A 135826-nucleotide genomic window follows, 5' to 3' on the forward strand; every position below is an offset into this window, starting at 1 on the left:
CTCTGCAGCTGTTGGGCGAGAGACAGGACCCCGCAGGTGCCATGTGCCACCCTGACTCTGAGGCACACATGACCCTGTCATCCATGTAATCTGCCTTTGCACAGCTGGGCAGAGGCAAGAAGGTGCTGAATGTGGGCAGGGTGCATTAGGTTTATTTTCTGTACAGAGCATCTGGAGCAGCCCAGCCACGGCATGGCCCCAGGGAGCTAAGCAGCACAGTCTCCCCCTGGCCCAGCCCACAGGACATATGGCTGCTGGAGAGTCCTGTCCCAGCAGCGAGTGCACGCTGTCCCTTGGTCTCTGGGGATTCTAGTGCGCAGTGGACATTCCTGGGGATGCTAGTGGCTGTCGGCACTCATACTGTGGTGGGGCACACCCCCAGCCCTGTGGGGCAGAGCAGCCAAGAGCATTATGCCAGGGTGTCCAGAGGGAGAGCATCCCTGAGCTGGAGGCAGCTGGATGGGGGGGCCAAATCTGGGCTCTGCTGGGGGGGTGCCTAGGCTGGAGTCACTGGAACTGGAGGACACCACAATTGTGGGCACAGGAGGTCTCTGGTGGGCAGTGAGGAATAACGTAGGGGTGGGGGTCCTAGAGTCGAGAACTCCCAAAGTTGGTGGGGTTGGGTTACTTGTGAGGCCCCATGGCTGGGGACATCAGAGTACAAGGAGCAGGCCACAGGGCTTGTAGGGATGAGAGACGTCAAGAGTCCCAGGCATGCAGACAAGGCTAGGCAGGGGGTGATGCAGGGGATGAGCAGGGGTCCCCAATTACCACAGGCCCTGATGACACACTGAGTGCTGTGCCAGCAGTGGGCACCCAGGGGTCTGCTGCTCTCCATCCTCTAGAATGGTGTTGCACAGGCCATCTGGGGGGCCACATGCCTTCCACCCCCTGGGGCTCCTGGAACACCCAGAAGGGCAGATGGGGAAGGGAGGAATGTCCTGAGTCACCTGGCACCTGCCCTTCATGCCAAGACCTCTCTGGAGGGAGCTGTAGAGAAGCAAGAGGAGGGAGAGGAGTAGTGCTAGGCTGATGGTGATTCCTGGGGATGGTAGTGGGGACTGCACTGGCCCTGTCAGCCATTCTGAGTGCTGAGGCTTCCATAGTCTTGCAAACCCCATCTGTCAGGTGCCTCCTCTCAGGCACTGCTCCTCTCAGGTAATGGCTCTGCACAAATATTTCAGTGGCCCTGGGCAGAGAAACGGCCCCAGCTGGGGGCTGCCAGTATCTCTGCAGGGCACCCACAAGGCATCTGGATCCTGGCCATCACCGTTTGCATCCAGCTACAGTCCTGGCAAGGTGCCTGGGGAGCACCTGCTCTCCACAGCTGGGTGATCTCCATCCTGGTGCCCCTGTACTGTGCCCAGCCTAGATTTACCCCAGCACTGCAAGGACACATGGGACACATCCCCCCTCTGCCCAGTGCCAGCCTGCAGGATGTGGGGTGTGAGGTGTTCATGCCCACTTAGGAGGGGCAGCAGGAGGGATAGGGAATGGGCACCCTGTGGAAACAAAGCCAAGCCTCGGTGTGGGGTTTGGGGCAGGGGAAGGAGCTCGAACAAGGCAGAAGGGAACAGGGATGCACGAGCTGGCCTGGGGGAGAGAAAGGGGCTAGCAGCAGCTGCACAGGCAAAATCCCTACCTGAGGGTGGGTTGTGGTCCCCAATGGAATGCCAGGCTGTGCCCAAGGGGCTCACATAGCTGCAGGATCTGCAAGAGATCATCCCTGCAAGGTGCACCCAGGCAACAGGCTAGGGTCACTGCACCCTGTGCCTGGCAGTCCCAGCAATGATGCAGGCACAGAGCTGGGGTCATCTGGGGACAGTGAATCTTTCCCTGAATCACTGCTCCTCCATCTCTGTGGCAGCACCTTTCCCACAACCAGCACAGAGGTGATCCTGCTGCTGGAGCAGCCCCTAGGCACCCATGGGTACTCAAGGAAGGGGCCCATCCCAAAAGACTCAAGAGCCTGTTGGCACAGTGCATAACTGGACACGGGGCTGGGGTGACAAACTCCAGTGCTCACCCATCTCCAGGTGCCCAGCTGGTCCAAGGGGTGCTGGCAGCAGGTTGGGGGTGGGGGGGGCACTGGCATCTAGGGGTATCCAGGGCTGGGAGCATGCCCCTCTCCATGTCTTTTATCATCACTTGTCTGCATGAATCAACAGAACATGGTTAATGATTGATAGGGCTCAGATCTGTGAGCTTCCAAAAAAGCAGATGTTCCCCACTCATCACCAAGATGTGGCTAGCTGGGGACAAAGGGCAAGAGAGAACCTGGGGCTCTGTGGTTTCTCAGTCTTCCAGGATGGGAAAGAAACTTTGAGACTGGCAGGAAAGGGAGGGATTGGAGTTGACAGCAGCCCATCCAACAGCAAACACGGGAAAAATAAAACTGCTGAAACATCCCCATGGAGCTTGGGCCAGCAATAACAGATGGGGCTGGACCCCAAGCAAGAGGAGACCCTGGCAAAAGCATGAGCTGTGGAGAAACAGCACCCTGGTGACAGCACTGGTGCCAAGGATGATGGCTGCCACCTATGCCTTGCTGCTCAAAGAATGGAAATTTTGCTCCAGCACTGCAGACAGGGCACCATATCCAGCAAGAGTCAGGTTTGTTTGCAGATACCTACCCACAATAGCAACAGCAGAGAAATGCCTTGGCCATGGTGACAGCCCCAGGAGACCTGGCTCATTGCTCTTCCATGGTCTCCTAGGACTTGCCCCATACAGAGGGATGTGGGGCATCTCTCATTCCCAGACCCATGGAGGCAGCTGCCTGCAGCCACATCTGGTCTCCTCTGCACTAGGGCAGGTCAATGCTCCAGGGGAGGCACTTCTCATAGGCCCTGCTTGAACCAGCTGGGATTTCCCCCCCGCACCCACCCCCTCCAGTGAAAGCACAAAGGCAGGGCACAGGGATACAGCCGAGGGCAACCTATCCCAGGGTGCACCTGCTGCACCCTGGGGGCAGTGCAAGAACAGGCCAAGATGGTCTTTAGCAAAATCAATCAATTTATTTATTCACAGTCAAGAAATAGAGTGAGGCAGCAGTGGTGCTGAGAGTGAGACTGACCCTTCTGAAAACAGGGACATGCCAGGAGCCCAGCAGAGCCCAAGGCCTGTGTGACAGCAAGAGTGCAAGAAGGTAGAGAGACATCTGCAACAGGAATCTGACCTCTGGGAACAAGACCTGAGCCCTGCTAGAGGGCAAGCCAAGGAGCTGAAGAACAGGTGTGTCAGAGGAAACAGCAGGCAGAGCCCAGCACAGGCAGCTGCCTTGGCCTCTAGGACCGGAAGCAGAGATGGCAGCTCAGGTCCCTCCAGTTTTTCACAGCCCTTCCAGAGCAGAACTGCAGGGGAGGAGAGAGGCTTCCTCGCTCCAGCCCAAATTCTCAGCCTGGTGAGATGCCTCTGCAGCTGAGACTAGATAGGGATGGGGTGCACGTGAGTTGGGAAGGAATGCCACAGGCAGGGTCACATCAGATCCTGACACCATCAATGTGTCAGATGCAAAACACAGACACCTGGACTTCTACCCTCCCTCCACCAGGAGACTCCCAGCCACCTCCCAAGAGCTTGGTACTCCTGTTTAGGGACACAGCTCATATCTGAGAGCATCAGGCCAAGCCCCCCTGCCCACCAAAACCAGGCAGCAGCAAAACATGGGGGCTGCAGGAAGGACAGATGCCATGGGGCAACCACCCCACCACAGGTTCCTGCCTTTAAAAACCCACAATTTACATAAAACTGTCATTGTAAAACCTCCCCACTGAGCAGCACTGCATGGGGAGGGGAGATGAGCCAAGTGAGCCCCAGGCAGAGCAAGATAAACCCTAAAGTCCAGACCTGCAGGAAGATGCAGAGCCCAGGGGTGATGTGCTGGGGCAGTGGAAATTACCGGCAAGTGCAGGACTCTGCAATCATGTTCTCATACTCCTTGTACAGGATGCCTCCATTGCGCTCAATCGTGAGGACACTGATGGGGCTGTAGCGATAGGGCACACAGGAGGGCCGGGGCACATTGGCATCCACAAGCTGATGAACAAAACTCTGCACCACAGCATGGTTGGGTGCGTGGAAGTCATAGCGGAGCAGGTGGGGACAGGTGCCCTTGCAGTAGCGTGGGTTGTAGCGGTGAGGAGCTATGATCCAGTGGTCCCAGCCCAGCTGTGCAAAACTGACAGGGAAGGGGCGGAGGGAACAGTCACTCTTCTCCCCTCCCTGCTCCCGCAGGTTCTTGGGCAGGTCATGAGCCAATGTCCCTGTATCACGTCGGTGTCGGTGGGGCTCTGCTGCCAGAGGTGCCAACCCTGCCTGAGTATCGTTAAGGTAGAGAAGGAGGAAAGGGTGGCCGGGGGCCACAGGGGCATCGTGGCCTCCTGCTCGGCCAGCACGCACACAAACATGCCGCAGTGCCAGGCTCCCCATGCTGTTGTTCCCCAGCACCAGGTAAGGGGTGACATCAACTTCGGCCCAGCCATCACGGGAATGGGCAGTAGGGCTGAGCAGCACCCTGGGCGGCTCGCCAGCCATCACCAGCTCCAGAGCACAGAGAAGGCGACCGTGGGCCAGTGACAGACTGGGCAGGTAGACCACAGTAGCTCTGAGGAGGTGCTCGACCTCTGGCCGGCCCTCCATGTGGTAGGTGAGGGCCTGCAAGTACCAGCGACCTGCAGGGAAGCAGTGACCAGTACCCTGTTAGCATAGTGCAGGAGGCACTGTGGAGCACCCCTTTCTGTCATGGTGCTGCCACAGTCCCACACAGCACAGCAGAGCCTGTGACACCCATCTGCCTCAGCACAAGGCAGAAGCTGCAGCAAACAGAAGCCATGAGACAAGGCTTGCTGGTGGCATGAAGGGCAAACAGTCTGCAACATTTCCTATCCTCTCCACCAACACCATTAGCCTGGCAGAGCATCAGGCAGAGTAGGAAGGAGAGAAGGGCACACAAGGGCCAGCTATGCGCTTGCCCATCTCACCCCTGCGGCAGAGCCTTGGACTCCTGCCAAGTGGAACCCCACGGCCAAGTGCAACCCCAGCCAGGACACTGTAGAGAGGGGGAAGGAAGCAGGCAAGAGACCTCGCCTTCAGAGCTCAAGCCCACCCTGCTAGCTCTGCTAAGCACACATACCATCCTTAGTGCTCACCGGTTCCTTACCTGCCCAGGGCTGACCCCCGTGGGAGCTGGCCTGCACCAGGCGGATGGTGTTGGTGCCTAGGCTGCGGCGGCGGCGGGGTCGGCCTTCGCGGCCAGCAGCACGCCGGTACAGATTCAGCATGTAGCGCAGGGGCCGCCCACTGGCTGGCCCCGCCTGCCAGCCTGGAGCCCGCGTTTGCAGGGCCTGCAGGAGGGGCAGGGTGGGGACAGCAGGCAGGGAGCCAAGGGGCAGTGGGGACTGGTTCGCAGCCTGGGAAAGGGGCAGAACAAGGAGAAGGAGGAGGGTGGTGAAAGGGTAGGGCATGGCCATGATAGATGAGTGTCGGCAGGGAGCAGGTAAGAGGGACAAGGTGGGGCTGGCCAGCAGAAGAATTAGGGAGAACCTGCAATCATGCTTCTCCTCACTTGGGAGGCAGAGCTGACTGTGGGCACCAGCAAAAGGATCCCAGGGTGCTTCCAGCTCCTATCAAGACAGGACAACCACACCGGCTGCTTCAGCTTGGCACAGGAACAGAAAGGTGGGGGGAATCTGTATGCAAGAAGGGGTACAAATTCCAGACTAAAATCCAGACCAGGAGCAAACAGAGCCTGGCTATGGGAGCTGTAAAGGTGCTGGGGTAGGGGCGTGGGGTGAAGTGGGGTGGGAGAGCCAGCTCACTCAGCCCACCTGCTCTCGGCTCAGCCTCCTCCTACAGGGTAGGAGGTCCTTGCCCAGGCCCATTTTAAAGGCATGGACTCAATCAGGTTTTAAAGAGGCAGGACCTCCCTGAGTCCCAGGGAAGTGGGGCCAGACAGAGCCTGAGAGGGTGCTTTCATGCAATGAGAGTCCCTCCAGCTACCTCCACTCTGTGCTGACACTCCATCAGCGGCTCATCACCTTTGTGCCCATTGCTGCATGCTGGTCTGCACTGCCCCAAGCAGGCACAGAGCCTGGAGTTCTGCTCCCCAACAGCCCCGCAGCACAGCCAGGCTGCCCAGTGCCTCACTCTATCCAGCTGGCACTAAGACGCATGGGTGAGCAGAGTGACCCTGAGCCCAGCAGTGCTAAGTATGTCTGGGTAAGCCAGCAGTACCCCACTGTAGGCATCATCCTGCCACCACCATCAGCATGCCCGCAGCTTTGCCTACCTTGACCAGTTTCCAGGTCTTTCTGCCAGCACCTGCTCAAAGCTGAGAGGTGAGCGTGATGCTCACCCTCTTGCTGGCATGGGCCATTCAAATCACTTTCTGTACTGGGGACAGTGCTTGCCTGGGAAAGACCCTCTGGGCACACCACAGTGTGGTGGGGGCAGCTGCAGCCAGTCCCACCTCCAGAGCCCCTGGTGCTGCGCCCTGACCCACAGTACACTGTTGCTCTCCTGCTGGGATGGAAGTGGCCAGGGGGCGAGCACACTGCTTGGGAATCACTGGTGCAGGCACAGAGACATGGGGAGAGCTGGAGGGATTGTACTGGTGTCTGCTGCCCACTCTTTCTGGTGCCAGCTGGGCACAGTGCTGAGGGCTTGGGAGGGCTGTGTAGGGGTGTGTGTGGTGCTAAATGTGCTATGGGGCCATGTGAAGAGCCAGGGCACAAGAGCCCTCTTGTCTGGCCAGGCAGCCCTTGTTACTCATTTGGGAAAGCGCACAAGGGGCAGACGAGCCAGTGAACATTGGGAAGTCTGGGCATGGCAGCAGCCAGTCATGATTTGGGGGCATTACAAGGCAGGTGGGGTTGAGGTGGTGGACATGTCAAGGCTGTATGGGGGGAGCTATGAATCTCTCCTGGGTGGGCTCTAGCACTACAAATAGCCCCGGTACCACTCCCCCTGTGCCCTGTGACACTCTGGCTGTACTGGTCTGGCTGCAGCTGGGCTGCACAGGGGGCAGGCAGAGTTCAAGACAGGTGCTTGTGGACAGGGACTAGCAAGAAAAACCTGAGACCGTTCCAGCACTGAATGAACCAGCCTGGCACTGCAAGCTGACCCTCCCAGGCCGTGGCGGGCAACCAGGGCTGCAGGCGCTGCTTGCAGAGCAGAGCTTTCCAGGCCGGTTGTCTGGGAAGGAGATGAGTAAGAGTCATGGCCCGAGGCGGGAAGGGAGGAGCAGGACTCTTGGGAATCCATGCCGATCCACTCCCACCATCCCTGGCTGCTGTTGCCGGCTCTTCCCCCTGCCTCAATTTCCCCCAGGTGGTACAGCTGCCTCTCCTGGGTGTAGCAGGGAAAAGACAAGGGTGAAGAACGGCCAAACTGCCAGGTATGCCCTAAGGTGCCCGGCAGGATATGGACAGGGTGGGGGCTGGCATGGGTAGGTCAGACAGAAGCCAGCAGCATGTGCTGGCCTGCAGGCAATGGAGCTTGGGGCACCAGTGTGACTACATGGTGGGGAGCCAGGGGGGCTGCATCACCCTACTGCCACCCCCTCGTACCCACCTGAGTGCTGTTGAACTGCCACCGTGCCAGGCTAAACTGTGCTAAGCAGTCCCTACTGGTGTGCGTTCCCAGTGGCACCATATTGTGCTGAACTGGGTCATTTTGAGCTGAACCTGTGCATGGTAAAGCTAAGTCAAGCCAGGCCAGGCTCTGCTGACTGAACTCTGCCAGCCCTGCTTGTCCAAGTCAATCAAGCTGAACTGCCCTGAACAAAATTGGGCCAGGTCAAGTGGAGCTAAGCCAGATGAGACCCCTGCTTGTTCTGTGCTGTACCAAACTTAACTTTGGCAGCCCTGTGTCATGTTGAACTGAGCTGAGACAAGCCAGAATGTGCCAATCCAGCTGAACTACACCGAGGTATGCCAGGCTGGCTGGGTCAGTTAACCCATGCTGGCCCCCCTGCCATCCCACGTTGAGCTGAGCTGTGATGTATCGTGCTGCACTGAGGTTTGCCAGCCTTCCATATCATGCCATGCTGGGTTGAGCTGGACTAATTGAAATACGCCGGCTGGGCTGTACCAAGATGAGCCAAGCGGCTCACTTCAGGTCCCTGAGCTAAAGGACGGCATGCCAAGGTACTGAGTAGAGAGGTGCTGTGCTGTGCCATTGTGTGCAGAGCCATGCCATGAGCTGTGCTGAGCCGTGCCGTGTTGTGCCGTGCCGGACGGTCCGCCGCCGTCCCCCCGCGCCTCATTGGCGGCGGCGGAGCAGTCCCGGTGCGGAGCGGCCCCGCCCCGCACTCGCCCCGCGCCGCTCAGCCCGGGCGGGCGGGGGTGTAATTTCCTCCACAGTTCGGGGCCGGGCCGGGATGGGGCTGTAGCTGTAGCCGCCATGGAGCGGGCTGAGGGCCGGCCCGGCGCCCCCCAGTATGTGCATGTGCAGCTGCAGGGGGGCGCGCCCTGGGGCTTCACGCTGCGCGGCGGGCTAGAGCACGGCGAGCCCCTCATCGTCTCCAAGGTAGGAATCGCGGGCAGAGCCCCGCGTGGGCTCCGCGACATCCCCCCGCGAGGGGCCTCCCGCCCGTGGCGGGGCGCGGGAGATGGGAGGACAGCCGGGGCGCGGCGGCGTCGGGGGTGCGGGGAGCCCCGGCCGCGGGGACTTGTATCCTGGCGCGGCGGGACGGGGACGGCCACTCGCACCTACGATCTCCGCGGCCCTCCACTTAGAGTCGCAGTGAAGAGTGAGAGCGAGAGGGGCGGAGGGACAGCCCGGGCCCGGCGGCAGGAAGAAATTCCTCTGGCACATCCGTTGGGCTGGCGTCGGGGGCGGCCCCCACATTCTCCCTCACGTCTTTCCCGGTCCCGTCCCGCGGGCTGTAGCCGGCGGAGGTCGGCCCCCTGTGTGCCTATCCGTCGGTGCCGCGCCTACGGGCGTTCCGGGCACCAGGCTCTGCGGGACGTTTAGTGCCACGGTGGGGGAACCATAGTCCGTCCCGTCATGCCCCGGCACCCCTGGAACGCAGAGGCAGGACCGTGCCCGGGACGGGGTTGGCGCCGGGGTGCGATGCCGAGCGGAGCCCGGCCGCAGTCGGGAGCAAATGGTGAGGGTGACCCCTGCGGCCCCGACGTCTCGCCACGCAGAGGGTCACCGATTGCTGCGGCCCCCGCCAGCGCATCGCTCCGCGGGGAGACCCGCAAGGCAGCGGCCAGGGGAACTCCAATAGCCACCCCTCCGGCGTGCCCGGACGGGGTCCTGTCGCCGGACGATTTGGCCGCCTGCCCGCCCGGTGTCGCCGTCCTGCTGAGCCGGGGTGCGGCGGGCCGGGCTGGCGGCCCCGGGGCTGCTCCGTGCCTCGAGCCGGGCCGACTGCGCCCCCGGGCCGTTCCACGCCCTCGGCGGGACGCGGCCAGCGCGGTCTGGCTGGGGGAGCTGGAAAAGTGGCTCCGGTCCCAGCCCTGCGCCCTGAGGTGGCACCGCCGGCGGGTGGGGAGCCGGGCGCCGAAGGAGTAACTGCCCGCGTCCCCACTCGCTGCTGGCCTTCGGGGTGATGGGTCCCCGTGGGTCCGCCGGTTGCCGGAGGAGGGATGTTCCTCACTCACCACTTTTGAGAAGGAGATTGGCTTGCGGGCCGCGGGGTATCGGCCCCCGCGCTCCCACGAACACGCAGCCACCGCGTGTGCTCGGTAGACAAAAGGGGCTTGTTCCAGCGCTTTGTGCGTTCAGGGGAGGGTCCCCCGGGGTCACCGCTGCGCCGCTGCGGCCGGCCGAGGTGTGTGCGGAGAGGAAGCGGCCCTCGTCTGTGGTGCGGGGGGTGCGGGCCGGAAAGAGGAAGGGCGTCCCCGCACACCATGACTGAGTTTGGCCTCTGAGCCCACTCCGGGCAGGATCCCTTTCTGTGGCAGAGTCCCACGGCGGTGCTCACATGCGGTCTTAAACCTTCCATGGGGCTGCAAACGCCCTCCGGCACAGGCTTCCCTGAGCACGTCAGGGGCAAGGAGGGAGGTTGGTGTGGCGCAGGGTGAGCACAGCTCTGGCACTGTTCTGGTTGTGAGTCCTAAGACAAGTTTCTCTGAGACAGGCAGACATTCCCGTGAGCCATCTGATGCCCACCATCGGGGCCCAGACTGAACTCCAGGGATGGTGTTTGGGAAGTGTCCTGGGCTGGCTCAGCCAGGCAGGGCAGCAGGCAGTGGCGTTTGGTTGCCAGTGCTGAGTTCACTGGTGGCAAAGGCAGAACAAGGGGCTGTTTGTGCCAAATTTAGCTCCTTGTGAGTGAAGCCAGGGCTGAGCCTGTCCATCCTAGTGCATGTGATCACCCAGACATGGGTGCAGACCTGGTGGTGTCCTGCAGCAAGTGGGGACACCTTTTGTCTCTGGCTCATCCCCATGGCAGTGGCAGGCAAGGCTGGTGGGCACGTGTCTGGACAGAGGACTGAGGTGAAGGTGCAGCCTGCCTTGCACTCTCTGCTGGTGCCTGGTGGTGGGCAGCAGCATGGCAAGGGGTAAACCCAGGTGCTCCACTGACTGCATGGTAGGACTGGGAGCCCTCACAGACAGTCAGGGTCCCCTGCCAGGAAGGCAGCCCCCTGGCTGACATCTGGGTAGGAGGGCAGCCTGCCTGCACAGGCAGGCACATTGGGCTGTGCCCAGCCTGGGTATGGCATTACAGTGCTAAGATCCTTGGAAAAATGGGAGAGCTGTTGGTTCTGGGCACAGCTGTGCCAGGCAAAGCCATGGGACAGTGGTGCTCTGGGCAGGAGGCTTGGCTGCCCCTGCCTTTCTCCCTCCTAAGGTGACATTTTGTCCAGGGGTAGTGGAATGCCTCCTGAGCCCTGCCCAGCATTAGGGCTGGAAAGTGGTGCCCAGGGGCACATGCACAATGACTGACCTGCTAGGAAGCCATGTGTGCTCCCTGGCACTGAGGTCTGGCTGCTGCCCAAACTGGTCGTGCAGGCACTTTGAGCAGAGGTCATTCCCTGGCCAGACCTGGGAGCAACTGGGCAGGGTGAAGAGCCCATGGGCAGGGTGAAGAGCCCATGGGCAGGGTGGGTGCAGGAGCCCCAGCATGGGGCCAGGTTAGCTCTGCAGTGCAGGTGGCTATAGGGTCTTGCCACATCCACACTGGGCATGGGGCACCCCAGGTCCTGCCCCATGCACCTGCATGCCCTGTGCTACTTCCACCACGGAGAAGCAGCTCCAGTCGCTTGCCAGCCCTGTGGTGTGGAGTTGGCAATCCCTGGCCATTGCAGAGGCAGGATGGGCAGAGATCAGTGCTGGCAATGGACACTGCCTAGCCCAGCCAGGCACTGCTTGTCCCAGGGCTGCCAGGACTGCACCTACCAGCTAGGGCAGAGGGCATGGGCCAGGATCTCATGTGCTGGCAGCACCATGGCTATACTTCCTCTAAGCACAGCAATACAGGGTGCCAGGTTCGTTTTGGCCGTGGGTGTCAGGGAGGGTAGGCATGTGCCAGGGCTCAGCACTTCTACTATTGTCTCCTATGTGCACATAGGGTGGGATAGCATCCTTCACCACGGGTGCCCAGACAGGCTCTATGTGGGGTTGGAAGCAGCAGCAGGGGGCTGGCATCCGTGCTGGACAAAGGGCCCTTGTGCTGCCTGCGAGGGAATCTGCTGGGATGGGACATTTTTCTTTCTCTCCCCTCCCTGATGCCCTTGCTCAGAAATTCACGCGACCAGAGAAGGGAGAGAGCCTGGCCCCACAGATCCCTCTGTGGTGCCTGGGGCTCAGGTACCTTCTTGGAAGCCTCTTTCTCCCCTGACACGCGGTGGCCATGGAACATCCCCTGGGATATTCTGGGGGCTGTGCCCCTGCCCCCCTTGATGCCCCTCTCTGTCACCCAGGTGGAGGATGGGGGCAAGGCTGCACTGTCCCGCCGGCTGCAGCCAGGTGATGAGCTGGTGAACATCAGCGGGACCCCACTGTACGGATCCCGCCAGGAGGCCCTCATCCTCATCAAGGGCTCCTACCGCACTCTGAAGATGGTTGTTCGCAGGTTGGCAGTGCTGTGGAAGGGACACAGGGAGGGCCAGTGGGGCTTCACCTGCCTGGGGGACTGGCAGGAACCTGGAGGTGCCCCTTGCTGGGACAGGGTGGGGGAGCAGCCCCTTTGCTGCTGTCAGCACTCCCACTAAGGGGGGGTGCCACATCCAGCAGAGCCAGGGTAGTGCATCGGGCTCACCACCCCCTCGCTGGGCGGTATCCTCAAGCGTGGCCGCTCCTCTCCCTTCCTGCCTGCTTGCCTGCCTCCTGCCTGCCTGCTTGCCTGGGAAAGGAAGGAGAGGCAGGGCTGGGCCTTGCAGTCCCTTCCCCCCAGCCCCTCCAACTGCATCCATTCCCTGGCTGCATCCTGACTGAGTCCAGTCCAGCAGCACTCAGGGGCAGGGACGGCGCAAGGGCACTGCCCAAGGGGCAGGGATCCCACAGGACTGTGCTGGGGCTCAGCATCATCCATGGTGAGTTTGGGGGTTCTGGGAAGTCCCTGTGCTGACCTGACAGATTGCCGCTCTTATCCAGTCATTAAATGTGGCATCACTTGGCAGTTGGGAGGTACAGGAGGTGGCTTCTGACCATGTCTGTGCAGTGGCATTTGTTGGGTGGGCTGGAGATTCCTGTGGATGCTGTGAGGGATGGGACAGAGACCAGCATAAGACCCTTCCTAGAGACATGACGTGGCTGGTGCTTGCTGCAGATACTGAGGGACAAAAGAACAAGGGGGAAGGTCAGGCTTGCAGTGGAGACAGATGTGGCCCCAGTGTCCCTTGGTGGAGCTAATCCAGTCCCAGCAGAGACGCTTGCCTTGCTCAGGTCATTGCCTATGGGCTATGCAGGGGCTGTGTCCTAGGTCTCCTGTTAATGCGGCAACAGGGATGCTGCAGTCTGGGGAGCCCTGGCCAGCTGGGTGAGCTGTGAGATCCCCTTGCCCAGTGCCGGGTGCTTGCAGGACTGGACCCTCCTTGCTGCCATCCCCTTTGGGCGGGCACTGGCCTGGGGGGGACAGGAAACCCCGTAGGAAGTGACTTCAGCCCCGGTTCCTTGGCCTGGCTTCCTCCCCATTCTTGTCCTTTCCCGCTGTTGCTCTTGGCAGGAGGAGCGTGCCCGTCTTCCGGCCCCATTCCTGGCATGTGGCCAGACTTGCCGAAAGCCGCCCAGACGTCCCCACCATGCACTGCCCGGCTGATGCCTTCAGCTTCTCCTGGCCTTCGGGGTGTGATGTCAGGTGAGACCCTGGGGGCAGTTATGAGACTGTGCAAGGGGAGAGGGCAGACAAGGACACCCCTTGGGCTGTGGCAGTGGGGGTGGCATAGGGTAGTTTCGGGCATCCCTCCTCATCCTGCACTACCCTTTCCCCTGGCTGTTTACTCCCGGCTCCCGGCAGGAAGGGGCGGTGGCTCTGCTGGAGACAGCCAGGAGCTGCTTAGTCCCACTGTCCCGGCTGCCAGAGCTGGGAGGTCTCAGTGGCTTGAGTCACACACACCCTGTGTTCCCTGTGCCTGTTCCTCTTGCCAGTGCCAGGCAACCTTGGTGGTGGCCCCAACCCGGGGGTGAAGGGCAGGTTGGGGTAGTGCTGCCCTGTGCTCCGTTGTCCCAGGGAGGGTGTATGTGGGGGGATGGGCTCCTTGGAATCTCTGTGGGGCTGGATGAGGGGCAGCAGGTGCCTGTAACACTGACGTGGGGCTAGGCAGCAGCAAGCTGTCCCTGCAGTGGAACCCACTGTCCTGGCACTGCAGCACTGACCGGAGCAGCTCCATCGGGAGCATGGAGAGCCTGGACCATCCCAGCCAGGCCTGCTATGAAGGAGACCCCTCACCCGTTGACCAGGGCATGTACCACAGCAAGCGGGACTCGGCCTACAGCTCCTTCTCTGCCAGCTCCATTGCCTCTGACTGCGCCCTCTCTCTCCGTCCTGAAGAGGCCGTGTCCATTGATTCCAGCCTCCAAGGCCCCCGCAAAGCCCCTGACAGGCACTACCTGAGCACAGGGGCTGAGCCATCTGCCAGCTGGCACCCTGAGGCCTGGCGGGCACCAGTGCCCCCCCAGCCCCCTGTCAGGAGGGACAGCCTGCGAGCAGCCCCAGCTGGCAGAGGGGACAAGTGCCAGGCCTCAGTGTCAGCGGATATGCTGCATGCCAAGGGTCGGTGGATCTCTGACACCTTCCTCTGCCAGCGGGATGGGGAGGCTGAAATAGTGGGCAGGAGGAAACTGGCGCCATACCCCACAAAGGACTGTCTCTCTGCTGACCAGTATTACATGCTGAGCTCCCACCCGGACCGTTGCCCAGCTGAGCCACTCCTGGGGGAGAGCATGGAGTCTGACAACCAGCCATACGTGGATGACAGCATGCACCAAGTGCCTGATGCCACAACAGCAGGTGACAACCCATTGCTGTCCCCTCTCAAGGGCCACGTGTCGCACCGTCACAGTGCTCCCGAGCAACTGCTGGCCTCCCAGTTCCGCTCTCTCCAGCTGGGCACCAACAGTGGGCGAGCCTCTCCAGCCCCCAGTGGGCAACACTGGACCTTGTCTCCGCTGCATCCTGAGGGCAGCCGAGGGGGAACCACAGGGGCTGCCCAGGAACCTCCGCACTGCCCAGAGCCTGGCTGCCGCCCACCGCCCTGCCGCTGCTGCCCTGAGCTGCAGCAAGCCTGCGGGCAGGATGGCCGGGGGGCAAGCCCAGTACTCAGCACTGAGGGGCCAGTGGAGGAGGAGAGCCGTGGAGGGGCCCGGCGGGCTGGGGGTCCTCCCCACCGCTCTGCTCAGATGCGCCGCCGCAGCGACCGCTTTGCCACCAGCCTGCGCAACGAGATCCAGCGGCGCAAGGCTCAGCTGCAGAAGAGCCGGGGTCCTGGTGCACCTCTGCCTGGTGAGGAGCCGGTGGAGGAAACTGAGGAGCCCCCAGAGGGCAGTGTACTGGCAGAGCGACAGCCTGCCCCGTCTGAGTGTCTCAGCCCCGCACCGAGTGAGGAGAGCAGGAACTCTGGCCGCTCTGCAGATCGGGGCATCCCCACTCCTGACCCAGCCCCTAAAAGGCCCTTGTCCCCTGAGCGGGTGGTGCCAACAGCCAGGGGCCGCTGGCGCTGGTCCCCGGAAAACAAGCTGCAGCCGCAACACTCGCCCAGCCACAGTGAACTGGAGGGCTACAGCCAGGGCCCGGCGGCCTGCAGCTCCCCACCACCACGGGGCAGCGAGGAAGCCGTCCTGCTGCCCTTTGCCGACCGCCGCCGGTTCTTTGAGGAGAGCAGCCGACTGGCACCACCCCGGCACAGCAAACCACCGGCAGGTGATCCCAGCACCTTCCAGCCCCCTGGCCCTGAGCACCGGGATGTCCGCCGCCTCTCTGTGGACCAGCCCTACAGCCCACCCTCACCCAGCCGCCCTGGCTCCGCTGGCCCCTATGCTGAGTGCTGCCGGGAGCAGCCCCACTGCTACAAGCCACTGGGGAGGCCAGGGGAGCTGGATTACCTGCGGGGCTTTTCCTACCCCTACGGGGTTCCCCTGCGCCCTGAGCCCTGCCGCTACTGTGGAGGGGACCTGTGTCCACCACCACGGCCCCGTGGCCACACGTGCCGCTGTCACCCTGTGTCCTGGGTGCGCTGCCCTGACTGCTGCTACCCAGCTACCCATCCTGGGCGAGAGGAGAGTGATGCCTGGCCCCTCCGGAGAGCTTTCGTCCCAGTGAGTAATGCCCTGTGGGACTGTGCTGGGGAGCAGCACTGACACTCCCTTGCACCCCTGGACTATGACCCTGGGTTGGGGTGGGGGGTACTGTTCCCCCATTCGCCCTGCAGACTGCCTGCAAGTCGTCTGCGTCTGAATGGGGATGGGACAGAGGTGCTGGGGGATGGATTTCACACTGCCTCCCCCTCACACAGGAATTTCCTCAGGGTGAGTGGGAACCACCTTCAATCACCAGGAAAGTCAGCCAGTCCATCAGGTGAGCCCATGCCAAATGCCACAGTGCTGGGATGTGTGTGCCACTCAGTGGGGACCTCAGGGGATATGGGGACTGCCTGGGGGATGTGGGGACTGCCATGATTTTGACTGGGATGTAGAAAGTGCCTCCCATACTTCCTTGGCCATCCTTGGCGGGTGCTCTTTGAGGCAGAAGGAGGCATGCAGGGCAAGGGTGTGTGAGGAGGTGTCCACAGCAAAGGTGGTCCCTCCTTACCCTTCCCCAGGGTTCTGGGGCCATCTCTGGGGAACTGTGCCCAGCAGATAAGCCTGAGCTTCTCCCACCAGTGTGACTGGATGACTAGCTGGGGTAAATGAGGCAGGGCATGAAATGGGCCTGAACTGCTGATGGGTGACTGTGTATGGGAGGACGGGTGCCTCCTTCTCTTCCTAGTGAGCTCTCCAGCTACCCACCCGGTTTCCCAAGGCTTGGCCCATTCCACACCTGCCTTGAGAGCACCGAGCCAGAGTGGCCACCCTGTTACCGGGCCACATCCACGCATGACCTCTTGTGGGATAGTGACCGCCTGGCCCACACCCCTGAGAGCCCCCCGGATCCGCTGCACCGCCCACTAAGGGGCAGAGCCTTCTCTGAGAGCCATCTCAACCTGGAACCTTCCAGCCCCTGGGGCTGTGACCAGAAGGACCTTTTCCGTGCCAAGCTGGACCCTCCCAGCATCCCCAAAAAGAAGGGCCCCCCGCCTCCCCGCCCACCTCCGCCTGACTGGGAGAAGTACAGACAGCGTCGGGCATCCCAGCACCCGCCAGATGGTGCTGGGCATGGCTCTGCCTTCTCTGCTGCCCCAATGCCAATCCGCAGCATTGCTGAGGCAGTGAGGGAGCGGTCACAGAGCCTCACTGGGGAGCAGAAAGGCCAGTCCTGGGGGCACACTGCTTGCCCCCCTGCTCCGTCAGGTGCCTGGCCCCGACCTGAGGCCCCCAGATCGCTCCGCAGGACTCCTGGGCCTGATGCTGCCAACGCTGAAATTTGCAGGCAAGTGGTGCCATGGCATGGGGGTGGGCTCTTGTACCCTGTATCAGAGCATCCTAATCCTTAGAGCACCGTGTGGGGTTTTTGTGTTGTGGACTGTCCCTGTCCCTGACCTCTTTCCCTGGCATGGCCATAGCCCTGAGGGGAGCTGACATGCCCTGGGTGGGTGTTGACAGGGTGTCAGGAGCCGGGGAGAAGCGGACAAAGATGAAGCGGTCTGGGGAGATGGAGGAGCAGCCCCAAAGGCTCATCCAGAACCAGGAGCAGGGCCGTGCCAGTCCCCGTGGGGTGGGTGAGTGCTCCGTGTCCCTGCATTGTGGCTCTTGCCCTGCCCTGCCGGAGGCACTTAAGCCCAGTTCTGGGGCAGTGGAGGGGGTGAGCTGCCAGGGCAGCTGGCCCCAGCCCCGCTGCACGGACTCTGAGGAACGACTGTGGGACGTGGCTGTCAGGGACCATTCCCTGGCCAGTGTCCTGGCCCCCTTGGCTTCCCCTGGCACCGCCAGTGAGGTGATGGGTGAGCTGCTGGTGGCTGGGGAGCGACCGGCCTGGCGGAAGTGTCTCCAGCAGGACTGGCACCTGGAGGCCCTGGCACAGGACAGGTAGGGCTGTCACACCACCAGGCCCCATACCAAGGCCAGGCTGACACCCCCCAGTGCTTATCGCTGTATCTCTGTCTTCCCAGGCAAGGGTTTGAGCCCATCTCGCTGCCTCCCAGGAGTGCTGCCAGCTCCAGTTCCTTCCCAGTGCACTTTGGTGTTGCAGTGGGCAAAACTGAGCCACTCAACAAGGTAAAGGCGCTGCCGGAGGTAGTGGAGGGGAGCTCGGAGGATGAGGAGGAGGAGGTGGACCATGAGCTGGTGGAAAAGAAGGTACAAGACCCTGCTGGGAACAATTCCCTTGTGGTTCCCCACTGTCCTGGCCAGGTGTTCATGGAGACTGGGTGCATTTCTGAATGCTCATGGGGACTGAGGCATCACTGGTTGTTCCTGGGAGCTGGGGACCTCACCAGGCACTCATGGGCATGGGGGTAATTGCTGGACACGTGCAGGTACCAGGAACATTACCATATACTCACATGGGCCTGGGGCATTGCCAGATGTCTGCAAGGACCAGCGGCATTGTCAGGTGCTTGCAGGACCTGGGAGTCTCACCAGATGCTCGTGGGGACCAGTGGCATCTACAGATGCTTGATGTTTGCAGGGGCTGGGACGTTCCCAGATACCCACAGGGACGGGAGCATCCATTAGGTGCACATGGACTCTGGGACACTGACAGATTCTTGTGGGGACTGGAAATTGCCAGTAGTTCATGGGAACCTGGGGTACCACAAGGTTCTTGCGTACTGTCGGCCCCAGCGCAGCGCCCCTACACCTCCGTGCCAGTCCCCTGATCCCATGGGGAGTGGCCCCAGTTCCCTCTGACCCCTTTGCTCTGGCAGCTGCAGCTGATCGAGAGTCTGAGCCGCAAGCTGGTGGTGCTGCAGGAGGCACAGCGGGGGCTGCAGGAGGACATTAGTGCCAATGGGGCACTGGGTGAAGATGTGGCTGCTCGCCTGCAAGCGCTCTGCACCCCAGGGGAGTTCGACAAGTACCGCCTCTTCGTGGGTGACCTGGACAAGGTGGTCAACCTCCTGCTCTCCCTCTCGGGTCGCCTGGCCCGGGTGGAAACTGCCCTGGGCAGCCTCGGGCCACACGCCCCTGCTGAGGACAAGGTGGGCACGGGGGAGGGGACCCTCGCCCGGGAGGCTTTGGGCTGCGGGATGCCCTGCCAATGCCAGTTGTCTTTCCCACAGCTGGCCCTGCGGGAGAAGCAGCGGCTGTTGGTGGCACAGCTGGAGGATGCCAAAGAGCTGAAGGAGCACGTGGGGCGGCGGGAGGAGGCAGTGGGTGCCATGGTGGCACGGTACCTGCCCCCCGAGCACCTCCAGGACTACCAGCACTTCGTCAAGATGAAGTCGGCCCTCATTGCTGAGCAGAGAGAGCTGGAAGAGAAGATCAAGCTGGGCCAGGAACAGCTCAGGTGCCTGCGTGAGAGCCTTGGCCAGGCCTCCAAGGACTGCTAGCCTCCCTACCCAGTCTCCCTCTGGGATCCTGGCTGTGATCCCAGATTGCTACCAAAGAGGATCCAGCCCCTTGTGGATTCTCCCTGTGTCTGTTCATCTGTCCAGCCCCTGCCTTTTATTTATTTTTCTGATTTACCAAGCAGGGGAGGGGGTTGCCAGTCCAGGTGCTGACAGGAGTTGTTGTGCCACAGAGCTGTCATGGGCTCTGGCCACTCAGCAGCCTGTGGCCCAGCAAGACCAGATGGATGGATGCTACCACCACTCTCATGGGTCTTTCTGTGCCTATGAGGTCCCTCCAGCTTGTCCTGGACACCAGTGCCTGTCTTGTATCTGGTGCTGCACCACATGCCTTAAACATCCCCCAGCTACTATTCATGCAGCATCTGAAAGGGTTAAAGCGTGCTCACCGGCTGTCCTGTCTGTTTGCCCAGCTCTGTCCATCTGTGGGGGGGGGGGGGGAGCTGAAGGAATTTCAGCCCCAGCATCCTCTTCCTCCTCATTGTGTCAGAAACAATGGTCCCGGCCAGCAGGTTCTTAACCCACTCCCTGCTGGCTGAGGGACCACAGGGGCATGAGGTGAGTGCCAGTAGGTGTTGTGTACCTGTGTCTTGGGATGGTACCCTGCCAGGGCACGGATGCTGGGACAAATACACTGAGGCCTGTGCTACTCTCTGTCACCAATGCTGTGGGCATGGAGACAACCCAGCCTCAACCAGCCCTCACCTGTAGCTTCTAGCTCAACACCAGGAGCGATAATTAGAGGAAAAATCACATTAAGGACAAAACAGGGTACCTGTCCCCTCCTTTCTGCTGCAACAGCCACAAATAGCACTTAGATGTCACCCCTGCCACTGTCCACCTGTCTCCATGGCATGAGCAGGTGCCTTCATACTGATTGTGCGCAGGGGTTTAATGCAACCAGCAGGAGCTTGGGGCAGGGGGGTAAACGTTTTGGGGAGGCACGTAGGCAGCAGCGCTTTGGTGTGGCCCCATCGCTGGACAACCCAGCCCAGGGTTCAGGCAGCATCCATGCCTGCCTGTGAGCTCCAGCAGCAGCCCTGCTGTGTTGCTGCCCCTGCTCTGGGCTACCCTTTAGCCTGTTAAACACTACACTTCACCCTTGCCTGGCTGTACCGTGGGATGGTGCCTGGCAGGAGTGGGGTCCTCAACATTCCCTCCATCTCAACCACCCCAGAATCATTGCTAGGACCAAAGACTGCACCCCCTGGGGGGGTGCAGCAGCCCTGCCTGCATGTTGCTGCATGCCATTGTATCTCTAACAGTAAAGCAGCAGCAGGAGCTGCACTTCTGTTCCAGCTGTCTCTTGCGTGGTTTGTCCCTGTGCCCCAACAAGTGGCACTGGAGCAGAGAGAGGGTAATTGCTCCAGCTGGGATGAATCAAGGCTTAGTAAGCTCTTGGAAGCTGAATGCCCCCGTGGCACAGGGGGCACCTGAAGTGCAGCTGTGGGCAGGGTGTCTTCTGCTCCCAGTGCTCCTAGGCTGAGTTGGGGCACGGGTCAGTGCCTGGACTCTTCCGCCGGGATGCATGTAGGAGTCATGGCGCTTGGGTAGTGGATACAGGGTTTTCCCTGGCAATCTCTTGGGGCATAGCTGCCAGAACTTTTGGGGCATCCCCGGGGAGGAGGCGGCCGTGCCCGGGGGGATGTTCCCGTGCTGCTGCTGCTGCTGAGCCTGTTCCGTGGTGCTCCGATTCACCGGGGTGCCCCTATTCACCGCGGTACGGCAGGGGGGTGCCCGGAGCCTTCCCCGGGAACCGCTCTGCTCGCCAGGAGCGCCGGCGGCCGCTGGGCGGCGCCACTGCTCGGACCGGGCATGCGCGTGCAGGTGCGTGTGGGGTGTGGGAGCGCAGGTGCGCGCGAACACGCGCGGGGGGGGGGGGCGGGGCTAGCGGCGCGCGCGTGCGCAGATGTTGGGACGGGGCCCGGGGATGCTCCAGGGTGAGCGCAAGTGCACGGGGCCAGTGTGAGTGTAGGCGAGTGGGTACACACCCCCACAGTACGTACACACCCCCACAGTACGTACACACACCAACACTGGGGTACACACCCCCACAGTACGTACACACCCCCACAGTACGTACACACCCCCACAGTGGGGTACACACCCCCACAGTGCGTACACACCCCCACAGTACGTACACACACCAACACTGGGGTACACACCCCCACAGTGCGTACACACCCCTACAGTGGGGTACACACCCCCACAGTGCGTACACACACCCACACTGGGGTACACACCCCCACAGTGCGTACACACCCCCACAGTGGGGTACACACCCCCACAGTGCGTACACACCCGCACACTGGGGCACACACCCCCACAGTGGGGTACACACCCCCACCATGCGTACACACCCCCACAGTGCGTACACACCCCCACAGTGGGGTACACACCCCCACAGTGCGTATACACCCCCACAGCGGGGTACACCCGTACACAACCCTACAGTGGGGTACACACCTGCACACTGGGGCACACACCCCCACAGTGTGTACACACCCCCACAGTGGGGTACACACCCCCACCATGCGTACACGCCCCCACAGTGCGTACACACCCCCACAGTGCGTACACACACCCACACTGGGGTACACACCCCCTCACTGGGGTACACACGTGCACAGTGGGCTACACACCCCCACAGTGGGTACACCCGTACACACCCGCACACTGGGGTACACACCCGCACAATGGGGCGCACACCCCCACAGTGGGTACACACCCCCACACTGGTGTACACACGTGCATGCACACAGCAGCGTGTTGACGAGTGGCCGGAAATGTGTGGAGTGCGAGCATATGGCAATGCAGGGGATACAGGCACACGCACGTCAGTGCATACAAGTGAAATGTACGCACAGTTGGATGTGTGCACATACACGTGAGCACACACAGCTGAACTCTTACATAAGTGAATGCACACCTCTGAGGATGCATGTTCTCATAGTTGAACACATGCCATATGTGTGAGTGCACATGTACAGGGCACAGATCCATGCTGCTGCACACGAGTGTTAGTGGCAAGTGACTGCACGTGCAGGTGAATGCATGCACGGGGGAACTTGTCCTATGTCTGATGTGCACATGTGAACGCATGCCCATGTTTATAAGTGTGAGTTCATAGGGCTACTTGTGCAAGCCCTTGCATGTGGATAACTGCAGGCACAGGGAAACTGTGCCCCATGACCCATTCAAAACACCATTGTCCCTCCATGCAGCTCCAGCTGCTGCCAGGTATGACCGTCGGCCCACGGCATGGCGGCGTGGCTGGCTTGCTGGATACAGGGACCCTCAATGCTGGATGTGGCCATGGCATGGGGTGTCCTGGGGATTCCTTTGTGAGATTCCAGAATTGCAAACAGAACCCACAAAGGTAGGGTAGCCCCTGGCCCTGGTGTCTGTCTCCCCATCATGATGATCTCTCCATTATACAGATCCCAGGTCTGTCCCACAATGTCCCATACACCTGAGCTGGGGAAGGATGAGGATATGGAAGGTAGTGATGCTTTAACGAGAGACCCCTGCCACATGTGGGAGATGGGGAATCCTGGAGCATGAAAGTCCAAACCCCATAGTATGGTACACATAGTAGACCCCCCTCACTCCCACAGTCCATTACAGCCCGAAAGGGAAAGCCATGCATTGGGAAGGGACAAGAGAGCGCTTCCTGTCCCTGCACTGAGGCAGAATGGCCCAGCAGGAAGGAAGGGATATGGGGCTCTGCCAGCATGGAGAGCCCAGAGCAGCAGTGGGTGAGAGATGAGCGCAGAGGCCCATGCAACGCTGTGGGATGGAAAGTGAGGCCGGAGCTTCTCTCCCCAGATGTTTGGTGGCACACCCCCTGTGTGCATGCATGTGTGTGTGCTCCAACGCATGTTCCAGGGCATGCTCTATGCAATCACACCTCTGTGGGGCTATCTGCATGCATGCACACCACAGAATCACAGAAAGGTTTGGGGTGGGAGGGATTATTGAAGGATATTCTGTCCAATTCTCCCTGCCACGGGCAGGATTAGGGTTAGGGTTAGGGTTAGGGTTAGGGTTAGGGCAGGAACATCTTCCAGGGATGTCAGGTTCCTGCAAGCCCTATCCACCCTGTCACTGAACACTTCTAGAGATTGGCCAGCCACAGCTTCTCTGTGCAGCCTGTGCCAGTGCCTCACCTCCCCCATGAAAAATTATTTCCTCTTTCTGTGTAATCCAAACACACCATAAGTCACTTTATAACTGATGCCCCTTGTCCTGTCTCTACGTGCCCTGTGAAAAACTCTCCTTTTGGAACCCCCTTGATATACTGAAATGCTACTTTAGGGTCTTACTGGAGCCTTGTCTTCTACAGGCTGAACAACCCCATATCTCACAGTCTGTTTCCACAGTAGATTGTTTTCAGCCCTCAGAGCATCTCTGTGGTGTTCTCTTGACCCCCTCTAACAGCAGCACATCATCCTTGTGCTGGAGACCCCTGATCTGGAGCCAGCACTCTTGGGCATGTCACCAGAGGACAGCAGAGCAGATGGAGAGAAGCTCCCTCCCTCATCGTGCTGCCCACCCTGCTGGAGATGCACTCAGGACACGTGCGGCCCTCTGGGCTGCCAGCACATTTGTGTGTGTGTGGAAGTGTGTGGCAGCATCTGTGTATGTGCTCGGCCGTGCCTCCATGTAACGCCATATGCCCATATGGATGCGTGGCAATGGTGCACACGCTCACCTGTGCGTGGGGTGTGCGTGTGGGTATGTGCACAAAAATGTGCGTGGCCACAGGGTGAATGCTCACCTGTGCCAGCCGTGTGCCTGCCCTTGTCCATGTGGGGAATGCACGAATATGTGCACAGTGGCAGTGCACGTGCTCGCCCATGCCCACAAAAATCTATGTGCAGGCACAGGGTGCATGTGCTTTCCCGTGCCCGGGGTGCGCAGGCCTGCCTGGTCTGTGACTGCTTGTGCACATGCCTGTGTGGAGGTACACACGCGTGTGCGGCCGTGATGCCTATGCACGTGCTGGCCCTGCCCACGTAGGTGGCGCATACACAGGTGCACTGCAGTGGTGCATGTGCTCTCCCGGGCCCACGCACGTATCCATGCGAGGGGAGCATCCGTTTGTGCACGGTGCAAGCCGTGTCTGCCCGTGCATGTGCGAGCCTGTGCACACGTATGTGCGTGAGCACACCCACCCGGGTGTGCCCGCCGCGCCTCCGCGGGCGGGCGGCGCACACGTGCGTGCACGTGCTCTCCCGTGCCCGCGCGGGTGCCGCACACGGATGCGCGCGGGGGCGCGCGGGTGCCCGCTGTGCCCGCATGCTCGGGGCCGTGCGTGGGCCGCCCGCGCCGCGCAGCAGCGCCCGCCGTGCCGAGCAGGCCGGGGCTTGCGGCAGGGGCAGGGCCGGGGCCGCTTGCGGAGGCACGTCCCGGCGGGGCCGGGGGGCCTGCGGACGGCGGGCCGGAGAAGGAGCGACCTTGCACCAGCGGCGGCTCGGGTCGTGCAAGGTGTGTGCGGGGCGGGGGGCGCTCCGCCTTCTCCGTCCCGGGCGTGCTGCGGGATGCTCGGCGGGGATCCGGCACCCGGCAGCCCCGGGGCTGGAGGAGGCAATGCACCCGGGGGGGGGGGGGGGGGGGGCGCGGGCCGCAGCGCTGCCCTCGCTCCCTGCCTCTCCCCGCAACGCTTGTTGCTGCGCCGAGAGACGGCACCGCGGTTGCCGGCAGCCGCGGGGAAGGGGGAGGGCGCGGCGGAGCCGGCCCGTGGTAGGTGCGTGGGGCCCGGCACGGCGCCGTGGGGTGGCCCCTGCCACCCCCAACCCGGCCACGGCAGCTCTGCTGCCGTCCAGGCTCGCTTGTCGGGGTAGGTGCCCCCACCAGTCCCTCCTCAGCCTTCGGGGCCGGCAGGGATGCCATGGGGACGGCTTCCCCCGCATGCGGGAGCCCCGCGCTCCCCCATCCGTCCCAGCCCAGCCGCAGGCACCTGCTCGGGGCTCGCGAGCCATGGGCGCAGGAGCTTCACCCATCCCTTCCCAGCTGCCGGAGCCAGACGGATGGCGGGGTCCGGCTGCTGCTTTTCATGGAGATCCCTGCGCTGTCCCCGGCCACGCAGCGCAGCCCAGCACCTCGGGGGTGGGCAACAAGGAGAAATAGCACAGGCTGCGGGAATGGTTTCCACCCCTCTATGCACCAACGTGCCAATGCCTGAGCATGGGGCAACCGCAGTCTCCTGTGCCCAAGTCAGGGACAACGTTGGGATGCCAGGTAGACTGAGGAATAGTTGGGACACTGAAAAAAAGGCAAGTAAGGAAAACTTTGCCTGCAAGGATGCCACCCTGAGTGTCATTTCTGGGCAAGGATGCACCATTTCCCTGGATTTCCAGGGATGCACCTCCCAGCTAGCAGAGCCTTACAGGGTGAGGGGCCATGCATGTCTCTTCAGGGCTTTTCCTTCATTCCTATGTGTCCTTGTCCTCTCAGGGCTGTCATCAGGGGCTGCAGAGCTCTGAGCCAAGCCAGATTGGAAGATGGCTGAGAAGATGGTGCCTGGGGACCTGTTCTCGAGGAAGACCCGGGAATCAGTGTCATCCCTGGACTTGGACAAGCTGACACCCATCTCACCCGAGGCTGGTGGTGAGGAGTCATCCGACAGCGAGGGCGAGCAGGAGGACAGCTCTCACAAGCTCATCCGGAAGGTTTCCACCTCGGGGCAGATGAGAAGCAAGGTCAGGGGTGGGGGATGCTGGTGGTGAGGGGCTGGCTGGGTGTGGGGTCACTGCTGAGGACAAGGCAGGGGAGTTTATCAGGGTGTAAATGGGTACCAGGTTCTTGCTGCTGGCAGACTTGACCCAGCCACAGCTGGGAGGGTGTTGGCCCCCTGTGTTCTGTGAGAGGGCACATAGAAACATGCAAACCTCACAGTGGTAGTGTCAGCATTGGTCCCATGGGGCTGTGAAGCATGGATTTCATCCCACTATTCAGGAACAGGGTCTCTCCCATACCCAGAGAGCCCCTACCACATTGCCTTCATGCTGCATTTGTATCCCCTGGGTTCCCCTTACCTGTCCCTGGAAGAAGAGGACTCTTTTTAGGATGCTCCGTGGATGCTCTGGGATTGAGATTTAGGGTCATGACAGTTTTGTAGGCTCCTCGGATCCCACACCCTGCTGCAGGCATTGTGTGTGTAGGGCTTGGTGGGTGGCAAAATGGAACCATGCATCTTTCCTAGTGCCCTAGATCAATTTGGCTGTGCCAGCTCCCCTGCAGGTCCTATTCCCACAGATCTAGTCCCCAGTGGTGGTTTGCTGGACAGATGGGAACACCTTTGAGGTCAGACGTGACACTCGTATTTCCCAGCCATTAGCATGACAGCAGCTGGAGTATGTGTGTGTGCGTATCACAGTTTGCTCAGAAAAAGCTATTTTGATAGCTTACAAAATTTACAAGATTACCCCTACAAAATACGGAGTGTGGTGCCTTTAGCCAGACAGGAGTGCGTGGTCAGAGGTCCCAGGTCAGGACAGTGAAATGCAATGCTGGCAGAAATAACCTAGGCCAAATGGCCAGGTAGGATGTGAGGAGAGAAGGAGGTTTGGGGAAACATTTTGGGGAGGGAGGATGCAGACACAGTGCTTGGAGGATGCTCTGGATGACATGCTGGTCCTTTGCATCCACCTTTCAGCTGGGGGAAGGAGGTGGTGGAATGAGTCAAGGCAGTGCCTGCAGTGTTGGGCGGCACATGGGGGCTGCTAGAAATCCCCCTGCAGCCAGCTTCCCGTGCCAGCCTCTCCTCAGTGGGGATTTGGTGGCTGTGCTGCTCTGGGATGGGGGAGAGCTCTGAAAACACGGCATAGGAACGTAGTTGTGGAAAAGAGGGCTAGTACTGGACTCTGGTGTTGGGTGCTGAGGGCATGAAGGAAGGGGAATGAGGCAGTGTGGGTCTGGTGGCAGCTGTGGGGATGCTTGGAGCTGGGGCAGGCTCCCCTCCTGCTGTCCCTGTCTTGGCTGTTGTGCCAAGCCTGGTGCACTGGCATGAGGTGGGGCAGAGGATACCTGCTCAAGGGTATGGAAATTGCATGCTCCCAGCCTAGCACTGTGGGGTTTTTCCACTTGGCAGTAGAGACTTCTGGGGCATGGGGCACTGAAGGGGCTCTTATTGAGTCCCTCTGGCTGCTCAAGGAACATACCTCAATTTTCCCTTCTTTGAAGCGGGCTGGCATCAACTCTGCCCTCTCCAAGTTGGCTGCCAAGTGGGTGAAGAGGGCTATGCTGGTGCAGGGTGTTGGGGAGGAGGCACAGTGGGAAGCCAGGCCAGTGTGCAGGATCATGGGGATGCTTAGTTCTGTGTAGGAGCCCTCAGCACCCTTCTGGAAGGGTGCTAGAGTTTGCCATGCAGCACTTGCCATGCTGTGGGGCACAGGGACATCACAGGGAGCCATCAATGCCAGGAAGTCTGAGGGGAAGGGGCAGATGGCTGGGCAATGCCCATGTCCTACAGCAGCAGCACAGGAACACGAGCATGCTCTGAGCCACAGCCCAGTCGCCAGAGCCCCCCATACCACAAGCAGGTTCTGGCCTCGCTGCTGACAGGCTGCACGTGGGGAAAGGCTGTCTCCCTGCCTGCTGTGGTTGCTGCCCATATCCTGCTTGGCATCAGCAATTAGCCATGCAGGAGGTCATGCTGTGCAGCGTGTCAGGGGAGGCAGGTGGCATGATGGATGAGCAGGTGGAAATGACATGTCTGGCTTAACAGCCCATGGAGCTAGGGGAGAGAGTGAGAGCTGGCAGGGCTGGAGCTGAAGGGGCCTGAGAAAGAGCTGTGTATGCCTCCCCTGCCACCTCTGTGTTTTCAGTGTTGCGGTTCAGTGTTTTTCCCGAGGATGTCTTTGCCCTGGTCCAGATGGGCAGGACTGCACTTGCCAGCCTGGCATCTGGTTGGATGGACTCCTTCCTTTCCTACGGAAATGAGGATTTTTGGATGACATTGCTGCTGCCACCCGGGTCAGGCTTACAGCCCTGACACGGCACATGTGCTGCCTGTCACTGCAGCCACAGCCACAGGGTGTGTGCCATGGCAGGCACCTTCCTGAGTGACACCCCTGTCTTGACATCCTCGGCACCCAGGTGGGGCTGGGGCAGGGAGAGGGAATCATTGCCTGCACCCCAGGGACAGGTACCTAAAGAACACAGTTTATAAGGGAGAGTTCAGTGCCAGAGTGGCAGCTCCTGAGACAGCAGGTGGTGGGGCGTCAGGGCTCACTGTCATATTTTGGGTCAAATGTGATGGGTGGGGTGCTTGAAAGGGTCTATAGGAGCCTGCCATGTTGTGGGGCTGGGAAAGGTCAGGACCCCCACCCCATCCACACTGACTGGGGAGGCCTTGGTCTCTGGTGATGGAAGCAGGCAGCTTCTCCCACTGCAGGGTGTTGTCCAGCCCCTGGGACAGGAATAGGTGAGGATCATTTTGGGATCTGTTGAATCCTTCTGATTGCTGCTCCCCAGTTCCAGTGCTTCTGCACTCTGAAAGCTCGTGATCACATCCCTTCGTCAAGCCTCCACATCAATCACATCCCCCCCACTCCACACCTCCAGGCTGGAACTGTGCACACCCTATGGGGTGCTTTGTGCCAGCATTGCTGTGGGGGTGGCGAGGTCATTGTGCTCAGTGACAAAAACAACTGCCAGATGCAGGTGTCCCTACTGGAGTGAAAGGCTCCAGGATGGATGGAGTCTTGCTGACATTCTCCCCCCACCCCCCCCAGTTCTCCTCAATGCATCTGGGGGCTGCCAGTTGCCTGTATCAGGTTTTAGGTGTGCAAGTGCAGAGTGGGAGGGGGATGTGATGCTGTTTCCCAGCACTGGTCCCCTTAGGGCTGGGCTTGTAGAGAAGGTGAAGGGAAGAGAGGGCCTGGTTCTGGGGCTCACCAACGCATTTGAGTTGATGGGGGTGGTGGGTCACATCCTGCTCACGTGTCTGGGGCATTCATTCCCCGGCACTGCCTCAGCACAGGCTCTCCCAGCAGCTGCCTCCCAGAGTGGGGGCAGAGAGTGACCCAGCAGTGCTGTTTGGTTCAGCAGGTGACAGGTCCTGGGGTGATTGCACCCAAGCTGGGAGGTAGGGGTATCAAGGGGACCACAGCGGGGTGCGTGCCAGGGATCCAGGGTTGCCCGTGGCATGGGAACAATGTTCATGGCCATGGTGGGCAGGGGTAACCATGGCTTGTCTGCTGTTTGGAAAGGGGAATCCTGTTCCTGAATTCCTGATCTTGAGGTACATCACAGCTGTTTGGTGGGGCTGAGGGACCCACCAGAATCCTCCCATGGGGCTCAGGGAGGTCAGTGGGGTTATTGGTACCCTTGTCCTTGCTGCAGGTATTGAGCATCCTGCAGGCTCAGAGTGCCCCAGGAATGAGGCAAGCTGTACCTATGCAGATTGGGGTGTTGGGCAGGTGTAGGGAGCCTGGTGAGGCAGTGCTATAGAGCCAGGCTGTGGGGAATGTTGCCCACTGAGTGCTAAATCCTGGCCAAAAGATGAAGAAAGAAGGTAGAGCTGGCTGGGGCCAGGCCTGGAAACCTTTCTTCTGCAGCAGGAGGGTGGACCACAGCTCCTGGGCAGTGCACCCTCTAGACTTGACACTGGTGGGACACTGGAGCATCTCTCCTACAGAGAGAGCCTGGGAGAGCTGGGACTGTTCAGCCCGGAGGGGAGACTGTAACTATGGAGTCCCTGGTTTTTGAAAGGGACGCTGCAGCAAAGGGGGAACCAGGCTCTGCCAATGGAGAGAAATGAAAAAATAGGAAATTGCACCTCAACACAAGAAAACACTGTCTGAGACCAGAGAGGCTGGGCTTGCTCTCATTAATCAGGGCTCACCAAGCTGGTGCCTGGGGTGTGAAGATAGCCCCACTGTCACTAGCCGGATGTTTGTGAGGTTACTCAAGCACTCTGCCCTCTCCATGCTAACTTTTTCTGTTATGTGAATGTCGTTCTTGTCCATCAGCTCTTTCCCACTCCTGCTGGGCAGAGTGGGAGGGCTGTTCCCACTAGCATTGGGGCACAAGTTGTGGGGGTGAACTAGTAAAGGTTGGCCTGATGCAGGATGCTTGCAAGCATGATGCTTGGGGACCGATGTGGCTGTAGATAGGGAAGGATGACCTCATTTCTAAAAAGCAGCTGCTGGATAATGTGCTCTAGGGGGGTTGCCCTTCTTCTAGGGGCTCCTTACTTCATTCCTCTCCTCCTGTTAATTGTCTGCTGCCTTTTAATGGTCTTGTGGGCACAATGTGAGGGCGTGTCAGGACTGGTGCTAGAATCTCCTTTTAAGCATCCACCCAGCACAGGGAAGGGATATTGTGGTTGGTCCTGCAGTGGCAGAAAGCTCCATCCTCTGGGAGCAGCTGAACTTGTAGAGCCAAAGCACCTGTCAGGCACTGAGCCCCTTGACTGCCCAGTGCCGGAAGAGCTCTGCTGTGTCACAAAGCTTGATAAGGTTTCCAACTGACTCCAGCCTGTGGGGTGCCTAGCAGCTGGTGGAAGCCCTGCAGCTGGGCTGTTTGAAGTCTGCCAGCTTTGCTCTGCTGTCCTGGTGCCTGCTGGCTCAGCTGGGGGATGAGCTCTTATGCAACTGGATCCCAGCTTGTGCCCAGTGGGCTGCTGCACTTGGAGCAGGAGGGTGGCTGCCTGGAATGAGGCTGGTGCAATGCAGGTCGGTGTGTTGACGAGTTATCCTCTTTCCCCTCTCCTCCTACTGGGTGAGGCATCGTGTGGTCACAGGGACAAGTATATCCCTTCAGGAGTGGTGTAGGGTGGCCAGCTGTGTGGGCAGATAGTGTGGAGCTCAGGAGCCACATGTATAGCATTCCTGGGTAACAACCTTCCTGGCTCTTCTCCAGGCACTGCTTCGCTGTCCAAGCCGATCCCAGCAGGAAAACCCTCCTGCCCCAGCTGTGGTCTGACCTGAATTCACAATGGGCTCTTGCCAGGAATGGTGGTGACAGAGCTGGGAGAGGGGGGTAACGGAACAAAGCAGCATCCTGGGGCTCTGCTTTAGGGCTGAAGCAAGGGCTGGCATTTCGGGTTGTAGCCTGACCTGGAAGAATCCCTGGACTGCCGTTCAAGCCCCCTGCTTGTGCTGAGCACACAGGCAGCCTCTGGCATGATGGCCTCTGGAAACCAGCCCAGTCCTGGCACAGCACGTGGCTGGCCATCCTCCCAGGGCCATTTTTACCTGTGTCCTCTCTGAGGCTCCGCTGCCGCTTCAGCTGCATCTGACCTGGAGGTGGTAGTTTGTCTGCAGACACTGTACGGCTTCATTCTCACCTTTCCCTTCCTTCCCTGTGCCTCTGGGATTCCCCCAGTGCTGGTGCTGAGCCCCCTGGGCTGGAGAGAGCAGGGAGGGACCTCGGGATGGGGCAGTGGAGTGCTGGGACAGAGCCCAACAGGGGAGCTGGCCTCTGGCTGTTGCTGGGCAGGTTATATGTGGCTCTGGGTGTGCCGCCTTGGTTGCTGAGGTGAGACCGGCTCTGGCTTTGCTGAGGCTCCCTGCAGTGCTGCCTGGGGCTTTCCAGAAAGAAAAGCTGCGGTTGGGGTGAGTGGAGTGGCTTGGGTTGGTTTTAGGGTGTGGGTGGCACACTGTGTTTTACAGCTCTGCAATGACTAGTGCAGAGCTCCTAGCACAGTGAGCCAGCGCTCCCATTGTCCCCAAAACTCTCCAGGAAGAAGAGGCAGTCCCTGTGCTTCAGGTGCTCAGCTCCAGCTCTTTTGAGCTCTAGGGTACCTAATAGCCACATACTATACAATTGTGGTGACCCTGGTGCTCTGGACAGGGCTTTGGGGAGTTGGCACAGCAGGGGTGATGCCACCCTGGCAAGGCCTGTCTGCCCTTGCCATTGTCACCCCTTTCCTGTTTGCAAAGAGGAAACCCTGGGCTCACCCAGCAATGCTGCTGCAGCATGCATTCCCACTGTGTGGCTGGGCCTGCAGCTGGCCTTGGCCATCAGGTGCCTCTCAGGTGTCCTTCTGTTGTTCATTGCAAAAGCAGGGGTCCAAAACCATGGAGCCACTTGGGAGCTGCTCCCTGCCCCAACAGCTGGAGCAGGTCTCAGCTGGCTTAGACCCATGGTCAAAAAATGAGGTTGGTGGGTGGCTTACCACAGTGAGATCCCAAAACAGCCCTCCGTCAGCCCAGACTTGTGTGCCTGCCCAGGCAGCGTGGGACAGCTGAACGCCAGGGCTTATTTTGGAAAGGGGACCTGCCTTATTTTCCCCTGGGAGGGGTTGTCTGGCCCCATGTGGGCACCAATGCAACCTGTACCACATGGCATCACACACCAGGGATGATGGAGCCTGGATGGGCAGCTGCTTACCCGAGGAGCTGTGCAGCAAAATGCTGCACATGGCAACACAGAGGGCTTCAGCTTTGATGCCCAAAGCAGCCTGAAAGGGTGGCCGTGGGGAGAGGTGCCCCCTGAGCTTCTCTGCACCAATTTTGCTGCCCCGTGTTGGTTTGGCTAGGGATTAGTCTGCACTGGTGGAAAACTGAGGCGCAGTCTCCCCAGCCGTGGTATTGGAAATGTTGTGGTGAAGGTGGGAGAGCTCTCATGGGTGTGGTGGTGAAGGTGGGCGAGTCTGCTTTTCAGGGCAGCTGCATTCTGGCCCTGGGAGGGCCAGGACTTTGACATCTTGGGGCTGGGTGATGACTTTTTTTTGCTGCTGTCAGGAGCTGCTGCTGCTGCTGGGGGTGTTTCGGCTCTGACCCTCCTTCGCAGGAGTGGGTGCCACCCTCCTAGGCAGCCAGTCCTTGCTGTGTCCTACCCCCAACGTGGCCCTGGAGCCAGGCAGAGTGCCCGTGCCCAGCTGGCCCCAGCCCCGGCTGTGATAGCCCTGAGGCGCCATCATGGACCCGCCCCTTCTTCCTTCTCATTGTCATCCTTTTCTTCCAATGGCCTCCCCGCCCTTCACCGTCACAGCTCCTGACACCACCGCTCGCTGTCACACACTGCCTGTCCTTTGCAACAACAGCGATGACTGCAGCAAACGCGGAACCTGTGCCTGATGAGGGCAGCCAGGTGTGGTGGATGTGGTGGTTGGGGCTGGATCCCCCCGGGCTATGGCAGGACCCTGGCTTGTCCCCTGGTGTGGGACAAGGACTGCTGGGTGCATGATTTGTGTGCGGGTCTGAGGTCACAGCTGGACCCCCCTGGAGGGATCCCTGTGCGCTCTCACAGCTGAGAGGCCCGGACAAGCACTCAGTGGGGTGCTGGCACCGGGGAGCGCTGGGCTCTTTGAGCCTGCACTGACATTCCGAGGCACCATGGTGGTTGATTGACCACAGCCAAACTCTGCAGCAGTCTTGGGGAGTGATAAAGGCTGAAAACATCCCTCTTCAAAGTCCAAGCTGGCAGAGAGCAGGGAACAATGTGGTGGGTGCCCCAGGGAGGTTCAGGAGGGTTATGCATTTGGATAGTTGAAGCTCAGGGAGCACCCCAGGTGGGGTTTTAGCTTCTTTGTGAAGGCTTCTGCTATTCCTGGTGGTTTGGCCATCTGGTTCAGACCCATGGGGCAGTAGATTAAGGCTGAGACCTGGGGCTGGTGTGTTTGCAGGCTGCCACCTCTTGCAGCACATGGGTTGGCACAGGAGTGCAGAGCCCCGCCATGCTTCCCTCGCTGTGCCCTCATGCCCAGTGCTAATTTGCTGTTAAATGTGGCTTGTCATCATGTGCCTGGATTGGATACAACCACTGTGGCAGCTAATTGCAGAGAAGCAGCTGAACAGAGCTGCCGGTGGTGTTTAAAGAAGATACAATCATAGATGAGGCAGTGCCAGAGCATCTCTGCCACCTCTTTCAGGCTCATAGCCATGTTGCAAACACTAATTAATTGAGTCTTGTAAACACCACTGCAAGAAGGGTAAATATTGGCAGGTGCTGTGCTTCGGGGGGGGCAGAGAATGGGCAGCCAGGTTGCAGTGATGCACTGGGGTGCAGGGGATGCTCTGCCTGCTGCAGGCTGCCCTCAGCCCCAGGTTGTCCTCTCCAGGGGCTGTGGGGGCAAGGCAGAGCTGGCTGCGCTCCGGCTCTGCTCCAGCTCTGCTCTCCAAACCGGCTGGGGCCGCAGTGCCCAGGTAATGCCACTTTGAGGATGCAGTTGCTATCTCTGGGGCACTGGTCTCCTCTTAAAGGAAGCTCTGCTGGCTCCAGTTCTGCCCTTGGCTTCTAGGGAGCTGCAGCAGGGTGAGGATCTCCAGGCACTACCCTGGGGATGGAGAGGAAGAATCAACAGTGGAGCCTCTGCACTGCTGGAGACCTGCATCTTCTAGTCCTGCCATGCCCAGCAGCCTCCTTCCAGATCACAGGCAGTGCCCAGTGCCCAGGCGATGGTAGGCAGGGAACATAATTTGCCCTGCTACATGCAGCAGAGAGTGAGCCCCAGAATGTCCAATCTGTGCTCCTGGGGACCCGGGCACTGGTGTCACAGGGGAAAATGGTGGCTTTGGTGATCCTGGGGGGCTACAGGAGCTCAGGACACTGTGGTCTCTGCAGAAGAGCGTAAAGGAGGGGCTGTTGCTGAAGCAGACGAGCTCCTTCCAGAGGTGGAAGAGACGATACTTCAAGCTGCGAGGCAGGACACTTTATTATGCTAAGGATGCCAAGGTAGGCTGGAAGATGCTTCCAACATGCCCAGTTTGGGGGGACCTGAGCCTGCCAGCCCAGGAGGGGACAGAGATCCCTGCCTGGTGGACTGGGGCTCTGGTTCCTCCCTCGCAGTCCCTGATCTTCGATGAGGTGGACCTGTCTGATGCCAGTGTGGCCGAGACCAGCACCAAGAACATCAACAACAGTTTCACGGTGAGGGAGGTGTGGAGCTACCAACTGCACCCTGTGGAGACCTTGGAACCGTGTGGGGAGGCACTACAGACCTCCCTCATCCCCCCAGAGCCACGGAGCACTCCATGGCATGGCCTCCTGCTGCTTGAGGCGGCACTGGTGTGCCAGAGATTGCTGGGGTCTGTGCTGGGCTCTGGCTGGCCTGGCAGTGGCCTTGCGAGAGAACGTGGGCATGGTGGCTGTTGCAGGTGATCACGCCATTCAGGAAGCTCATTTTATGTGCGGAGAACCGGAAGGAGATGGAGGACTGGATCACGGCCCTGAAATCTGTCCAGAAGTGGGAGATCCATGAGGTGATGTGGGCAGGGTGCTGAATGGATCTGTATTTCTGTGTGGAGTGTGTTTCCCTCTGTGTGCCTTTGATTGCCAGAAAAGAGCTGTTGCCCTTGGCACAGCCCCACAAGGAGGACAGGAGTTGAGCTGGGGGGACTCAGGAGGCCGGGAGAGAGGGAGTGCCGGCTGAGGGTGCCAGGCACTGATGGGGCAGGGCTGTGTCTCCAGGCCACACAGTTCAACATGGAGCACTTCTCGGGCATGCACAACTGGTACGCCTGCTCTCACGCCCGCCCCACCTTCTGCAACGTGTGCCGTGAAGCTCTTCCAGGGGTCACCTCCCATGGCCTCTCCTGCGAAGGTCAGTGCTGACGTCCTGCTGGGACATGGGCAGGGGTTGGCATCAGGGCAGGGCAGCCTCTCAAGGCTGGGCCAGAGCAGGAGTGGTGCAGGGTGATGCCCACTGCCCAGATGCAGAGAGGTTTGGGACCAGGGATGTGCATGCCGTGGGGACCTTCCCTGCTCCTCACTGCTCCCCCCCATGCAGTCTGCAAGTTCAAGGCGCACAAGCGCTGTGCCGTGAGAGCCACAAACAACTGCAAGTGGACGACTCTGGCCTCCATCGGCATTGAAATCATCGAGGATGAGGATGGGGTAAGCAGGGGAGTCCCTGTCAGGCATCCTGGCTGGACAGATCCTCCATCAGAACTAGCCTTGCTGTGCCCAAATCAGGAAGCAGGAAGAAACTGTAGCTGTGCCCTGCACTGTGCGGCCTCTGGGCTTGGCTCTGCAGGGGCATAGCTTGGGGACACCTCCTCTGGAACCCTGTGTCAGGATCCCTTTTTGCTGTCCAAGTGGGGTCACCTCCAGACATTTTCTGGGGATATGTCTGCCCTGCCTAACATGCTGATGGCTTCAAGCAGCCAGGTGGGCAGGGATGAGAGGACATGGGAGGGGTCCCAGACCCAGCTTGCCCTGCTAAATGGCACCACCTCCATGGTGCTTGTGGAAAGAGGTGGCCTATGATCTTTCCCTCAAGCGTGCCGGATGCTATTGGTAGCTGCTTTTCTCTGCAGGTGGCCATGCCCCATCAGTGGCTGGAGGGGAACTTGCCTGTCAGTGCACGCTGTGCTGTCTGTGACCGCACCTGTGGCAGTGTCCGGAGGCTGCAGGACTGGCGCTGTCTCTGGTGCAAGGCCATTGTAAGGATATACCCACACACCCTGTCCCTACCCCTGTCCCAGCACAGACAGCACTGCCCCTCCTGTGTGCATCTCTGGGAAAGCCGATGCTGAGACTTTGGTGCTGCGTCCCCCTGCTCTGCTGATACAGGCATTCCTGCGTTCCCAGGTTCACAGTGCCTGCAAGGAGCTCCTTGGCAAGAGGTGCCCCCTGGGCCAGTACAAAGTGTCCATCATCCCGCCAACTGCCTTGAACAGCATCGATTCTGATGGTGAGTTGGGGAAGGCACAGGGCTGCTCTGGTGGGGGGGACAGGCTGTTTGGGATAGGGCTCTGAGCTCTCTGAGGTCTTCTGGAGGCTTTGACTTGTTGCACTGTGCCTGTTTTGTGGGGCAGCAGGAAAACTATCTTCAGTAGGCTCCAGAGTCAACGCCCTTCCCTTAGTTGAAGGCTGTTTGTTGCCTTGCACTCTGTTTCACGGCTTGGTGGTGTTCTGTGGGCTTTGGGGTGGCATTTCTTGCCTGCATGTGGCTTTAGCTGCTCCTGCCAGGTCACCACTTGCAGTGGCTCAGGACATGGTGCCTCTGTGCTGGGATCAGCAGTGCCAACCCTGTACCCCTGAGGTGGGCTGTCCTCTGTTGCACCTCAATGGTTCAGCATCTCTCAAGGCAGGATAAAGTTCTTGCCTGGGTTATTTCTCAGTGTCTGAAGCTCAACTGTTTTTTTTGGTAGTGCAGAGCACAGCTTTGCCCTGGCACGGGACACTGCAGGGAGAAGCCATGTGGAGCGTGGGGGGACCCCCCCAGCTGTCTCCTTCTCTTGAGGGGCCCAGCTGGCCTCCGCTGAGCAAAATCTGTTCTTCTCCTCCGGATATTTCTTTCTTCATTCTTTACTGCTTTTCACCACTCAGCTCAGCCGGTGGCTCATTTGCCTTGTTACTAATTGGGATGCTGTCAGGGTAACCATCACGCGGCTGCTCCTCAGCTCCAGAGCCTCGGCTGCTGGTGGCTGATCCCTGGCAGCATCTCTGCCCTGTCCCTCTCCAGCAGCACAGCCATCCGTGGCTGTGGCTGTTGCCCACCCGACTGGGAACAGCTTAGCAAGGCCTCGGTCCCCCCTTGTCCTGCCATGCTGTCCTGCTGCAGCATATGAGTGCTGCTGGCAGCAGGCTTTTCCGCTGCAGCCCACGCTCTGACGCAGCAGCTCTCAGTGCTTTGTGTTACTGCTCTGCTGCGCTCAGCTGGGCTGGGAGTGGAGATGGAGCAATGGCCAGGCAAGGAGGGGGGGGCTGTGGGGATGTTACCCCCATGCTCCTGCTATGGTGGGGGTGCTAGGGCTCCTGGTGGCAGCCCATGGGGCTCTAAGGGCAATAGCTGTGGGGCTGGTGCCAAGGGCATGATGGCTGATATGGTCCCTGCTGCAGCATTGCTTGGTCTGCCAAGGGAAGAAGCCTGCAGACACCAGCCAGGGAACTGGGATAGCCAAGATGTGCCTGAGGCAGGTGCGGGCTCTGGGCCAGCTGTCAATCCTGCTCTGCCTCGGGCACATTTCTTTCCCCATCTCATTTCTTTAAAAGCATAGTGCTTCCTCTTCCCTCTGCCCCTCACCATCCCCCGGGCATCCCCATCACTGCCCCTCCTGCCCCAGCACCCCACAGATTGGGCTTGGCACAGATGGAGTGTCCATACTCTGCTCTCCTGAAGCGTGTGTGGGCAGTGAGAGCTGGGGCTCGTGTTTGGCTTTACTGCAGGTTTCTGGAAAGCCACCTGCCCCTCGACCTGCTCCAGCCCTCTCCTGGCCTTTGTCAACTCCAAGAGTGGGGACAACCAAGGTGTCAAGTTTCTGCGCAAGTTCAAGCAGTTCCTCAACCCAGCTCAAGTCTTTGACCTCATGAATGGGGGCCCACACCTGGGGTAAGCACCAGCCGGGCACCCTGGAATTGCCTTGCTGAGATCCCAGTGGGCACCTGGCACAGCACCTATTCCCTCTCTCCTTGCTCGCCACCCAGGCTGCGCCTCTTCCAGAAGTTCTCCACCTTCAGAATCCTGGTGTGTGGTGGGGATGGCAGCGTGGGTTGGGTGCTCTCTGAGATCGATGCCCTTGGCCTCCACAAGCAGGTGAGTTGGGAGTGCCTGGCATTACTAGTGCAGGCTGGCACCATCCCCAGCACTGGGACACTCTGTGTTCCCCAGGTGCTGCCAAGCAATGGGCACAGCAGAGTTGGGGGTGTCACAGGTGCCCCTGGGGGCTGCTCTGAGCCCCCCACTCTGTCTCTCTCCTGCAGTGTCAGCTGGGTGTCCTGCCTCTGGGGACTGGTAATGACCTTGCACGGGTGCTGGGTTGGGGCAGCCTATGTGACGATGACACTCAGCTGCTGCAGATCCTGGAGAAGCTGGAAAGGGCCACCACCAAGATGCTGGACCGGTGAGCAGGGCACGGAATACATGCCTCTCTGTCCCTCCTACCCTGGCATCTCTTGGGAAGCCTGTCCCAGTTCCTTGACTGTCCCTGTGCTAGGGGGCCAGGAGATGACAAGCAGCCATGGTCTCTGTTTGGCAGGTGGAGTGTGCTTACCTATGAGGCCCCCAAGCAGTCCCCCTCAGCATTGAAGGAGGAGGAAAATGGGGACTCCGACATCCAGGTGGGAACTGTTGGCATTTGGGGGCTTGAGATGGGGAGGGCGGGCTGGAGGGCAGGTTCCTGTTCAACCCAATTCGGGGACACACAGGGAGGCATGGCACAGGAAGAGGTTATTCTGGGGGTCCCTGGGGACTGGGGCTCTGAGGGGGCTGGAGTTGGCTGCATGCAGTGAAATGAGCCTGGCAGGTCTCAGCCTGGCATATGCACTTGGGAGCAGGCAGAAGGTGAGGTAGAGCTAGCCTGCCTCTGGACAGCTGCTTTGGACTCTTCTGTGTGCTCCTGTTCAGCCCCTTGCCCCAGTTTCCCTCCTGATGTGACTGACCTTGCCTCTGCCCAGCAGCAGAGGTGGGGAGTGGGCTGAATAAGGGCTGATCATCCCCAGTTCAAGGCTGGCTGGGCAAAGCTCCATCCCTGAGCGGGGCACATGGCAAGGTGGCAGGTGTCCAGCTGTCTCCACCTGTGTCCCCCAGGTCCAGATCTCCCATTACGCGGACTCTGTTGCCCTCCACCTGGCCAAGATCCTGGAGTCAGACAAGCACTCAGTGGTGATCTCCTCTGCAAAGTAAGGAGGGGGCTGTTGATGGGGGTGCCAGGAGCCCCTTTTGCTGGGCTGGGGCCTGTCCTCAGGACCACTGCACCCCCCTCGGCCAGGCTGTCTCAACTGGCCTCCAGCAGCTGCCGGCTTGCTGGTGCCTGGCAGATAATGCTGGCTGTGCTGGCCTTCTGGAGCAGCTGGTGTTATCCCAGCAGGCGCCCTGGCTGGCATCTGTGCCTCGCTGGCCATGCTGTGCCCCTCTTGACCTCCAGCCACTTCCCTTGGCAGGTTCCTCTGTGGCACTGTCAATGACTTTGTGACTGAAGTTGGGCGGGCTTACAAGAGGGCGACGGAGAACAAGCAGGAGGCTGAGCTGATGGCACGGAAGGTGTGTTGCAGGGGAGCTGGAGGGTTGGGTCAAGCTGCCCGTGAACAGGGGATGGGCTGCTCCGCAGGCCTGTGCCCTTGTTGAGCATGTATTGGGGTGTGCCATGCTTGGGGTGCCCAGGCATGGGGTGTCCAGGTGCTTGGGGGTATCCAGGCACTCATAGTGCCCAGGGAAGCACCCAGCACTGGTGGGGGGCAGCAGCTTGTGGCAGGTACTGAGTGGGGTGAGTGTCCCACAGTGCGCCATGCTGAATGAAAAGCTGGACTCGTTGGTGCGGGAGCTGAACGAGGAAGCTCAGGCCATCGTGGTGCCTGAAGAAATGGCACAGGCCACCCACGCTGATGTCAAGGACCAGGAGAAAGCTGGCAGCTTCAACCCCAACCCCCAGCCTCGCATCTTCAAATCCAAGGAGCAACTCATGCTGCGGGCAAACAGCCTGAAGAAAGCCCTGCGGCAAATCATTGAGCAGACAGAGAGAGGTGAGGGAGTGGTGGGACCTGGCAGCTTCCCTGCTGCTGCAGCAACCTGGCAGGGGCTGTGAAGCCACACTGGGTTGGTGCTGGACCCATGTCTTTGTTCTCCCCTGGGATCCTTGGGATGGCAGCAGTGGCCCCACCCTGGGCCCTTCGAGCCCGCAGGCCTGACACGAGCAGGGGCTACAGGGCTGCACAGACTCCCTGTCATGCCCCTCTTTGTATCCAGCTGTGGATGAGCAGAACAAGCAGACCCAAGCCTACCAGGGCAGTGTGGGCCCCAGCAAGGACAGCTCGGAGGAGTTCAACAAGGAGGAGGAGAAGCTCAGTAAGATGCCAGCAGGGCATGTGGCATTTTGTGGGGGCATGGGGGGTGAGCTGTGGGATGGGCTCAGGGTGAGAACCCATGTGGCAGCTACCTCCCTGTCACCCTGGCCAGGCTCCCGGCGGGTGATGGTGACCTCTGCATCTTCCTCCATCGTCCTGGAGCGGCCAGACACCTTTGGCAGCTTGCAGTTCCCTGAAGACCCCAGCACCCTGTGAGTCAGGTGTTCTGCCTGCCCCGGAGACCCTGGCCCACTCTTGCTGCCCAGGAGCAGAGCTGGTACCATGCTGCCCCTTTGAGGAGGCTGCTGCCCACCAGCGTGGCATCCCTGGTACCAGGCCCTCCTTGGCCAAGCAGTGCCCATGCTGGGGGAGCCTGCCTGTGGATGGTGTGGGATTTCTGGCTGATGCTTTGAGCTTGGTGTTCCCACCTGCAGGCAGGTCCTGGCTGTGCCGTGATGACTGAGGGAAACTAGCAGCCATCCCTGCTAGTTTTGGTCAGGCTTCCCAGTGCCAGCCGCTCTGCTCCAGTGGGTGTTACACCACATCCTCTGGTGCCAGCCCAGAGTCACCGATGTGTGGCTGCTGCTCAACCTGCTTTCCCTCTTGCTGATTTCAGACACTTCTTGGAGAAATGTGTCATGAATAACTACTTTGGCATTGGCCTGGATGCAAAGATCTCCCTGGAGTTCAACAACAAACGCGATGAGCACCCCAAGAAGTGCAGGTTGGCTGGAACCCCTAGATTTCCCCCAGGAAAAAACATGTACCCCTGGCTTTCCAGTGCCATCAAGTTGCTGGGAGCCATGGGGGTGACTCAGGCCTACTGTGTCGGAGATCCTTCCTGCAGCAGATTTTGTACCTGCACCCATTGCTGGGATGAGCACCCCTTGGTGGCAGGCTGCAAACACCTCAGAAAGGGTGAAGACCTGAGGACTCGGTGGGATTTACTTGCTCTGCAGCTGGAGAGAGGGACATTGCCATGCTGGCGTGGAAGGGTCGAAATCTGGGTGCAACATGCTGCATCTTTGGCTTTTCTGGGAGGTAGCAAGAATTGAGGAAACTAAGGTGGGGCCAGCCATCCGGGACTGCTCAGCCCAGTGCCCCAGGAAGGGTGTGGAGCCTGTGACAGGCAGTGGGGAGCCCACAGCCCCTCATCTGTTCCACTTTGCCCCACAGCAGCCGCACCAAGAACATGATGTGGTATGGGGTGCTGGGCACGAAGGAGCTCCTGCAGCGCACCTACAAGAACCTGGAGCAGCGGGTACAGCTGGAGGTAAAGGGCTGGGAGAGCAGGGAAAGGGTGGGAGGGGCAGCGTGACAGCAGATCCCCAGGCTTAGCCCTCTCTTGCAGTGTGACGGGGTGCCTATCTCACTGCCCAGCCTGCAGGGCATTGCTGTCCTTAACATCCCCAGCTATGCTGGGGGCATCAACTTCTGGGGAGGCACCAAGGAGGATAATGTGAGTGTCAGTACCATGAGATGAGTTGGGTGGCGTGATGTCCTTTCCCCAGCCCTAAGATACCCCAGGGCTAGGGTGTCCCTGCCTTGGGCACACATGGGGGAAAATGGATGTCTTCATGTGTAGTGATCCTCTACAGAACTTTGGGGCTCCATCCTTTGATGACAAGAAGCTGGAGGTGGTGGCAGTCTTTGGCAGCATCCAGATGGCTGTGTCACGGGTCATCAACCTCCAGCACCATCGCATTGCACAGGTAGTGGTGAGGTACCCTGCAGGACCACAGCTAATGCCTGAACACTGTTGGGGCAGCAGTGGGGTCTGAGGCAGTGTGGCTCTGCTCAGCCTGGCAGCTATTGATGCCCCCCCTGGGCCGTGTGCCCCACAGTGCCGCGTGGTGAAGATCACCATCCGGGGCGACGAGGGCGTACCTGTGCAGGTGGATGGAGAGGCCTGGATCCAGCCACCTGGCATCATCAAAATCCAGCACAAGAACAGAGCCCAGATGCTGACAAGGGACCGGGTGAGATTGAGGAGCTCAGCAGAACCATGCTGAGGGACATGGGGAGGTATGACAGTCTCAGAGGGGCCATGTCTGTCCCCCGCAGGCATTTGAAAGCACCCTCAAGTCTTGGGAGGACAAGCAGAAAGGGGAGAGCTACCGAGCAGCCACACGGCCACGGCTCAGCTCCCAGCAGTCCATGGAGTACCTGACCGAGGAGGAGAGCAGCCTCTTGCAGCAGGTCTCACGGGTTGCTGAGACCCTCATTGCCAGGTCAGACTGTGGGAAGGGGAATATAGTGGGCACAGGGAGGAGGGAACTGTGCTGTGGCCATGCTGTGCCCAGCCCAGGGGAGCCCTGGCAGCTCCAGCCCCTGTCACCCGCAGGATCCATGAGGCAGCCAAGGCTCACAAAGCCATGGAGCAGGAGCTGGCGCATGCAGTCAATGCCAGCTCCCTGGCACTGAGTGAAGCCCTCTCCCACAAAGCTGCTGGCACCTCAGAGGTGAGCGGGGACTGGGAGTGTAAGGCAGCCTTTACCCAGGCCCCATAGGGCCCTGCTGCTCAAGGGGTTACCCCCTCTGTGCCCCAGTTTCTCAGCAGGAATATGGCTGTGGAGATGGTGCTGAGCATCAAAGAGCTGTGGGCTGAGACCAGGGCATTCCTGGACGGGAAGGCGGTGAGTGAGGGACTGGAGAGCACCCAGAGCCCCTCAAGGCTGCTACCTCTGGGGGTGGCAGCAGGGTTGGGTATGGGCCCTGTCCCCCACAGCTGGACTCGCCGCAGGAGGAGGAGGCGCTTCAGGGCCCTCTGAGTGTGCTGGGCCAGGAGCTGCAGCGGCTGCTGGACATCCACTGGCTGGGCCCTATTGCCCACCCTGCCGAGGAGGTGGGTGCGCAGGGACCGGGGTCTGGCACAGCCCAGCCTCAGGCAGCTGTAGCATCCCACCAAGCCTGGCTTCTCACAGGAAGGTGCCAGCAAGGGAAGCTTTAAGCTTCGCCTCAACATCCCCAAGCCCAGGAAGGAGAAGGACAAGCTGCAGAAGCAGAAAGCCAACAGTGCACTCCCAGGTAAAGTGAGCAGTGTGCCAGGGAGAGACGGGTGGTGCAGTCCATGCTAGAAAGGACCCCCCTGTGCTGACCTATCCCTCAGTCTCCTGTTCGGGGAATGCTGGGGAAGAATCCTCAGGAAAGGGGAACGGGGCTGCTTGGGAGTGGCACCCTTGTCACCAAGAGCCCCTTAAAGCTTTTTCTGATTGTCAGACATGCAGAGCACTCCGACCCCATAATTCCTTGGCTAGGGGGAGAAGGGGGCTCTGGTACAGCTCAGACCTTTGGGTAAGTCCCTTGTCCACAGCTGGGGGTCTGGTTGAGGGGGAGCAGCTCAGGTGCTCCATACGTAAGCCAAGGAGAGGAGACCTCTGCAGCCCGAGCAGGCTGTGGCCTCTGGCCCTGCTGGAGTCAGGGGTGGGAGGGGGCACGCTGTCTGCTGACCACAGGCTGCCATCACTGCTGCCTGCGCTGCTGTGTCCCACTGCCTCCACAGGCCCCAGCAGCCCACCACTGTGGTTTTCCTCCCTGCTAGCAGACAAGTGGGGCTCCGAGGAGGTGGCAGCTTGGCTGGAAACGCTTGGTTTAGGGGAATACAGAGACATTTTTGTTCGGCACGACATCCAGGGCTCAGAGTTGATTCTGCTGGAGAGGAGAGACCTTAAGGTACAACCCCCTTGTGCCTCCTGAGGGGCTCCCAGCCCTGGGGAGCATGGTGTCCTCCATCCCTCCTCTCCCTATCCTTCCTGGTGGCAGGTTGGCCCTGCATCTGGTCTGCAGAGTTGAGCTTGTGCAGCTTCTGCACAGGGGAGGGAAGCAGGGGAGGAGGGTGGCCTTGGTCCTCCCGCTTGCAAGGCTCCATACACCTGTCCAAAACAGTATCGCAGCACTCGACCCTCAGCTGCATTCAGGCATGGGGATGTGCTTTCAAGAGGACAGTGGGCTTCAAGCAAGCACTGTGCTCTAGCAAGGGAGAGCATGGGGAGCTGGGCTGTGCCTCATCCTCCGCCCTGTGGCTTGTCTACCAGCAAGGGCCAAGAGCTGCCCCCTGCAAATGCATCACCTCCTCTTTCTCTTTCCTGCAGGACCTGGGGATCACCAAAGTGGGCCATATGAAGAGGATCCTTCAGGCCATTAAGGAACTCAGCAACCTGCCTTAGGCTGACAGCAGGGCAGCAGCCCAGTCCAGGTGCTGGGTGGGTGCTGCCCCCAGGGAACAGGGGTTGGGTAGGGGAACAGGTCCCTGCCCTTGCCCCATATGTATGGAGCCCCCCCACTTGCCTCGCTTTACCACTCTGTCCCGAGTGACCCTGGAGCCACTGCTTCTCCCCAGCCTGTGGGGCTGGAGACACTGAAGCAGAGGTCTACCCTGATAGGTGTGTGGTCTGACCACCTGTCCCGCCCCCTCAGGGTCAGATGGTCACCTGGGGCCGCCCTCTGTGTGCTCAAGCTGGAGCCAAAGCAAAGTTTCCCCTTCCCCATGTGGGTATTTATGCTGTGTAAATATTTGGAGAGAAGATACTCATTGCTGCTGCTTGCGTAGTGTCATTACTAAGGGGAAGGTAATTGAGAGGGGAGGAGGGAATTGAGAATACCTTTCCAGCCTTCCCCCCTGAGCTTCCTGCTCCCCACCAGTCGCCGTGCTCTCACCCTCTGTCTCATCATGACACAGGGAAGTACATTGCTGGGGCTCCAGTGCCAGCATGTACAACAAACACATTTTATTAACAGTTACACATGACTTTTTTTCCCCCCTCCCGCCTCTTCCTCAGTTAAAATTACTATTACTTATGTACATGGTACCACCCTGCTTGAGTGTACCCCATTATTTACAGGCTTATTCACAGAGTAGGGCTAGGAGCTAGTGAGTGTCTCCTCGAGCTTGAGCATGTCCATGGGGGTGACTTTGGCAACCTCAAAGAAGACCCTGGAAGGAACACATTGGCTTAGAGCTCCAGCACAGCCCACACCCATCCACCAGCACTCCCAGATCCCTGCAGAGGCCCAGGGGGCACGCCGGTGGTGCCACTCCCTGCAGCAGGGACAGGCCTGAGACAGAGCCCCATGACTCTCACCTATGTGAGTACTTGCTGCGCACAGCATTCAGCTTGTCACGGGGCTGGTATGTGAGCAGGAAATTCAGCCTCTTCACCAGGGGGTGCAGGTCCTGGGCACTGTACCCACTGTAGTACTCCAGTGTAGGGGTCTGCAAGGGGACAGCAGGGGCTAAGCTGTGTCCTCAATGACAGGACAGTCATCATCATCCCTGATCAGCATCCAGATCTGACCATAGCCCTAGTGCATCACCCCCTCACTTTCCATTGCAGTGCCTCCCAGGGTGCCCCGGCAGGGACAGTACTCACCCAGCCCCCAAGGTTCTTCATGGTAAGGGCCAGCAGCAGGCAGCTGGCAGCCAGCTTGGAGGGGCTCTCGCGGGCATAGTCGTACTCCTGCAGGGTCATCTCGCAGAGGAAGCGGGCCAGCGTCAGCGTCTCCATGGTGGCACGGGCACACTGCAGCCGGAGGGCAGGGAAAGGCTCAGCCTTTTGAGCAATGCTGCTCCCCTTCCCAGCCTTTCTAGGATCTAGAATGCAGCCTCTGGGGCACAGGTCGGGGATTACACACAGCCAGCCTGTCACAGACCACCATCCTCACACCCTGAACCCTTTTGAGGGGACCTGGATGAAGTTTCCTTGCTGCCAGCTGGGAGCCTGAAGCCCCAGTGATGTGAGTCACTGTCCCCTGGAGCCAACAGAAGGGGTGCCTGGGGACACCCAGCCCATCCTCTGAATGCACTCACCTTGGCAAAGCGCCGCAGGAAGCGGTAGGGGATGGGGATGTTGATGTCGAACTTGAGGGTGCTGAGGATGCTCATCTCCATAGCAATAAGCTCCTCTCGCTTGTAGGCATCATCACAGATATAGAGGAAGTCATCCACACATGGTGGGCACCGCTCCTGTAGGGGCACAACTGCTCAGCACCCCAATGGGAGCTCATCCTGGCCTCACTCGGGAGATCCCAGCCACCCCGCAGGCCCTGTGAGTGTTCACGTGCTGCTGGACTCAGCAAGGACTGTTAACACCCTGTGGGACTTTTGTCATGTCCATACTCCTCCAGCCCTTGGCTGGAGCTCCATGCCTGCATTAAGTAAACTAGGGTGTCCTGATGGTCTATGCAGAGCAGAGAGAAGCTGGCTTTCCAGGGACACCAGGACACAGGTTTCAGCCCATCATGACTGTATTTGCAGCCCTTGGGACAGGAAGGAGGAACATGACAGACATGCCACCCTGGCAGCTCTCAGGGCAGTAACCTGGCCTTCCCTAAACCCCCTCCAGGGACCATAGAGGCACAGCCCCTCTGAGTCTGCACCCCAGGAGAGCATACAAAGAGTCACCTCAAATTTGGAGGCAATGAGGATGGCAGTGGAGCCGATGAGCTGCAGCTTCTCTCTCATGCTCACCACCTCCACCAGGTAGTGGTCTACTAGCTTCACAGCCAGGTACAGTGTCTCATGGTTCAGCTCAAAGTTCTCCTTCAAGAATGAGAGTGGGGGTCAGAACAGAGTGTCAGACAGAAGTTAGGCCTGGCCAGCCCCTTCCAGGCCTCACAGAGGCCAGGGCTACCTATGGCCAGGCTCAGAGGGAGGGATGTAGGTTCATCCCTAGCCCACACAGAAGGAGGATCAGCTCCACACTGGGAATGCTTGCAGGAGCCTCCGCTAGCACAGAGGTCACACATGCCAAAGGCAGCACATGGGCTGCTCTGCAGAAAGCTGTGCCCTCTCACCTGCACCTCCACCATCCAGTCCACAAGGATAGCACGCATGTCCCCACTGATGTCTGTCTGCTTCTCCATGTAGTCAGGAAGCATGAATTTTTCCTGCCAAAGAGCCAGCTGTCAGGGACGGGGCAAACATCTCCACCTTCAAACAAGCCCCTTCTCACCCTGTGCAGTGGTCAGAGCCTCTGGGCAGTCAGTGGCCCTGCCTGCAGTCACTCCTTCCCTGGCCAGGGCTGTCACCCCCTGGACAGGCATCACCCACCTCTCTTTCCCGCATGTATTCAAAGATCTCCTTGGCATACTCTGCATTGGCGTAGGGGTCACCCAGCTGCTCCTTGTCAATGTCCTCCACTGCTGGCACCTGCTGGTATGGAAGAGGCAGCAGTAAGGGGGAGTGCCAGTCAGCTTGTTGGGGCAAGGCTGCTGCTCCTCTGCACACCCCTTTTCCACCTGCCTTCATCACCCTGCACTCCCTGCCCCACTCTTTCCCAGGGGATGATTCTTGAAGCAAGATGGTGGTGCACTTTGCCCTCCCCTCCCCAGCTTTCCATCACCCTGGCTGAAGTCTCTCCAAGGCTCAGAGCACTGCCTGGTGCCTGAGCACCACTGGTGGCAGCCACAGAGCGGTGCTGTGATGGGCCTGGGGCAATGCTGCAGCCCAGGGTCCCTACCCTCTGCTCAGGGGGCTTCGGTTCCTGTACAGACACCGCCTTCTCTGGCACAGGATCCACTGTGGGCTCTGCAGGAGCTGCTGGGGGAGTTTTCTTCATTGACCTGGGAAGGAGAAGAGCATAAATCATGGCTGGGAGAACACCAAATTTCTTGGCTGAAAAGAGGCCTTCCAGAGACACTTGCTGCTTCAGGAAGGGGCAAAACCACCCCTGAAATATCCTCATAGACTCCTACAACCCCTTAGGGTGGAAATGACCTTTAAAGATACTGAGGACAACAGTTCCCCCAGCACTGCCATGCCCACCACTAAACCATGTCCCAAGGGCCACATCCACATGACTTTTAAATCCTTCCATGGAAGGTGACTCTACAACTGTCCTGGGCAGCCTGTGCCAGGCCTGGACAGCCCTTCTGGGGAAGAAATTTTTTCTAATATCCAACCTAACCCTCTCCTGCCACAACCTGATGCCATTTATAGAAGATCTACTAGTTCCCTCCTGCATCTGGCTCAGCTTCCATCACCCAAGGGAAGCCCCTACTACCTGTCCCCATGGGATAAGTTTGCAGCAAACCCCTGCCCCCAGCTACTCACTTTTTTAGGTTGATCTCATTGTTCTTGGCCACCCCCAAGGTATTATGTGCCTTCTGCGCCTTGGGTGGAGCAACCTTCGCAGACTCCTTCTTTCCTGCCACCACCTGGTTCTTGCGAGCCTGTTTGGTCAGAACAGGGGCACTCAGGGGCTGCACAGCAGAAAGCAAGGTATGCCCTGCAGGGAGACCTCTCCTCTTCCTAATGGGCATGGGGCATGCCCCCCACCATGGGGAGCTCACAGGGGGTACCAGAGCCCCCACCCTCACAGAAGCACTCACATTGGTGATGTCTCCAAACGCTGATCTCTTCTTGGGCCCGCCCTGGGGTGAGGACGAAGACCGCTTGGCATGACAGCTCTCCTCCTGCAGTAGAGGCTGTTAGAAGGTGGTGGTCAGCTGCCCCACAGGAGCCCCCCCTACAGCCCTCGCTTGGCTCCGTGCTCACCTTCTCAGGATTGACGTTCTCTGCAGCAGGCCCTGCCTTGCCTGCTCGGGACTGCTTGGTGCTCAGCACCTTGGCATTGCGTGGCAATGGCATCCTTTCCCTCGGTCTCTGTGAGCAAGCTGGGGGCAAAGCATGATGTGATGGAGGCTACTGCCCACCTGCCTCCAGGGACACCCTCCTAGCTTGGGGCAGCACAGGGGGAGGTTTATCCCTCCTGGGGGTTAGCACATCAGTACTGACCCCTTTCCTGAGCACGGCAGGTGGGTGGAGCCCCAAGACAAGCCCAGGCTCGGGACAAATCTGGCTAGAGGTGCTCCCAGGGAAGAAGGGACACAGACCCCAAAGACCACCACCAAAAGCACTCTGCTGGGTGAGATGGCAGGGGGGACAGGCAATTCCCAGATTCCTGCATCTCAGAGAAGGATGCAAGGGCTTGCACTTCCTCGGAGAGCTGGAGGTCTTGGAGATCCCCACTCTCCCACAACCCTCAGGATCCCCTGGGGGAGTCGGGAGTCCCAAAGTTCCCCTCTCTCCTGCATGCCCCGGAATTCCCAGGGAAGCCGGGGATCTTGGAAACCCTTACTCCCTTGCATTCTCCAGGGTCCCCACGCCTGCCATCAACTACGGGCACCAGCGCTGCCCACTCTCCCGCAGCCGGGGGGGATCCCCCCAGTCACCCATGCCCGGGATGTCTCCTCCCCACTCACCCATGCCCGGTGCGCTGTGCCGCACCTCCGGCCCCGGCGCTTTTGAAAGTAGCAGTTCGGTAGCGGCCGGCCAGCACTGGCCGAGCCTCGCCCAATCAGTGCGAGGCGATGCCAGGCGGCGGCCAATCGGCGGGCTCAGAGGGATGCAGTTGCTAAGGGGCAGGGCGGCAGGGTTTAAAATTCAACGCCGATGACCAATGGAAAGGCGAGCATGCGGCAGGGGCGGGGCGAGCGCCGAGCCGGGCGGGCAGCGATTGGTGGGAGCGGGCGCCGTTTAAATCCGTTCTGCGGGGCCGTCGTGGCGGCCGGGCCGCAGAGTGGGGGCGGCCGAGGAGCGGCCCCGGCCTTGCCGTCCTTCGGGGCGGGTGGAGCGGCCTCCGCGGGCGGCTGGCTCCACTGCGTCCACCGCCCCCGTCCGCAGCCGTGGGTCCGAGGCCTCGGGGGCTGCCCTTTCCCACCGGGCTGGGGGACAGGGTGTTTTGGGGGACAGGGTCCCCCCCAGGCCGTGCACCTTCCTAACCCAGCATCGGGAACAGAGGGCTCGGATCGCTCGGATAATCACAGAACAGTTTGGGTGGGAAGGGACCAAACTGTCCCTTAAGCTTAAGCTCAACCCGTTCCACCCCCTGCCATGGGCAGGGACACTTTAGACGAGCTCAGGGTGCTCCCCGTCCAGCCTGGCTTTGGACACTGCCAGGGACCCAGGGGCAGCCACAGCTGCTCTGGGCACCCTGTGCCAGGGCCTGCCCACCCTCACTTCTCACAGGGAAGGTATTTTTCTTATGTCTAGTCTAACCCTACTTTCACTGTCTGAGGTAGCACAGGAGCGGCGTTCATGTGGTGTCGTGCAGGCATGACTGACCAAGTTCAGGGTGAGGCTCGCTGGGACTGCCCCGTCATCCGCAGCGACAGGGTCAGAGTTACCAAGGCACACGCCAGAGTCACTGCGCTACGGGCTTGTACGAGATACCGGCCGCTCATTGAACATCTGCTGAGGGTAAGAGCACCGTACCTGTATCAAGGACCGGCCCTGAGGCATTGCAGTTCCTGGGGAGAGCCGTGCCATGCAGCTGGCTGCCGGGCAGGGAGAGCTCGGAAAAGGCTTGCTCAGGCTGTCAGTTGGCTTGGAGTCAATTTAATGTCTCAGGAAAGGAATGCAGGAGACTGTCACTCACACCCACAGCTTGCTTTGTTCCTTGATAAACTAGTCTTGGAAAAGCCACCCACTTTTCATGTGTGAGACACATGATCCATGTTTGTATCCTTGATGCTCAGTGTATCACTCTGCTCCTTTGTGAGTTTCCAGCACAGTTCTTTGCTTTCATGCCACCACCATGCAGTGGTCCTGTGCCCTCAGTAGCTCCTGGGGGCTTTAGCACTACACTGAGCTCTGGCACAAGTGAAGCCCCCGCTGAGGTGAACTCAGCAGAGCACAGCACTGCAGCAGAGGAGAGCTTCCCTCGGCCACCCGATTCCCAGAAAAACCTTTCAAATTCCTATGTTTAACCAAAGAAAATCCTTTCAGATAATTGCCCACTCACGTGCTGCTGTTGTGGGTGCAGCTGATGAACCCCTGGCTAGGGAAATACAGCATCTGGGGGGATTTAAACCTGCTGCCCAAGGGCTACGTGGGCAGGATCAGGCACACAGCTTGGCTGCATGCAGGCAGCTCTGACACATCTCCAGCAGAAAGACCTGGATCATGGACAGCCAGGAGCAGAATTCTGCTCACAGGTTAAGTGGAAGTTTAAACCTGGGTCCCACACATCTTGGGTCCCTTCAGTCCCCAAAACTGGTCAGAGTTGCTGCAGCCCCAGCCCACCTTGTTCCCTCCTTGGCCATTTGTCCTCTCCAGACCCAGCTCCCCCTGTGTTACTGCTTCTCTCTTTGGCCTGGGGGCTCCCTGGGGCCTGCTTGCTGTTGGTTTGGGATCCTGTGGGATCCAGTAGCCTGCCTTTCCCTGTGCATGTTAAGGCAGTGCATAGCCCAGTCAGAAATACAGACTGGGTGCATACTAGCCAGGCAGAGCCAGGACACATCCCACTGCCAATGGTTATCCTGTGGGATAAGATCCTCAGCCAAAACTCCCCTCCAAGTCTGCCCACAGCCCTGTGGAGGCTGGGATGAGCTGCCTGCTTTGGGACAGGTTCACATCTGCCTATCCTGCCCAGGCTTGGCCCTGGGAAGCAGGCTTTTCCAGTCTCCAAAGCACTGCCATGCTGGTGCTCCTGGCAAAGCTCTTGGGAATCCCATCCCTGCTTCAGGGGTATGACTCCCACCATGAAAGCTGAAATTGCCCCTGGACGTGGGGCGTGTGGGGAAAAGATGAGGAGAGCAAGAAGTGCCAAGGTGAAGCCATGGGTGTGCAGCAGGAGCTGTGCCAGCTGTCCAAGTATTGAGGCAAGGCTGTGTTCTCAGTCCTGCTCACAATCTATGGATGCTGGGGGGCAGCTGGAGGTGACACCTCCACAAGCTCTGCTTGGGCTCCGACATTCCCCCAGCAAACCCCCAAATCAGGGAGCATGCAGGTCCTTGGCTCCTCTCGCTAGACTCCTGCTGTGTGCTGACTCAAGAGCATTTGTGCCTGGCATGTCCCTTTCGTGAGGAAAGCTGGGTTTCTGCTTCCATCCAGACTCTTCCCACAGCACTAAAAGAGCCTGTGCTGCCTTTTCGAGTTGGAGCAGACCCCAGCCCCAGCACGGCTTCCTGGCACCGCAGGACTGCTGATAAGCCCCTCTGCGCGGTGTCTGGGGAGCTTTGCTCCAGGATTGCTTACCAGAGAGGAAGCCCCAGGCTGAGGAAGAGCAGCGAGGACAGGGAAGCATCATTCCTGGGTCCCAGAGGGACTGCTTTTCCCCTTTCCCTTCCCCTTATTCTGTCCTGTGGTAAAACAGGCCCAGCTTGTTGCCTTCCATGGCCTAGTGCCAGAAGTGCTGATGGGAGGCAAGGTACTTCTCTGCACAGGGAGGGCTGAACTTTGCCTTGTTCTTTTTCCCCTTTTCATTACTAATGACCAAGGTCAGGGAGGGATATTGTGCCTAAGAGCTGTTGCATTTATTCACTGGAAAAAAACACAGCAAGTTAAAACTTGGGGTCTCCTGCCACTGGGGAAAATAGAGAGGAAAGCACAGAGCAACAGGGGATGACAGAGCTCCTGAATGCCTGCAGGTAGGTGAGAGCCTGTGGTTATGCTGAGCTGCCAATGGCCCCAGCCTGGGGAGCAGCTCCCTTGGCACAGAGGGCTGCATGGCATGCACCCCGGTGGGGCTGTGCTGGCGATGCCTGCTGTGCTTGCACACCCACTCCACCTGCCTCTTCCTATGTCCTGGCCATTCCTGCCTCTCTGCTGCTGACACAGTGCCTAAGTGCAGGGTGTGTTTGCAGCACCAGGAGTGGAAGCCAGTACCCAAGGAGAAATAGGAGCAAGCAGCTTCAAAGGGCTCAGGATAGGCTTGGCACAGCTGATCAGGGTTAAACTCTAGAGCCAGACAATGCAAGCTGAGAACAGGGAGGTTAGGTGAGGGTTAGTGGCATCTGTGGCAAAGGAGCCCATGGCCCACAGAACAGCCCCTCATCACACTGAGAGTCTGCATGTCACCCTCAGCTGGTGGAGCAGTAGATTGATGGACACACTGGAGCTGCCATGACCCTACTGCTGCTCAGGATGTCCAGTCACCCCAAGGAGCCCAAACTCTTATGTCTCTCTGATGTTGGATCCCACGGAGCCTGCACCCCTCTGCTGCCCTCCAGCCATTTTCTTTCAGTTCTTATTTGGTGGCTGATTTGATCTTGTGTATGGCATATGGGCTCGACTCCTTGGGCATCCAGATCTCCTCCCCACTGTGGCCCTGGTGCTCCACTGCTCCCTCCATCGCTGCCGTCAGCTCGGGGCCGAAGATGCTGTCAGTGGCCCGGTAGGTGCGGGTCAGGCGGCGGAAGGAGGAGTCTGAGGAGCTGTCATCAGGGATGTCTTCGTCCTGCTCATCCCGCAGCTTGGTCCTGCCCAGCTCTGAGCTGCTGCCCAGCTCTGGGTCTTTGAGAGCCTCCCCCACCTCCTGGAGGAAGGTTGTTTTGGGGCTGATGATGCACAGCAGCAGCATGAGGCCTCCTGAGACTCCACAAAGAAAGTAGAGGGCAACTTTCTCTGGGACACCTGAAGGGAAAAGGAAAGAAAGACACCGGGGTACAAACTGCTCTGCAGTCTGTGGGGTATCAGTGCCTGCAAAGCCCCTCTGCCAGGCATACGGGGGTAAGAGGAGGGGAGCAGGGATGCCCTCACCACCCAGGCTGCAGAGATAGGACAGACCCTGCCCCAGCGATCATGGCAGTGTCACCTAGACCCTCATCAGCATCCACCAGTCTTGAAATGGGCCTTTCCCCAAAGGAAACCTCCACTGGGATGTGGGGTAGGCAGAGCAGGGGAAAGAATAATCCCTTGTGGGTTTAAATGAGTAACTTCCTCTGGCAAGGGAAATTTTTTGCCTGCAGAGAGGTGGTCTCCATCAGGGCCTGCAGACAGGGCAGGAAGGAAAAGACCCACTGGGTAATGTGGCCTGTTGGAAAAGGAAGGTCCACAGGCAGGACTGTAGCCACACCGTGACTCTTGATGCTGTGGGTCTTTGAGGCTCGTTCCGCCTCTGAGCTCCCACCCTACCTGTCCACCCCAAACCCAGCATGGGTGCTTGGTGCCCTGCTCCTTTGTGTGCCTGTTGGCCCTGCTGGAGAGGTTTGGGGTCTGGCTGCCTCTGAGATGAGCCCTGGGTTGAGCTGGGGCCATCCGTGATGTCAGCCACCCCCCCAGCCTGTCCTATTTCCCCAGGTGCTGCATGAGACCCAGGGAGGGCACATACCCCAAAGGTGAGCAAAAGCTGCCAGAGAGCTAGAAAAAATCATGCGGTCTTCCTGGAGCCTGGAGAACCTGGGCCCTTTGTACCAGCCACCTGCAGTGACAAGGGGGTGCAGGCTCAGGCACGAGGTGCTCTCAGTGCCCCGTGTCCCGGGCGCCTGCTCCTGCCTGTCCTTCCCCATACCACACTCCATCCTTCCTGCACAAGTGTCTGCTGTCCACAGGGATGACCCTGTGTGTCTTCCTCTCCCCTGCTCCCAGCAGATGCCACCTCCATCCCCTCAGAATGGGCACTGACCAAGGGATGGTTTCCACCATGGGACAGGGATGCTAGGCTGGTACCAGGGATGCAGACAAACCATGGAAGGGCTGGTTCACCCCAGAACAGACATGGTGCCACACTGCCTGTGGTGTAACCTTCCTCCCCCCACATTACCGTGTATGTAGTCCGAGAGCAGGAAAGGGTCCGAGGTGTCAGGGCCCACCTCCTCCAGCAGCTGCTTGGGCACTGCAAGGAGAGCACACACCAAGCATCACCACCCTGCTCCTCCCCTGCCGTCCCTGCTTCCCTGGGGGTCCCATACCCCTGCCTGCCTGGCATGGGGTGGGCAGAGACACTCCACCAGTGGCCCCTGTGCCCCTGGCTCTGTGGGGAGCTCTCACCACAGGTGTAAGAGACTCGCAGCTGCTTCTTCATGCCAGGGAGGCACGGGTCTCCGAAGGTGGCCTTGTCAGCAGCCACAGTGCAGTTCCCCTTGCGGTGGCACTTCTTGGAGACCCTGCACAGAGCATCTGGAGCCACACACTCTGCAGAGACAGGAGGCATGGACCCATGGGCAGAGCTGCTTGCCCCTCCCTGCTGGGCATCAGCCAGCAGAGGCCAAGGGACAAAGGTACAGTGGTGGACTTGTGCCACACTCTGCACAACTCCTGCCCCATTTCTGTCTCAAACCATTCTGGCATACCTATATGGGGTTCTCCAGTGTTCAAGACATCACATTCTGGTTTGCCCCGCAGGAATCTTCCATAACTTGCAGAATAAATGGCCAGGATGGATTTTGGTCGACACTGCAGCCTGAGCTTGTCATTCTCGCACACGGTCTTGACCCGATGGTTCCCTAGGGAGTGACATCACTGAGTGCCCTGATGCATCCTGAATCACCTCTCTTAGGCCAAGGGAAGGGTTGAAATAGGGCTGCGAGGTACAGGAGCAGCCATGCTCTCCTCCCTGCCCCTTTCTGAGCAGCTGAGGTCAGGGAGAGTCCATGCCCAGACCGTGCTCCACCTCACCTGGCCGGCACTTGTAGGAAGCGATGAGATACTTGTGTGTCCCAGGGCATGGGTCTGGCCCAAAGACCTGGCTGTGCACTGAGAACTGGCACCACTGCTGGTCCTGGCACTCAGCCAGCAGCTTCTGGAGAGCAGAGTGGAACAGGTGTGAGTTGGGTGAGAAGTCCTGAGGCTGTTCTCACATCCTGTGCATCAGTTCCATCACCATGCTCAGGGAAGTGGCCTCTCACCCTACAGAAGTGTCCCAGAGCTGCTCCTGCCCACCCCTGATGCAGACATCCCAGTTCCAGTGCCTGTTCCTGAAGCAGTTCCCCTCCTGCACCCACTGACCTGTGTGTCCTACACAGCTGTTACTACCTGTGCTGGCATCCCAGTAACATAGCGTACCATACCATGCCGTACCATACTGTACCGTACCACACTGTACCGTACTGTACCATACCATACCATGCTGTACCATACTGTACCGTACTGTACCATACCATGCTGTACCATACTCTACCGTACCATACCGTACTGTACTGTACCATACCATACCATGCCGTACCATACTGTACCATACTGTACCATACCATACCATACCGTACTGTAGTATACCGTACCATACCATACCATACTGTACCGTACCGTACCGTACCGTACCGTATCGTACCGTACCGTACCGTACCGTACCGTATCGTACCGTACCATACCATACCGTACCATACCATACCATACCATTCTGTACCGTACCGTACCGTTCCGTACCGTGCTGTGCCGTGCCATACCATGCCGTGCCGTGCCGTGCCATGCCATGTCATGCCATGCCATGCCATGCCATGCCATGCCATGCCGTGCCATGCCATGCCGTGCCGTGCCATGCCCATGCCGTGCCGTGCCATGCCATGCCGTGCCGTGCCATGCCATGCCATGCCATGCCATGCCGTCCCGTCCCAGGCTGTACCGGACCGCGCGTCTCTAACACCCCTGCCGGCGCGCGCTGTCGCGGCTCCCTGGGCCCGCAATGTCCCCGCGGTCCGTGCAATGTCCCCGCGCGGCCACAAGGTGGGGACGAGCGTTCAGCCACGGGCCGGGCGGGCCCCGCCCGTGCCCGAGGCGGCCGCGGCCCCTCTCCCCTCCCGCGCACGGGGCCGGCCCGCGAGCGGCCGAGGCCGGCTCTGGGCTCTGCCGGGAGCCCCTGCGTAGCCCGGCCTTGGGTGGCTGCGGGACTCCCTGCCCCTCCGCTTCCCCTCTTTGTCCCCACAAGTCCCACAGCAGTGGCTCCGTAGCGGAGCAGAGGCTGCCGGCAGAAGGGAGGGGTTTATTCCCTTGCTGCCGCTTCGTGACTCAGGCCCGGGGATTCCAGCGCCCACAACGGAGCGTCTTCTCATCTCTCGTTATCCTCCTCTGTCCCTGTCCCTCCCGCCCAGCTCAGGACTGAGCCTCCGCTTGGTCTTCACTGCCTGCCAGAACGGAAATTCACTAAGGAAACACAGGCAATCTCTGTTCCCAGTTGCTGCCTAAACAGAGCTGAGCTTTGGCCGCAGCTTTGCTCTCTTTGCTCTCTGCTCCAGACATCCCTGCTCCTTAAGCAGCAGCATGTATTCCAGCCCTGTGCCAGCATGGCCACCCCACCTTTACCCAGTATAAACCTGAGCTATACAGACCTGCTCTCAGACCTGCCCTTCGGTTTCCAAGCACCTCTGCCAGGCCATACTCTCCATCCTGCAGAGAGGGGGATCCTGACCTGTGTTTGCAGGATGGCTCATAGGACCAGCCTGGTGCTGTGCCAGCATGATCTGGCTTGGTACTTGCTGAGCTCCTGGAACATGCAGAATCCCAGAAGGGGATGTATGGTTGGAGCAGGACCAAGCAGGAAAGCCCTGTGAGCTCCTAAGTAGGGCACTGGCTCTTTCCCTTTCCTTGTAGGCAGCTGCAGTCACTGGCTTTGCAGCAGGTTTGCCCCAGCCCTAGCAAGGAGCTGGAGCAGGGTCTTAGAAAAGCAGCATATGAAATGATGTCCCCATCGAGGGACGTTGGCATTAGCTTTGGGGATGTTTCATCTCTTTTCTTCGGTCAGCCTCTGCTTTCCTACCCTTTCCCTGCACCAACTGCTGCCATCAAACTGGCAGCCCTTTGGTCTGCTTCACTAATCCAGTCCCTGGGACCTGCCAGCACAGATGAGAGCTGCTTCTGGCAGCTGCCTACTGTCTGTGCCAATCCACAGGGGTGAGTGCAGCATCTCAGGGGGTCCTGTCTCATTTCATGAACCCAACAGCCTGGCTACGGCACTGCCCCTCTCCCAGAGGCCAGCCCCAGATTCCAGGGCATTCTCTGAGCCTGCTGCTTCCTGTGGGATTGCTCCAAAAGCCATCTCAGGACACAGCAGTGCCTCCTGTGCCAGGCTCTACTCTGGAACGCATGGCAGAACATCTCTTTCACCCTTAACTTCCAAAAATGGTCTAGGAAAAGGGCCCCACAGTGAATGACAGATGATACAAAACTGAGAGGAACTGCTGACTCCCTTGAAGGCAGGAGGTCCCATAGAGAGACCTCAAGAGATTAGAGGACTGTGCAATCACCAACCACAGGAAATTCAACAAGGGAAAGTGGTGGATTCTGCACCTGGGAAGGGGCAATCCTGGGTGTATGGACTGGGTGTGTGCTGCGGGTCCTGGTCAACCACAACCTCAATATAGTCAGCAGTGCCCTAGCAGCCAGGAGGGCCACCCTTGTCCTGGGGGGGCATCAGGCTCAGCCGGGCCAGGGAGGGGATTGTACATGTCTGCTCTGCATGGGGCAGACTCACTTTGAATATTGTGTGTAGCTTTGGTCGCCATAATATAAGGAAGATATTAAACTATTAGATACCATCCAAAGGAGGGCAACAAATACTGTGAAGGGCCTTGAGGGGAAGCCTTATGAGGACTGGCTGAAGATACTTGGCCTGTTCAGCCTGGAGGAGTCTTGAGGGGGTCCTCATTTCAATCTACAACTTCCTCATGAAGGGAAGAGAAGGAGCAAGTACTGATCTTTCCTCTGTGGTGACCAGTGACAAGACCCGAGGGAACGGGCTGAGGTTGTGTGAGAGCAGGTTTAGGCTGGATGTCAGCAAAAGGTTCCTCTCACAGAGGGTGGCTGGGAACAGGCTGCCCAGAGAAGTGGTCTCAGCACCAAACCTAACAGAGTCCAAGAAGTGTTTGTGATTCTTTGATTCCATTATTCTATAATCCTGATGCTGATGAAAACCTCCTGAGGGCATGGTGAGGCTGCATTGCCTGCAGCCCCCCAGCCCAAGCAGGCAGCTGAGTGATGTGGAAACAGAGGGCTGTGCAGCCTGGCCCCGGGATCCCTCCCTCACCAGGTGGGCGGTGGCAGACGTGCACTCGGTGCTCTCCTGGGAGGCGTTGCCGGGGCTGGGGCAGAGGTTGGTGCTGGGCACTCGGCGCCCATAGAAAGCCCCGAGGATGCTGATGGTGGTTTTGCGAGGGCAGACGATGAGGAGCTGCTCTCCATCACAGGTGTGGGCAGTGTGGTTCCTCAGCACCTTGCGCAGGTACCCTGGAAGGGGAAAGCAGGGGTGGCATTGTCCAGAGGAGACACCAGCGCCACAGCAGTGGTGGCACTTGGGCACCCAAGTGCTGGTGGCAGTTAGTATATCTTGAGATGAGGCACTTATGGAGTGAACAAGATCAGAGAAGAACAGCAGCAGAGAAGATGGGCTTGCAGCAAACCTTGCATACAGCATTGCTGCCAGGAGCCTGGAAAGCAGCACAGAATAGCTGGGCTGGTTAGCAACAGGAAAGGAAAGATGGAGGCAGTACAGCAAGTCAGAGAAGATGGAGAAATCCTGTAAGGAGTTGTCAAGTGTTTAGGGAAAATTAGGCTTGTTATGGGGCCATGGTGAGGAGAGAACAAGAGTGAGCCAGAGATGGTCCCCCAGTGATGATCCCTGGAGTCAGGGTGAGGAGGATGCTCTCTGTCACAAGTCTGTCACAAGCTGAGCCATGAGCCAGATGAGAGAAGGGTCCAGGGGCTGCTGCAAGCTCCCACAGCTGGCTGGGTCAGTATGGATGAGTGTGAGCCACAGAGTCATCACTTGAGCCCAGCTGACCTCAGGTCTCTGCTGAAGTGTGTTGCTGCAAACCATTCCTGGCCCACAACCCTTTCAATGGGAACTGGCCCTTCCCTCCTTGAATTCCCATCACAGAATGCTTCTTCCTTTCAATCCTGCCTAGTTCATGTCCCAAACTACTGCACCTGTTGTTTTCCCTACAGGGGACAACAAAGTGGGACTGTCCTGTGCAGTCTCTCCAAGGGCTTAACATGCAGCATTGGCTCCGGTTAGCATTGGCTGTACTGGATGGGCAAGGAGTCTGTTTTAGTAAGAGCTTTTCAAGCTGCCAGGTGCTCTGAGCAGACACCAGTTGCTGGAGAAGACTGAGGAAACAAGAAAAGCTGACAAAATGTGATGTGTAGGCCCTGAATGAAGCACTTTGCATCTTTGAATAAAACAAAATGAAAGAGGAAGCATCATAACCAAAGGGGAAGCATTATTTTGAGGCTTGGGAGACTGCAGCAGGGCAACATGGGGCTGCTGAGCAGATCACAGACCCCAGACCCCAGCTCTGGAGTCTTTGGAGGAACTTGCAGCTGAGCCCCAGGCCAGTGCTGGGGCCTAGGGCAGGACATGCACGCTGTCCCCCAGCCCCCAGTGTGTCAAACTCCTCCAAACCAAGACAAGAAGGTGGGAGCACCCCCCCCCCCCCCCCGCAAACTGGTGCCAGGCTCAGCAGCACAAAGGGCCCCTTTCACCTTCAGTGCTGCCACTAACCCTTCAGCATCTGCAGTCAGCATCCCTCCCTGGGATGTCAGCGGGTGCAGCTGGGAGCTGCCTCCAGCCTGGAGTGAATCTCTCCCTTGGCATTATCCCTCACAAGCTGGCATGAGCAAGTGGGTGGCCACAGCATCCCAGAAGCAAGCTCTCAATTGCTTCTCTGCATGATGGAGGAAAGAGGAAAGGAGAAGTACAGGAGGGTACATGGCAGTAGACAAGGTGCTCTAGCCAGGTCAAAGCTCCAGATGCAAAGATGCTCTTTGAATGGCACAGAGCTGGATCAGACCCTTGGAGTGCAGAGCTCATGAAGAGGGGACAGGACAAACTGTCCTATCCCTCTCCTCTGGTTGCCCCATATCACTGGATGCTGGGGCCTGTGAGGGGCACAGGACCCTGCCCAGGCTGCCAGCCCCCATCCCCTTCCTCTGCATCCCCTGCAGCAGTCCCACACTTGCAGCACCAGCCCCACACCTGGCAGCAGTCAGATGCTCCTGAAGGTTTCAGAGCCACCCTGGCCTTGACCTCTGCCTAGCACTGACTCCAAACCTGCCTGCCTATACCCAACACTGCTGGATGTAGGGCTGCCTAAACTCCCCACTGCTGGGCAGCCTTGGATGCAGAGGGCTCAGACAAATCCTAGGGATGGCAGGGAAGTCTGGGGAGAAATATGAGAAGAAATGGGTTTCCCCAAATCCAGCCTTGAGGCAGCCACCCTATTCTGCTGTCATGCCAGCTGCAGGCACCAGTGGTTTGTATTTTAAAACTGAGGCTCAAACATTGCCATGGGTGCAGAGGTTTCTCCATCACACTCTTTTGGGTCAGTGAGCAGTTGTGAAGATGGTTTTTGGGTGGAGCCATGTCAAGGAGGCTGTAGGCAGACTTTGTGAGTGATTCCTGCCAGTACAGCTGACTCAATCTCCGGTGCTGTGGTTGTGCCGTTAGCTCTGCCCCGATGAAATCACATCCTCCTCACCACAGCCCACGCTGCAGCATCAGCCCTGCACCCACCTGGGCTCGGCTGAGGAGACGGAAGGCGTGCATGGCTGTTTTCAGATGATCCCTGGGGAATGCCTGGTGCCCAGCTTGCCTGCACCTGTCCTGACTGTTCAAAGAGCTGGGACAGAAGGGAGCCCAAATTTCTGCCTTGTCTACACCTATAAGGTTCACCGGCACAGCCCTGGGGAGAGCTTCTGCCCCATGCTTTATCCTCTGGCAGGGGACCCTGCAGCACCCCTGCTCATGAGTGCTGTAGCTGGGGCACAGCCACCAGCTCCATCTAGGGACCACACAGCTTCAACCCAACTCTTCCCTCTCCTCAGATCAGGGAAGGCTGGCAGGGTAGCCCTGAACGCTCCTTCAGCTCTACACACTGCCCAGCACCGAGGGCATGAGCAGCGTGGCTGAGGGGATGCTCAGCAAAGCTCAGGGACTGGCTTGATGTTTGTTTCTTTAAATTTCTGCCTGCAAACCGTCCGAGAGAGCTCAGCAGAGCTGGGGAGCCACTCTCACGCACCCCAGGGCTGTGGGATGTGTGCAGCGTGTTTTCAGAGAACGCCCCGGTGCGGAGATAAAGAAGCCTTAGCATTTTGGGGAAACTCACTCTGGCCTGCCATAGTTTACACCTCACTTGTCCCTACCCCACCCAAGTGCTGTCGCTTGTCTCTCCCATCCTACCGGCGCAGTTCTCAGCATCCCCCTCCCGCCCGCCTTCGCCCTGACTCACCGGACAGCTCCGGGCTGGCCTCCAGCCGCACGGCAAAGCAGAGGAGGACGGCGGTCACTGCCGGCCGGAGCAGCCCGGCCATGGCCCGGCCGCCGTGTCCCCCCGGCCGCTGGCACCAGCCGGGGCTCGGCGGCGGGCGGGGCTGGCGCTGCGCGGGGACAATGGCTCGCTTCTCTGCCCGGCCCGTCCCGGCGCTCGGCGGGCACATGGGCACTCGCCCTTAGCCTGCTGCCCAGGGCCAGAGGCTGCTCGGGACAGCTGGGTCACTCTCAGCGCAGGAACACTTCCCCCAGGGCACCCTGTTACGGGTGAGCCGTGCCTTGGCATCCCAGTGCTGGCAAAGAAACTGACAGCCCCTTCCCTCCCGCCTGTTTCCCCTGGGCACAGGAACAGGGCTTGACAAGGTTTCCAAAGTGCCCCCAGTTTTCTGCCAGACACGGTGAGACAGAAATCCAGATAAATGTGTGCTGTAATCTCAATCTCGGCAAATGTCCGGCCATTCACTCTGTGAGGAAGGGAAAGGTTCCTTGAACTGCCTCCCAGGCGGCTGTTGCTGCAGAAAAGACAAACACCCTGCACCCAACAATGTGGGAAGGGACCTCTTTGCTGCCACGTTTCTGCCCCCCAGTCTCTTTGGGCCAGGTACTGGGCATTCTGGCACCTTGTGAGGAGGGCACCGTGTCATACTGTGCCTCACACCTGCAGGACTTAGATCCCTGCTTGCTGCTTCAGCTGGAGGGAAATGCCGTGGACTGGAGCTGCTGGCTCTTCTCCCGGCTGAGATCAGCAGAGACAGCAGCAGCTGGCAGTGCCAGGAGCCATCACAGCTCTCAGAGGCTCAGCACTGCCCCGGCAGGGGTAGCTGGGGAGGCTGTGGCAGCCGTGGGTGCTGGCACACCTCACCTGGGGTGCACAGCAGGAGCTGTGTGGTGGGTGTTGAGCTTGTGGTGGAGGCAATGCCATGGCCCTGGGGGACACTCACAGTGCTATCAAGACATACCTCTTGATTATGGGAGTATGAGTCAGAGTGTCCTGTCCCATTGAGTAGGGTTCCAAATTATCCCAAAGTTTTGATGGGGCAGAAAAAAATTTCCCACCCCTTGCAACCCCCAGTGTTAGCACCACTCTGGGCTGTGTAGCAGGACCAGGGGAAACATCTTTGTTGGGGAGTCAGCTCCAGGGGCCTGCAAAATAATTTCCCGTTCTAACTGCCTTGAGGGAGATTGCTGTCTGATCAGGGGTTGATTATTTGGGGAAAGCTGGAGCTTCTCTGAGCTGGGGGGGGCTGGCTGAGTCAAGCATTGGGGATCCCCTTTTGTGCAATGGTACCAGCTATATGGTCTAGGGTGCAAGACAGGTCTTGCCTAAGAGTTAAGCCCGTGTGTGCTGGGAAGCGTCTCTGCTGTCTCTGCAGCCAGGGTGATCTGACTGCAAACAGTTCCCTCCCATCCTGGGAGGAAAGCAAGCTGTTCATCCTTCCTGCAAAACAGCCCGGTTCCAGGAATGGGGCCCTGCTGAAGGTCAGCCCTGAAGACCTCCCATCCTACCATCCTGCTAAGCACCACATAGCTGGGCAGCTGCCAGGGGCACTGTGGGGTTCCCCACTGCTCCCCAGCATGCTTCAGCATCTTTTTTCTCCTGCCTAGCTTAAGATTTTGCAGTCCTTCCCACCCAAGGGCTATGCCCCACCTTCAAAAAGTCAGTGACATGTGCCCAGACTGCTCCACTCAGCTTCCCTGAGCACCTGCCCCATGCAGCCCAGCTCCTTGCAGCAAGGGGTGCTCAGGCAAGGGACACAGCGATCCCCTGAGGGTGCCGGGCTGGGAGAGGAGCCCGGCTTCCCTCTGGGTGGCTGCCTGTCATAATGCAGCTGCAGAAGGCAGCGAAAAGGTCAGCCAGGTTCACCCCAAACTGATAAAGAAGCCCTGGGGTACTGGACACCAGCATGAGGGTGGGAGAGTGGCAAAGGGCCAGGACTGGAGCAGCAGGAGGAGCAACAGGCAAGACACTTCCTCTATAAACCCCTGCTCGCAGCTGGGAAGACATAAGCAGCAGCGCTGTGGACCAGAGTTGCTGGGGATGCCAGCCCACAGCTCAGAGGCACTGGAGGAGCACCTGGGTGGGTGCGATAGACTCTGAATGTGACCAGATAGACCCGTGCTGAGTCACGTCTTTGAGGCCCTGCAGCTTCCTCCCTTGCTGGCGGGTCCTGGCACACACCCCGTTGCTCCTCCCTTCTCAAAAGGAAGAAAAGTGTGAGCTCCAGCCCTCTGCGGAGTAAGAGCAGCCAAGAGGGCCAAGGCACCGGCCCTCTGAAAGCCTTCCCCCATCAGAGCTCTGCAGGGCACAGATCCACTCACACAGCAGCGTGCGGCCGGCGGTCTCTCCCCACGCTGCAGGAATGGACAGTCGGCAGCACAACACCCCCAAGGAGCCTGAGATCGAGCTGTTCGTGAAGGTGGGTCTCAGGGGGGGCAGTGACTCTTTGACTCACCCTCACCAAGATCCAGCTGGGTGCAGGTGTTCATGTTCTGTGAGGCTGGAGATGGGTACCGATTTCAGTGTCACTCGCCACAAGGGCTGGCTAAATGGTTGCCCAAACAGGGGGACCACACGGTGGTGTGGGGACTGTGGGGACTGTGGGGACTGTGGGGTGTCACACTCAGCAGTCTGAGAGATGCCCTGGTCTTGTGATGGTTGTGCACCCCGGAGAAGTGGCACTGCTGGCAGCAGCATGATGAAGGAGTGGGAACACACATGCTTCTCAAAACCCAGATAAGACAAGCCCCAGCCTGGGAACAGCAAGCAGGAGGGCTGGCAGCAGCCACTTCAGCCTCTTCTGAGGGCAGAGTTATGAAACAAGCATGGCTGGCTTGGGGAACTGGTGCGGGACTCCACATGTGGGCAAGATGGGGCGGCACCACGGAGGGGTATTGGCTGGAAATGGTTTCTGGTTTTTTTCCTGTTAAGCAATTTTCTGAACCCTTTCCTTGGAAAAATTTAACGCTCAAGTTCAAAATATCTGCAGTGGCCATGGGCAGTGCACAAAGAGAGGAGCCAAAGCTGGTGGCCGGTGACTGTGTCTGCCCACAGCGATGCCAGGGGCCCTGGTGACAATGAGAAGGAGGCAATGCTTCTCTGTGCCACCTCATCAAGGTTTTTCTGTAGGCACTCGGGCCCATGGGCTTCATTGCTCTTCCCCTGGGGCAGTTTGGTGCCCAAAAGGTCAGAGACACCAGCTTCCTTGGCACAAGCACCCAGCAGTTCTAGGCACTGAATGGTGCCTTCCTTGGGTAGTAGTTAGACATATTTGCTAGAAAGGATTATCTGAGCCTTCCCAGGAGAGTTCTTCCCCGTCCCCTTGTCAAAATTGTAGCCACAGCACTTCTTGATGGACATTGAGCTTTGCTGAGCTGGGTCTGGACAAGTGTATTCTTGGTAAAAGTAATCTGCCTTGAATTCTCTGCTTAACACTTTTCCTTGAGACGGCTGGAAAAGAAAACACATGAGGTGGCTGCAATGGCAGCGGCACATTCTAGGGGATTTTCAGAGGGAAGTGAAACAGAAAACCAGCAGCATCCTCAGGACTTCCCCTGTGCTGTAATTCAGCGTGAAAAAACCGTCCTGGTTTGTCTGTTCACAGAAAAGTTGATGCTGTGCCTCCCCCTCCCAGCACTCAGGACTCAGTTTTACTTTTAAAGACACAGCGGCTCTAGCTGCTGACAGGAACCTTCCTTTGCCTTCAGCACCTCCCCAGGCTGGGAATGCCCCAGACACAGCTGTTGCAGTGACCAGTGGCAGCTGTGAAACATGGGGAAAGCTGGTGCTCCCACAAGCGCCTACTGGTACAGCATGGCATGGCATGGCATGGCATAGCATGGCATGACATGGCACCCTGCCTAACTTTCACTTTGGCACACACTGGAGTTACCATGGTAAGGATGGACAGGTGCAGAGCAAGTCCCACTTTGCCCTGAGGTTGGGGTGGGAGGTTTCCAAGGGGCTGGCAGTTTCTCACCCTGCCATGTCCCTGGCAAGAGCATCGTCTTGTTGCCTGGGAGGCTCTCCCTGCCTGGGAGGAAACTCTGCTTTAGAGCTCCACCAGGCATTTAGCTGCTTTCTGGCTCTCGGGTGGTTGTGGAAGCTGTGGTAGGTCCCATGGGGACTGAATATTTAGCAGTGCCCCAAGCAGGCAAAGCTGTTTCCTCCTCCCACTGCATTTAAGATTGTTTCACCATGGGGAAACCACAGGAACTGTGAAGTAGATTTGGGGTTTCAATGCCGTATGCAGCCTAGTGATGCCTCAGACAGTTGGGGCTAAAAGCCTGCAACCCTCCTAGAGACTCTGTGCCAGTCCACGCTGGGTTTCTCTATCATCTGAGGGTAAAAGATTGAGGAACGTCAGCCTGTGCCCTCCCCCCGCCCAGTTCCTGCGGCAGCGGGAGGAGCAGCCGAGGCACTTTGGGGAAGGAAGTGCAGAGCAATGACTCCCCCTGCTCCGGGCTGCTCTGCGGTCGGCAGCGAGGGACGGCACATGGCTGCAAGGCTCCTCTGAGGGCTCCTGGATCCCTGAGGCTCCCCCCACGGCCCTTCCAGAGCCTGATGCTACCCCAGCAGCTGGTGGAGCTCCCCTCCAGTTCCTCCAGATAAGGGTTTGGCTCTGAGCATCCTGGTACAGGCCTGATTCTTTCTCCCGGCATAGGCCATTTTAATTTTCTTTCCACTCTAGTCCGAAACTCCCCACCTCTCTCTTTTGAAAAGGTAAGGGGGAAGACCAGCCTGACCAACTCAGACTGGAGACTGGAGCTACCAGACAAGCATGGGAAAACCTGCAGCAGGTGATCAGAGTCTATGCCCAGAGCAGGCCGAGCGACAGGCGCCCCTCCCCTCAGTGACCCCCAGCCCACCCTGCCCCACCGCTGTCCCAATGCCCACCAGGGCTGTGTGCTGCCATGGCTCAGCACAACAGCTCCTGGGGGCACAACAGGACAAATTAAGCCCTCTCATTCCCAGCCTTGTGACAGGCCAGGGAAGTCGAAGAGAGTGCAGCTGGCAGGGAGAGCAAGGAGGAAAGCATTGGTCCTCATGCTGGGCAGCCACAAAAGCAGTGGCTGTGCTGTTGATTCTGGAGATGCTCCACAGCACGGCCGTGGTTTGGGTCGTTGATGGCAGAGGTGCTGGGGAGGGGCAGCAGAGATGCCTTGTGCTCTTTCCCATAGGCAGCCCTCGAGGCCCTTCTCTGACTCTCCCCTCCAGCTCCTTCAAAGGAAGATTGAGACCCAGTTTCACTCCTTTCCAAAGAAGCCCTATTTGCTGTCAATGACACAGGATGTTCCTGAGCTGTAGCCCCTCTGGGAGTATTTGCTATTAATGGACACTGACCAGCCTCATGTGTAGATTTCAGTTTTACTGTTGGGCACACGTCCTAGGGAATCAACGTTTCTCAGTTCCCATTTCCTTCCTCAGATTTCATGACATAAAAAATACTTATTAAAAGTAATTTTTGGTCCTCTGGAAGGACTGAAAGGTCTTGGCATGATGGAAAAACAGAACCCCTGCTCCAGCTTACTATCTGGAGTATTGGAAGATTGTTTTGATCCTTTACAGTCTCCCTAAAGGTGAGTTTGATGTCAGTGTTCTCTTTCTGGAGAAGCCGTGCACTCCATATTCCACAGGTTTTTGAGTGTCTGTGGTGAATTGTAGCACCTACCTCCGGCCCAGGAGAACCAGGTCCAGGTCTCTGTCTCTCAGCCATCCTGTCTTATGGTCCCAAAAGAGGTGTGAGCTCTGGAGCCATGTCCAGCTGCCCACCCTGGATGTTTTTGCTGCTACTTGATTCTGCCAGATCCTCTTAAATCTCATTGCCCTCCTGCTTAACCTCAGGACTGCAGCTCACTATCAGATATCAAAACAGAGCGCAGAGCTGCCCACTAAGGCTCGTGTCCCACCACACACGGCTCCAGGGGAGCAGCATCCTTCTGTAACAGGGCTGGCATGAGCTGTGCTGCTCCTCCCTGCCAGGGCAGGGTGGCCATGAGCTGGAGCACCACTCCTCACATGCAGCTTAGGAACCTGGTAATTCTCTTAAAGAAGCTGAGTTTCCTGTGAGCCATTTTACCTCTCACCACAGCACAACTTCCGTCTCACAGCAGCATCTCAGCCAGTTTTTGTGAACGGGAGAACCTGCTGGATCCTCTTATCAAACTCCTCATAAGGTGTTTCAGTTGTTTTGCAAAGGATATTTTCAGCTGCAAGGCAATGTGCTTCACTCTGCCTGTGTCTGTGCTCATGCAGAGGGGCTGCAAAGGGTTCCTTTAGCTGCTGACAGTCCGCTCTGCTTCCTCCCAATGCTGTGTGGGATGCCAACACAAATTCTCTTTGGCACAATCCTCCAGCCTGGGGCAGGCTGCTGGGTGGCTCTTGGGCTGGCCACATTGTGCCGGGGTTTGTTAAACACACACGAGATGGGAGGCAGACATGATCAACACATGAAAACAAATTGCTCTTTTCCTGGCAAACATGAGCTCATTTCCCTTCTCCCACTGTCTCCAGACTGGCGTCCTGGCCAAGCGGACCCTCCCTTCCTCCCCATCCATTAGCAAACACTTTCTGCCTCCTTCTCCACTTCCTCCCGGCTTGATCTCACATTTCAGGGAGGGATCCAACCCTTGCATCCTGAGTATGCTCTTGGTGGCCCTCAGGGCCCTGGCTCAGGGTGGGTCCTACAGCTGAGCCCCCCGGAGTCGGGAGGGGCTCCCTGCAGTGTGCTGTACCCAGTGGCTCTGCAGGTCTGGGCATCCGGTCTGTGAAAGGGTTAAATCTTCATTTTTCTGCTTTCCTGACAGGCTGGTCTGGATGGAGAAAACATTGGAAACTGCCCCTTCTGCCAGCGCCTCTTCATGGTGCTCTGGCTGAAAGGGGTCAAGTTCAATGTCACCACGGTGGACATGACCAGGTGAGGTGGCACTGAAGCCCTGGGCCAGCACTGGGGTGGAACAGGCCCTGCTCAGCTCTCCCATCAGCACTTCTTCCCCCTGCCTGCTCTGTAGCCTGTGTGTCACTGCACAGGGACAATCACTGCCCACACACTGCCCACCTCACCTGGGGTGCAAGTGTGGGTCAGCACGGACGTGGGCCACCTGCCAGCGTGCATGGCCCAGGGACTCCCTGTCCTGCTGGATGTGAGGATGACTGATGGACCACCGGGCAGATCCAGAGGCTGGAGAGCACTTGTCAGCTCCCTGAAGCCAGCAGAGCTGGGAATGTTCCTGGTCCTGGGCTACCTCCTAGTCCCCACCTCTGCTGTGGCTGCTTTCCTTGGGGACTGGTGGAGGCAGATCTGCTACAGGCTCTGAGCCAGCTTGTTTTCTCTGCTCCAGGAAACCTGAAGAGTTGAAAGATTTAGCACCGGGCACCAACCCACCCTTCTTGCTGTTCAACAAGGAGCTGAAAACAGACTTCATCAAGATTGAGGAGTTCCTGGAGCAGACCCTGGGTCCACCCACGTAACTGCAAACTCACTCCTTCCCCATTTTGGGGCCTGTCACAGTGTTGTCCAGGGCATGGCAGATTGGGAAACTGAGGCAGGGTGCCAGGAGGTGCCCCAGGGCAGCCCGGGCAGGCAGATCCCCCCCAGCCCTGAGCCTGCTCTGCAGGGCAGCCCTTTGGTGCTGAGGGGCTGGGTCCCCTGGGCAGGGCATGGGGACAACAGGAATTAAAAGAGTGGGAGGAAATGCACCAGCCATTGCACCCCTGCTCTGGGGGCAGAGGGGAAACATGGGGAGGTCCCTGCAGGGACCCTGGCACTGCTGGGTTCGCCACTGGCTGTGGCAGCTGGTGTTGAGGTAGAGGGGAATGTGAGACCCCATTGCTTGTTTATGTTCAGTGCACTCAGCTAATGAAAGCAAATGCCCTTGCTTGTCAGCAGCAATGCACTGAGCTCACTGGGGAGCCCTCCAAACCAGCCCCCCCCATGCCCTGGGTGGCTGCAGGCCCCCCACTGCTGCACAGGAAGCTCAAATACATTTGTCACCTGCCTCCTTGAATGTGTCTGCCTTGCAGCTCACCCTGGAACATGTCAGCAAACAGAGGACAGTTCCTGAGGGAGTCATGGGGGGCTCCTGGCTTCCTGAGACCCCTCTGTGCCAATGTGTGTCCTCTGTGCTGGGCCAGAACTGCCTGAAGGCAGAGCTCTGCCCTGGGGTTCTACTGCCACCAGTGTTCCCCAACTGTGGAGTATCTGCCCTGAGATTGTCTCCTGGCAAACACCCCAGATAGAAGACACAGCTCACAGGGTGGCAGCTGCAGTAATTTACATCATCATGATTCTCCCACAGACAGATGAACATCCCCTGCATCCTCCAGTACCAGCCCTGGGCTCTGTGGCCCAGGAACTGACACTGCTGTATCCCTGGTCCACCCCTGCTCCGTTCCTGCCTGCACTGACATAAATGTCTTTTCCAAGGTATCCACACCTGAGCCCCAAGTACAAGGAGTCCTTTGATGTGGGCAGTGACATCTTTGCCAAGTTCTCGGCATACATCAAGAACCCACGCAAAGAAGCAAATATCAGTAAGAACTGGGGTTGTTGGACTCTTATCAACCATGCTGCAGCACGAGAAATGCTTTTGTCTGCTGGCAAATCCTGCCATGGGCTTAAGGTTCCTGCTGCCTGCCTCACCGAAGCCTCCTTGGGAAGTGGAGGGGCAGAGGGGAAGGATAAAGGCAGTTCTCTTCTCCCTGCACAGGGATAACAGCAGAGCATAGGGTGATGCTGCTGTAGTCCCCTGGGATCAGAGACGGGCCAGGGTCAATGCTGTGTCACCCTGGTGTGGCCCTGAGGGCTTTTTCCCTCTCTGCAAAACCTGTGGGAGGCTCAGGCAGCCCAGCACAGCCTAAAGCTTGCCTGGGAATCCAGGGCACACACTCACTACTCTTGGTTTCCCACTCTTCCAGATTTTGAGAAGGCCCTGCTGCGGGAGTTTCAGCGCCTGGATGTTTACCTGAACACTCCTCTCCCAGAGGAGATTGACCAGGATAGCGTGGAGGACATCACCATCTCCAAGAGGAAATTCCTGGATGGAGACCATCTGACTCTGGCTGATTGCAACCTTCTGCCCAAATTGCACATCATCAAGGTAATGCCATTGCCCCCCGGGCCAGGGTAGGGGGGGTACCTGCTCCAAGAGGAGTGGACAGGGAGTCCCCCTGGCAAAGCCAGAGAGTGAGTCTCCCCCAGGTTTTGGAAGTTTCAGCCTCCTCCTCCTCCTTCACTCTCCTCTAGATTGCAGCCAAAAAGTACCGTGACTTCGAGATCCCAGAGGACATGACGGGCGTCTGGCGGTACCTCAACAACGCCTATGCCTGTGATGAGTTCAGTCACACCTGTCCTGCAGATGAGGAGATCGAGCACACATATGCCAGCATTGCCAGGAAGATGACCTAGCCATAGGGAGGCGTGGGGTGGCAGCATTGCCCTGGCTCAGCCCTCCAACTCTGCAGCCCTGACACAACCAAAACCAGCTGATGGAGAGACTGGAGAGGGTTTACAACATCGCTAGCTCCTGCCTTTCAGAAACAGCACCTTGCTTCACAGCCCCTGCCACTGCCTCCTCCTTCTGTGCTGCTGGCTGCAGCCCCTGGGCACCAGCAGTGCTGACCACATGTATACACTGCTCCCATCTGGGTGTAGCTGCATCCCTACTCCCCGAAAATGTTTCTCACAGCCTGTGACTATGTGTCATGGGAAAAGCTGAGGACTAACCTCCTGCAGTAGCGCTTCCTCATCAAGAGATGACACCCCCAAATGGCTAGGCCAGCCCAGCCTCCCCATTCCCATCTGTCAGCCCTGCGTGGTCCCAGCCATCCTGTGCTTGTCGCGGGATCCCGGTGCTTCCCCTGGGCTGGAGCTGTTTGCATTTGCCTCTTGCCAACCTGCTCAGCACCTGGGGCTGGCATTTGGACAGCCCTCTCTTCCAAGACATCAGCTCCCTCTGAACACATGGAAAGGCTTTGCCCATCACATTGAAAAATTGTGCTCACTGTTGAGGGCTGTGACATGGGTCTGACTCCCAATGGGACACGGGGGTAGGTGGGTGCTGGGGGTGATGCCTGGTGCAGCAGTGCCAGGACCAGCTATGGGAGGAAACAAAGGGTCAGGGGAGCTGCAAAGGGCCTGAGGATGAAGGGCTGAGGATCGGGGCATCCCTCCCATGACTGCCAGCACCCAGGGCCACGTGCTGCTAGCTGCAATGGCTCCTCCCAGCTCACAAGTCTTTGTGCCTCGCCCAACCCTGCAGAGGGTGCAGCCATGCTCTAGCTCCATAGCCCCTCGTTCCCACCAACACTTCTGGCACCGGAGGCTGGGAGCAGCCACAGGGTAGGGCACACATTTGGTTTCCACACTGGAAAGCCCAGGAGAACAGACAGCAGCTGCTTGGCAAAGTGCTGTGTCTGTGGAAAGGTGTGGTCAGTGCCCCTTGGCTCAGCTTGCCTTCACATCCTGCGTTGCTGACATGAAGCATCAAAGCTGCTCTGCACAGCCATGACATCCTATGTTCCCCCTCTGACACTTCCAGCTTCCCCAGGACTCCCACCAGACCTTGAGAATTCAGCCAGCCCTCCCTAACCAGCCCCAGGCAAATGGATACTGTACAGTGGGCATGGTGGGTTCTGTGGGAACTGAAGAAGCGAGCAGAGCCTCCTCAGCCCTCACTGCCACTTTCCTCTTTGCACTAAATGTGTGTCCTCAGAAGCCTGCCTCAGATAGTGCTGGGTTTGGGGACTGGGTCTGTTACTAATGGGTTTTGGTTTGTTGTTTTTTATAAACTAAGAATAGCAATAAACTATATTTTAATATGCCTTTCTGGTGTGCTGTCAGCCAGGCACGAAGGCTGCTGGCAGAGAGGGTGCTGTGCAGTGCCGGGGGCTTTCCTGCAGTGGAAACTCCTCTGAGGTTTAGCAGAAGTGAAGCTGTAGCTGCAGACTCTGCTGGCCTGGATCACTGGCTCAGATCAGCCCAATGTGGCTTGGTGCACGGGGCTCTTCCTCCCTGGGGGCAGGACTTGGCACTTCTCCTTGCTGACCTGCACAAGGTCTGGCTTTTCAGAAGCTCTGCTCTTCACTGTGGTGTGTTGTGTCACTGGGAAGCGCTGTAGAAGGCTGGGCAGGTTAACCCTGGCTCCAGTGGGGTTTGGAGGTTGATCAGAAGAGAACATGAGGCCAAGGTTTGGACAAAACACATGGATCCATGCTTTCTTTTTGCATGATCTTCCTTCCTGAGGGCTACCACGTGTCTTCTGCTCCTTTCACATCTCAGGGCAGCGAGAGGGCAGTGACAAAGCCTTTGGGCCTCTGGGCATCATCCCAAGCTGATTCTCAGTGCATGCTCCAGTCCCTGGAGACAGGGCTCAGCCAGTGACAAGGCTGGTCCTCTGCTGCCAAGAGCTTCCTTGCTGGAGCAGTATTGGACCTTGCTGGCATTTGGAGAAGCCTCTCCTCCTCATCCCAGAAGCTGGCCGTGCAGCTCCTCCTTCTGGAGTGTAGGGGCGTCTGTAGGAGTGACGGGGGTCACAAAATCTTTTGCCAGGCAATCATATTTATAAGGCTTTCCTGTTCCATCCTCACCAACACTGGAGGGTGTGTCTGTGAGCTCCAGGTGGCTGATGTAACCCTCGACTCCTGGGCTGGGGTCATCAGGGGACACTCCTGGGGTGGATGCCCCTGCAGACAGGAGAGGTCAGTCTGGGCTTCACAGCAACAGCAAAGTGGCACAACTCAGAGCAAGTGCTGGGGTTCGGGGAGTTTTGGAGAGGGAAATACTCATCCTTGCTCTCTGGAAAAAAGGCAGGCAGTGATGGAGGCTGGTCCTCCAATGTCCCAAAACACCATCCAGGAGACAGGGTCATGAAAGATGGCTTTTCTGAGAGAACAGCACTGAGTGGTGCACACTCTTCCCAAAGCTGCAGGTACAGAGGCAGCCCCCAGCCACTGGCTGTGTCAGCTGGGACCTGGCCCAGTTCTCCTGTGTTGAGGTTTTTCCAGTTCCCATTAGAGATCTTGTTTTTTTCCCCTGACTTCAGTTTCAAATTACCATGCTATCAGCCAACCGGAAATGCTTCTAATTACTTCTCTTCCCCTGGAAGGCTTTAATTCAGAGAAATCCAGCTAGAATGACCTCAACCGGGCCCTTCTTGTTGTGACTGTAGCTCATGCCCTACCTCACTGAGCACATTTCCTAAGGGCAGTGGGGAAGTGACTGACAGGCAGAAGAACATTTTAAACTTTCAAGAGCTTAAAATCCTGAGGTGTTATTCATGGAGGAGAGGAGACAGGGCAACTTGTTCTGAGCCTTTCCCTACCTGCACCGAGGCTGGGGCTCAGACAGGTTGAACAGTGCTGGCTTCATAGGTGCCACATGGAAAGTCCCTCTGAAGTCTTGGCATGAGATCCACGTTTCTCAGTCTATTATGTCCTCTCATCTTATGGGGTTGGACATCACAGTGGGACTTTCTTGAGGAAGACGGGACAGGATGATGAGCAGCCTGAGCCTCTATTATTTAATCACGAGGCTGACTGTGACCCTGCTGACCGCAAAACAGAGGCTCTCATTTCTCGTGGAGTGGCTGAAGGTGCATTATCCAGAGATCATTGGTTTCCTCTGTTTGCCAGTACCCATCTGTCAGGCATGGATACAACTGGAAAACAGCTGAGATGAATCTATCATCCATTTCAAGTGGGCATGCCACCCAGATGGGACTTTTCTCCTAACAAAAACTTTATCTAGCCTGTTTTCCATCCTCTGGAAAATAGAGGATGGAAAAAAATCAGAATCCTGCCAGGTTTCATGACACAGAATGAAAAATCCCAGAGACAGGCTCATGCTATTTGCTGTGGTGCCGCGAGGAGGAAGCACACAACCCCCCCCCCCCCCCCCAAACTCAGAGTGCATCATGAGCCAATATGCACCCAACTCAGAGGGCAGCTTGCTGGTCCTGTCTGTCACCAGGAGCTTGAATGATCCCAGGGGACAGAGAGCTACTGGAGCAGTGCCAGGAGGCGAGAAAGTGTTAAGCTGAGCTGCTGTTCCCATAGGCTGCAGGACCAGAAATCCCCTATCCCTGTGCATCTGAAGGATGGGAAACACAGGAACTGGCCCTGTGTCACAGACCCTGAGAAGAGCAGTGGTGAGTGGTGAGGACAAGACAGGGGAGGTTGGCCTGCAGAGTAAGGGGACCTGGTGACCAAGCTAGATGGTAAATGAGTCTGTCAGGTGCCCTTGGCTCCTTCTGAGTGCAGACACTTGCCACACATCCCCAGGTGAGGGCACACCCAGACCAGCACATGAAGTAGGACCAATTTTGTTCTACCGTCTCCTGGGGTGACATGAATGTCCCAATCACCCTGCTTGGGTCCCAATCCACTGAATTGCAGGAAAGCTCCTGCATGGAGAGAAACCACACAGGTCTGAGCAACCAAATTCACTTCTCTGCAGCCTGTCAGCTCTGCAGCCCTCTTCATGCATATCCTCTAAACACACCACACTCAGGCTCCAGCCTTTGGGGCTCTCACAGTCCCCACCCACATCCTGCTCGGCTTCCCAACCCAGGCAAGCAGCTCAGACCACTGAAGGGAGGTGCAGCAGGAGTCAGCAGTCTGGAGGCTGCAGCTCAGACCTGTCAACCCCCAAAGTCTTTCGGCGCTGAAGGATGGGGTCCAGCTGTGATGCTGCTGCTCTGTGCTGCTTCAGGGACCTACCTGGAGCTACAGACCCATCACAAAGGCAACTTGCACAGGAAGGCTGAGTGACAGGGCCTTAGAGAGGTCTGAGGTCTTTGCCATATACACAGATGGGCTGGACAGCACTTGAGGTGGCTGTGAGGATTTGGGATGGCTCTGGGCTGTCCCAGAGAAGTGGCAGGGCAGCTGCAGTGACAGGCAGGAGAGAAAGCAGACAGAGCAGAGTGGGCACAGGGTCAGAGCAGACCCTGCTGTTTGCAGCTCTGCCTCCCATGGTTTTCAAAGGCTAATGGTCCTGGGTACTGCCAGCCCACAAAATATAAGAGCTTGATTTTCCCCCATCATTTCAGAGCCACCACATCTCTCGTGGCTGTCAGGTACAATGGTTCCCACACAGCGACTGTGAAAGCCCCATTAGCCCCCGAAGAGCAATTTTCCAGTGCACACCATTTTCATAGGCTGGCAGCTTTGCTCTCTGAGAATTAGTAATAAGAAATACGCTCCTGCACAGTCCTAAACCCACTGTTTCTAATAAAGAGCTGTTTGCAGCGGCATCTCTCTTGTTGCTTTGATCTGGCACCAGCAGAATCTGAAAGCACCACAGCGAGAAGGAAGGAGCAGGGGATGGATGGTGGTGAGTCAGAGCTTTCAGCAGCCCCCGCAGCAGCAGCTGCAGGCACAGCGCTGTGCTGTGGGCCTGAGCCAGCTCCAGAGATGGCATCTGACCCACGATGACAGTGCTCTGGGCTGGGCTGGCTGCCTAAGGCCCAGTCGCTGGCTCAGCCCTTTCCAGGCTGTGGAGGGAGCATGGAATGCTGAGGGAGGACCCTGCTGTGTGCCGGTGACTGAGGCTGCAGAGGTGATGGAGGGACTGCTCCGGGGTCCTGCGCAGGCCTGCCTGGGGCTGGGGGCTCACTCCTGACCCACGTCCATCCTTCAGCACAGTCCAGTCCTGTTCAGCACACAACAACCTGCACCAAAATGGGATCTAATTCAGACACTCCACCCAGGCCCCACGCTGCACACAGTGGTGACAGGTCTGGGACCTCACCCCGCAGCGAATGTTGCACTTTCTCTCTGCGATTCTGCAGAAACCCACATGCTACTCACACCTCTGAGGCAAAGCAGAAACTCCCTCTTGCATCCACTTGGAAACTTCAGCTGCTGATGGCATCTTGAAATGTCACAACCTTTCTGTCTTTTTCCAGTCCCCATGAACAACTCTTTTATATGAGTGGGAACATTCCAGCTTTAAACCACCCCTGGGCCAGGGCAAGCCCCTGCTGCCAGTGAGTGACTGCCTAAATGATCCATGGGGACCCCAGCACCCTTGTCCAGCCACAGAGCTGGTCCTCTTCAGACTTGCAGAAGTCTGGCCAGCTGTGGCCAGCTGTGATCAGAACAAGCTGTGATCAGATCATGCCCCAGTGCAAGCCCAGGTCCCACAGCACAGCAGCTGTGGGAGCCAGTCCGGTGCCATTGCACTGGTCCAACGTCCTGGCAAACCACCCAGGACAGGGCTGGAGCAACATGATGGACACTGCTGGGCCTGGACAAGCTCCTGCTTGGGATGTGGCTCCCGCCATGAGCCTGTGGCACAAACAGCAGCTCTGACTGATGCTCCTGCTAAGAGGTGCCTTGCCTGGGACCATGCAGTGACCTTCCAGAGTAGCGTGGGGTTGGAGGCCCTGTGGGCTATGGGGGTGAGGCAATTGATCAAACAGGACTGCAGGCATGTAGGGCTTCACTCCTATGACCTTGAGGCAGATCAGAGACTGTGAGGGACAAAGGAGATGGCAACTGGACACCAACTTCATAGGTAGAAAAAAGCATATGGGTAATACATGTGTTCCTCAAGCAACTCTTGGGACTGTCTCTTTCCTTTTTTTTTTTTTTTTCTTGTGTGTGCATGTTAATTCAGCTCAATTTCTTTAATACATGACATGTCCTCACATTGACTGTGAGAGATTGACCTGGGCCAGATGCCAGACACAGCCCAAAGCTGCTCTATCACTCTCCCTGCAAGGTGCCGATCCCCTGTAGCAAACCTGTTTCAGCTTGGTCTCCTCCTTCCATGGGGCCACAGTCCTGCCTGCCAGGAGCTTGCTCCAGTCATGATCTTCCCATAGAGTCATGGCCTCCTTTGGGATCCTCCTTGAACTGCACGTGGATCTCTGCTCCCCCACGGACCCTTGTGGGCTGCAGGGGCCAGCCAGCAGTACAAGGCAGGGATGGACCATGGCTGGGGTGTCAGGAGTGACAGGGTTGGAACATGGCCCTGCACAGCCCCAAAGGCTCCCTCACACTGGCAGCACTGTACCTCCATCCCCTCCACCATCTGCCTGGACACTAGACACCAGTTTCTCACCTGTTCCCAGATCCAGAGTAATTTTGTTGAGTCCAAGAGCCTGGATTTGTCACTGCATTTTGACTCCACTGATTCCAACACAAGGAGGTTTCCCCTGGCCTCTGCAGCTTCAGGCAAAGCCTCAAAACACATCCCGGGTGGGGGGGGGAGAACCGCAGGGAGGGGCTTCTCAGCCATAAATCACCCCAGTGCTAGCAGGAGGAATAATAAATGCATCCCATGGTGCTAAAAAACAGTCTTTTCCCACCGGAGAGCAAGACAGAGATTGTGGGTGCAATTTTCTGCCTGGAAAACCCCAAGTTTACCCTGTACTTTTCCTGACTGCTGCACGGGGAAGGGTTGTGCTGGGTCTGTAACACAGAAACAATGAATAGATAAGCCAGTTTTCTAGAATAAATTAGTGATATTTAAAAACAACTCCAGCACAGAATCAACATTTCCACAAAAGGAAAAGCCCCAACGTTTTTTTCATTAAAGAGCTTTACAAATATATATGTATATATGAGTGTTACATTAGCATAGATACTGTACCATACATGCACACAATACAGACAGATCTCTAGATAAGAGTTTTGGGGGTTCAGCGTTGCTCCATGCTCCTTGTGAGGCGTCTCAAGAGCACCAAATCCCCAGAGGAAAGCTCGGGATCCCGCCCGTCCTTGGCGGCCGTGCCGGGAACGCGCCTGTGCCTGCCCTTGGAGCCTGCCCGGTCCCACCCGCAGCCCGCCCCAGCAGGCTGGGACAGACAGACAGACGGACGGACAGACTCAGACAGACAGACAGACAGACGGACAGACACAGACAGACAGACAGACGGACGGACAGACTCAGACAGACAGACAGACAGACAGACAGACGGACAGACACAGACAGACAGACAGACGGACGGACGGACAGACAGACAGACGGACAGACACAGACAGACGGACGGACAGACTCAGACGGACAGACGGACAGACACAGACAGACAGACAGACAGACGGACAGACAGACAGACAGACGGACAGACACAGACAGACGGACGGACAGACTCAGACGGACAGACGGACAGACACAGACAGACAGACGGACGGACAGACACGGACAGACACAGACAGACAGACGGACGGACAGACTCAGACAGACAGATGGACAGACACAGACAGACGGACGGACGGACGGACAGACACGGACAGACACAGACAGACAGACGGACGGACAGACTCAGACAGACAGATGGACAGACACAGACAGACGGACGGACGGACGGACAGACACGGACAGACACAGACAGACGGACGGACAGACACGGACAGACAGCCGTTCCGGCCGGGGAGCTGCGGGAGGCGGCCTGGGCTCGGCTGGGCGCGCTAAGGCTCGCTGCCCGCCGGGGCCCGGGGCTCGTAGCCGGGGAAGGGAGCTGCCCGCAGGCCGCTGCGGGGCGAGGGGGGCAGCGGGCACGGGCACGGCTCGGCCTGCCCCGGGGAGCCTCGCTGCACCGTGCTGTCCCCTGGTTCTGGGTCGGTCCCGCCGCCCCGCAGGGCCTGGGGAGCACAGGGGCGCTGCCCGCCCTCCGTCTCCGCGCTGGGCAGGAGCCTCACGGAGCTGAGCCGGATCCAGTGCCCAGCCGTGCCCAGACTGTCCTGCAGGCGCTCCTGGCTGCAGCTTCTGCTCGGCACGGGCAGAGGAAGGTGACTGTCTGCTCCCAGAACTGGGCACTGGCATTTAGAATAAAGCTGGAGGTGCAGGGGGAGCCACATTTTAGGTATCTGGCTGTCCCTGTCACCTATGTAGCTGTGTCCAGCCAGTCCCATTAGCACCAGCTGCTCTGGCAAATCATCCCCATCACCTGCCTCCTCATCCTTCTCCAGCTGTGAGGGGACCTGAGAACCTAAGGCATGGCCCAGCTGACTGTGGGTGCAGGACGGGTCCCTTCCCTCAATGCAGTCTGGGCCAAACCCGTTGGCACAGTAGCCACTCACATCCTGGACAAGGCCTCGCAGGAGCCGTGGGACCGTGGCTGATGCCTGCACAGCTGAGGATGGCCCGTGGGAGGGGAGCACAGTCTGCAGGAGCAGGGCCAGTGGGTCCTCCTCAAGCTGCAGTGGAGGCACCTGCATGGCCACATTCAGCTCACTGTTCTGGAGAGCCTGCAAAAACAAAAGCAGTGACATGGTCAGCCTCAGCTGGCCAAAGCCCTGCCAGCTAAGGGGTTGTGACAAACTATGCTGAACACCAAGGGCTCCACTGCCTGAGACCCCATCCTCTGCTGTGACCCATGGCTGGCCAATGCCCTCCACCAGTACCTTCTTCTTGGGGGACAGTGGTTCAGATGGCAGGGGAGACACCTGGGTACCAAAATAGGCTTGGTGATGTGAGAGTTGGAGGAAAGGAGGTGCTGAACCCTTGCAAATGCAGGGAACCCTGGCTTGGCTATGGCTACACACAAGGTGGAAGTTGGAGGAGGATCATCACTCACCAGTGCTTTTGGGAGGCACATCTCCTGAGGATTGGGAAAGACGTGCAGCTGCACGAAGCACATCCCGGCCACACTCAGCGGCAGCAGCAGGAAGAAGGCACTCAGCACAGCAGGGACCCATGGAAAGCCTGGCAGGACATCACAGCAGGCTGAGGGATCACTCAAACACATCCCTCCCGCCCCACTCTCTGTCAGTGCTTCCCATCCATGTCACACTGGGATGTTTCAGGAGGCAAGCCCAAGGCAGATGACAAGAAAGCATCACCATGAGAGGTCCCCACTGGGCAGCACCGGGCCACAACCGTGACCACAGTGGCTGGGGGTGAGGGATTCACACCTCCACACAAGTTTGTGCTGTGAGCAGGATCTAAGATGCCACCGTGCCAGCTGAGTTGGTGAGAGTGCTCCCACCTGAGGGGGCTGCTGGAGTCACCAGGCACTGCTCAGCCTCCTGGCTCCGCTCCCTGGCAATGTCCGCAGCCACCGTCCGGACACAGTACTGTGTGCTGGGCTTCAGGTGCCCAACCGTGCAAGGCACTTCCTCACTGCTCCGTTTGCAGGGCACCTGAAAGCAGATGGAACAGGTGGCCACAGAAGCTGGAGGTGGGGTTTGGGCATGGCTCCACTGCTCTGTGCATCCTCAACATCCCACTTGCCCCATGGTCCCTCCTCCCGGGCACCTCCAACACTCAGTTCTTTGCCCCAGGAGGTGTTCAGGTCCTAGAGCATCTCCTGAAACACCTGTGGCATCACTTTTCATCTGAACAGAACCAGTCCAGGTCTTTGTACCCAGGGGAGGGAGGTGGTCTCCTGCCTTGCTGAGGTGGGGGCCCCAGACTGGGGGTGCACGGCACCTCACACCTGCATGTGCAGCCAGGTGTGGGCAGGGCTGCAGCACAGGCACCCCCACACCACTACAACCTGACATGGTGGCTTTGCTGCACCAGGAAAGCTTGTGCAAGCCCTGCACCTCTGGGCCCTGCCCAGCTAGCACACAGACCTGCTGGACAAGCAGGTCCCCCTCGTAGAGGTGCAGCCAGTACCACAGCTTCAGCAGCACTCGGTTCACTGGCTTGTAGGAACCAGTCCTTCTCTGGTAGGGAGTGGGTGGTGTGATGATGTTTACGCTGAGGATTTGGTCCTGGAGCAGCCAAGACAGCTTGGGGGGGCCAACAATTGCTGCAGGGAAATGGAAAAAAAATCAAAAATTAAGGCCTTCAAAGGAAGGCAGACATCTCGTTTCTCTAGAAATTATATTTTTCTGTCTGACATTCCACTCTCAGAGCACAGAAGCTCCTCAGGTCTTGCCTGATGGCATTTTGTGCTCTGAAACCAGCTCTAGGAATGGCAGCCACCACATCTTCATGACAGCTAGCACTGCTTCTGCCTCCTCTTCACACCGACAGACCTGTGGCACCACCGGCTCCCTCTGCTGAGACCATCACCCCTGGGCCACCCACCAGGGTCTGGAGACCCCACTGCCAAGGCCAGCAATCACTTCCTAACTGAATGCACCCACTTCCATGCCAGTTGGATGCAGAGGGAATGAGCAAGGGAACACAAATAGTCAGCATAGAATCCATTTATCTTACACATTCTGTTTATCGCAACAAGCCCTCTGATGGAGATCGGAGGAGAGTCCTGAAAATTTTCTAGCTCCAGGAGACTGCTGGGTTTTTTGGACAGAACAGCCAGTCTGACTGAGAAGAAGCACATTCCCACACCAGGCAAACACAACAGTCAGGATGAAAGGATCACCAGAGGGTCTGCCCATGCTTCATCCCAGACCATGACCGGGGAGGAAGATATGCCTTTCAAAAGCCAAGCCTGGAGGCATATCCTCTCTCCTGCCCCATCTCGCTGCATTCCCCAGAGACCCAAATTCTCACGGTGCCTTGCTGGCCTGGGGGCCTCCTACCAATCCCCTCACTGTGCCTCCTCTGTCCTTTTGCTCTTCACCCAGCTATCTTCCAGCAGCTCTGCCTTAACCCTTTCCCCTGGTTAGGGCTCTTGACTCTTTTCCCTCCAGTATCCTAATATGCTTTCCCACTGTATCCCATCAGATCTCTCCAAGGTCCCCTCTCCCCATCGGCCCCCCAGGAAGAGCCCAACTGGAGAAGATCCCCAGTCCTTACTGTCTCTGTACAGCTGCAGCTCGCTGGAAATGGCCCACTCGGACTGCTCACCTCCGGCCACCGCTCTCACCCGTGCCCAGTAGATATCATGAATCCTGTCAAAATACAGCTCACACACACAGGAGTTTCTGCTGTTCCCCCCATAGGCACCTGCCTTGGTCCAGTTTGAGGTTCTGCCCAGGGAGAAAGCACAGGGATTGCTTCTTTTCAGCATGCTCCCAGCCCAAAGGGAGGGCAGCCCAGCCACTGCCATCCTGCCCACGTGGAAAGCGCAGGGAAGCCCCGGCATCAGCCAACAGCATCCTGGGATGTGTGAGGAGGGGCGTCCCTTCTGGGGACAGATGGCACCTGGCACTGTGCCCTGACCCGTGCTCTCCACGATGGAAAACCACACAGCTGTGGCAGGGAGAGCCCCCCAAGGAGTTGGGGCTGTTGAGGCTCTGTGCTACGAGGGAAACTGAGCGAGTGGTGACAGCTTGAGCCTCAGAGAAAGGTGACTGTGCGTGGGGGGCCTCTTACCAACACAAGAAGAAGACAGAGTCAGTGGTGCCCAGCAAAAGTACAAGAGGCAGTGGACACAAGTTGAAATACAGGAAATCCCATTTAGCATAATGGGAAAAAAACCAAATCCAAAACCCCAGTCCAAAAGTAACCCCTTAGTTTGTTACTGGGATAGTGACCAGGAAAGGGACCAAGCTGTCCAGGGGTGTTGTCCTGAAGCTGTACAAAAGCCACCAGGACACACTCCTGAGTTGACCTTGCATGTGCAGGGGTAGGACCAGCCAATCTCTGCCAATTCCACTGCTCTGTTACCCTGTGGCCTTTACTGCCAGGTAACAGTCTTCTGGCTGCCAGGGGTCCCCAACAGCCTCTGCCAGGGTGTAAGAGGACCAGACCCCTTCACCCCCTCCTCCCCACCCACCTGTTCCTCCACTCCACCTCATAGGTGGCAGAGCTGGGTGAGCTGGGGTCTGGCTCCCAGCGCAGCAAGACGTGGAAGTTCTGTGCCTCCAGCCTGACGCGCCGTGGCCTCAGTAGCGTCCCTGGGGAGGGAGCAGAGGGGTATGAGGCAGTGTCCTGCAGGGTCCCCTTGTGGCACAGATTCCTCAGCTTCATCCCAGCACGGGCAAACTCTGATTTCAAAGCAGGTGCTCAGCACCTGTATCCCCCCCAATTGGTCACACACTGAGAACACCCTCTCCACACTTCTGCCAAAGCAGAGACACAGCTGACAAAACAGGAGAGACAACACCCTGACACAGCTGCTGCTGACCCAGGGGTTTTCTTTCTCATCACTGCTTGATGACCACTTGGGCCTCTCCTCTTCACAGGTACCTTCAGTAGGTTTGAGAGGTGTCCCTGCAGCCAGCCCCCCCCAGACTGTGGTGACAGCTTCAGCACTGGCTTACCCTGGAGCAGGGAGCAGCTGGCCAGGGACAGCAGCAGGAGCAGGGCAGGGCTCATCCTACCACAGCCGTGCTGGGGGCCATGGAAAGGGATGGGTGTGCTGGAGCTGTTCTGCTACCCGCAGACATAATGTGCTGCTGGAACCTGGGAATAAAAACAGAAGCTTCAGCCAGCGACACTGCCCCATGGAGCCCACATGCCTATTGTGGCACAGAGGTGTCCACTATGGAGGGCAGGGGACCTTCTGCTGCGTTCTGGGGGTGCCACAGGGCAGGTACCCTCAGGGCTGTGGTGGTAAGTGGACCCACAGGGACAGTGGGCAGCTGCCACACTGCTATGGCACTATGCACGTGCTGCAGCAACCTTCTGTTGCACCCAACTCTGGCACCCGTGGTGAGAAGTCACACTGCCTTTGTCACCAGGATGTGGGTCTGAGAAAGCTCCTCACCTGAGGCTCACACCACTGGGGAGGTGACTCAGCCAGCTCTGGGCATGACTCACACTGGCACAACCTGTGACACCACTGCCAGGACACCCCCAGCCATCCCAGAGACTCCCCGTACGGGGAGGGCGCCCTGCGAGACATCACCCACACGGCAAAATGGGGCACAATGAGCGCTGTAAGCAGAGACTCAGACTGTGAACCACAGCACAGGCTGGTCCAGCTGGGCACCTGTACCTGGCCAGTCCCTTCTTACCTTGGTCTTGCCCTACCATTCAGCCACCAGGAATCTTGCCCTGCTCTTGCTGGTCACGGACGTAATCTTCCTCTCCTGGAGCAGATGGGCAAGGGCTTTGAGGCTACCAACACCAACCTTGTGGTTGTGGGGACACATTCCCCCATGAAGGTGGGGAGCCCAGGGCCACCTCCAGAGGCAGAGGGGTGGGAGCACCCCTGACCAGATGGGACACCAGCGGGGCTGGCTCACCACTGTCACTGCTTCTCACTCTTCCCATTTCACACCAATTTTCACCATTACAAGCGCAAGCACCTCAGCACGTGGATACAAAACACTGCCCCATGTTTTCTTTGTCCCTTGCGGGATCGAGAGCTTGAAACAAGGAGGAGCAGTCAACAAGCAGGGACATGCAGCTGCAAACTGTGGGTGAGGGCTGAGGCAAGACCTCTGAAACACCAGAGCTGAAGCACAGACAGTTGGCCTAGTCCCCCCTCGCTGAGACCAACAAGAACCCTCCTGGCCTTGCAACAGAGCCCATTGAAGGAGGCAGTATTTCTGCCCAAACGGAGAAAGAGCCTCCAGGGTTGTTCCTGGGGCTTACAGAGGCACAGAGCTGGGGAACTGATGGACACCCGAGGACTGGCTGCCTGTGCAGGCAGGGACAGGGCTGCTCTCACTGCAGAAGGCAGCACAAGGGAGGCACTGCTTCCCTGAAGCAGCAAGGGTGACTGCAGGCCAGTCCCTGCTAGCCCCCCTCTGAACCCCAGCACATCCGTTCCCCTTCTGCCATGGCCAGAGGAAAAATCCCAGCAACTCTCCCTCCATTGTGGCATTAACTGAGATTGTGGGGATTAACCCCCTCTGCTCCGCACATCCTCTCCTTTTCTGTATCCCCATCACACTACCCTGAAGCACCAGCACTCCCCCCAGCCTTGATCCAGCATTTCCTCTCTGCCCCTCTGCAGTATCAGAAACCTACCTCACCAACCACTGTTAAACACAACACCCTCAGCTCAGCAACCTCACGTGTGGCTCCGAGTGTTCACTGGAAGCGTTACCACGGTCTGCTCAGCTGCCAGGCTTCCTCCAGATGGGGGACAGTCCGTGTTGTCTGTGCCACCACGCTGGGAGGCGTGATTTGACTTGGGTGGTTTGTACCTCCTTTGCCGAGCCAGGGTTTGTTTTTTTTTTCCTTCCTTGCTTCCTCATTAGCAACGTCCCAGCTGGGCACGGGTGCTCAGCAGTGCCCTCTGCACACCAGAGCTGAGGTACAGCCTGTCCCAGCACGCCATCCCAGCACATGCACTGCCCCGGCACGGACCATCAGTGGTGTGGGGCCAGAAAGGAGCGAGGGCTCAGGCCAGGGGTAGCACATGGCAGGGCAGACACAGGTCAGGACATCCCAGCAAAACCAGTAGCAGGTTTTATCCTTGCCAAGAGCAATGCTGTGGGCTGGGCACACAGGGCTGGGCCCCCTCATTTTGCCCTGGTGACCATGAGGGACCTGCACGTGGCTCTGCACCACCTCAAGAGCTCCAGGCCTCTGGCAGCCCACTGGGACAAAACAGCTGAACTTGTGCTTCCCAAGAGCTGCACAACCCTTGCAGGACTAACAGAGCCATTGGGCAGCACTGTGGGGCTCATAAGCACCATTCAACTGTGCCCAGGGCCCAGCAGTCACTGTCGGCCTGGGCACTCCAAAACAAGAGCCCTGGAGTGGCCAAGTGCCACCCCGGGGGGCAATGCCAGCATCTCCACTGTTGTCCCTGCAACACTTCAATGGCGAGCAGTGCTGGGTAGCCCTGACACATCGCTGGCAGAAATGGGGCTGGGGCCTGGCAGGAGCTGGAAGGCAGACAGCCATGAGGAAAAGGACACATAGCCACAGTAGACTGGACAAGCTCTTTAATACCTGGCTGAATACCCGTGCTGAAATGCTCCCAGCTGTGCCTGACAGCTGCACACTGCAGAGCCCAGCATCCACCACCGCACAAAGCGCTGTTGGTGAGGCAGGCCTATGGCTCCTCCAGCCCCCCTCCCTTTTTGGTCAAAGGGTGAGGGCAAGCCTGCAGGAGACTGGGAGGACTGGGGGGGCTAGCAAGCCTGGGTGCAGCAGGCACAGTCCAGCCCTGCGGGCAGGGCCAGGCCAAGGAGGACCCCCACGCCCAGGCAGCCCCGAGGGGTGCTGCACAGCTGCCCTCCGCAATCTGGAAGCACGTCCTCTGCCCAGCTCTCACTCAGCGCTTTGAAGGCAGAAAGGTTACAGAGCTGGCCAACTCCATGGTCTGGAAAAGGTGGGTGGGTGCCCACTGCAGGCAGGGCATCCTCAGACTGTGGCACCGGGGCTCCTGAGGGGCTCGGGAAACACAGGTCTCTCCCTGACAGAGGGTGCCACAGGGATGAGGACTCGGTGGCAGTGGTCCAGCTGTTCCTGCGCTGGAGACACCACCAGCCACTCCCAGCAGGGTGCAGGGGGATGCAGAGGGAGCAGGCAGTGCCATGATGGGATCAAGCATCAGCACTTGTCACTGCCTCTGTCCCTGTCGCCCAAGGTTAACCTTCCCCTGGCAAAACCCATCCTCCAAAGGCTTTCTCCAGGTACCGGGCCACCGCCAGCGTCAAGTGGTCGTTGTAGGAGGCCGCCACCAGCTGGATGCCCAGCGGCAGCCCCTCGCGGCCCAGCCCCAGCGGGCACTGCGTCACCGGCAGGCCCAGGACGTTGAAGATGGCTGCAAGAGAGAAGGGCGGATAGATCAGAGCGAGCACAAAGACTGGGGTACAACACTGCCTGGCTCTCCCACCCTGGGCAGCCAGCTCTGCCATGCACAGCACCAAGATCCTGGGAGCTGGTGCTTCAGGCAGCAGTGCTGAGACACGGTGACAAGGGACAGCACTGGCCAGAGATTCCCAGCGCCCACATCATGCGTATAAACAGCAGCCGTGAGGGATGGCATACACTGTGGCGTGCCAAATTTGGGACATTCCTGTGCCAGCACCAGCTCTCCATCACTCCACAAAGCAAGGCAGCACTGACACCACATGGGAACCACACAAGGGGCCCCAGGCTGTACCCCAAGAGATGGCAGGTTTCAGGTTCCCGCTAAACCCCAATATCACACACAAAGTCACACCTGCCCTGCTGTGGACAGGCACCTTTGGCAAAAAGTAAAAGATGCCACGCGGTATGAAGCACGACAACCCTCACTCCAAGACAAGACACCTCTCTTTGCTGCACAGCCCACTGTCAGCAATGCAAACACTTTGGATACAACACCCCAGCTGCCACAAGGAGATCATTTTGGTAGCCCTAGCTGCAAACAGGAGTCAGGGCTGCTCACCTGTGTAAGCAAAATTGAAGGGCATGCAGATGGGGGAGTGGTGCTTGGGGGCGATGGTGGGGTGTGAGGGGTAGAGGAGCACCCCATCTGGCCCCAGCAGTGCCTCCATCTCCTCCTGTAAGCTCTTCCCCATGCTCACCAGCTTGGCCTTCCCACTGAGGTTGAGGTTCACCAGCTTCTCTGTCAGTCCCAGGGCTGCAGAAAGGGTAGAAATGGGGACAAGAGCATATGAGAGGACTGTGGTCTGTGTGGGGCAGAAACAATGCATAGCCACATGCAACACCCCCTGCTTCTGGGATGGCCCCCCAAGTACCCCTTCCTGCCAGCAGCCACAGCAGATTGCCCCTAGCACAGCTTTGTGGGCACCATTCCCCCAGCTCTGCCAAGGGACAAGCATTCAGCCTGCCCCTTCCTTCCAGCTTTTCCAGCCAGTGGGGCTGAGCAGAGCTGGCAGAACGACCCCAGCACTCATTAGACAGCAGCACAATGGGGTTAATTAGGATTCTCTAGTACCTGCTGCTATAAAACAAGATCAGTGCAGACCCTGACTGAGCCCTCTGAGCCCCAGCAGTTGTGGTGTGGCTCACAGCAGAAGTGAACCCTGCCCCCAGCTCCATCATCCTCACTTCTTCCTCCAAGGTACCCACTCCCATCTATCAAAGATACAGACTCTTGAGCTAGCCTTCAAAACTAGGCTGAAGCTGTTCAGGGCAAACCCCGAGTTCCTTCACTGGGCATTGGAAGGGCAATACCTGCTTTTAACCACCTGCCCACCCCAGCACTGCCTGTGCACTTCCCAGGGCCCCTGCCAGCATTACCGATAGCCGGGAGAGTGTGAGAAGACATCCCCACGAGCCACTTCATCAGCTCCCACAGCGGCCACACTGGCTTCCCATGGTCCCCCAGCAGGTCTGTGAATCTTTGTGCCTCCTGTAACACACCCACTCCCCCTGTCAGCAAAGCCAACATGCACAGGCTGGCAATGGACAGTGAAATTTCAGTTATCTCATCATCCCAATGTGAGGTGTTCCTGCTTTCACACAGGAGATGCCCATCAGGTGCTCCACAGCTGACACTGATCCAGGGCAGCAGCAGGAGCATTTTTCCCTCCCAGAGACAGCAAGGAGATGGAAGAGCCCCCCCAGAGCAGCACCCAACCGACACAATGCAAGGGATAATGTCCCAGAGGCATTTCCTCCTGTGATACGATGACTGGACCTAGAAGGAGGCAGAGGAGCCAGACAAGCCCTCCTTGGTGTGGTGGGGTTGGGCTGTTTCATCACTGCCTCTGTGCCAGGAATGCGTAAGTTATGACACTCCCAGAAGTTTGTTTTATTACGGAGTACTTTCCTGCATGCACAGATATAGCGCAGCAGCTGCAATGCCAGGGAAAAATTACACAAGCAGGCTCCTGCTGGAAAGCTGCTAGTCCCCTGCCTGTCTTGGCATCCCAAAGGGTGTTAATCCCAGCTTACAAGTCAGAAGACACAGCGTGGGGCAAAGAGCAAGGCAGGATGCCCCCTGCTTGGTTGACTTACCAACCTGCATGGAAAAGGTCAGTGTGCCAAAACAACCTCCCCCCTCCCAATTACCATCATTGCTCCTCTGCTGAGAGCCAGGGCCTCAACCCACAAGACAGCAAGGGAGAAGGTGCTGTGCAACTTTAGAAAGAGGTGAAAGGAGAACTGGGGGGACACATGGAGCAGGGAAAGCCCCTGGGTAGGTTTGGGAAGCCTACAGCTCTCCACAGCTGGCCCCGAACAGCTGTTTCTTCCCTGCTGCCTCCAAAGCTGTGCCTCTGCCAACTCACTCTGACACACCTGTCCCTCACTGTCCTTGGATGACATCATGGCTGACCAGATCTGGAAAGAATACTTCATCTTGTGGATTGCCACATGCTGAACCCGGACCCCAAGGTCACTTTCAAGGTGCTCCACCACCTGAAGGGAAGAGCAAGGACGGGTTGGTTTCCATAAAGATTTGACGCCTGCCATCAGCCCATGGAAACTACAGAGAAGAGAGTAAGGGGACCTACTCGCAAGATCTTCTCCTTGTGTCTTCTTTAGCCCCGAAGAAGAAAAAGTTCTTTTTATTTTTTAACCCCTGAAAGCACGGGACTGGGATGCAAGGCTGCCTCCCCAGCCCTTCATTTTGCCAGCTCCTGCAGGAGCCACACACAGAGCAGCTCTTTCCCCTCCCCAGGGCTCCTTTGACTCCTCTCCCCAGGTTCTGTACTCAGGCTCACCCCAGTGAGTACCATCCTCTGCTGCTTCCTACCTTCTTTTGGGCCTGCAAGATCTCCTTGTCCACAGGTGATACAAAAATGGACCCGCCATCATGATCCATGCAGTGGAATTTGATTTTCTCCAGCGACACTTTCTCATTCAGTTTCAGCCTGGGAAAGAAATGGTGCTTTGTCACAAATCCATCCCCAGCTCCTCTGCCGCTGCTAGAGGTTCTCACACGCTTGTTATGTGTCCTCAAGAGACCCTGCTCTGTGCCCCAGAGTGGCAAGGTGAGACTCTGAAGACACAGACACCTACTGCCCACAACACATCCAGCTGCTCACCTGCCCCCTCAGTCCCATCAAGGTTCTGTTGGGAAAGTTCCCATTTCTCCAGAAGCACCTTGTGACTACAAGCCCTGGCTGCAGCCAAGGCTGGGACTGCACAAGAGCCTGGGAAAAGGCAAAGTGGTGATGGAGAGAGCAAAAGTGTGCAGGCTGTGGCAAAAAGGAGGGGTGCTCCATGTGCCCCATCTCCGCTCTGCTCCTCACTGGCACGCAGCATGGCTGCACTTGACTGCACGGACCAAGAACTGAAGGAACTGAACTGGCCATGATGTGGGGATGGAAAACTCCTCATTCAACAACAGGAAAAAAGGTGCTGCAATATCCAGGAGCAAGGCCAGCCCTGGGAAGGGTGTATGGGACAGAGCTAGGAAGCAGCTCACTGGTGAAGGGGGACCAATCAGTCTGCCCAGGCTGCCGGTTCCTGGGAGCACGTGGGTGCTGGGAAGGGCAGTCCCAGAAGCCAAGGTCCTGCTGAAGCCAGCAGCAGAGGAAAGAAATCAGAAACAAGCAACTGGGCGGGGCGCAGACCTGTCTCCTACAAAGGCCTCATACACTGTGAGGACCACAGAGCTGCTGACTCCAGCTCAGCAGCTTGGAGCAGTGGGAACAACTCACTTGCTGACCCCAGGGCCGGCCATGACTCTCAGCACAGGCTCCAGGTCCTCTGCGTAGCGGCACATGGGCCCCGTGCACAGGTAGCTGGTGCGTACCCCCTGAGCGTTGGGGAACTGGCCGTCGTTGGGCACCACCCCTGGGAGCAGAGAAGTCAGACACTGCCCTGAGTATTGCCTCCAGACGGGGACAGCCCTGCTGGGGGGTCTTTGGGTGCACGGAGACACGGTTCCCCAGGGACTGTACACCCCACAAGTGCTGATGGCAAGGTTCACGGGGTGGGGATGGGAGGAAAAGCACCCAAGTCAGGACACTGAAGGACAGAGAAATATCCCAGCAGATCCCAACCTTGTGAAAACATCCCATGCTGAGGATGCAATACTTGGGTTAACCCCAACCTGTCTCCCATGGGCCTGGCATTCAGCCATTGGGGTTGGCTTCCAAACTGCCAACCCCAGCTGTACTTCCTCAACAGGCTTGTCCCATACAAGAAGTTACCTGACTCCTTACAGCAATCCCACCAGCAACCAACACAGAGGTGTCCTGAAGGGGTTCGTCCCACAGCCCCCATTCCACCTCATGGTGTTTCTGCTGGTGGGGAAGAGGAGGAGACCCCAGCACCCACCTTACCTGTTGTGGGTTTATGGCCAAAGACTCCATTGAAGAAGGCGGGCATTCGGATGCTGCCACCGATGTCAGAGCCCACACCTACGACTGAGCCGGCAGCTGCCAGGACACTGCCCTCCCCACCTGCACACGAGAAAACACGGCAAAACCCCACAGATTTATGGTGCAAATCATCCAGGAAAGCAGGAACACCTCACAGGGAGGGTGGGGGCCTAAAAAGCAAGAGGGGTGGGGGGACAACACCTTGGCTTTAGTGATGGGTAGGGGATAGCTGGGGTACGTGGGCCAAAGGGATTTGCCTGCCAAAGTACAACAGGACAGGCTGAAGCAATGCCAAATGAAACACCCAGAAGAGGCAAAGCAGCTAGACCTCCCAACAGCCTGCAGCAGTGCCCAGGAAAGAGGCCTGTAAGCTCCGCAAGAGCCCAGGGACACGTTAATAGCTGTGTGCAGAGACTGGAACTCTCCCTCACTGCATTTGAACCTGCCACTCATGCAGGATCGTGCCGAGGTGCTGGGGTTCACCTGAGCTGCCGCCCACAATCCTCTGCAGGTCGTAGGGGTTGTTGGTCCGCCCGTAGACCCTGTTGCTGGACTCGTACCACATGCAGAGCTCGCTGCAGTTGGTGACACCCAGCGGGATGGCACCTGCCTGCTTCAGCCGTGACACCACAGTGGCATCCGAGGTGGCGATCACATTGCGGCGGTTGACCAAGCCAGAGGTGTTGGGCATCCCTGTGGTGCCAAGGTCAATAGGAGGGAGGCATCAGGGCCAGTGCCCTGAGATGACCCAGAGCTGCAGGAAGCAGGTTACCAGTGAGGGCTGCTCCTCTGAAGCACCTCAAGCTCTGTAGCACCTGTGTGCTACAAATGAACACAAACGCAGAAGCCCAGGCAGGGCTTGGTGCAAACCAGGGAAAGGGAGACTACTTCCCTCCAAGCACCTGCCACAGCCACCCACCACTCTGGGGAGCACATCAAGAACTGGGGGCATAAAGATAAACCCACCATAAAGAGAAAAGGCCTCCTTAACGGTGATGGGAACTCCCAACAAGGGGAACTTCTCCTCCAGGCAGTCATCGCCAGGACCCTCCGCAAGCAGCTTATCGACCTGCCGGGCTTCCTGCAGGGCCTCCTCGAACCTGCAACAAAGCACCCGGCGATGTTCTGGCGCTGGATCAGAGAGGAGCGGGGTCCCCGCAGGGCGGGTGGACCCCAAGTGCGGCACAAGGAGCTTGTGGGGGAAGTGGGACTGCCTGGTCTTTGCCGGAGCCGGGAGCCGCATCCCGGCCCGGCGCTGCTGCGGTGGCGGCGCGGGGATCCCCGTGCCCCCGGCGGAGCGCAGCGGTCGGGCTGGGGCCCGAAGGGAGGCAGGCGGAGAGCCGCTGCCTCCTCGAGGGTGCCTCTGCCTCCAGCTCACCTGTCCTTAACCACGGCATTGATGAGGGGATTCACCTCCTTGATCCTCTCCACGTACGCCTCCACCACCTCCACGCACGCCACCTGGGCACGGGGCACAGCGGGTCCCGCCGTCAGTCGCGGGCGCTGCGCGGACCGAGACCGGCCGCCCGCGCTCCCCCTCCCCGGGCCGCGGGTGGTACGTGCCGCGCGCGGAGAGCGGCACCCCCGCTGCCCGCGCTCCCCCTCCCCGGGCCGCGGGTGGTACCTGCCGCGCGCGGAGCAGCTCCGCGAGGCGCCGCGCGGGCAGCAGCAGGAGCGCGCGCCGCGGCGGCGGGACGGCGCGCGGAGCGGCGCGCGCGGGGCCGGCGCGCGGCGGCGGCAGCAGCGCGAGCAGCGCGAGGCAGGCGCGCGACAGAAGCCACAGCAGCAACGCGAGACAGCGCTCCGCGCGCGACAGCGCCATGACGGCCCTGCGCGCGCCGCCCCGCCCCGCGCGGAAGTGACGTCAGGGCGACGCACCGCCGGCGTTGCCGTGGCGACCGCCCGCTGGCCAGGGGCCGCGGCGGCCCGGGCCTCCCCGGGAACGCGGCCGGGCCCGGCGGGGCGAGGAGAAGGGCGGCCTCGCCCGCCTTGTGCCTCGTGCGTGGCGCTCAGGCCCGCTCTGCCCGCCCCGGGCCGGCCCGCTCCTCGCTCCGGGACGGAGGCCACGGCTCGGGGGCGCGCTCTGCAGCTGAGCTGCGCTGGCGCCAGGTGCCAGCGGCGCTCCCGACGGGCGGCGCGTGCGGCTTAGCGACACGCGCCCCGGGCAGGGCTGCCCTGGCAGCCTCACCTGGCCGCTTGCGGCGGCAGCCCCAGGCGCCGGGCTGAGCCCAGCAGCCGCAATGCCTCGGAGCTGCCCGCGGGAATGTCCCGTGCCGGACGGGGAAGGAGACGCTTCCCTTTCCGGCAGAGGCTGCCCGTCCCCACCCAGAAGCCTGTCCTCTGGGTCAGACTGTGCAGCAAACGCTCTACTGGGTGTCTAACGTGGCTACGGGACATTAAGAACTATCAGCTTAAGGTTGACGTCAAATTATAATGTTCTTTTGCGGTACAAACACGAAGCCTCTTTCTTGAGCTTTTCCCTTATAAAATACAGCTCTTATCACACTTATTTTTAAACACGCTCTGAGGTGTTCAGATGCTTGATTATGAAAACAGGAAGAGCACTGTATGATCCTCAACACTCCAGGCAAAAGTAATGCTGGGGGAAAAAAATACTGTCTTTTAAAGCAAGGGTTTAAGCAGCATGTGAGCAGGCCTTACTGCATCTCTTTCCAATTGCCACACAGTTGGCAATTGAATTATCAGCACAAAGCAAGGCTACAAAGGGATGCATTTCTTGTGAAAATCTTTTATGACCAAATAGTCAACATATCAGCATTTATAGAACAATCTGCAACACAGACACCCTAGAAGGCCATCGGCCGACCTCTGTCCCCTAAAACCTAAGCTGACACCAAAGTCATCTTGATAGGAGTTCTTTTTTCACAATCTTATCAAGGATACTTTCTTTGCTCCCTGCCTGATGCGAGGAGAGGAGAGGAGAGGAGAGGAGAGGAGAGGAGAGGAGAGGAGAGGAGAGGAGAGGAGAGAGGAGCTGATAAGGGCTCCCTCAGAGCTCAGGAGTAAGTCAGGTGTCCTCTGTCTTCCAGAGCTAAAATAGTCAAACTCCTCTGAACTACCCTCCTAAATGTAATCTCAGCAACTTTTGTCAGGTTTTTTCCCCTCAAACTCTTAGTGGATTTGCTGTTTTCCCCCCTTCAAATCCTGCCCAAATGTTGGCAAATAGGGGTACAAACCAAAATATTTCTGTCCCGGGTCTCTGCCTGTGTTGCTGCTCTGCAGAAACCTTCCCTAAGCTCTGGCATTTTCTTTGCTGTAAAGCGTCTTCCTTAGTCTTTGTCTTTTTTCAAGAACAGAGCTTTGGAATTCACACTGGATCAGCTGCTGCACTGCTCTCTGTGAGCTCCTCTTGTCCCTGCTCTTCCCGTTGCTCACCAGTGCTGTCCCAGATAGCAGCTCAGGCTGCTCCTCCATTAGGTCAAGGTGAGGAGTTTCCTGGGAGCTGAGCAAAAAGAATGGCTGCCAGAGTTCATCATAGCCCAGTGGAGCTCGGTTTCCATGAAAAATGGAAAAAATAGGATACAAAGGTGCTCTAGAAATAAAGCAGTAAGGTCTGGAAAGCTAAGGTTGAAGTGATTTGGATTGTTTTTCAGTTACCATAACCAGCCAACCAAGCAAACACCAGTCTAGATGCACACTTAGAAGCCAGTTAATTCCAGTCTGATTGCCAAGAGCATGGAGGCTCAACAGAGTGAAGCCCACCCATTCAGAACTGTCCCACCAAGGAACACCAGTTGCTTAGAAGAAAAACATGTTTCCAGGTCTTCCACTCTGGGAGTTTATGCTTGTCATTATCCTCAGTCACTTCATTACAACCAAAGGCGTTAAAAAACACAAGAGGTTATCAAGGACACGTGGAAAGCTGGAGTGGTTCTGCTGGCTGTGTGGATGTGTTGCAAGCACTAATTGCCTGGGAAGCCATGGAACAGGCTTTGGCAGCTGAGTGGGAGGCTGGTGGGAAGAAGAGGTGTGCACTGATTGGCAATACCACAGTCTGGCTGCCTTCACAGTGTTCTCCAGAGCTCCTCTCAATCTAGTCCCTCATGCACAAAAAATACCTTTTTGGAAATTAAAAGAAGAAAAAGAACCTGATACCACAATTCTTTGTGAAAGAAGTCCTTCAAATCTTATCCTTAAAATAATGCTTCCAAAGAAACCTGGGGTTTGTGCAGCTCACGGGGGGAGTGGGAAAGGATGTTTAAAGGTTCAGGTTTAAACACAGCAACTCAGATGCTTAATTCCTAGCTGATCCCAGAAAAAAAAAAACCCTGAATGTGATGGCAGTTCCTCCAAGCCTGCCCTTAGCCAGATCCACCACGGAGGGATTCTGTGCTCTGCATTTCCATCAGCTGTCTTCTTGCATGCTGGCCCGGGATCCATAGCAGATGTTGGGTGCCCGTGCTGCTCACTCCGGGCTTTGCAGATAAAGATCTCTGACCTGACCTTGCTCTCGCTGAGCAGGGGGCCTGGTGGGACACAGGAGGTCCCCAACACCTCATTCCTGGAAGGGCAGGAGGGCACGGAAGGAATCCCATCCTGCCTGTGTGAGAACACAGCAACTGGCACTGCCAGGGTGCTGGGCTCTCTTGTACGATACTGCCATGAGATCAGCACCCACGGACGCGCGGGCAGGGCAGCTCAGGGCTCTCCCGGCCTGTCCTCGGTTCCGGCACGGCTGCGGCGGGACCGGGCCGAAGCAAGCCTTGCACAGCTGCCAGACACACTGCCGGGAAGCAGCCGGAACCTCCTGCAGCCGGGGCACAGCCTCCCTGCAGGGCAGGCTGCTGCGGCTCGGCTGTCGCGGGCCTTCCTTCTGCCGAGCACCCCGGGGTCGGGACCGTGCCACGGGAGGTCGCTCTGCCACCGCCGATCGGTGTCGCTGGCCCTGCCCCGCAGGGCCGCAGCTGTTCCCTCTGCACGGAGCCAGGGTACACTGTGTTCGCTCCGAGTCCTTGATTAAACAAAATGTTTATGCGTGCCTCTGCTCCAGAAAACATCTTGGCGGCTGCACGCAGCTTGTTTGCTGCTGCTGCTCCAGCTGCACTGGAATTGGGGCAGGGTCTGTGCGATGCTTCAGGAGCCAGCTGGCCTTCCTGGGACAGTCCCCAGCCCAGGAACACCCCCTCTGTCCCCGGTGCCTGCACTCTTCCATTGGAGGGACCTTGTCTGCTGGAGACGGCTGGGCCCCGCATCCCCTTGGTGCCAAGCGGCGCTGCTGCCCCTTTGGAAAGGCTGGGCGGGGGCATGCTTTGCTTCTTTACCCTGAAGGAGTGACACCCTCCTCACAAATCCACCACCCACTTCCCACTTAAAGCAGGGCTTTGGGGTGCATCTTGAAATTACAAGAGCAGCTAAGACATTTCCTGGGCTCCACAGTGCCTCCAGCGGAGCAGAACACTCCGACACTGTGCCTTGCCATCCGGCTGCTGCACCCACTGATGATGGCTGTGTACAGCACCATGGAGTTGGGTGGGCATAGCCAGCCCTGTCTGGGGCAACCGCAGGGGCTCCCAGGGCCTGACTGCAACTCCATGTCCCCTGCCTGTTTAGCCAGTGTCGTCCAGGATGTGCCTGCTTTCTTCCCTGGCTGAGGGGCCTGTGTCAGTTGTGCATATCTGGAGTTAACTGGGAACAGGCTGGCCCTGCTGTGTCATCTCTCAAGCATCATGCAACTGCTGGTCTGTGCCTGGAGGGCAGCCCTCAGCCAGATGTGCTGTCACCACAATTACTCTGTTGCTCCAGCTGATACCTCCAAACCCCTTGGAGGGAGTGGGCTATCTCCCTCCCCAAGCCATATACCCTGTGAGGATGGAGGAGCATGCCCTGGGTGAGTGGGGAACCAGCACGCTGAGATCATTTACAACCCTGCCAGGTGAAATCAAGGGAAGGATTCTGCAGGACTGAGAGAGGGCCAAGACCAAAGCTCACAGCTCTGTCCTTGAACTCAGGAGACCAGAAAGGAGAAGGTGTTGATGGCCACTCAGATGACATCAATCCACACCAGACTCCCAGCCTGGAGTGTTTCCCAAGAGCACAGGCTGTCAGCAGAGTGGGTTGCCCAAGCAGCTTGCGTGCCCCTGCCAGGCTCTATGCCATGGCTCTTGCGAAACGGTGTTGATAAACACTCCAGGGCATGCCAAGTCCTGCAGGATGACAGCTGATGTGCTTGGGCTGTAGTGAGTGCCAGCACAGTGAGAGGAATTTTCCACTCCTCTGTGGCAAGTGTGCCTGACCCTGGTGGGGGACTGTCCCCAGCAAGGCAGAGATTATCTGGTGTCCCAGCTGGCTTGTCAGGCTCAATAAACCCCCCATGCAAGGGCTGTCCTTAGGCACGTGGCAAAGCAAGGGGTGGTTGGGTTGCCTGGTGGCACCCTACAGGCACCCTGGGTTAGGGCTCCACCATCCCCAAGGAGACCCCACCACCCCCATTTCACCATGCATCTATGCCTGTGTCCTGGCAATGAACTGCCTCTTAGCTTCCCCTTTCCAAGCACATTGGCCAAGCTGGGTGAGCCATATGCCTCTCCATTCCCTGTCCCAAGGACTTGCTTTCCTGTCATTCTGGTCCTCTTTCCATATTCCCTGAGGGCAATGGGTGACCCTTGACAGGGCCCTCCAAGCTGCCTGGGTAAGTTCTGCCCAGATGTGTCTTCTAGCAAGCTGGAAATGCCTCAAAGACCAGCAGATTTGTGGTATGGTGTGCTCGGACCTGTGCTGGCCAATGTTTGGTAATTACCATATGAAAGCCCAATTTGATTTAACCAGTGTGTGCTGGAGCTGCAGTTCCTTTCATCCATGCTGCCATCCCACAGTGCTCTCAACAGAAGCATGAAAAGCTTGTGCCAGGCAGCACAGCCCAGGACAATACACCTGTGCATGCTGCTACATGTATCCCTGTCCCCCAACACAGCCTGCAAATGCTGTGCCATCAATGGCAAAGTAGCGAAACATCAGCCAACACCTGCAGAGAATGGGGGCTCACAGGTCTCTTGTGAGGACGGTATGAGAGCTGTGGGATGATTCCTTCCTTCCTTCCTTCCTTCCTTCCTTCCTTCCTTCCTTCCTTCCTTCCTTCCTCCGCTTCTATTTCTCTCCCTTGCTTCTCTTTTGCTGCCACCTGGCCATACCTCTGCTGCCACCCTGGCACTCCCTTGCTTATCCTTCTGGTATCTGGGTTAGCAGCAGCAGAGATGGGCTGCTCATACCATTTCAATCTGGCTGCTGCCCTGTGCTACGCATGGGCAGCAGCCCAGCTGCGCTGTGGTGGAACAACACCACTGCTCTGACTGATCACGGTCCCCATGTCCCTTCAGCCTCCAGGTCACTGGGTACTGGACCAAGGCACTGTGGGAGCCGAGACAGTGACAGAGTGATGGGATGCACTTGCTGAGGGTCCTTTTGGGAGCACATCCTGGGAACAGGCACATGCAGGGGTCTGCTGCTGTGTGGGAACCTGTGCTTGGATGGACAGGGGCAAGAGGAAGAGAGACTTAGGGCAGCAGACACGGGAACACTGCTGTCTCTTGGCCCCAGCTTGTGCCATCACGGCTTGTGCCTGTGGGCAGAGGTGACAGGGGCAGCGCAGCTTTTGGTGCCTGCACCTCTCCATTCAGGAGAGACAGAGCTTGGGCAAAAGGCGGCAGCAGCAGCAGCAGTGAGCCCCGTCCTGCCCCCGGCTGTTTGGGACATGCTGTTCTCTCAAGTGCCGATAAGGACAATCAATAATAAAAGCAAGCAGATGGAACGCGAGCCCGGCCTCCAGCCAGCGACCTTCAGGAGCTGGGTTACTGGAGCAGGCGCAGGCGTTCTGGCAGCGGAGCAGCGCCGCGTCGGGAGCCCGTGCAGGGTAAACACGGCTGCTGCAGCGTTCGGACAGCGCTGCCCGAGAGCGTGGCGCGGCCCCCGGCCCCCTGGCATGCAGGCTGACAGCACCGGGCACCGCGGCAGCCCGGCACACGCCGTGCCGGTCCGTGACGAGCCGGGCCGGCGGCCAAACTCCGCGCAGCGCGGGCCCGGGCGCCGCCGTTCCTGAACCCGGCGGCCGCGCGCATGCGCACTGGAGGCACAGCCGGCCGAGCCTCCGGAGTAACCCCGAGGCCTTACATAACCGTGAGGCTGCACAAACATGACCCACTCACCGCGCAGCTCAGCGAGATAAAGCAGAAAAACAGCAACCCCAGCCCAGTGCCTGGACACAGCTGGCCCAGGCTGCTTGGGGCTGTGATGTGGGAGGGTCGGCAATGTCCTTGCCAAGCAGCTGTATGCCTGTGGAAGGGCCTGGAAAGTTCGAGCTGGCCCAGCGCCGAAATGGGCGTCTGCCTTCTAGCAGGTTCTGTCTCTTTCTGAGCTTCTTGGAGCTGCAGCGAAACTCAGGGTTTTGCAATTTTCTGGGAGACAAAGGGCTGTGGGGCCACACAAAGTAACACCTCCTGCCCCAAGTGGAGAGTACTTTGCCCCCAGGGACAAAACAACCTTTGCAGAGGGGATGCAGAGGATCCCAGCCTTAAACGGGAATGGCCCTGCCTCGTGCAAACACAGGCTGTTTCTTTGCTGCCCAAAGAGCACTTCCTTCTCCTGAGCATTGACATGACAAGGAGTTCGGGATGTGCTATCTCATGCCCTCTGTTTTGGGGACAGGACAGCATCACTCCCATCAGTACTCTCAGTGGGAGGATTCTGGCCATGGCACAGGTGCTCCACAGTGCTGGCAGGCTCTGTGTCCCTCACATTCTTCTCTCCCCCTCATGGGGCCTCGTCTGTATCCCCAACCTGAATGTGACAGTGGCTGATGTCAGCTCTGTCGGCTCCATCTGGCAGTTCCTGCACTGCTATGGCCATGTGTGACCCTCTCTGGGGTCACCCTAAGCTCACGTCCTGTCCCATCAACTTCCCTTCTGCAGAAGTCCCTCTCTATGCCTTTGCACCTCACCTTGCCCAGGACTGCAGCTGGACCAGCACAGGAACCTCCCCACTAGCACCACATGGAGGAGCTGCCTTGGTTGGGCTCTGGAGAGGTGAAGGCTGCTGCTGCCACAGTTGGGAAGATGTGGGCATCACAACTGCCTTGTGGAAGGCCAAGTCTTGCACAGCATAGGTGGGTGGGAGAAGAGGCACTTGCTTCTCTGTGCAGCATGGGGCAGCAGGTGCTCCAAGGCATGTGCTTCCCCATCTGGATTGTGCCCTGCACATTGCTCCCCTTCCTCTGGGCAAAACAAGACAACTTTGCCAGCCTTTTGTGTGTCTGTGGCAAAGACCCACTGAGAAAAGCCCAAAAATAACCTAGAAATAGTAGAGGAGGAAAATAAAAGGGGGAGGAAAAATAAGAGGGGGCTCTTTAATTCTTAGCCAAGACCAGAACCAGTCGTTGCCTGGCAAAAATGAGAGAGGAACTGAGAGTTAAAATAAGATCTGCTTGCAGGGAGCCAGCCTGGGCAGCCATGTTCCCAGGTTTCCTGCAGGCAGCAGCAATGTGCTGCTGCCTGCATGGGCTGAACGTGTGGGAACTGTATTCCTGAGCCACATCCAAGGTCTGCACTCCTCCAAGCTCCCACTGGGGATGCAGGGACCCCTCCCTACACCAGCAGGATGCTCTTCACCTCTTCACATTACTGCCTGTGGTGGACAGCTGCCTGTGGCCCCAGGAGTCATTTCCCTGCAGAGGATAGCAGGATGGGCTTTTTCCTGATATACTGGCTATAGCTGGTGCCACTGACTGCAGGTTTGGGCTTCTGGGCTTCCAGCAGTTGCTGCTATGGGGAGCAGGGATGTGGCTGGCAAAGCCTGGGAAAAACAACCAGAGTGAGGGAAGCCAGGCTGTGCGTGTCCCCTTCCTGGGCCATCCCAGCTGTGGGAGAGCTGGTAGGCTCCTTGTGTGGCAGTAATGGGAACAGCCTGCTCACTATCCTGCTGCCCTGGATCTGACCTGAGAGCATCGCTGCTGCCTCACCAGGCTGCACTGCAGGAATGGGCAGCTTCTCACAGCGAGTGCAGGGAACCAACCCCTTCATCCCATTCATAACAGCCAGGCATGCAGACTATGGATGCCTGTGGCTTTCACTTGGAAGGTGCTGAAAGCAACCAGAAAACAGTTATATAAAAAATCATTTACAGAGTCTAGTCAAGTGGATCCGGCATCAGCCCAGCACATCCCATCCCTCCTGTGGCATGCAAGGCCAGCTCTCTGGGGCAGGAGCAGCTTGCTTAGGACAGCCAACAGCTCTGCTGGGCCCTCCCCATCATGGATAGCAGCCAAGACAAGTGCTCTCCATGTCAGAAGTCTCTCTTCTGCTTGACCTCAAACACACCTGCAGGCCTGGAGTGGCAGAGGTGGCTCTGATGAGCCCAGCTGCAGCAGCGATAGCTTATCTCTCACTCTGTGTCGTGGCCGTGGCTCTGCTCCTCCGGTGGAGCAACGTGATTGCAAAGTGGTAAATAAAACACTCTGGGCTCTGCTCCTCCTCAGCACAGAGCAGCCACATCCCTTAGGGGACCTCTATTATGATGTCCAACCGGCCAAGTCCTGCCTTTGCGAAGCTGCTCCTGAGCCCACAGGGAGCAGTCTGGGTGGCTCTGCCCTCCTGATGCCAGGAAAGCCCAGAACACCGAGCATCTTGACTGCTTTGGAGGAGTCCTGTGGGTGGGAGCATGGGGTCTTGAGACCCCTGAAGGACTGGGCTCCATAGGAGTCTGACCTCAGTGCTTTGAATTCTGTGGGCTGGAATATGCATCTGGCCTGTTCCTCTTGTGCTCCTGCCAGGGGCTTCCGAGGAGTGCGTGGCAGTCATGAGCGAGCAGAGAAAATCAGGTGGTTTGTGTCAGGCCGGAGTGTGTGAGAGCGGATGGAGGGCATGCTATGGGGATGCAGAGCAGAGCTGGAGTCCCAGGTTTGTCCCCAGAGCTGAAGCTTGAACCTTCCCTTGTGTCAGGCAGGTCAAAAACTAGTCTGCCCTGAGCCTACAGGAAAGCACATGATCCTGCAGCTCTTGTGCAGCTTCTCACCCTGGGCATGGTACGGCAGGTGCACCATTTTCCAGGACTCTCTCCTAGGTGAGGGCAAACCTCACTGGCTGTCAGAGCCTGCCCTCCTATCTAAAACCTGTCAGGGACGTGTCCCACCCCATTCCCTGCATTGCCTGCACAGTCCATAGGGCTGTCTTTGTCAGCCCTGGGGCTCTCCCCAGCCCCTGCCCGTGGGAAGGCAAGTGAGCAGCAGGAGAGCTGCTTTGTGGGGCCTGGTGCCTCCAAGCTGGCTCCAGGTTGTGCCAGCCCTGGGGCAGTTTATAGGACCATGGTGTCACAAGTTGGGCACCCAAGGGAGGAAGAGCACTTGCCAGGCTCCCAGGGCTGCCTCTGCCCAGAACACAAGCTCTCTGAGAGGCAGCTGGACCCTGCCCCATGAACACTCACTCACCTGCCTGTGCCTGGGCCACCCGCTCCTCCTGCTCTGCCCTGTGCACAGGGACTGTGCCCTGAGTCAAGGCATGATGCCCTGCAGCACCCCTGGCTCCCTGCACCGTCTCTGGCCATAGCACACAGTATGACCAAAGCATCTGGAGCCCAGCAGGGCTCTGGGTCAGTCCTGTTTATGTCCTCAGCTGAGTGAGCCCAGCCTTAACAAGTCTGCAGCATTGTCCTCTCTGCACCCAACTGGCTTCTGTTCCATTCTTGCCTGTCCTTTCTACTGCTTGAGTTTGCTGCCTCCCTCTCCTTCCAGGCAGCCATCACACTGTTTTCCTTCCCCACCTCACCTGTGCCAGCTCCTGACTGGGCCACAGCACACACTGCTCCTTGCCTGTTGCTCAGTCCCAACCTGGGAAGATTTAATCCCCAGTGTTCCAGCACTGGGAGAGGGGTCTGAGCAGACTCCATGATGCTGTGCTTGTCTCCTGGTCCTCAGACAGAGGATCAGGCCCTCACCACACTCCCTTGGACAGAGGCAAAACCTGTGCTAGTGATTTGGCCTCAGACCAATCTTGCATTTCTCCCTGTAGTTTTTTGGAAGCTTCCAGTTGCTGCTGGGAGTTGGGACCCTTTATCACTGGTTGGGATGCTCCAGCAGCTGGAAGGGAGGTGTGATGCAGCCCGGTGAGGGATATCGGGACCAGCTGTGGCAAAATGGCCTTCCCTTTGATCAAGTAATGGTGCCTCCCCTTGTGGGGTGGACTTTGTGCAACTTGAGGGAATGTGAGAATTCTGTCTGCACAGCCTGGAGTCTCTATTCCCAGCACTACCATTGCCAGGAACAGAGGAGCAGGGCACCCTCTCAGGATTCTCAGCATCGCCTGTTTTCTGCTCAGGGCAGAGCAATGTGTGCCTCATGCCCTCGCTTCAGGTGGCCGGGAAAGTGAGGCAGAGCACTATGCCGCGGTCTGGACCCTCTCGGGCTCAGGTGCTGTTTGGACCATCCTGGTCCCCAAGGAGGTGGCACCTCAGTGTTGCAGCCCCAGCCGTCCCTTTTACCTGGGGAGGTGAGGCTGCCTGTCCCTGGAGAGGCTCGGGTACTCAAAGGTGACCTGAACCCACTTCCCATCGCTGCCCTTTGGCACAGCCCTATGATACGCTCCTTGGAACAGGGCTGGCAGTGGCCTTGTCCCGTCCTGTTCCCTGTCCCAGTTCCCAGTGCATGTGTGTTAGGCTGCTGGGCTGCGCCGGGGGGCGGCGGTGAGGGATCCTCGCTCCTGCCCCAGCCCGAGCTGGGAGCAGGGGGCGGCCGGGAGCTACCTGTGCTGTGCTGGGCTGTGCTGTGCTGTGCCGTGCTGTGCTGTGCTGTGCCGGGCCGTGCTGTGCTGTGCTGGGCTGTGCTGTGCTGTGCTGTGCTGTGCTGTGCTGTGCCATGCTGTGCCGTGCTGTGCTGGGCTGTGCTGTGCTGTGCTGTGCTGGGCTGGGCTGTGCTGTGCCGGGCCGTGCTGTGCTGTGCTGTGCTGGGCTGTGCTGTGCTGTGCTGGGCTGGGCTGTGCTGTGCTGGGCTGTGCTGTGCTGGGCTGTGCTGTGCTGTGCTGTGCTGGGCTGGGCTGTGCTGTGCTGTGCTGGGCTGTGCTGGGCTGTGCTGTGCTGGGCTGTGCTGTGCTGAGCTGTGCTGGGCTGTGCTGTGCTGTGCCGTGCCGTGCTGTGCTGGGCTGTGCTGTGCTGTGCTGAGCTGTGCTGGGCTGTGCTGTGCTGGGCTGTGCTGGGCTGGGCTGTGCTGTGCTGTGCCGTGCTGTGCTGTGCTGGGCTGTGCTGTGCCGTGCTGTGCTTTGCTGCCCGTGGGCTGCCCTGAGCCCCGGCCATGGCCAGGAGATGGCAGCAGCCCCTCACCCTGTGCTGTGCCAGGCCTGTGGGGCTGAGACCCCTTCAGAGAGGCGTTTCTGCTGCTCTGTTTCCTCCTCTGGCAGCGTGAAGAAGCAGAGCTTGGCCCTGGGCTGGAGGGCAGCCGGGCTGGAGGGGCTCCAGGGACACGTTGGGGTGAAGATGAGGGGACAGGATGGCTCTGAGCAGCACAGCAGGGCTGTGGTTTAAGCCCTGCACAGCACTGAGGTTTGAGGCGGCAGCGCGTGGAAGTCGGAAAGAACAAACTGTTCAGCCGCCAGCCCTTCCAGCTTCTGCTTTCGAAGTTATCTAAGAGCCCAAACAAACACGAAAGTGCTGGCTCAGCCGCAGCTGGCTGGCCTGACCCGTTCATGTGGGACACAGCCCATCCTATTCCCAGTCCTGCAGCCCCGCCTTGCCAGGTCGTTGCTTCTCCATGGGTGGGTAAGGGGGTCTGCTCCCCCACTCATCACTGCAGCTGTTCAACCCCTTCCAGTGCCACCACTGATGCCTCCTGGGCAGCTTCTTGGGATATTACTGCAGGGATGACTGGTAGTCACTTGTCCCTGCAGAGATGGACAACCCCATGGCTCAGAAGCTGCCTTGCACTCTGCTCGGTCCTGCTCAGGCCGAGCAAGCAGCACAGGATTGCTGTGGAGATGCCATTTGCAAGGGGCAGGGAGGCAGGATTGACACAGAGGTGCCACGGTTGATCTGTGTGTAGAGCAGAGCACTGACCCACCATCACCGAGTGCTTCAGTGCACCCACAGCTCTGGAGATGAGCACAGGCTGCAAGACCCACATGGTTCAGCCATGCATGGGACGGAGACAAGCCTTCATGTCCTCAGTCAAGCTGTGGGAGCAAGAAGCTGCCAGGTTAAAGGATGCAGGAGGAGGGATGCAAATTGTGCAGAGGGGGACTGAGTGCCTGGAGAGCCCAGAGCAGAGTTCTGTGGGTGACAGAAAGGGGAAGCTGCGGTCTGTGACCAGCTCTGACAAACAATGCTGGGCCGCGGTGTCTTGTCGCACACACCAAATTCACACGGGAGGGGCGGGGCGGGGGGTGCAGGTGGGAGGGGGAACGGGGAAGGGGTGGAGAGCTCTGTGACACGGAGTGTCCTTCAGCCTTCCTTCCTGTGGCCAGGGGCTGAGGGTATATAAACAGCGGAGCTATAATTATCTGGGGTGGTGAGCAGCACTCCCAGCTGCTGGCTGCCATGGGCACAGCTGGAGACAGCAGTGCAGAGCTCCCAGGGCTGGCACCCAGCTCCACTGCTGCCCATCGCAGCTCTCCCAGGAGATTTCTGTCATAGGGTAACTGCTTTCCATTGTGTTAAGCAGATCCAGGATGCTCAGTGTTTCAATGGGCAAAATGGACACCTGAGAGTTTCACTGAACTTTAGGAAATTCGGGCCAGAGGCGCTCCAGGATGTTCTCAGAAAGCACTAATGCCCATATGAGTGCCTTGCGTCTCTGGGTGCAGGCAGGTGGTTCACCTGAGCACACCAGTGCATGTTCAGCATGGGTGAGAGGAGAGGAGAAGCAGGAGAAAAGGGTCAGGGCAATGCTGGGAGCTGCTGGGGGGGGGGGCTAGGAAGGATGAGAGGGGGTTTTAGCAGGTCCTTGTGTTGGAGAAGTGCTGGGACAGTGCTCAGACAGGACAGAAAAGGAAGGACCAGCGTGAGTTTGGAGTTTGTTCCCCGGAGCAGACAGATGTGTAACCTGGAGTGGAGGTGGCTGTGTCCTCTGGGGCATGCTTCACCTGCTCCCTTGTGTGGCTTACATCATCCAGGTCAGGCTGAGGTAAGCTCCAGTTTGGGCTATGATTTCTGGAACTCATGGGAAATGGTGAGCAGGGAGTGAGGAACTAAGTCACTGTGTAAAGACACCTGACCATTAGGAAGGGTTCAGTCCAGGCCTGGCTGAACAGCATAGAAAGTAGTTGGGGTTAGTTTGTGCTTAAAATTTACAGCCCCTCCAGCGTCCTCACCCTCAGCTGAGCACAGTGTTTGCTTTTTCTTCCCTGCCTGGGCTCCAAGACTGACAAGTGCTGGGAACATTCCATGTCCTACACAAAAAAAACCCCAAAAGACATGCAAGAGAAAACAATGTTCACATTTGGAAGCAAAGAAGGAATCCATAATTTCAAAACCAATCCACACTTGGCAGGGAGCTGGGTAGGGAATGGAAACAGCCACCTGAGCAAGCTGAATGGGTCACCAGAGACATTCTGGTGGCCCAGCTGGGCTGCCTGGTTTGGGGCAAATGGTCTTGCTGGTCACCCTGGGAAGCCCAAAATATGCCAAATTGAGGGAGAGATTTTGGGGTATTTTAGGGTACTTTGGAGCAGGCCATCAGCTCTTGAAGAGCTTAGCATTGGTGAACACAGGGCAGGAAGTGTCTGGCAGTGGCTCCAGTGTCAGTGGTGACTTGTCACAAAGAGGCAGGCTGGGTCAAGCATGGGCACGTCTCCTCCCATGGAGGGTGAGCTCCATGCCACCGACTGGGGTGGTTTGGGCTGGCTCTGCCACCCTTCAGTCACATCCTCTGTCCTGTGACTGTGGATTCCTGACCCCAGAGCAGGCTTGAGCCATTCACATCTCCTGGGGATCTCAGCCCCAGCACAGCACACTGCACAGGAGCTCCTGGATGAGTCCCAGGAACGTGGGAGGGCTGGCAGGTCTCACCTCCTGCTTGCCTGATCTCTCACCCTGCTGAGCACCGGCTGAGAACAGCTTCAGCCAGGGACAGAGTGAGGATCCAGAGTGCTACATCACAGGTTCTTACAGCAGGGACACCGATGACAGGACACCAGCAGTCTGGCAGAGACCACGTTCCCTTGCAAGGGAGAAGGGGACAAAGGATCGTGTGCAGACTCCAGCGGCGATTGCAGGCACAGACGTGGTCGCTGTGGAAGGTCTGCAGCAGGGTCAGGGTGAGGAGAGCCCCTGCTCAGGGCAGTGGCCGTGCTGCTGCTGGGAGGGCAGCCCATGCTCCTGCTAAGTAGCTTGGGAAGCCAGCCAGCACCTGCAGCCCCATCTCACCTGTGGGGAAAGAGAAACCTGGGGTTAGCTGTTCCTAACACATTCCAGATACTTACCTCCAAGGATTCCTGCTCTGAAGGACTTTGTTGATGAAAGACACAAACCTGGAACAGACTGTTTGGCTGATGAAAGACACAGTGCAAGTTGCCAGCAGTGCAAGTTCCCCATGTGCTTGCATCAGGCTCCCAGGTTTCACTGGGGTAAGGCACAGGGTGCTGGCTATTATCCTCTTTGTTTCATTGACCTCCTGTCCCAGAAAGGGATGAAGGAGAACCTGCTGCCATTTTGTCCTTCTGGGGAGACTGGCAGGGGAGCTGGAGAGTACAGCTGCATTCCATGGGTGCCCTGAGAACAGGTTGTTCCCCTCAGCTCCCTCAGTGGGACCAGAGAGGGGATTTGGCCCAGGGTTGTGCAAGATCTGTGGCTGGAGGGTAAGGTTTGAGGAGGATGCTGAAGCTGGAGTGGGAGCTGATGTGTCTCTGAGGGAGACAGAGGCATCACCCTGCAGCATCAGCGCTAGTTCCTCTGTCCAGCACTGGTTCCTCTGTCCAGGTGAACACCCACCCACATAGGCTGACCACGGACTTCTCCACGAGCATGGACAGATGGTGAACCTCTCCCACTGCAGTGATGCAATCCTGGAATCACCCCTGAAGATGCTCGTCCACACTCCACTTTCTGAGCTGACTCACAGTCTGCTTTCATCCTGGAACACCCCGTGCCTGCAGGGTGTCTTTCCCAAGCATCTGTGGGGGCGAGAGTTCCTTGTCATCCAGCCCTGCAGGTATCACACATCCCAGAGGATCCGGGGGCCTGCAGGGCCTGCGTGAGCAGCTGGGGCACATCGGGGTGCAGGCTGGGCTTGTAACCCAGGGCATCAGCAAAACATTTGTCCTTTCCCTGCCCTGTGGAGACGATGGGTCCCCAGGGCAGAGGTGACCTCCAGTGTGTGTGAGCAGCATGCTACTGAGGATGAGGTGGTCTTGGCAGAGGGATCCCAGCAGGCATTTCACAGTCCTCATTTGACTGCCTTGGGCTTGGCTTAATGATGGGTTGTCTCCAACCCAGTGAAAAGAGCTTCCCTGATGAGATACCATCACTTCCTTGGTAGGACTTTGAAGATCATTGTGGGTCCCTTTCAGCTCAGGGTATTCTATAATTCTACTCCCTAAGAGCTTCTCTGTCCTCAAGGACCTGCCCCTATCACTCTCTGCTGAAGCTGATCCCAGAGGGAGGTGTGGAGTGAGCCCCACCTCTGTGCCTCTCTTTTACTTTGGGTTGTTTTTTCCCAGCACAAATACATCTGAGCTGGCTCATGGGCTCTGTTTTCTTCCCTGTGCCAACAAAGCAAAGTTTCTTCCTTATCCCTCCCCTTTCTAATTATTTCCCCATGAATCCAATTTCACTATGTCCCAGAGCAGGCTTGGGTTCCCTGTTTACATGAAGTTGAAAACAAGGGCTGAGGCACCAGCTGTTGGCAGCAGAGCATGTCCTTCCCGCATTGTCCTTGGAGCATAGTGCGGTTTCCTGGCTTGGCTCTTCCAGGCGGCGAGACTTGTGCTCCTTCCTCAGGTAATGAAAGACATAGGAGCACCCATGTTGGTGCAGCAGGGCCCCAGGCAGGGCTGTGAAGCCATGGCTGGGCCCTGGGCTCATTAACTGAGCACCACACTCCTGGCATTCCTACCATCCCTTCCCTGTGCACCCTGTCTGGTTTCTTCTGGGACAGCCCCTGCTTGGTGTTCCTGTGGTGCCACCTGTCCCCACTGCTGGCCCTGCCTCTGCCCTGCCACAGAGCTCACATGGCCTGGGCATGCAATGGCCTTGGCAGCTTAGCACAGCCCAGAGGAGAAACAGCAACAAGCCTATTTGGAAAAGAGGTTCCTTTGTCTGGATCCTTTTCTGTTTCATGCTGGGAGGCCCTGGAGTGAGTCTTTGCAGAGGAGCAGCGTCACCTGGTCGGGGGAACTGAGAGACACACATGGCAGATTAGGGGGTGCAGCAGCCCCTGACCATGCATCCCAGGCCAGTCTGGCACTGTCAGAGGCAAAGATGGTCCCCACCACCAATGGCCACACCCTGATGATCACCCCCTTGTTGGAAGGAGCCAGCTGAGAAGTGGTGACAGTAAGGACAGGATGGCTCTGGGAGGTGGCATGTCACATGCCATGGTTTCTCTGGTGTCTGGTGAGGCTGCTGCCCAAGCTGCTGCCCAAGCTGCTGCCCATCATGACCATGTAGAGATTGTCATTCATCAGGTCATGGTCTAGCAACATCTGCTTGTTTTGCTTGTGTTTAAGGGAGTGCTGTGGTCTCCCCTAAATCCTGTCTCCAGAGAGGGGGATTGGTGCACCAGCCCTCTGCATCCTGACTCTGGATGCACAGCAAGAGCAAACTGCTGTCTCACCTTGTGGGTGGCCTCGTGCCCTGTTTGGCCAGTTCTGACATGGCTGACATTGGAAGGCACCTCACATGGCATCTCCTGGTGGCAGAGGGTCTCTGGGTTGCTCTGTGCTAGGGAGCCCACCAGGTCTGAGCGTGCCCCAGGCTGGAGCTGGGTGCTGCTGGTGTGGCTCAGGGGGTGCTGCCTCTCCTGCTTGCCCACAGCACACAGAGGCACCAGGGTGGCTCTGGGGTGCCCAGGCCCTTCCAGTGTACAGCTTGAGGGGCCGCATGGCACAAGTCACATCAAAGGGAGATGGGACAGAGAAGGGCTTTTAGGATGGAGCTTTTAGGATGGAGCAGGGATTTGGTTATCAGGCAGAGCTGTGGGAAGCAGCTGGCTCCTGTCTCCCTGGCTGCCTGGGTGCCATCCAGCCTCGACAGAGCTCAGCCAGTGCTCCCAGCACTTCCCACACACTCGGCCATCACACAGACTGTTTGGGATGGCTCTGGCACGACCTGGCTCCAGGGAAGCCCAGCCCTGTGGCTTGGTCACCAATGGTGACTGCAGAGCTGGGGATGCTCCTGACTCACAAAGGCCTTTCTGTCTGAGGAGGGCTCGTACTGTGATTGTCCCTGTCCCAGATTCAATGCCATTTCACACACTGCTCATCTTTCCAGGGCAGTGAAAGGGCCTTTGTATGCCAGCACAGTGGCTCTGTCCCCATGCAGAGTCTGCCCCTCACTCCTTGGATCACACTGCATTGTTTGCACTGGGTTTGACCAGACCATGAAGTATCTTCTCATGTCCATCTATCCTCCTGGCAGAGCTGTCTAGCTGGCACTGCCAGGCAGGGAGGGACACTCGCTGGCTGTCACCTCTGCAGGTAGGGCCTCTGTCTGCATCCCTGCAGCGCTGTGTCCACTGTGTTCCCACAGCACCATGGGGCAGTGCCACTGCCTGTGTCCATGCAGGTCCATGCAGTGATGTGGGTTGGGGCATGATGACAGTGCTGCTCAGGGGTGCAGACCTCGGGAGAGGTGATGTTCTGGCAGGTTGGGTGTCCCCTAACAACTGTGGCAGGGTAGGAAGGGCAGTGTGAGTCCTCAGGCTCTTGGGCTTCCTGGGCATGGAGCGGTGGTGGAAGGACTGTGCCTCAACCCAGGAAAGTTTCTTCAGCCCAGAGCTGAGATGGGGCAGGGGCCACAGGTGATGGTGGCTGTCTCAGACCCCAGTTGCCCAGAGACCATCTGCAGAATGTCCCTGGGTAGCCCAGAGAGTGCCAGCTCTGGGTATCTTTGAAGTCAGGCCTTGGTTTTCCCGAGGGAGGATTTGGCCTGAGCCAGGAGCTGCAGAACCACCCAGCCCAGCAGCATCATTGGGCTGGGATTGTCCCCAGCGTGTCTGTGGGGTGTGGGGAGAAGCCAGGAAGCTGGAGCAGTTACAGTCAGAGATGACAGCAAGGGAGGGCTGGAGCACGAGGCACAACAGGAGTGCAGGCTTGGGAGAAGGCCAAGGCACAGGTTTGTGCTAGCAGCAGAGGCTCTGAGCAAGGAAATCCCCTTTTATTGCCTAGTTTGTTCTGGCTGGGCTCAAGGACAAGGATCTGAAGGTTTCCCTTGAGCACCATCACTGGCCCCAGTACATGGTGTCCGCCTGGCACAGAGCCCTGTGCAGCTGGAGCCGAGTGGGGCCGTGCCGGGCGCAAAGCTGTGTCTGGACACCCCGAGCCCACCCAGCCATGCTGCCTGCAGCTGGATCCCAGGGATCTCACAGCCCTGGGAGGGTGTGCGTGCGCACGTGTGGGCACACATGCTTTGTGCACGCAGCTCGGGCGCACAGGATCTGAGTGCCAGCATGAGAGTGGGTGTATGTGTTTGTGCAAGCAGCTCCTGTGCACGGCTCCGCCCTGCGCCGCTCGCGGTGAGCGCTGCAAGGCTGTTCTCTCTTCTGTTATTCCTTGACTGTTTTTTTCTCCTCAGATGCCAGCATTTAATCATTTCACACCCTGGGAACATCACTGCTTTTTCCTGGCAGCCACGCTGGTGCCGTGTGTGGGATGGGGGATATGTGGAGCTGCAGGCATGTGGTCTCGGTGTTGTCCCCTCAGCGCACGCATTCCGTTGCTGAGGGATGTGACGCGATGTGCTGGTTTGGAAATGTCCATCTGATGGAGCCATATGCCAAGACCGGGGCCAGGGGACATGAGTTGTGGGCACTGTGGCTTTGCTGTGTCTGGGGATGGAGCCTGGGCCCCGCAGCCCTGCCCACTGTCAGACGGGCAGGGCAGGACAAGGGAGATGGGATGCCAACCCTCTTTTGGACACTGCACCAAGTAGGAGAAAAGTCTCTTTCACAATATCAGCCACATGCTGCTGTTTTCTAGTGGGAGAGAAAACCACTGGCTGCACACGTGTGTGCCAGCACACGCCTCAGCCCAGCTCATTCTGTGCCCCTGATCCTGCCATGGCCCCAGGCTACAGCAGCACATGTCCTTGCAGGTCACCTCAGCCATCAGAACATGTCCAGTGGCACCTCCGTGACTGATGGGGCACAGACAGGGACTCTGCTCATCCTGTCAGCCCCTCTCTGGGGGCCTCCTGCCACCTGTAGCACCTGTTTTCTCCCACCTCCCTGCCTCTTTCTTAAGGTTTCACCCTTATTTCAACAGGCAAAACCATCCACCTACCATGCACCTCCCGTCCCTCTCTGAATCCAAGCTATTCTTCCTCTTGTTTTCAGCCAGCTACTATCCTGGAGTTAAAAATAACAAGGAATTTGCAGCCCTTGACCTTGAACTTGGCCAAGTGCTTCCACAGATTGCCGTGCTTCCATTTTGTGCAGTGTCAGCAGAGTGCTTGTTGGCTCATCCTGGATTTTTCTCCATCTCCACAAGTCTTTTCCCCAGGGCACAGTACTGGGATGCTGTCCAGACTGGCACCGGCTGAGAGGGATGCTGTGAGCTGGTATGTAAGAGGGGTGGGGCTTCCCACAGGCAGGGTGTGATCCTGGAAGTTCAAGTCCTCAAGGTGTCATGGGATTTGGGGCTTTTGTCACATCTTTTCACATTCTGTCTAACGACATTTCCTTTGCTGATGTTATTAGTGTGGATTTAGAAAGGTTCCCAGATTTTCTCCTCCATAATTGGGAACACAGGAAACTCAAAGGAAACTCGTTCAGTGTCATTGTCTTTAAAAGGAAAATTGGGATTGTCACTTAATGCTGGGATTCCTGCAGCCACAGGCCTCGACATGGACCCCCAGCCCATATTTGCAGGTCATTGCTATTTCAGGGACGTGACGAGTGTGTACGTCCCTGTGGCCCTTCATGTGCCTTTGAGGTGAGGCAGAGCTGCTGTGATTTGGGCAGGACGCTGTCACAAGGGGGTGATGGAAACAGGGAAGTGCTACAGCTCCACCGCACCTGTGGGACACAGATGCACCCTCTAATGCACCAGCTGGTGTGAGACATCCAGACCCCTTGCTCTGCCCTTTCTGCCCCAAAAAGAGGTTGCGGACCATGGGCTGTGTACTCACCCCAGGAGGGGATGGAGACCATGGGCTGTGTACACACCCCAGGAGGGGATGGAGAGGGCTGACGCCCACCTAGGTCAGCATGGACCCGGGCAGGCAGCTGAGCTGCATGGATGGACCAGTCTTTGGGAGCACCAGCCCCTTGCCAGTGGTAGGGCAGGGACCATCGCCCGAACGGAAATGTCCTGCACCGCTCCTGGTGCTCCTGACACCAGTGTCAGTTGTGACATGAAACTAGGGGGATATGTTCACCCATCTGGATGGATGTAGTGGAGTGTGACTCAGCCTTCTGCTTCCCATGGTAATCCAGTTCTGATGAAGGGTTCTGCCAGGTCACCCAGGATCGTGTCCCTGCTGTAGGACAGGACTGAGTCCTACTGTATAAGGGAAAGCATGCAAGGTTGTGCCGTCCTCTCCCTGCCCCAAATTAGTACACAGCCCACTTGACTGTTTCCTTGTGGGATGAGTTTGGAGTGTCCATCATTTGAAGAAGTAACATTGATATTGCTGCAGGCTGACAGCACAATCCTTTCTGCGACGGAAGCCCAGAGCCCCTCGGCAGCTTGGTGTGGGCTGGGCCAGCACAACCTGCTGTGCTCTGCCTGGAGATGGGCACACAAAGCTGTTGTCTGCAGGTGTTGCTTGTGGCCTCCCCGCTGTTCACTGTTGGCTGCCAGTGTCCCAGCTGCTCGTGCTGGTGTCAGTCGTGTGCCGAGTCCATCACTGTGGCCTTGGGTGCCAGTGGGTCCCCAGAGAGCTGGGCTGGCTCTCACCTGGTTTAAGCATCCCAAGAGGTAGCTGCTAAATTGGCCCTGCATTTTTCCATTGTGGTTGTTTCCAGTGCCTGCTGTCTTATTCCTCACTCGGTCTGGGGAGGCCCAGACAGGTGAGCTGGAGCTGTCTGGCTGTGGAATGCCATGGAGTCTGGGGATGTGGCACCAAGGTGCCAAGCAGCTCCCAGCAGTCTGCAGAAAAGCTGGGTGTGCTAGGCAGGGCAAAGGAACTGTGGGGAGAGAGCAGGCAGTGCTGCTGGTGTTGTTCAGGGGACACTGCCTGGGTACTTTTTGCCTGTGTTTTTTCCCAGAGCAGGGGCAGTAAGGTTTGGCTTATGGGAAGGGGGCCCACAGGGAGTGGGAATGATTCATTGACTGAATTAAGCAGATTTATGAGGTTATTTCTCAAACGTGTGTGTCATGCCATCCTGGCTTGGCTGCACCGCAGCACTGCTGCTAGGGCAGAGCCTGCCAGACCACAGCCCTTCCAGCAAAACAACTCTAGTGGGTAACACAACTGGGATAAACATAGCAGCACTGGCTTGGTCTGCACAGGAGGCCACGCATCCACACATCCCAGGGCCAGGCTGCTGCTATTCACAGTCACTGAGGAGCCCTGGGAAGGGGCAGCGACAGACCAGGGCTCAAGGAGTTTGAGCTGCAGTTGGGGATTTCAAGCTGGAGATTAACTTGCTGGGGAAAAGGTGCAATTTCTCCTTGTTCCCTTGTTTTGCAACATCTGAGTTGCCTTACCAGGAGCTGAGGGCCACTGCTCTGCAGAACAGATGTCCCATTGGGCACTGGATGCCATTGGGGCCACAATCCATCTAGGAAGGATGCACTGCAGAGCTGTGGTGTCTGTGAGAGGTTTGAGACTGACTGTGGGGTCATGCCAGTCCATGGGCCCCAACAGGGACAGTGGGAAGAACTCAGGAGGTGCAGTGCCTGTGCCCAGCACTGGGCTAGGGTTAGGGACCCACAGCTGGGGTTGTGCTTGGGTTATTCCAAGGAGTGTCCATGCCTGAGTAAAGGACACTGTTTGAGGATGGTCCAAAGGAAACCCTCACCCATTCCTTTGGATGCTCCAAAGGAGACCCCCAGGCATTGTTTCTCAGGTTCAGTTTTCTACCAGCACTACCTCTTAGCCATGAGGGTTAAATTCAGGTGTGCAGCCTGCCTGTCCTTGCAAGTGCTGAGACGTTCCCATCAGCAGTGGGCTCCCCCAGAAAACATCACCCCTCCAGCTTGGATGGAACTTTTGGTGTCCTCCCTGCAGTGCCCACCACACCCCAGGGCCATCACAGCCTTGTGGCACCCCCAACCAGGGACAAGCCTGTTTTGCTAAATGAGTATAAAATGAGTCCTGGGACATTCCTGCCTGACAGTAATTTAAAATCTGCTAAAAGAGGTTACAACCTTCCAAGAAATATGTCTCTGGGAAGCTGCCCAGTGGAAAAGAGGACAGACCCAGAACATCCCAGCAGTGAGGGAAGATTGAAAACAAGCTAGGAATAAGAAAATGACTGTAGATATAAACACGCCAGGCAGTGCCTCAGCCTCTGTTCTTTGGTTGTTGTTGTTGTTTCTAAAGCTTTGATTTGGAAACTTGCTGCTATTTATAGCCCTCCCCTTTCCCCACAGTGGTTACTGTGCTGATCCCTTCCAGATGCTGGCTCCTCACAGACCTGTGCTTGGGGGGGCTATTGGGAGCTGGGGATTATTTTGCAGCATTGCAAATCTGGGGATATGAAGGGGAGGGGTGAACAGCCTCAGCACCTGTGTGAGGGTGGGTTCACAAAGCACATGGCAGGAGTGAACCCTCACAGGCACCACGGCTGCTGAGCTGCAAGAGCAGCTGCTGAGGAAAGATTTTTCCTGGATCCATTCTTCAAAAGGATGAAGGAATCCCCTACCATACAGCCCCCAAGGAACACCAACATTCCTGTAGAGCGTGGATGTAGTAGACAGCCCTGGTCCCTGGGATATCCCTGTGATGTCAACATCTCTGTCCACCTCCAGCAACATCTTTCCCCATCTCAAAAGGTTGAATGAGTTGTAGGAATCCCATGGAAAATATGAGTCTGGGCTTTCCTGCCTGTGAGAGAAGTTTGGTGGTGACTCAGTGGCTGGTAACCAGGGCAGCAGCATACAAACAGGCAGTATGGAGCACGAGGGGGGCAAGGAGGGTGCTGGATGCAGTAGGAGACTCAGGGGAGCTGGCTCCTTGCCTGGCAATAAGGAGGCTCGGGGTATCTGTGCTGCTCCGTGATGGCATGGGGGTTCAGGGCCTGCTTGAGAGCCACCAAGGAGAAGGTACTTTGTGATTCAGAGGAGCAAGACAAAGGTTTCTGGAAGTCTGATGCTGCTGTGTCCCGGTATGGGCACAACAGAGCTTCCCTGGGACAGTCCAGGCCCTCCCAGCTGAGATGTTGAAGCCCAGGGAGAGTCAGGGGGTCTGGAAGCAGCTGTCCCTTTGTTTGGGTGCATTCAATGGGTGAAAATGGGCAGCAGTAGAGCAGCTGTGATTTTGGGCCTGGTCTTTTCTTTGCCTTCTCAAGAAAACTGCTCCTGAAAAGCATCACAGCACAGCTCTGGTCTCACCTCCCTCAGGATTCCCCTGTTCACGAACAGATCAGTTTTAAAACGCCCTCAGCAGGTTCTGGGTCTGCGTGCTGGGACAAGCAGAGAGACCCTGGGGTGCCTGGCTGCGGGGGACACTCTCCCAGGAGTGCCCCTGTACACCCAGCTCTGTAGAGGCCGTGTGGGGACAGCCCAGCCTGGGGACTGGCCGGGGCTGGAGCTGGGGAGTCCTCCAGCAGAGCAGGGCTAGGGAGGGAGAACTGGGCACGGGGAGTTTTATGCAATCTAAGTTTAATAGAGGGGGATTAACATTCTCCAGAGATGCTGTGAGGATTTCAGGATGGCTGATCCTTGAGAGACATTGTTTGTACCCCCAAACCCACTCTCCTGATCTCTCCCTGGCTGGTGAACCCTGGATGACTCCAGCTCGGCATCTCCCTGGATGGTTTGGCAGTGAATCAGGATTAACCTGAGGGTGCTGGGAAGCATTTCACCTGTGAATAGGATGCTTAAGGGCAGCAGCGTCCTGGTCCTTGCTGGATGCCCTGGCGTGCTCAGGATGGAAAGCGAAGGAGGCAGAGGGAGCCTGTGCAGAGGTGGCTCTGCCTGAGTTACTGTCACTCGCACAGCGGGGACACGCCAGGGGAGCTACTGGCTAATCCAGAACCGGGCTGGAGAGCTGGGGACACCCCATCTCCGAGCCTGAACGTGCTAATCGTGACCCAGGCTGCCGGATGGGCGTTCTAGGAAAGGCAGAGATGCCCAGGCATGGTGAGAAGGGGAGGTCGGGGAGCAGGCGGGGCCGGTGGCCCGCTCTGAGTCACGGCCGGCTGATGACGTAGTGTCACCCGATTTTGTGGGAGGAAGCAGCAAACGCTGAGCTGTCGCCACAGCAACTGCTGCTTTCCTGCCCGCCTGGGGAAATGATGATCCCATGGGATGTACGTTTTTGGGCTGGTCCCTGTGCCTTGCACACACTCCTACGTCTATCTCGGGCTACTAGCTGGGCTGAGTGGGCAGCGATATTTTAGGGCTTTTTGAGCTATTTTGGGCCGTGCTGTGCGGGCAAGCGGAAGTGACAGGTGTTGGTTCCTGCTCCCAGAGCAGCGGCCGCAGTGGGGATGGGGCGGCCGGGGCGGGGCAGGGTGGAGGGCAGCCAAAGGAGAGCCGGGAGGGCTGGGAAGATGCTCATGGCTGGGCAACATGGTGGGGAGCTGGGGGGGATGCTGGGGAGGCTCCTCAGCCTCCCAGGAATACCGCCCTGGTGCAGGAGCTGTGGGATCAGCTGCTGCAGTGCTGCAACTGGTTTCTCAGCCCTGGGGATTTTTGCACTGTGTTTTGTGAGGTGCTATTTCAGGCAGGCCAAGAAGCGGGTTGTTTTCCGAGAAACTCCCTGGCTCCAGCAGGCAGGCATGTGTGCGAGGGGACAGTGCCATCTGCCTGCTGGGAGAGCCGGCAGCGGGGCGGGGACACCGCCATGGCACTGGCAAGGGGCTGCAGAGCTTCAGCGTTAAGGACGGACAAAAGGAACTGCTGGGCTGAGGAGTGAGGAGTGAGTAAAACAGCCTGGAACGACCCGCTTTGGAGCAGCACACCCGGGTGTGTTTCCGCCTCTCCGTGTGAGCCTGGGCACATCCCTCCCCAGCACTCCCTGTGCTTGGCAGGGGCCAGCAAGCTCCCACTGCGAAAGCAGAAGTTGGCCCTGGCCAGGCCTGGCACAAGAGGAGCGAGCGGCAGAGGCAGCTGCACGTGGGGGCACGCTGGGCAGCGCGGCCGCCGCGCCACCAGCCTCATGCTTCTACTGCTCCCACCCATCTCGGTAAACAAGTCCCGGGAACAGAGATCTGAGTCATCCACCAGCTCAAAAACACCCAAACATGGTCATGGCCAAGCAGCAGCTCCTCCGTGGGCCAGGCGTGGAAGGGGCTGCAGCAGTGGTGCAGTGTCTGGGCACAGTGGGGTTCTGCAGGACCCTGCAGTGAGGATGCAGCCGCCCTTCCTGGGACAGACAGAGTCATCAGTGGGACAGCCGGAGGCTTGAGGATCTCTGTTATCCCATGGCTGTGTTGCACCCAGCTGGACAAAAATGGGGATAGCCTAATCCTGCCAGCCCCAGGCATGTGGTGTGCGTCAGTCCCTGTGGCACCAGGGGCACCTTCCGAATCTGCTCCTTGTCCAGGGAAGGATACAACAGACATGGCAAACACATAAAGAGACCAGTTTAAATAAATTTTTAACAAGTCCTATTCTGCATGACTGCACTCAGCAGCAGTATCACCCTGCTGGGAACAGAGGCTTTTTGGGTGTCCTAAGGCACGTCACCTTGGAGACCCAGAGTTCATGGGGTCAGAGCAAGGTAGGGGTGGGTCTGGACTGGGATCCAGCTGTCTGTGTCCACCTTCTAAAAATTCAGGGCATAGCACATCTCGGCTTTCAGCCCAGGGGCCCTCCCCACCAGACTCCATCTATGCCAATGAGGCATCATCTGTGGGATCTGTTAGACCTGAAAATTGGGAGATTCCCAAAGGAAACAGTTTGCAGAAGCACAGTGCCTCTTTCCATGTTTACGGTTCATTAAAAATAAGCACTCATTTCTGATGCAAAAATTAAGCTTGAAACAGGAAGAAAATGTTTTGTATTTGACGTATCTGGGAGTTGATCCTTCTTGGAAGACGTTTTGGTGGAAAGCCCCTTCAACTTCTTCCAGGCCCCAGTGCCTTAGTCAGTACATGTGGGGACATGTGTTTCCCACTTGCACATGATCCCTCACCAAGACATCTGGATGGGATGAGGGGGATTCATCTGAGGGGGATTCTGAGGACTGCGGACCCAGCTCTAGCAAATACCCTGGAGCAGGTTGCCCTGTGCTGCTCACAGCTGGTGGCAGAAGGTGTGGGAGCTGGTGAACAGACCCAGGCTGAGCAGGGCAACTTGCAAGCTCGTGGGAGGAAGAGGAGGAGGAGGCTGAAGGCTGAGCCCTGGCAGCATAGCCTGCCAGTGATGGGAGCATCCCAGGGTTGGGATGCAGTGAGATAGGCTGGAAGCAGGGGTACCAGGCCAGCCTCAGGGTTTGGTTCCTTCCCTCAACCTTCCCCATGAGCTGTCCACCTCCATCTATCCTGCTGCCCTGTGGAGGTAGGAAGGGAAAGGCATTTTTGGCCTGGTGCCCTCTTGTCATTGTGATGGGAGCAGCAGGCAGAGAGCAGCTGTGCTTATTTAGTGCACTGTGCCTGGCTCCTGGCACCTGGCTCCTGGACACCACAGGGCTGAGTGCACTGTGGTGACAGGCCTGTGGCTGGGGTGGGGGTCAGATGGCCATAACCTCCAAGCTCTCTCTTCTCACGAAGCCCTGTCAGCTTTCAACCCCCAGCTGCTGGCCCCTCTTGGCCATGGGGGCTGAAATGTCCCCAGGGTGGTGGCAGGGGCTGGTTCTTCCAGCCCTAGGCAGAAGTTGGTGACCCCAAGCCACAGGGCACAGATGCAGCCCAAGGGTGGGCACACTGGCTGCCAGATCCAGGCCCTGGTTAGACACCCACCTCCCAGAGGGGAATTTTGTCTTCTTGCCTGAGTTCCTGCAGCCCTGGAAGGTCTATGCTGGCCCCAAGCCAGTGCCTGGATTAATTAGTATGTGGCATTCCCGTGCTGCAGCAGTGCTGTTGGCAGCAGCCTCTGGCTGCCTAATTGCGCCCAGCGTGTGTGCAGAGTGACCCTTGCCCCTCTCCCTGGCCAGCCCTGCCACGGGGCCTGTGGGTCGCCTGCCAGCAGAGATTTTTGTGGGGGGCAGGCAGAGGGGAGCAGAGCAGGTCAGAGCTGTTAAAATGATGCATTCCTTCTCTGTTTCCCCAATGCAGGAATTCTGAGCGGTCACAGCCTCAGTGGTTCAGGTACTGCTGCCCCTCACAGTCGAGGCACAGGGTCTCCATGTGTGCTCACATGTCCCCACACTCCTTCTCCTAGGCAGGACTGCGTGGACTGCAGGCAGACCTGCTGCTGCCACAAACCCCTTGGTGTAATGCAGGCAAGGCAGGGATTTGCTTCTGAGCTGAGAAGGACCTTCCTCCACTCCATGCAGTGATACAGTGGCAGGAGAGGTGTGTACTCTGTCAGGGCTGCACTGGACGTGGTGAGGCACAGCTGGGGCTGCTAGAAATGCTGCAGGTGCTCCCAGGGTGCTCAGCCCTGCGAGAAACAGGAACGGCCCTGCTCCCCCATGGCATCCTGAAGGAAGCAGGCAGCTGGGGCAAAGCAGGAGGGATGGGTTCCCTCACTGGGAACTGGCTGTGCTGGGTGTCTGGGTGGGTGCTGGGTGCTTCTCTAAGTGTGAAATTATAGAAGACTGAGCAGTTACAGGAAGCTGGGGAATGTTTCCCTTTGTCCAGGACAGCTGCTAAGCTTTTGGTTAATATTCGCTCCCAGGCACTGCTTCACCACCCCAGGAGTTTTGGCGCAGCTGTTTGGGAGAGCTAGCAGTTCCAGCTGTGCAGCAGAGCCCCTCCAGGGCCTGGAGGTTGAGAATGATCCGGTGACATGGAGGGAGAGAGGTGGGCAGCATTCCTGCTCCAGCTTCCTGAAGGAGCAAAGCCCGGGCTGTGTCAGCTGGGCTCGGCTCCAGCACTTTGGGTTGAGCTCTCTGGCAGCACCGGCTCTGGCTGGAGAGGGGCTGGCACCAGACTGCTGTCCCAGGGTAATCCCTGGCCCTCTGCAGCCCACAGCCCAGGCCTGCTTGCTGCTCCAACCCTTAATTCTCTAATTCTCTAACAATCACTCCTTAATAGTAGCATTTCTGGGGTGGGACGAGAGCTGGAAAGCCACGTGGGCCAGTCCCATGACCAGGGCATCCTCCCTGGCAGAGTTGTGAGCAGTGACACCCACTCTGGCTGTGCCCCAAAGGACAACACACCAGGCTTTGGGGACAGAGCGAGCCGGTCCCTGGCAGGGACTGACCTGGGGAAGGGGCACAGCCCTGGGATCAGCAGGGAGCTTTGGAACTGTCAGCTCATCTCCAGACCCATCTGTCCTCTTCAGTCCTGGAGCATGCATGGAGCAGAGCACAGTCCCGGGCTGTGGCCCTGGGGCGAGGGGCAGGCTGCTGTGAATACCCTCAGAGAGGGACAGAGGCTTGGCCATTGCCTAAGGCACTTCCTGCCCTGGGGCATCGCTTTCCCACTCCAGTGACAATGGTGATGATGCCAACAGTGATGCAGTGGCAGCCAGCTGTAGCTGTTGCTGTTATTGTAATTACAATAATAACAGTAATAACAATAATTACCCAGCTAAGGAGCCTGCAGCCTCTGCTGCTCAGTGCTTTGCCCTTCAGGCTCTTTGCCTGGGTCCTGGCCCTGCTCCCCTTGGTCCCTGAGCCCTTCTGCTGTGGAGGGACCAGAGCTCTGGGTGGTGTCAGCACCAAGGATTTCTGCCCCATGTCTGCCACTGGACCCAAATTCCCAAAGTGCAGCTGCAGCAGCTTGCAGCTCTGCTCTGTGTGCAGCAGGGTCTCACCTGCACCTCCTGAGCCTTCAGCCACCCCAAAGGCTGCCTGGGGTACCTTGAGGCTCTGGTCCCACTGAGCATGGAGCCAGGCATGTGCCTTAAAGCACGTGTATGTGTCAGTGCCATGGCTGCAGGGCTGAGTATGTGTCCCTGCGTGAGTGCAATGTCCCACAGTGCTGGTGACACCAGGGCCAGCAGCAGCACCACCATTGCCATAGCCACAGAGGCTCCCTCTGCCAGGTAGCCCAAGCCCATGTCTTACGTGCCCCCAGAGCTGCCCCTGCCCCCTGGCACTGACCAGGGACCCTGGTGTTTGTCCAAGCACCGTCCCACTCAGCCCAGAACACCTTTGAGTCTGTCTCCCTGGAGTCACACCCCAGAAGTTCTCTGCATCCTCCTGGTTAGACAGCATAGATCCCTGCCACTGGGCTGTCTGTCCATCTGTTTTGGGCTTGTGGGAGTGCAGCTCCTGTGTCCCGCAGTGACCCGCTCAGCCCGCCCGAGGCTGCCCTCATTCCTGGCCATCAGTGCAGGCTGTGCTTGTGAGCCTTGCTTTGGCCCCTGCCGTGCTCCTGTCCCTGCTCCCCCCCAGCCACTCTGAGGCCTGAGCTCTGGCGAGGGGAAGGGGGCGCTCAGAGAGAGAAGGCTCCTGACTCCCTGGCCCCAGCCCCATGGGGACCCCGGCCATGCTTGCCCGTCTTCCCTGCCACTCCCTCTTTCTCCCTCTTTGTGCCTGGCCAGGGTGGTGGGGACCTGAGGCAAGAAGGGCTTTGATGTGCAGCTCTGCTTGGTGCCACAGCTTCTGGGCACAGCGGGCTGGCACCAGAGGGGCCTGGGCCAGGCGGCCACTTCAGAGGTGCCTCTGGCTTACATCCCAGCATGGCGCTGCCTTGTTTGTGCCTGGTGAGGCCAGGACAGTCCCCAGCACTTGGCTCCTGCTGTGATATGTTCCCAATAAGGCTTATGGAGAGCAGCAGGGCCAGGGGAAGCTCTGCCCCGGGAGATCAGGCCTCATGTTACACAAGAGAGCAGGTGCTGCCCTGGGGATGGCGAGGGCATCGGGGGGACAGGGAGACCCTGGGGGTGGCCCAAGAGGCCGCACAACTACAAAGCCTCTGGCTCCTGCATTGCTGAAGCCATCCAAGAAATTGGTTTAATTGGGAGCTGCCAGGGCAGGAAGCTGGTCCCAGCTGGAAGCCACGGCGCCGACACGCAGCCCCGTGCCCTCGGCCCCTTCCTGCTGCCAGGCACGGGGCAGGGGCTGCTGCTGCGGCCGCGTGAGGGGCTGCAGGAGCTGCTCAGTGCTCTGGGCTCAGTGCTGGCCTGGAGAGACCCAGGGCGAGCTCTCCTGCTCTCTCCTCTCTCTGTAGCTGTCGTTAGGCTGATGGAGCCCCTTCACACCAAGGTGGGATGGCAGTGCAGCTTGGACCTTACTGGGACAGAGACAAGGCCCTGCATGCCCTGTGCTCACAGCTGCTCACCCTGCACTGTGCTGTGCTGTGCATTCCCCCATGGGAGTTCCCAGCCTGGCAGTCACCTCGCTGATGGAGGCCAGACAGACAGAGCCCAGCCTGGACTCTGCCTTTGCCCCCGCCCTCCCTGAGCCTCGAACCTTCCACAGTCCAAAGGTTCCCTCCTGGAGAATGAATTACAGACTGCTGGCAAGGCTGCAGCCATCAGCCTCACACCTGGCAGTGGCCACCCCCTGCCTGCTCTCCCACCGTGGGACCATCTCCTCGGAGCTCCAACCCAGCTGCAATGCCCCTGCCACCACATCACCTTTGTCACTCATGGTCAGCCCATGCCCTGGGGGGCTGGAGAGGAGGCCAGGGCAGCTGAGGGCCTCCAGACCCACAGACAAACCTTCCTACACCCTGGCTCAGGCACCTTGGGGGCTTCTCCCAAGTGCACGGGGCTGTTCAGCATCACAGCAGCTCTGCTGTGATGACGCTTCTACCAGAGTTTGCTCATTGAAAATGGGACCATGCTGATGTTCCATGTTCCAGAGCACCAGAATGCTCCCAGCAGGTCAGGAGACCCATTTCATGCCTCTAGGACCTTTGGGACAGGACATTTAGCTATGTTTGGCTCAGAGGTGGCCAAGGACTATCTTTAACTTTGACAGTGTATCTTCTGCTGTGGGCACAAAAGAATTACTTAATTGACTGATAGGAGAGTGCAGGAAGGTTGAGAGGGAAGTTTCTCCAGGGGTGGAGAGGAAGAACTGGAAGTGTTGTGCTGCTTTGCGCTGTGCAAGTACAAACAGAGCCCATCCATTCTCCAGGAGAGCGGGGGCTTTTTGCAGCCCACTTCTTGCTATGTCTTCCAAGACCTGGGTACCCCTGGTGCCTGCTGCCGTGAGCCCTTCACCTGAGGTCCCCTTCTCTGAAATGCCAGGGTGGCTGCACAGCAAAAAGCAAAGGCCAAAAAATCGCTCTGGCTTGTGATCCCAGAGCTGGGAGATCTCCTGCCATGAAGCCAAGCCCCAGCCCTGCCGGGGTTACAGCCACCAGCTGCAGCAGGCCAGGCCCAGGCAGGGCAGTGCGGGGCAGAGCAGGGCTCAGACATGACAAATAAACTTGACCACTGTGTGGCAGAACCAGCTGGAGTGACCTTATGCCAGGGCCCTGACCTCCGGTGCAGCAGCCCGTGACCTGTCCCGTGGCAGGGGCCGGTGTCTCCTGTGGGAGCAGAGGGGCCATCACAGCTGACTCCCAATGGCAGTAAGATCTTGCTTTTGCAGCGGCAGGGAGGGGCCTGGGGCCTTCTGGGGTTCTGCTCTGTGCCGCTGCAGCAGACCACCGGCTGGCAGTGGGGTGGCCCCACACACCTTGGCTGTCAGCAAAAAGCTGTGCAGAACCTGTCGGGACCTGGCACCCTGCCTCGGCCAGCACAGCCAGTGTTTACTTGGGGGTGTCGTTTGTGTTCTGTTACTGTCCTGGTGGCTCTTGGGTAACCTCTATCCTGAGTAATCATTGACTGGCCTGGGAAGGCTGGCAGGAGACACCTCAGATACCAGAGAGACCTGAGTGCTGAGCTCAGGGGAAAATGTCCATGTCACTGTCTGGAAACGGTGTAAACCTGGCACAGGGCTGCCCCCAGTGTCGCCCATAGCAAGATGAGGAGCTGTCTATGCCTGCCTCAGCACGGCCTGCAGGCAGCCCTGCGCTGCAGTGGGATTTGGAGGAAGCAGACGGAGAGGTCGGCCTTACCCAGGGTGCAGGACAAGCCTTGTCCCTCTGTTCTCCCTCTGCTCTGGGAGCCAGGCAGTGTGGGCAGCTGCTTCTGCAGGCAGGGCACCACCCAGGCAGCTGGGGACTGAGACAGGCCATGGGCAGCCCCCAGAGGTGCAAGATAAGCCGCTCATTTGCAAAGCCTTCTCCAATGGAGGCAACCCCTTTGTGACTTGTGTTCTCTTGTAAGCCCTGGCAAAGTCTGGAGCCTGGCGCCCAGATTTCCCACACTGATTTTCCTGGGGATTATGCTGTTTCTAATGATCAATTAAAGCAAATTGGCCAGGTCCCCCAGGCCCCTAAATCCCAGTTAATCCCTGGCACCTTCTGTAACTCCAAGTGCTCATTCATTAAGCGGCAGTCCCATGGGGAAGTGTTTGCTCCAAGCGTGGCTCTTCCCACATGAAACCTTCCGGGTCTGGGTTGTTTGTCTGGGCTCGAGAACTTGCTGTTTCTAATTGAGTTGTTTATTCTGGTGCTGTTTGCTCTGAGCCAATCTCCCTTTCTTGGCTGGAATGAGGAAGTTCACTTTCTCAGGAACATTTTACTGCTTAGCTGCCTCCTTATCGCCACTAATGATCCCATTAACCTCCTAAGAGCTGTTGTGCTGGCTCTGGCATGGACAGGCAGGAGGCATCTCAGGTTGTTTGTGCCTTTTGCACTCTTGTCACCCTCCTGCATGACCTACCTGTTTTCCACCTGCCTCAGCAACTTTTGTCGACAGTATCTCCTGCTTTTCCCTAACACAATCCGACACACTCCATCCCCTTCCCTCTTCTCTCATCCTCTAAGCTTGTCTCTTTGGGGCTGTTTGACCTTGTTTCTACCTGGGAATCTGAAGCCCTTTTGCTACAGCAGTCCCACTCCCACAGCTGTCCCAGCCCTGCGGAGTGTCTGTCCTGAGGATTACACACAAAGCCACCTCACCACGGGTACAAAGCTGTGGCCCCCTGTGTGCTGACCCATGGCAGAATGGGGGCAGATGGCTCCTCACTGGGCTCCAGCTGGATGGGGGTGACAGAGCAGCCGGCATGTCTGGCTCCCAGAAGCATGCCACCCCTGTGCCACAGCTGGACCCAGCCAGACCAAAGTGTCACAGAGTCATGGAATCCCAGAATGGTCTGGGTTGGAAGAGACCTCTAAAGGTCATCTCCTTCCAGCCTCCTGCTATGGGCAGGGACAACTTCCACTGTCCCTGATTGCTCCAAACCTCCTCCAACCTGGCCTTGAACACTTCCAGGGATCCAGGGGCAGCCACAGCCACGCTGGGCACCCTGTGCCAGGGTCTCACCATCCTCATCATAAAAAACTCCTTTCCTATATCCCGTCTAATTCTGTCCCGCTTGTCCTATTGCAACAGGCCCTGCTGACAGGTTTTTCCCTCCACAGGACTTGACCAGGCTGGGGACACAGCTGCAGCCCACAGGGCACAGGCCATGGCATTATTTTTATTTTTCCCAATGGGAAAACTCATAGGAGGGTGTAGCAGCATAGGAGGGTGTAGAAAGGACACCTGAGGACTGAGAGAATGAGCCAGCTGCTCTCCTCAGGCATCCCCAGCAGTGCTCAGGGCAGGGAGAGGTGCTGTGCCAAGGGCAGCTGGTGGTGGTGAGGTGTCAGCAGGAGTGCAGTGCACCCTGTGTGCCCAGCACGCTGGGGTGGCTGCGGTCTTGCTGCCAGGTTACTGCCTGCTGTTTGTTTCACTTCCTGATACCAACAAATGTCTGCGGCTGGGTGTCAGGGCAGGGTGCCGGGGACACAAACTGCCAGGGAACACCGAGTATCCATCCCAGCAGCCCTGCCCCGGCCCCCGCCCTGACAGGGAGCCCGGGCACAGGCAGCCCCTGCCCTCTGCAGCTGGCTGGGCTTGCTCCAGCAGGTCCCCATCCCGCTGGGGCTGTGGGGTTGGCAGTGTTCCTGGCAGGGGGGGACAGCCCTGGCACCTGTGATGGGGCCAAAAGCCCTGAGGGGGCTGTGGCTGGCACTGCTGGCTCCTGGCCCAGCCCTAAGCGGAGGGCACAGGCCTGGGCTGGCTCCCCAGTTATGTAAGGGCGGCCCGGCACCGGGACAGCACCAGCCGCTCCGCCAGGACTGCCTGTGCTGTTTTGGGATGTGCTGCCACTACCCCACAGGTGCCAGCGCCCGTTGGGCTGGCAGTGCTGGCAGAGGGCACAGCGCGGTGTGCCTGTGGTGGGCAGCCCTGCCAGCAGCTCCTGGCATGCGTGTGTGCTGGGAGCAGCTCCCTTGCCTCTGCCTGGGCCGTGTCCTGCCTGAAACCTCTTACCCAGCTGGGACTGCTTGGAGGCATGCTAGGGTCTCAGCCTGACTCGACCTTGGGAAAACCCCCTTCACAGGGAATGTGAACAGAGGGGAAACTGAGGCACGGCAGAAGGGTGCGTGAGCTGTGGGAATGGGCTGGACGAGGACCCTCAGCTCTGGTGCAGCTCCTCTGTGCCCTCCACCCACCCCGCTGCACAGGTTCTTGGCGGATGGGCTCTGCATGCTTGGCTTGTTGCTGGTGCATCCTCACACTTGCATCTCGCCCTCTACAGCTGTCCCAGCTGGGGCGGGGTCCCAGTGCTCATGGAATGCTTGTGCAGGTGTCCTGGGAGGCTGCTGCACACACAGTCCCAGCACCCTGGCTGCCTGTGTAGGCTCCAGCTGGGTCTTGCTCTCACCATGCACCAACCCCCGTGGCACTGAGCTGCGGCTCGCTTGGGGCTGGCGCCACGCACGGCTTGTGCCACTCTCCAGTGAGAGCCTCCACTGTGCAGCACAGCTTCCCCTTTGAGAGGGCCCAGGCCTGGGCAGCTGTGGGGGGGGCTGATCTGGATCCATGGTGGTGCGGGCACCAAGGAAAATCCCACACATGCATGTGTGGAAAGTCCCACACATGCATCTGTCTGCACAGCTCCCGCAGGGCTGGGCTGGGCTGGGACATGGTGTTCGATTTGAGGAGCAGGGAAGCACACAGTGTTTGAGACACAGGGAGGGATGTTGCATAAGGCCCTTCTGCCTGGCATAGCAGGAGTGGAATCTCCCCAGGAGAACACGGCGAAGGAGTGAGAATATGCAGGGCTGGGGATGTCTCCCATACATCCTGGCGCTTGGGCAGACCCTCAAATTCTGCTGCCCTCCCTGTGCTGCTTCAAACCCCCTCCCAGGTGCTGCTCACCCGCGCTCGCTGCACTGAGCATCACACACACAGGCTTCCCACCCTCTGCAGCAGCTTGCACCTCCCGAGCCCTTTTCTCTGTCATTCCCCTGAGCTGAGCCAGCTGGGGTGGACCCAGGGCTGGGCTGGGAGACCCTGGGGGCCAGGGGAGGCCGGGTGCGGGATGTCAGGGGGTGCAGGATGCCGGGGCGCTCGTTAACCCCTGCAGCACCGTGGGGCAGTGGGGAGGTGGGGGCCCTGCCAGGGCTGCCCTGTGCCATTGGCTGGCACTTTGTCACACCACAGGACGGGAAAGGCTCTGCCTACCCGTGGGAGGAAGGCTGAGCTCTGAAACCAGTGGTTGGGAGCGGGTGGCTGCAGTGAGCGGGTGTTGCCACAGCCTGTCCCCGTCTGCCTCTGTGCTCTGCAGGACCCCGAGGCCGTAGGGACGGGACAGAGGACGGGGAGAGGCAGCAAACAGGACTTCCAACACCATCACTGCTCCCCTTGAACACAGCTGGACTGAGGGTGCAATTAAAACAAATGTGGCACAGAACTCATTGCTGCAGGCCAAAGCTTCCCCAGGCAAGAGGGGCCAGGATGGCCAGACCATTTCCCACCACCCACCGTAGTGACCTGGCCAGTGCAAGCACAGCTGGATCCAGCTGCCCTTCCTGGAGCAGCTGTAAAATCCGAGAGGCTGGCAGCACTTGGGGGTCTGCTGTGTGTGCCCCTACAGGCTGCTGCAGTGCCTGTGTGTGCAAGGGATGTGTATGCACGTGGTAGAGGAGCCTGAACCTGTTTACACACACACAGAGGAAAAGTTATTAGACACACAGGGAAAGTCATCACACACAGACACTCACAGGGCACGTGCGTGTGCCCTTGCACTAGAGCACTTGCAGGGCTGCCTGCACAAGGCTGCTGTGGGGTCACCGTGTTGAGACAGAACAAGGAGGAGAAAGCCACTCAATAGTGATTTCAAGCCTGTAGCCTGTGTTTTGCTGTTTACCCAGCGTTTCCAGGGTGCCAACCACCCCCAGCCCTGTGACTCACACAGGGCTGGGACTGAGCCTCCCTCACAACAGCAGACACAAAACTGTGTGGAGCTGTGCTGCTGCAGCACAGGGTATGGCCAGCTAGCTGCTCCCCGGCCCCAGGCACTGCTGGCCCAAGGAGGGCTCTGGATGGCCCAGATGTGTCTCTAGAAAACCCCACGGGAGGATACTGCACCTTGCTCCACACATCCTGCCAGCCTGGGGCTCTGCACAAACACCTCCAGGCTTTAACCTGCAGTAGCCATTAACAGCCCCAGAGATGGAGGGTTTGCACATTTTTTTGCCCTCCCTCACATACCCCATGGGGTTGAATCAAAAGCTGGCCGTGCCCTAGAACAGGGTTGGGGGATTCCCCACCTCTGTCCAGCACTGTCCAATTCAGATGACCCATCCTCTTACTCTCGTATTTTGAGATTATATCTAATGTCTTGAGATAGCCCAAAATGGAAAAAAAAACTCAACCAAACAAAAAATATCAATGATGGCTGTGAGAACAAGAACACCAGAGGAAGAGCACAGCTGGGGGTACATACAGCTCCACACAGCCTGACAAGAGCCTCCTTTCTGCTTGTGCCCCCAAGTCGGCCCTGTACAGGTGAGACATGGGGAACAGAGAGCTGCAGGTTCACAACGCTTTTCCCTACCACACATCCAGCCCCTGGAAGGGGCTGTCTGCTCACATTTCCAAAAACCCATCTTGGCTCAGCCAGGGCCATCTAAGGGGAACTAAACCCCACTGCAAAGGTGGGGAGCTGCCAGGTTTTCCCAGCTGGGGAACAGCATCAGCCCAGTATCCTCACCAGTCCCATTCCAGCAATTCCCAGTCCCTTCCCCACTGCCACCACCCTCCTGCCCCTACCCAGCCACAGACACAGCTTGGGGCATGGGTATATATAAAAAGTAGAGTTTATTGCCATTTCTATCTAGATTTACACAACAGTGTCACCGCTTCTGACATCAAAAGCAATGTCCCGTCACATCCCAGAGAACGGGCCGGGGACAGAGGGGAGCCCAGGAACACGGGCTGGCTCCTCCACCCCGGTGGGTTAGAGCACAACCTGCCTTGTGGCTCTGCCCAGTGCTCAGTCCAGATCCTCCCAGCGCTGCCGCACGGTTCTGTCAGGTGGGATGCCAGAGAGGAGTGAATCTGCCCCCTCCTCAGTGCCACTCACAATAGCTGGCTGTCCACTGCCAGGTGCTCACCATCCCAGTCCGCCTTCGAATGCCCCAGATGTTGAGATGGGCACGGCTGACCCAGAGCGGGCACCCCACAGCCTCAGAGGCACCTCGTGCACATGTTTATACATACATACAGCTACAGAAGATGCCCAAACTAACAAAACAAGCTTTTTTCCTTGTAATCTCCACACTGCTGTGCGTTCAGCCACGGTCTACGCTGCAGCTGCCACCCCTGGTGCTGCTCAGTCTGGGTTGGGTTCCAGCAGGCTCCTGGGTGGCTCACGGGACACATCTGCTTTGCTCACTAAACATGGATTTCCCTCCAATGCCAGGCTTTGCCAGAAAGAGACACCCCCTGCAGAATGCAACCACGGCCTGGGGCCTGGCGTGCGCTCCTTCCAACCGCAGGTTACCGTCACGGTGCCAAAGACTGCCCACGCCTGCCGGGACAGGCACCCCAGATCTGCTCCTGGCACCTGGGGGGCGGCTGGATGGGGAGGGGGGGCCAGCTGCCCCTGTCTTCCTCGCACAAGAGCATCCTCATGACGGAGATGGCCACTGGCTCTGTGGGCTGGCCAGGGCTGCCCGAGGGGCACGGCGCAGTGCCAGGGCCTGGCAGTCCTTCGTGTGAGATGAAGGTGGAAACGATTTTGCAGGAGATTAAGTAGAAAGAGTTCTGTGGCTCTGCCCACCCCGAGGACAGAGCCACCTTACACCGCAGAGCCCCCGGAGTGCTGAGCCGGGGCAGCCACCCCGGGGCTCTGCTCCTCGGGGCACAGCACCTCTGCTGGGAGCCGCGACTGGAACTTCTCCAGCTGCTCAGGACTGGCCAGGGTCTTCAGGAGGCTGTTCTCACGCTCCAGCTGGGAGTTTTTCTCCAACAGTTCTTTGATTTGCTCTTTCAGAACCTCCACTTCCTCCCGCACTGCATACATTAGATGATTTTTCACGAGATCCTGCAAAAGGCCAAGGAAGAGACCAATTAATGGAGAGCTAATGCTCAGAGGGTTGATCCCTTCTGTTCCCAAGTGCTGGGACAAATGCCAAATGGTGCAGGAGCTTTTCTCAAGGACCATCCCTCCCCACCCCACTGCACTCTCGGAACCCTGGCCAGGGCTTGGTGCTCATCCAGCATAGCTCCCTCAGCCGCCATCTCTTTGGTCTCTCTGCATCCAGAGGCACTTTCCAGCCCCCTCACCTACTCCGGCATTCGGGGGGCCGAAGCTCCCGAGCACCCAGGGAACGGGAACCCGGCTCGGGCAAGCCCAGACCCCGAAAGTTCCCCTCCACGTCCGCCCTCGCTGCCGGCGCACTGCGGAGCCGCTGGAGCCAATGAGCTTCGCGGCGGTCGCAGACAAAGAGGAGCTCTGCCTGGCAGCGCCATGGGCAGTGGGACCCCCGTGGGCAGAGGGACCCCCACCCTGGGCCGAGCGCCCCCGGGAGCGGGAAGATCCCCCCCGTGCACAGCACCCGCGGGGTGACGGGGAAGGTGCGGGGAGGAAGGGGCAGAGCTGCAGCTCACCATCGCCTGCTCGATCTTGTTGTCAATGGCCACCACGCTGGCTCCGGAGGCGCTGGAAGAGAGCGAGAGGCCGAGGGTCAGCACCGAAATCCTCCCTTCCCCAGGGTCCGTGCATCCGCGACACCTCGCCCCCCACCAGCGGATCGGGGCGTCCTCCTCCCCAAGGGAATTCCTTAATTCAGGCACCGGTCGCGTACGTCCTTTGCTCCCGGAGTAGCGATGCCCTCCCACCTCATCCCCGGGGGTCGCAGCGGCACCCTCGGGCACCGGGACGCCCCTTCCCCCAGATCTCCGCGGCGAATGGCGGGGACGCAGGGCGCACCGGGGCCGCCCCTACCTGTTGTCGAGCTTCACGGAGACTACATCCCCCCCGAGCAGGGAGGAGAAGAAGGAGATGGAGAAGTTGTGGAGCTGGTAGACAGCCACCTCCATGGGGGACTGGTACATGCCGGTGCTCATAGCTGCGGGCGCAGTGACACACAGCCGCACAGACGGAGCAAAACGCACTGCCAGGGCCTCCCCGCCGCCCTCGCTTATATTGGCGGCGCCCGCCCTGCCGGGAGGGGCGAACACGGCGGAGACCGCCCGCCACCCGCAGCGCCGCGCCGGGGGCTGCGCCGGTACTGCCCCCTACTGCCCCCGTACTGCCCCCGGTACTGCCCCCGTACTGCCCCCGTACTGCCCCCGGTACTGCCCCCTACTGCCCCCTACTGCCCCCGGTACTGCCCCCGGTGCGGCACACTGCCCCTCAGTACTGCCGCCTCACCCCGGGTACTGCCCCCGGTACTGCCCCCTACTGCCCCCGTACTGCCCCCTACTGCCTCCGGTACTGCCCCCGGTACTGCCCCCTACTGCCCCCGTACTGCCCCCTACTGCCTCCGGTACTGCCCCCGGTACTGCCCCCTACTGCCCCCGTACTGCCCCCTACTGCCTCCGGTACTGCCCCCGGTACTGCCCCCTACTGCCCCCGTACTGCCCCCTACTGCCTCCGGTACTGCCCCCGGTACTGCCCCCGTACTGCCCCCGGTACTGCACACTGCTCCTCAGTACAGCCGCCTCACCCCGGGTACTGCCCCCGGTGCGGCACACTGCCCCTCAGTACTGCCCCCTCACCCCGGTACTGCCCCTCAGTTCTGCCCCCTCACCCCGGTACTGCCCCTCAGTACTGCACCTCTCTGCAGCCCCTCTGCCCCTTCCAGTTCAACCACAGCACAGCGCCGTCCCAGCGCCGGGACCCCGCGCTTCAGCGTCCCCCCCCGATCTGCACCCCCATTCCACACCCCTCATCTGTTGCAAGCAGAGTCCTGGGACCCCCGGCACCCCTCGTACAACCCCCCATAGCCCACAAGCCTCAGCATCCCGTTCCTGTGCTCCCGGGCACCCAGGATGGGGATTCAGTCGGGGGGACACATGCATCTGCTTGGGGGCCGGGAGAAGGGGTGAACCCGGTCTGCATTTGGAGATGCAGCCTGCAGGTCCCACGCAGTAAGGCCCCGTGACTGTGAAAGAGAGGCAGGAGGGAAAGGGGAGCCATGGGCATTCAAAACAGAACCCGGGTGGCAAAATAGAAACGTGAGAGAAAAACAGAAAGGGGCTGCTAAAAACCGGGGTGAATAAGAGAAACAGGTATGTAAAACAAACGGAAGCAGGAGGGACAAACAAGAGAAACGAGAGTAGAAAAACAACCCAGGCGTAAAAAACAACTCCAAGAGGAAAACTGAAAGCCTGCACGCAGAGAAAACCCGGGATGCAGAACCAACCCAGGGTATACAGAACACACCCTGAAGTTGCAGAACAACAGCTGCGGAGTGCAGAACAGTCCCCAGATACAGAACCAAGCAGAGGTACAAAACGAACTCGGGGTACACGGCAAAACAACCCCACAGTGCAGAGCCAAGCCTGTGTGCAGAACAAGAAATCTACGGTGCAACAGATTGACCTTGGTTGCACAACAAATTCGGGCTACAGAACACGCCCTGGGTG

At 58.4% G+C, this 135826-nt stretch overlaps 8 protein-coding genes and 1 non-coding gene across 14 annotated transcripts in view; 4 read left to right on the forward strand and 5 right to left on the reverse strand.

Moving 5' to 3' along the window:
- Positions 1-3897: 3897 nt before the first annotated feature.
- On the reverse strand, positions 3898-5471 carry BMP15 (bone morphogenetic protein 15). Its single transcript, XM_054289335.1, has 2 exons — positions 5162-5471; positions 3898-4673 (listed from the first exon to the last, which is right to left on the reverse strand). Exons 1-2 carry the CDS (start codon positions 5469-5471, stop codon positions 3898-3900), a joined length of 1086 nt encoding a protein of 361 aa, XP_054145310.1.
- A 3604-nt stretch (positions 5472-9075) lies between these two features.
- SHROOM4 (shroom family member 4) lies at positions 9076-20252 on the forward strand. The gene is made up of 13 exons (XM_054289891.1): positions 9076-9518; positions 9736-9823; positions 11877-12028; positions 12096-12231; positions 12350-12488; positions 13121-13252; positions 13715-15708; positions 15906-15967; positions 16379-16978; positions 17152-17574; positions 17658-17844; positions 18414-18686; positions 18768-20252. Exons 1-13 carry the CDS (start codon positions 9076-9078, stop codon positions 19035-19037), a joined length of 4899 nt encoding a protein of 1632 aa, XP_054145866.1. The 3' UTR covers positions 19038-20252.
- Positions 20253-24445: 4193 nt separating this feature from the next.
- On the forward strand, positions 24446-45276 carry DGKK (diacylglycerol kinase kappa). Of its 4 annotated transcripts, none has more exons than XM_054289466.1 (30): positions 24446-24545; positions 25515-25759; positions 34575-34685; positions 34800-34880; positions 35108-35212; positions 35421-35553; positions 35740-35846; positions 36269-36394; positions 36543-36645; positions 38124-38286; positions 38382-38490; positions 38658-38797; positions 38933-39014; positions 39484-39575; positions 39837-39936; positions 40175-40415; positions 40639-40737; positions 40849-40948; positions 41353-41460; positions 41913-42009; positions 42088-42195; positions 42335-42448; positions 42581-42715; positions 42801-42967; positions 43081-43198; positions 43286-43372; positions 43465-43581; positions 43661-43763; positions 44278-44408; positions 44828-45276. In XM_054289466.1, exons 2-30 carry the CDS (start codon positions 25562-25564, stop codon positions 44900-44902), a joined length of 3450 nt encoding a protein of 1149 aa, XP_054145441.1. In that variant the 5' UTR covers positions 24446-24545; positions 25515-25561; the 3' UTR covers positions 44903-45276. The 4 variants fall into 4 exon arrangements, with proteins under 4 accessions (XP_054145441.1, XP_054145443.1, XP_054145444.1 ...); XM_054289468.1 differs by having other exon boundaries at positions 44281-44408; XM_054289469.1 differs by having other exon boundaries at positions 43480-43581.
- Positions 27011-27107, forward strand: LOC128946012 (small nucleolar RNA SNORA17). The gene has a single exon (XR_008483919.1). It is a non-coding gene; the product is annotated as a small nucleolar RNA SNORA17 (small nucleolar RNA).
- A 222-nt stretch (positions 45277-45498) lies between the features above and the next one.
- CCNB3 (cyclin B3) lies at positions 45499-49991 on the reverse strand. The gene is made up of 12 exons (XM_054289796.1): positions 49938-49991; positions 49231-49349; positions 49065-49160; positions 48787-48905; positions 48194-48296; positions 47785-47883; positions 47529-47621; positions 47137-47274; positions 46543-46698; positions 46106-46255; positions 45818-45948; positions 45499-45669 (listed from the first exon to the last, which is right to left on the reverse strand). The coding sequence occupies exons 1-12, from the start codon at positions 49939-49941 to the stop codon at positions 45597-45599; spliced, it is 1281 nt and encodes a 426-aa protein (XP_054145771.1). The 5' UTR covers positions 49942-49991; the 3' UTR covers positions 45499-45596.
- Positions 49992-52978: 2987 nt separating this feature from the next.
- Positions 52979-62820, reverse strand: LOC128945826 (protein eva-1 homolog C-like). Of its 2 annotated transcripts, XM_054289701.1 has the most exons (8): positions 62613-62820; positions 59414-59613; positions 56074-56197; positions 55749-55901; positions 55447-55590; positions 55220-55291; positions 54788-54877; positions 52979-54090 (listed from the first exon to the last, which is right to left on the reverse strand). In XM_054289701.1, exons 1-8 carry the CDS (start codon positions 62818-62820, stop codon positions 53705-53707), a joined length of 1377 nt encoding a protein of 458 aa, XP_054145676.1. In that variant the 3' UTR covers positions 52979-53704. The 2 variants fall into 2 exon arrangements, with proteins under 2 accessions (XP_054145676.1, XP_054145677.1); XM_054289702.1 differs by lacking the exon at positions 54788-54877 and having other exon boundaries at positions 62613-62703.
- Positions 62821-64476: 1656 nt separating this feature from the next.
- LOC128945961 (chloride intracellular channel protein 2-like) lies at positions 64477-73434 on the forward strand. Its single transcript, XM_054289892.1, is given in 10 exon segments — positions 64477-64502; positions 64791-64801; positions 64804-64848; positions 64851-64901; positions 64904-65070; positions 69458-69567; positions 69992-70117; positions 71077-71183; positions 71568-71749; positions 71896-73434. Coding segments are annotated over 10 exon segments (987 nt in total). The 3' UTR covers positions 72058-73434.
- Positions 73435-87770: 14336 nt separating this feature from the next.
- Positions 87771-94410, reverse strand: FAAH2 (fatty acid amide hydrolase 2). The gene is made up of 11 exons (XM_054289817.1): positions 94213-94410; positions 93967-94049; positions 93555-93688; positions 93072-93281; positions 92550-92669; positions 91923-92058; positions 91013-91130; positions 90556-90675; positions 89554-89665; positions 88736-88930; positions 87771-88126 (listed from the first exon to the last, which is right to left on the reverse strand). Exons 1-11 carry the CDS (start codon positions 94408-94410, stop codon positions 87951-87953), a joined length of 1602 nt encoding a protein of 533 aa, XP_054145792.1. The 3' UTR covers positions 87771-87950.
- A 37620-nt stretch (positions 94411-132030) lies between these two features.
- TSC22D3 (TSC22 domain family member 3) overlaps positions 132031-135826 on the reverse strand; it is a 16724-nt gene continuing 12928 nt past the window's right edge. The window contains exons 1-3 of one of the 2 annotated variants that reach the window (XM_054289761.1): positions 134181-134348; positions 133844-133895; positions 132031-133277 (exon numbers count right to left, since the gene is read on the reverse strand). In XM_054289761.1, the coding sequence (XP_054145736.1) occupies positions 133032-133277; positions 133844-133895; positions 134181-134302 (420 nt within the window). In that variant the 5' untranslated portion in view covers positions 134303-134348 and the 3' untranslated portion in view covers positions 132031-133031. Of the gene's footprint in view, positions 133278-133843; positions 133896-134180; positions 134349-135826 lie in introns of those variants that run through there. The other variant, XM_054289760.1, reaches the window with a different exon arrangement.

This window comes from Melozone crissalis, unplaced genomic scaffold (assembly GCF_028551555.1).
Source record: "Melozone crissalis strain CALT ecotype California unplaced genomic scaffold, PUWL_Pcris_2 ptg000068l_1, whole genome shotgun sequence".
Lineage (NCBI taxonomy): Eukaryota > Metazoa > Chordata > Aves > Passeriformes > Passerellidae > Melozone > Melozone crissalis.

Excerpts from the sequence above, each read along its gene's own strand:
- SHROOM4 (XM_054289891.1), top strand. The coding sequence starts at position 9,076 with ATGCCGAGCGGAGCCCGGCCGCAGTCGGGAGCAAATGGTGAGGGTGAC. Across the intron at positions 12,489-13,120 it reads GGGGCTCAGCATCATCCATG|GAGGAGCGTGCCCGTCTTCC; the intron begins GTGAGTTTGGGG and ends TGCTCTTGGCAG. Across the intron at positions 15,968-16,378 it reads AAAGTCAGCCAGTCCATCAG|TGAGCTCTCCAGCTACCCAC; the intron begins GTGAGCCCATGC and ends TTCTCTTCCTAG.
- BMP15 (XM_054289335.1), bottom strand. The coding sequence starts at position 5,471 with ATGGCCATGCCCTACCCTTTCACCACCCTCCTCCTTCTCCTTGTTCTG. Across the intron at positions 4,674-5,161 it reads CGGGGGTCAGCCCTGGGCAG|GTCGCTGGTACTTGCAGGCC; the intron begins GTAAGGAACCGG and ends GCTTCCCTGCAG.
- DGKK (XM_054289466.1), top strand. The coding sequence starts at position 25,562 with ATGGCTGAGAAGATGGTGCCTGGGGACCTGTTCTCGAGGAAGACCCGG. Across the intron at positions 25,760-34,574 it reads CGGGGCAGATGAGAAGCAAG|AAGAGCGTAAAGGAGGGGCT; the intron begins GTCAGGGGTGGG and ends TGGTCTCTGCAG. Across the intron at positions 39,576-39,836 it reads GTGGTGATCTCCTCTGCAAA|GTTCCTCTGTGGCACTGTCA; the intron begins GTAAGGAGGGGG and ends TTCCCTTGGCAG.
- LOC128945826 (XM_054289701.1), bottom strand. The coding sequence starts at position 62,820 with ATGTGCCCGCCGAGCGCCGGGACGGGCCGGGCAGAGAAGCGAGCCATT. Across the intron at positions 56,198-59,413 it reads CGTCTGCCACCGCCCACCTG|AAGCTGCTGGCTGAGTGCCA; the intron begins GTGAGGGAGGGA and ends TCTGCTCTCCAG. Across the intron at positions 55,902-56,073 it reads TTCCTACAAGTGCCGGCCAG|GGAACCATCGGGTCAAGACC; the intron begins GTGAGGTGGAGC and ends GTCACTCCCTAG.
- FAAH2 (XM_054289817.1), bottom strand. The coding sequence starts at position 94,410 with ATGGCGCTGTCGCGCGCGGAGCGCTGTCTCGCGTTGCTGCTGTGGCTT. Across the intron at positions 93,282-93,554 it reads GGAGGCCTTTTCTCTTTATG|GGATGCCCAACACCTCTGGC; the intron begins GTGGGTTTATCT and ends TTGGCACCACAG. Across the intron at positions 88,931-89,553 it reads TCACACTCTCCCGGCTATCG|CCCTGGGACTGACAGAGAAG; the intron begins GTAATGCTGGCA and ends CCCTTTCTGCAG.
- CCNB3 (XM_054289796.1), bottom strand. Across the intron at positions 47,275-47,528 it reads ACTGGATGGTGGAGGTGCAG|GAGAACTTTGAGCTGAACCA; the intron begins GTGAGAGGGCAC and ends TCATTCTTGAAG. Across the intron at positions 45,949-46,105 it reads TGAAGAACCTTGGGGGCTGG|ACCCCTACACTGGAGTACTA; the intron begins GTGAGTACTGTC and ends GTCCCCTTGCAG.